Source organism: Neovison vison, chromosome 1, assembly GCF_020171115.1.
Source record: "Neovison vison isolate M4711 chromosome 1, ASM_NN_V1, whole genome shotgun sequence".
Taxonomy (NCBI): Eukaryota; Metazoa; Chordata; class Mammalia; order Carnivora; family Mustelidae; genus Neogale; species Neogale vison.
This window is the reverse complement of record NC_058091.1, coordinates 296627052-296771230: the sequence shown is the minus strand read 5'-3', so window position 1 is coordinate 296771230 and position 144179 is coordinate 296627052. Positions and strand designations below refer to the sequence as shown.

At 33.3% G+C, this 144179-nt stretch overlaps 1 pseudogene; it reads right to left on the bottom strand.

Moving 5' to 3' along the window:
• Positions 1-37898: 37898 nt before the first annotated feature.
• On the bottom strand, positions 37899-134563 carry LOC122895307 (annotated as a pseudogene).
• Positions 134564-144179: the final 9616 nt, after the last annotated feature.

Sequence of the window (144179 nt, the reverse complement as noted above, 5' to 3'; positions counted from 1 at the left end):
AGCTAAAATATTTATGGAATTAAACATTTAGATACATTGTCAGAAAGTTCAAAATCATAGAACATAACATTTTAAAACTGGAATTTTATATTGAACTTTAATAGAAGCTAAATGTGGAGTATAAAACCAGTGTTGGGGGTGCCTGGGTGGCTGAGTGGGTTGAGCCTCTGCCTTTGGCTTGGGTCATGATCCCACAGTCCTGGGATCGAGCCCCATGTCCGGCTCTCTGCTGGGCAGGGAGCCTGCTTCCCTCTCTCTCTCTGCCTGCCTCTCTGCCTCTCTCCCTTGTGATCTCTGTCTGTTAAATAAATAAATTAAAAAAAGAAAACAAAACAGTGTTGATTGAACAGAATTATTAAGTGCTAAACTCTTGGGAATACAAAACCTGGATTTACATCTTTAATATTAAAAAATGTTTAGTATGGGAAAATATGTATTCATATATTATTTACACAAAAGTAAATGTCCATTAATATCTCTGCTTTTTTTCCACTAAATTTTGTTTTATATTTTTTGGTTTGATTACTCAAATTTCTGGCCTCTTTCATTAGCTGAATCTTCTCAGAAATTAAACTATTATTTTTCAACTTCCAACACGTGAAAGTCATTTCATATATCTACAATTTGATGCTATACAGGAATGTTAACAAACCATATTTATTTTTGCCAGTTGAGTCCGTCTTGGTTTCCACTAATAGAAAGCACTAAATGCTGGGGTGGGCGGAGGGATGGGAGGGAGATGTAAAATTCAGTGCTATTCCTATCTGCTTTATCTCATCAAAATCACTATGCCATTTGTATATTTTCTTTGCAGAAATCTCTATTCAAACCTTTAGCCCATTTTCTAATTGGGTTATTTGTTTTTTGCTATTGAAGTTTTGTAGTTGGTTATGCATTTTGGAAATTAACCCCTTACCTGATATGTGGTTGGCAAATACTTTTCTCCCATTCTGTAGGTTTCCCAGTCACTGTTGATTATTTGAATTTGCTAATCAATGAATGTAAGGTTTCAATTATGCAAGATAGATAAGCTCTATAGATCTGCTGTACAACATTGTGCTTATAGTTAACAGTACTGTACTATTGTTAAGACACAGATCTCATGTTAAGTGCTTTTACTGCAATAAAATAAATAAATTTTAAAAATCATCATACCCAGAAATGAAAATTGATTCAAATGCCAAACTTCCCCACAAGAATGTACATGATATAGCCTTATTACACATCACCACTCCTTCCTGAGCATGGATTCTCAACCCCAGGGGGGTTCCAGTTTCAAAGCCCAAAGGGGCTTTGAATTCCAATTAGACCATGCTCCCTCTCCAGAGGTGAGTCCCCATTCCACAAATATTAATTGATCTACAACTTTGTTTTACTTATTGTTTTAAATTCCTGGTATAGATATATCAGTAAAACAAACAAACAAACAAACAGAAAACAGCAAAGATCACTATCTTGATCTTATTTACATTTTAGGAGAGGGCAGACAACAGATCATAGATATAGAAAATAAGTGAATTATATGGAATTTTAGAAAGCAATACATTCTATGAAAAAACCATAAAGCATGGAATGAAGTATTGAGAAAATCAAATATTTGGGGCAGCTGGAACAGTTGACACTTGCAATTTTAAATAACATGGAGGATTAGGCTTTGTTATAATGCCAATTCTTTAGGAAAGGCTTGAAAGAAATGAAGTTGTTACTAGCATTATATCTGTGAAGAGATCTCTGCAGGCAGAGAAGGCAACTAGTGTAAAAGTCTTAAGGTGAGAGTGTGTTTTGTGTGGCGAAAGTATAAGGAAAACAATGTGGCTGGAACAGAGAAAGTAGTGAGTCCAGAAGGGTGTGATAATGGGGATGGAGACTGAAGCCAGATTATGTGGTACTCTAAATAACTTGAATTTGAATAGAATCGTTTTTATTTCTCTGTTGAAAGTAGATTATAGAAAAGCAGTGACAGAATAGATTAGTACTGTGACAGGAAGCACAGTACATTCTACAGCCCAACCCTACCTATGGCTTGTAATGCAGAGAGAACCGAATTAAAGCGATTTTGCAACTCCTATACAACCAAAGAAATTAAAATAATTCAAGTTAGACGTGATGATATCTTGACTCATAGTGGCAGTAGTGCTGACTGAATGTTATCATTCATTGAGATAGGAATGGATACTTAAAAGCCAATTTGGATGGAAAACTAAATGTTCAGTTTTGGGTGTGTAGTGTTTTAGAATGTTTACTTTTTATCCAATTAGAAGTATCAAGCAGAGAGTTGTATTTGTGACTATGGTGTTCAGGAGAAAAAAAAAATTCTAAACTGGAAATATAAATCGGGAAGATACTGATTTACAAATGATACCTAAGATCAGAAAATGTAATGGGGGTGCCTGAGTGGCACAGTCAGTTAAGCATCCTACTCTTTCGGCTCAGGTTGTGATCTCAGGGTTGTGAGACTGAGCCGCAAGTCTGGCTTAAGATTCTCTCTTCCTCTCCACATGTCCCTCCCCAACCTCTGTGCGTTCTCTCCCTCTCTCAGATAAATAAATAAATCCTTAAAAAAGGAAAGAAAGAAAAATTTAACAGAGTAAGTGTAGACGGAGAAAAAAAAAGGGCATCTCCAGGATTAAAAGTTGAGGGGAGAAAGAGGCAGACTAAGAAAAGTTTTAAATATATATTTAACTTCAATAAGTACGGATAACAGCATAAAATAAGGTTGAAAGTTTATAGGATCAATGGATTGAAAGTCCATTGATGTGGGAAATAGATACAATTGACTTATGAAAACAAAAACAGTTGGAAAACATAAGAAATTTTGACCAGAGACTAGGACACATAAAATTGACACAAACATAGGCATCCTATGTATTTTTGAAAGTATAGGAAAAATCTTTTTAAACTCAAATAGTCTAATAGATAAAATCTTCTAAATATTTCTTTCATTCCTGTTTTTTCCTTAAAATAATGAGAAAGTGGATTGATAGCATGATGTTCTAATATAACAAAAGATAGGTTATATATCAGCTGTGTAATTTATATATTTCTCAAATGTTATTCTAAGGGTGGAGTAGCCTATTTGAAGTTGCAAATTGGCAACTGAAGGATAGCCTTCTACAATAGCATTATTATGTTTTTGAAGAACTGGGGTGAAAAAACTTCATGAAAATGAACAAAATAATATGTTCATTTTCTTCAAACTCTTTATTCTCTAGCATAATAGACTGCTCAAATTCAGTCCTCATATTATCTAATAAAATGCACTGAAAATAGAACAAATTAAAAATAGGCACGGCATTAGAATTTTGAATGTTAACTGTGGAGGGCTCATATTGTAAGTTACATGTGCATACATAAAATGTGAAAATTATATCTTTCATACAGAATGTATAAATATAATGCATTTATAATATATTTATCTACAATATAATGCATATTTATCAGTAACATATAAAAATGGTATAAATGTCTCTATAAGAGTCCATTCAAATAGACATGAAATGAAATATCTCTATAAAAACATAGACTTTGGCAATTACTCCACAAAATAAGAAGTTAAGGAAAAGTTAAGAAGAGATAGAATAAATTGGAATCAGAATCTTTAAAATAATGTAGATATTTTATTATTCAGTACTGCTAATCCTAAATAGCCCTAACCACAGAACATAAAAATAAAAGAAACAGTGAACAGCTTATCATAACACTTTTTAAAATCCTGGTAATAAACTGGAAAAGAGTAGTGAAAAAAAGTTCAGGATAATATTATTTATTAGTTTTTTTTTAATTTAAAGTCATATATTAGCAAAATACTAAAAGATGATTTATCGTTATTGTAGGTTAATAGAAATTCTGTACTTCTATTCATCTATTCAAGCTTTGATTTCAAAGATTATTTTCCTCAAAGTGTAGAGTTCTCTCATCTCATGAATCTGAGCTATCTTTGTGACTTACTTTGACTAATGCAATATGGTAGGCAAGATGTAATATTTTTGAACCCAGGCCTCAAGAGGACTATGCACTTCCAATCTCTGTTTTAGACTTTCTCCACCATGAGCAGAAGCCCAGACTTACTTACTAGAAAATAGGAGATAACATAAAATGAACTAAGTCACTCTGGTTGTCCCAGCCAAACCACACAGGTGAAAAGGTACAACTTATATTAGCAAAATTAAATTTTTGACCCACAGGTTTCATGAATCAGCTTAACTGAGCCCAGCTCAGATCAAAATAAGAGTCCAACTAATTCATAGATTCGTGGGCAATACACATAAAAGGTTACAATAGCTAATTTGTGTTAATTTTTTTCTGTTGTTGTAGTAAAATATACATAAAATAAAATTAAGCATTTTAAACATTTAAGTGTATAATTTTGTGGCATCAAGTACATTCACATTATTATGTGATTTTCACCACTATCCATTTCCAGAACATTTTTATCACCCAAGTGACTAAACAATACTTCCCCAAACCTTCTCCCAGCTCTAAGTAACCTATATTCTGCTGCCTAAGTATTTGACTATTTTGGATACCTCATGTAAATTGAATTATACACTTGTCCTTTTTTGGATGGCTTATTTCATAGAGCATAATACTTCAAAGTTCATCCATGTTACAGTATGTATAAGAATTTATTTCTTCTTAAAGTCTGGATAATATTTCATAGTATGTATATATATCACACTTTGATTATTTGTTCATCTGCCAATGGATACTTGGGGTATTTTCACCTTTTGGCTGCTGTAAATAATGCTACTATAAACACCAGTATACAAATATTGCTTGAGTCGCTACTGTCTTTTGGGTATATACTTGCTGGATCATTTAGTAATTCTATATTTATTATTTTAAGGAAATGCCATACTAGTTACATTCCCACCAGTTACATTCCCACAAGAATTCCAATTTCTCCACTTCCTTGATAAACTCATTTTTATGTTTTGTTTTTGTTTTTATGATAGTAGCCAGCCGAATTGGTATTTTGAAAATTATTAACACTTGTCTTGTTACCTATCTTATGGTCTATACTAAGGAATGTTCCATATGTACTGGAGAAAACGTGTACTCTACTCTTGTTGTGTGGGCTGTTCTGTATGTCTATTAGGCACGATCATCTTACAGTGTTATTCAAGTCCTCTATTTCCTTATTGCTTTTCTGTCTGTTCTATCCATATTGAAAATCAGGTATTGAAGTGTCCAACTATTAGTGTGAAAACTTTGCTACCTCGAATTATGTCAAAGTTTGGTCCATGCATTTTAGAGTTCTGACGTTAGATGCGTATTTTTACAATTGTCATATATTCTGTTCGTTTAATGAACAAAGATAAATTAATAGAAGTACCTTTTTCCAGGTATCTTTATTTTAGGACAATAACTGTAATGAGATTATGTGTAGAGAATATTTAAAATAATTGTATGTTACTATTTATGAGAATACTTCTCCATCCTTTAATTTCATTTCCATTAATTTAATATGTCTTGTGATTTATAACACAATGTTAATCATGATTAGCTGTTGAATTAATGAGTGAGTCAAATGTATAATATAGACAATATGTAAGTCTACAATGATGTTTAGTAATGATGCAAATATTTGTCCAATGAGTGATTTTAAAGTAAAACACTTATTTTGACATGATGAAAATGATTTTGGTAGAATATTTGGTAAGTAATAGAGACTTATCTTGAAATTCATTTCCTTCCCTATTATTAAAATGTGATTTACCACAAGGAAACATCTGTTTAGAAAATCAAAATAATATAAGTAATCAAGTTCTTTTTATGTTCAGCTTCCATCCAGCTGTATCACATTATGAAAGCATTTCATAAAGAACATGATGATGATATCATGAATTTGTCTACCTAAACCTTTAGGGCAGACTTGTCTCCTTTTACTTTTCTTTCTTTCTTTTTTTTTGCTTTTTCAAAAGATTTTCAAACTAAGAATATTATTTGGAAAAGATTTACAATATTAGCTAAGAATTCTAGTTTTATATAAGGCTATAAAGAAGACACTTCTAGTTTAGAGTAAATAACAGGATTACACAACTGTCAAAGTTTAGGCTTAAAAATTTTCTAAAACCTCAAGGAAAAAACTTCAGAAGGAAAAAAGATTGATAGATCTGTTTCACTAAAAATTAATGTAATTGTATTCCCAGGTCTTTCTTTACTCCCATAGACCTGAATTTGATTAACTACTTCCTATGCATTTCCTTGCATCAGGAATTCATAAAAGATACTTTATCAGCTATAGTAAATAGGATAATTTGTCTCTGTGGAATACTGATTGAAAAGAATTACCTAGGGGCTCCATAATCAGTTGGGAGTCTGCTTGAGAGTCTCTCCTTCTCCCTCTGCTTCTGCCCCTCCTTCTCTTTCTCTCTCTCTCAAATAAATAAATAATTTTTTTAAAAAGAAAAGAATTTACCTAATTTTAATTTTCCTTTGCAGTTTTTACAGCAGTATAGTATATGATTAAATTGGTCTTATTATTGTAAATTGAGAGCTTCCTATACAGTTTGATTTGATTATTAACCCTTGTCAAGTAGACTGTTTCCATTCATTTCATAAGTGGAACCTGACACTGATTACAAACTTATTTCATTTACATTACACTTTATGTCTATTTTATTATATATTAAAATATATTTTTAAATATATCTATTATAATTATCTCAAGGTTATGAATGTTGTACCACTATTAAAAATAATGGCAGAGAAATCTATTAAGGAAATTTAAGGTTAAAATATTTTACTTAACCTTATTTCAACCTACAATTAGAACTTTTAATTCTTGTTCATGTGTATCTTTTTAAGTTGCTTTCTTTTCATAAATAAAAGCAATATTTGGATGACAAAGAATTATGTCAATGGTAGAAAAGAAATTACCAAACTGCTTTTCAAAAAGATTTTTAGCAATTTATAGCCCAATCATAAACTTTGAAAATAGCTTTTACCTTCATACTGGCCTATACTGAATGTTTTCAATATATTAGCCCATTGAATAGCTAATAAAACTCATTTTTTTCACTAAGAATCTGTTATTTTTTTGTGAATTGACAGTTCCGAAGCTGCTATCATTTGAAAATTATTTAGGATTTTTCTCCTAATCAGGAGCAATTAAAAAAATATTGTTCATTTATATTTTATCATGTAAAACATTTTATTATTAGTTTTATTTGTTTGTTGTAATGCTGTCAAAAGGGTTTTCATTTGGGGGCACCTGGGTGGCTCAGTGGGTTAAAGCCTCTGCCTTCGGCTCGGGTCATGATCTCAGGGTCCTGGGATCGAGCCCCACATCGGGCTCTCTGCTCAGCAGGGAGCCTGCTTCCTCCTCTCTCTCTGCCTTCTTGTGATCTGTCTGACAAATAAATAAAATCTTTAAAAAAAAAGAAGGGTTTTCATTTTAAGCCCAGGATTTTATATCTTATTATAAGCAGTGACCTCTAACTCAATTTATACATATAGTTTTTAAATTTCACACTTAAATAAGTTATTATTTTATTTTTAACTTTGGAATATTATTGATTGTGCTTTTCTTCTTAATCAGTAAAATTTAAAAATCAATCAAACACATCTTTTCAATAGGTTAACCAGAAGAACCTGCTGGCGTATTATCAGAGCCTAAAAGATATGGGGAAGGGTAATATTCACATCCAAATTTCTGTGGTCAAACTGTCACAAAAAAGTGGTGGTAAAATTAAGAAATACTTGAGAAAATACACAGAGAACCTAAAACTCAGCAATAAGAAGATAAATAACTGGTTAAAGAGTAGATTGAAGTCTTTAACCAACATCTGATAAAAGAAATACAGAAAGCAAGTAAGTATATTAAATGGTGTTCCATATATATGTCATTGGGGAAATTAAAGTCAAAATAAGATACCACTATACCCCTGTTAGAATGATCAAAGTGCAGAACTCTGACCAAACACCAAACGCTAATGAGAATGTGTAGCAACAAGAACTCATACATTGCCACTGGGAGTGCAAAATGGCACAGCTACTTTAGAAGACATTTTGGTGATTTCTTACAAATTACTTACATACTTTTACTAAATGGCCCAGCAATCACACTTTCTGGTTTCTACCCAATGCAGTTGGAAATGTATGTCCAAACAAAAGCTCCACATGGATATTTATAGATTTTATTCAGAATTGCCAGACTTGAAAGCAACCAAGATGTCTATCAGTAGCTGAATCAGTATTAACTGTGTTATAGCCAGACAATGGAATATTACTCAGCACTAAAAAGAAATGAGCTATTAAGTCATGCATGACTTAATGCATGGAGGAACTTTAAATGAATATTACCAAGGGAAAGAAATCAATCTGAAGAGGATACATACTGTATGATTCCAAGTATATGACATTCTGGAAAAGACAAAACTAAAGATGTATTAAAAATATCAAAAGTTTCCTTGGAAGAAGACAAAGATAATAGAGCACAGGATTCTCAGGACAGTGAAAATACTCTATATAATACTATAGTGATGGGTATATGTTACACATTTGTTCATACCTATATAATATGCAATACCAAAAGTGAACCTAATGTAGCCCTAGACTTTGAGTGATTATGATGTGTCAAAGTAGGTCATACTTGGTAAAATAATGTACCATTCTGGTGAGTGATGATGATAATGGGGAGGCTATGCATGTGTAGGGAAGACTATGTATGGGAACTCTGTACCTTCTACTCAATTGTATTGTATATCTAAAATTTCTCCAAAAATTTGAAGTTAAAAAAACAAACAAAAACAGAGACAATGCTAACATTATTAACAGCCACTACCTCCCAGACCTCTGTCATGACTTTTGCTATCTTAGATGCGTTTGCCTGTTTTACAACTTGCTGTCATAGGACCTTATTTATAAGATTATTTTTGCATGCAGTTGCAAATTATTCATTCACATTGACATATATGAGAATAGTAAAGTATTTCACTGTTGATGGACTTTGGATTATTTCCAAATTTTGTGTTACACCTACTGATTCTTTAAAAATTCTGATACATGTATTTTGGTGAATATATGCTCACATTAAAATTAGATATATAAGTAGGAGCAAAATTACTGGTTGATATGTTCAGATAAACAGATATGCCAAGTTATCAAAAATGAACATATCAATTTATAGTTCCAGGAGCAAGGTATGCAAGTACCAGCTGCTCCATATTCTTACCAATACTTGTTAATATTAGTTATAAGATAATTTTTGCCACCCACTATAATGGTTATAGTGATATCTAATTATGCATCTAATTTGATTTTTCTCAATTTGAAATATGTTAAGCATCTCTCATTTGTTATTTAATATTCTTTAAAATACTCTATGGGAAAAATATAGGCATTTCCCTTTTCTGCTACAGTTACAATTATGATATATGACTATAAATTTTTAAATGTTCTTTTTTTTTTTTTGCTAAGTGTTGAAGTGAGATGACCAATGTCTATAGTATTGTATTGAGTGAAATGATAGGTTAATTCTACTGAGCAAGGCACTACTCATAATTATTATATCTGCAAGTAAACACACCACTATAATGATAGGGGCTTACTCAGGCTTAGGGTACTGTAGTTAATTATTTATTAACTCAGTATAGAAATATCCAGACAGAAGTGCCCCTACTTATGTTCTTCCTTCCCTATCATGTTAATCCCAAACCTTCTACCTATCAAAATTCTATAACCTATTAATGCAGAAGCATTAAACAAGATGTATCACAACTTCCTTTTTCAATTATATTGCTATTTCATTTTGTGTGTGTATAAAACATACTAAAAATATTCACATCCCCTATTAAACATAATGTTGAGACTTGAAACCAACATTACTTATTTGCTTTCTTTTTTTTTTGTCTGATAATGAGGAATCCCTCATTAATTACATTTATTTAAAATATATTCATTGGGCGCCTGGGTGGCTCAGTGGGTTAAGCCGCTGCCTTCGGCTCAGGTCATGATCTCAGGGTCCTGGGATCGAGTCCCGCATCGGGCTCTCTGCTCGGCAGGGAGCCTGCTTCCCTCTCTCTCTCTCTGCCTGCCTCTCCATCTACTTGTGATTTCTCTCTGTCAAATAAATAAATAAAATCTTAAAAAAAAAAAAAAATAAAAAATAAAAAATAAAATATATTCATTAACTCAAGTAATTGAAAACATGCTCTGGGAGTATACATTATTATATGATTAGATTACAAACAATGGAGAGGATGTGGTCACTACCCAGAACAATTAATAATTTTATTGCAGACATGCAAACACATACAAATAATTGCAATAAAATGTAGAGACTATTAGGTTAAGAAAAAAATATCAGAGGCTCAGTAGGTTAAGAGAGGACTAAATATTGTTATACAGTAGTCCTGTAATACCTCTGGTGAGACAGAGATTTCATTCTCCTGCATCTGTGTCTGTGTGTTGGTAAAAGAGTTATTTGGTTTGATTCCATAGACTTTATCAAAAGTCTTGTCCTTACCCTAAATATAGAAAAGCTGAAGCAAGTTCTTGTTGTTTAAAAGCTCACATAGAGTGTGTAAACCTGGCAATTCACAGACCTGTACCCCTGGGGATAAAAATATATGTTTATAAAAAATAAAAAATTAAAAATAAATAAATAAATAAATAAATTTTAAAAAAAAGCTCACATAGTACTTTTCTAAATGTGCTCAAAAGTTCAGTCTCACACTCATTAATCAGTTGTCAACCCAAATTAGACCAGATTCAAAATCATTACTGTAGATAGATGAATACATAGTTAATTTAATAAGTGCAGTATCTTTCTGGTATAAGTATTGGCTTTCCTGATAAACTCACAGAATGAAACTCAAAATAGAAGATTTATAGGAATGTCTCATTTAAATAATAAATAAGTAATAAATGCTTTCTTTTTGTTCATCTTGGAAATGCTAATATCCTTTATCTGTTGTTAATGTCACCAAATCTAAGTGCAGTTTCCATGGCAAGAAGGATTATTTTCGACTGAAACAAGTATTACTCTGATAATTGATTAAATATCAAGACTAATGACTCTAATAACAAAACCAACATAAAAATAATGGCCTGAATAATATAATTTTTTTTTAATTTCTAAAAGGTCATAGAAAAGAAAACAGGAAGAAAAAAAAAAAAAAGACTTAAGTATCCAAACTCCTCTTTTGAAAACTTTGACAAATTTTCACACTATATATTTTTGAGAGGGCTTCAAGTAAAAATTGTGAAAATGACCTTTACTTTTATGCTTTTATTTTCTTGATGTGCTAGCTTGGATCATCATTTTATGCACTATTTATACTCCTTTTTATGGGAAAGCTGACCTTTACTGGAATTTAGATATGAACAGAATACAAATGTGCAAGCACACTTCTTATAAGTTGGAAAAAAATCAAAGGAATGATAAACAGATGAGGAAAGTATCTGGAAAAGATGCCATATAAAGTATATCTTTCATGCTATGGTTTATGAAAACCAATTACAGTTTCGTAGCTCTCTAGATTATTTTATCAGTACTTAAAAATGAAAGAAGATGAAACAAGCACCAACTTGAAATATGCTTGATCAAATAACTCTCTAAATTGAGTTGTGTGTGTGAACATAATACACTAATTATAAGTGTTTTCTTTAAAATTATGCTAAATTAAGACATTTGAAATGTAAAAACAAGTTTCAACTTTCCTTTTTTTGAAATGTATCATCATACTTTAAATTTAATATTATCTCTGAATTAGCTTTTGTACTAGTAATATAAAAGTTAGAAAACTTTAACTCTGATTGAAGTAAAATGATGAAATACAACAATGGCAAAGTAAAGTTGATTTGTTTGCATATTAAAAATTATTTAATTAAATATTATTCTGACTGAGAGATGTTTAAATTAGCAGAGGTCTTAGGTTGGCCCCAGAATAAAATAGTTATGATACTGATGATCTGTAATAAGTAGGAAAAGTATATTATTTTCCTTGAAAGTGGAAGGTTTATTTGATTAATAATAAAATTTGACTGAGTATACTAGGCTGATTATTAAGTGATGACTGAAAATCCTATTTAGGATCATCTTTGTTAAAAAATATATACTATGTAAATATAAACAAGTAGTTTAAATGAAATTGTCACTTTCCTTACTTGAATTTTTCAGTGTGGCAAAAAATGTTATTTTTCTATCAAAATCCTTTCTGCTTCTCTATTTGTAATAGAAAGCATTCCACAGCTCAAGTTAGACATGACCAAGTGAATAAATGCACACCAGTGGAATATGTGGGAATAATATATGCCTATTTTAGGCTTGTAGACTAGGAAAACAATGACCAAAAAGACCTTGAGAGGGACATAATTGGAGCTGGCTGAAAAACTAGCATAGGGCATTGCTCCCTTGGATTTATGAACCTGGATCTGCTATGGGAGAAACACATAAACATTTATTGTGTCTAGTGATTACATTTCTTGGTCCATTTGTTACAGATTCAGGTTATCCTAATCTATAAAGTAGTTAATATAAGTCCCTAACACAATCAGGAAGAAGGAAAATAATTTTTATTTAGTTAATTTCAAGAATTTCTCAAGGAAAAGTACAATTTAAGTACTTGGTTTGACATCTTTGTTTTAAAATCACAGCATTATACATTTACATTCATTAAGAGAAAGATGACGTTGTATTGCTAAACAAAAGATGTGAGATCTTGGGGCGCCTGGGTGGCTCAGTGGGTTAAGCCACTGCCTTCGGCTCAGGTCATGATCTCGGGGTCCTGGGATCAAGTGCCGCGTCGGGCTCTCTGCTCAGCAGGGAGCCTGCTTCCCTCTATCTCTCTCTCTGCCTGCCTCTTCATCTACTTGTGATCTCTCTCTGTCAAATAAATAAATAAAATCTTTAAAAAAAAAAAAAAAAGATGTGAGATCTTGGTGAAACCTAATGCCTTGAAAATGGCTAATTGTGTTTGGTGATAGTAACCAAGAAGTAAATTTGAATTAATGTCATCATTAAATCATGTCTTTCATTTTGGAGTAACTAATGTTTCTTTAAGAAAATTATCTTCTCTTATATTAAATAAGTAATAAATGGAGAATTACAGTGAGTGAAACATGAATGATCTCTTTTAGCCCCTTTTTAAATCCCATTTTACTGTATACAAGTGATTGTCATTAATTTTGTTGGCATTTCTTCTGTAAATTTGATTGATAGACAAAATAGTCATAATAGTTACTTATGATTAGAATGGTTACATAGTATTCACAGACTTAATTCATATATACTACTTCTCCTTTTAAGAATCCTCAATTATTTTGAACATTTGACTATTCCCATCAGTGAATACCCTATGCATTTATTAGTGCAAATGGAAGTCATAAATCCTTTGCTTTTTAATTTAGTCCATTTGGCTCTTCAGTCCTCTCTCTAGATATGTATAAGTGTGTGTGTGTGTGTGTGTGTGTGTGTGTGTGTGTATACACACACAATATATACAAATATAAACATATATAAATATAAATATTTAAATATTTATGTTTATATTTTATATTGTTATATAATATAAATATAAAATAATATATAAATATATAACTGTATATATTTATTGATACACATTTATGTGTATTATATCATGTAGTATATACATACAGGCATAGCACCTAAATATATGTACACATGTAGTATGTGCCTACATGTACAGAATACATATATGTGTACTTAATTTCATGATATACATTTTATCATCTTATTAATGTGTTCAGTATGTACCTGTCTATAAATGGTGCTGGGAAAATTGGACAGCTATGTGTAGAAGAATGAAACTCGACCGTTCTCTTACACCATACATAAAGATAAACTCGAAATGGATAAAAGACCTCAACATGAGTCAGAAATCTATCAAAATCCTAGAGGAGAACATAGACAGTAACCTCTTCAAGATTGGCCACAAAACTTCTTTCAAGTTATTTCTCCAAAGGCAAAGGAAATAAAAGTGAAAATGAACTTTTGGGACTTCAACAAGATTAAAAGCTTCCGCACAGCAAAGGAAACAGTCAACAAAACAGAGGCAACCCACGGAATAGAAGATATTCGCAAATGACACTACAGACAAGGGGCTGCTATCCAAGATCTATAAAGAACTCAAACCAACACACACAGAACGAATAATCACATCAAAAAATGGGCAGAAGACATGAACAGACACTTCTCCATAAAAGACATACAAGTGGCTAACAGACACATGAAAAAATGTTCATCATCATTGGCCATCAGGGAGATTCAAATCAAAACCACATTGAGATACCACCTTACACCAGTTAGAATGGCCAAAATTAACAAGACAGTAAACAACATGTGTTGGAGAGGATGTGGAGAAAGGGGAACCCTCTTACACTGTTGGTGGGAATGCAAGTTGCTGCAGCCACTTTGGAAAACAGTGTGGAGATTCCTTAAGAAATTAAAAATAGAGCTACCCTATGACCCTGCAATTGCACTCCTGGGTACTTACCCCGAAGACACAGATGTCGTGAAAAGAAGGGCCATCTGTACCCCAATGTTTATAGCAGCAATGGCCACAGTTGTCAAATAAATAAATAAATAAAATCTTTAAAAAAAAAAAAGAATGAATTTTGGAATACTGAAAAAAAATAAAATTTTAAAAAATTTAAAAAATGGTTCTCATTCTAAATTCTGGTTTTGTTTGATTCAGTATGTCAGGTTTTTCTACTTTCTACTATCTGATGAATTTTTGTGTTTCTTTGCAATGATTGTAGTCTTACTTGATTATTTGTTATATGCACTACTTTCCGTTTGACTACTATTTCCAAGTATTATTGCCTGATTAACGAGGAAAATAGTTACTATTTATAAAGATAGGGAAGATTATCGGAAAAGCTGATACAGGGGGAAATGATCAGCAGATTCTGTTCTTTACACAGGAACCAAAACTGTCCTTTTTCAGTAGCATTCAGATTGTGTTACTCTTCTGTTTAAAACTCCATGCCTTATGATGTCACTTTAAAATTAAAAGATTCTTTAAGAGGCACCTGGGTGGCTCAGTGGGTTAAGCTAGGTCATGATCCCAGGGTCCCAGGATCAAGCCCTGCATCTGGCTCTCTGCTCAGTAAGGAGCCTACTTCTCCTTTGCCCTCGGGCCCTCCCATGCTTGTGCTCTCTCACTCCCTCTCTCTCAAACAAGTAAAAATAAACTAAAATTTAAAAATATAATAAAATAATAAAATAAATATCTATAAATAAACAAATAAAAATAAACGATTTAAAAAATATTATTTTAATCATATATCATAGAATTAAAGTTTCTGTTAATAATGTATCAGCCACTATATGATCTTGCACCACACCTACCTTTACTCCATTTACTCTCTCTCTTTCCAGTAGGCTTCAGCATTAATCACATGCTTTGCCATTTCAGGTATTTGCTAATTATGTTCCTACTGGTGAAGCTTCATGGTCCAGCATTACAGAAAGTCCATTCTTCATCCATTAAATGTTTCTTTCCTCCTTACCATGCTTTATTTTTTCTCCATTGCATTGATCACCACCAAATATTTCCCATTACTTGTATATGTGTTTCCCACTTCTTACATATCTGTTTCATTTTTTTTTAAGATTTATTTATTTATTTTAGAGAGAAAGCTCACAAGCAGTGGGATACAGAGGAAGAGAGAGATGCAAATTCCCTGCTGAGCAGGGAGCCTGACACAACATGGGACTTGATCTTAGGACCCTGAGCTTATAACCTGAGCCCATATCAAGAATCGGACACTCAACTGACTGAGATACCCAAGTGTCCCTATTTCATTTTAAAACAGACTATTTTATTTAGTGATGTATCCCAACTCCTAAAGCCACATAATAGTGCATAGACCAATAAATATTTTGCTGAAACTGCAAAGGAAGGTAGGAGATATATAAAGAATATATTTGCATGTCTATAGAAATACAGTGAAAAATCCAGGTTTGAAATGAGAATTGTAAGCACACAGAACTCTGAAACTACCTGCTATTTTGGTGACATTGCCACTGTGAAGGAGAGAAAAAAGGAGGCCTGCAAGTTTATTAAATACACCATGCTAAAGATATGCTGTTACAGATAAATTTATGGTACATTTTTAGCAGTCAGACATTTGCAAGTTGATACCTTATGAAGATTACCACTACTTACAGCAGCTTAAAATTTAAATGTATATTTTGCAATGCTTATCGCAGTTACATGGACAGTGAAAAATGAAGCTCATTGTGCAATTTATTACTTAATTTAATTGTGATGTGAATTCAACTAAGTTCTGGAAAATTTAATGGTAAATCCAGTCTAATGAAGCTTAGCCAGCCAGAAGTGTTATGACATCATCCGTTAATAGGCCAGTGTTTAGGCACAGTAGTTGAAGATTAAGTTTAAAAATCTGAAAGACCACAAGTCAGTTTCTTCCTCCTTTTTTTTACTAGCGTTGTGACTTTGGGGAAAAATATCTTTAAGTCATCTAAGCTTTATTTTCTTACAACAATATTGTCTTTACCAAGTGTAAATCAAACAAACATATTTTTTTAGCACTGGTTTAAGTATCATAACACAGAGGTAGTATCATTGAACCTTCCATCTAAATGATTATATAATCTGGTTTATTTAATGCGATTACTAGTCTAAAACCTGACAATCTATCCAAGCTTAATATTTCTTCTTTATAGCACAGATATATTATTTGATTCCAATATACTCTGATTGGTAACTGTTAGATATAGGAAAGGTAAAATTAAATGTTATAAGACAAATAATAAAATACAACAGAAACAAAGTTGAATTCTTATTCATTGAAAGTTAAATTATCGTTACTGTTATAAACCTGCATAATAGACACAAACACCATTCATTTTGAACATAAGCTCCATACATAATTTCAAGGCTTTATTTAGATTCATTCAATGTAAACTATGTGGCATTTTTGAGAAGCAGCTTAAGCTTTCAAGTAGTTGTTTTTTTTTTTTTAATTAAAAGGGGCTTGGAAAATTCAATTTGCAGTTATATGGAGAGTCTTCTTTCAATTTTAGTAAACATTACTATGGTGTCATATGACAACATGTTAGTTCTTAGTCTGGTTGACAGTTTAATGAAAACTCTCATTTAGGAGAGGAAATCATCTTTACTTTTCAGTTTGTTTTTATGTTCAAGTTCTCCTTGAACTGTGGTTATATACATGTTTTTATTACCTGCACATTATTTTTTTTCTTTTTAACTATTCTTCTGAAAATTACTTATTAAAAAGTCCATTACTCTGAGAAGGGCTGGGTAGCTCAGTTGGTTGAGTGTTGGCTCTTAGTTTCAGCTCCGTCTTTTGATCTCAGTGTCCTCAGTTCAAGCCTCATATTGGGCTGTATGCTGGGTGTGGAGTCTACTTAAAAAACAAAACAAAACAAAGTCCATTGCTCTCTTTAAAAATATTTAAACCTAAAGACAATTAAGGAATTGTTGACATTGATTCCCCCACTGCCTGAATGTAGTTCTTTCACATTGGGCTAATTCAACAAACCTCGACCAGAATCATCTTTAAAGCATGCTGAGTATAGCCCATGTGTGGATGGCTATTGCTATTGCCTCAACTGCAATAGGTTTTAAACAGGTTTTAAGGTTGGATTAATTAAGTCTTCAAGAATTATATTTGTGACAAATGCATTTTCCATCATCTTACATGTACAATTTTAACAAAACCAAAGAATGGATATTCGTATAAAGGAAGCCATATAATAATGACAATAGAAAGAAAAGGAAATATGTAGAGGAGGAATATGGAGTGGAGTAGATCATAGAGCTAAATTTTTTCAAAAAAGATAAATTGTAAATTACCATTAAGAGTCGACAATTTTTCTTATGTGTAACTAACAACAAAACCTAATGTCTAGGGGTACCTGGGTGGCTCAGTTCATTAAGATGTGCCTTCAGTTCATGTCATGATCCCAGAGTCCTGGGATCAAGTCCCATGTTGGGATCCCTTCTCAGTGGGGAGTCAGCATTATTAAAAAAAAAAAAAAAAAAAAGAAAAGAAACCTAATAACTGAAACCATGCTTTACGAAACTATCCTGATTGCCATTAAAATAAACAATGTTGAAAGAAATTTTGGTTTGAATGTTCAACACTATCCTTTCAAACTCTGTTTCTTTTTTGTCCTAATAAAATTTCATATAATGTACAGAATTTTCTAGCAGTATCTTTTGGTTTTTTTGCAAGGTATCTCAGAGACAGCGCTCAACATTTTTTAACATTATGTTCCTTGACCACAAGAAGAACATATTTCATATGTTGTTCAATCTTTGACTAGGCTAAATGTTTTCTATGCAAAGATTTTTAGGCTTAACACCACACCTTAATATTTTGCGTGATTAAGGTTAATATATGTTGGTTTGTTTTAAAAAAAATGCCAATATTTGACAGTCAATTCATTTCTTGCTGAAAATATATGGTAACAGTTAAGGATTTTTATAGAGTGCAAAAGATGTTGATTTAATGTGAACATTAATTCATCCAAAATAAATACTTAAATCTAAATGTGTGTATGTAGTTAGCCATGTATACATTGGATGGACATCAGTTTAAAGTGAAACAAAAGGAAATGAATAAATGAATTATAAAGACCAAAATATAATTTGGACATTTTTGGAAAAATACTATTAAAATATGCTTTAGGTTTTTATTGAAATATTGTAGAAGGTTATACTTATTCAGTCAGAAAAAATCTTTGATTAAAAACTGTAGTGCTCATTCCTTGGGCTATGATTAAATTGTGAAGCATGCTGGCATAATTTAAAATGAAGGTCTTGGTACTCAGCAGCAGCAGCAGAGAGTTATTAATTGCAAAGTCTTTGCATTTCTACCCCATCAATCAGCACAAGTCAAAGGTCAATCAGTTGGTTAGCAAAAGAATCAAGGTCAGAGAGAAAAATAATTTCTGTTTAGCTATAATAAAATATATTTTCTTTTTTTTTTTAGTGGAAAATAATTATTGAATAGTTCATATTATGACTGAAATCCAATTTGAATATACGTGCTTACCACCAATTTAACAATCCAGTACTTTGTTAGTTTTCAGCTCTTTATTTCATGAATATGGTTACTTTTAATCATGTTCAACAATTCTGTTTTATAGCATCCTACCATGTCAGACATCTTTCTAGTTTTCCTAAGTGGCAAAGATAAAAATAACACATATGCATTGCCCAAATTAAAAAGTTGGAGAAATTGTTGTTCTTTATAATAAAATATAGTTCAGAATTTATACAAAATTTTCCCATAAATATTTGTCTTTTTGTCATAGTTATTTTTGTTGAAAAAATAAATACATTCACAATATTATTCAGTGAAATCATTGAATTTTACTAGATATACATTGTGTGATTTAAATTTTACCAAAATTTTTCATGCTCTGTAAAGAATACATCATCTGATTTTGAGATCAATATATGCTGACCCTAATACCTTAAGCCTATGTGTATTTTAACAGACTTTAAAATCATTTTATATAAAATATGCAAGGTATATTTATTTATACAACTTAAAAAACAATTTTTAAGTTTCATTTTCACTTTGCATTAATTTAATAAATATGATCTTAGGAGAAATGAACACATTGCTACTAAAATCTTTAAGTTGAATTTTAAAAATATAGAAAAGGGAAATATTTCATATAAAATTGATATTTATTTTACTCATTTTTATTATTTATCATTTTAAAAGCTGAAAATAATAGAATAAAATATTTTGAAATTCTACTACACTTTAATGACCTTTGTCTTCTGATAATTTTTCTATGCATATAATATATTAGATCTACTTCTTAAAAAGTTTCAAAGAAGACATGTTGAAAATAAGAAAATTAAGATGCTCAAGACAGTATTCAAAATTCTGTATCTATTTAATATAATTCATGGGTATTTAAAAGTATAATAAAATAGATCAAATGTAGGTAGATTAATTACATAGTATAGACAAAAAAAGTGTTTAACATTGATAGGCAGTTCCATTAGTAGTCATAGGTAAATAACTTATCTTGATTTTATTTGAGAGCTGAACATGGATGTACCCTTTTAACTAGCAGTTCTGATATGAGCCTCTACCATGAAATTCTGTTTTTTCTTTTTCCACTTTCAACAGGATACATAAATTTTAGTGAATTATTGTGTATCTCTCTAAATGCAGTCTATGAAATGCTTTTCTAATATGTTTGGATACTATCAATACCTCATATATGTGATATTATACCAATACCTGCTAATGTCGAAGACAATGCACATATGTCAAACTATTTTAAACAAGCTAAACAAATATGTACAATCCTTATGGTGCACTTTAAGATAAACATCACAGAAGAATGTAGATCATTTAGTGAGCTGAGTGCCTGACTTTAAACTACTTTTGCATTAAAACTAAGTTATGGTAAAAATAATTCCTTGGGGGCGCCTGGGTGGCTCAGTGGGTTAAAGCCTCTGCCTTCGGCTCAGGTCGTGATCCCGGGGTCCTGGAATCGAGCCCCACATTGGGCTCTCTGGTCAGCAGGGAGCCTGCTTCCCTTTCTCTCTGCCTGCCTCTCTGCTTACTTGTGATCTCTGTCTGTCAAATAAATAAATAAAATCTTTAATAAAAAAAAAATAATTAACTTGGTTGCTTTACTTTTTTCCCACAATAGAAAAACAAATTTTAAAAAAAAAGGAACTATAGGAGACATTTATACTTTCAATAAACCCTCTAAATGAAATATGTTAGATGATATGATTGGTCATAATTGGAAAGATCCTAATGAGCAAGTCAAGAAGAGAAAAGAGTTATTACTGAAGTTAATAAGTATATCTGTTACATTTAATAGCAACTGTTTAGCTATTTCTAAATCCCAGTGGAAAATAAAGGTTATGGAACCAGGTGATTTTTTTTCTTTTATTATCTTTTTTTTTCAGTTCTTAAGTCATGGAAGTAATAATAGGAACAAAAGAGAGAAACAAGTCAACAATTTACTAGAGGTGTTTGTTGTTTTTTTCTCTAATTGTCCGGATAATAACTAGGTTTTGCTAACCATAAAGTCTCTTTCACAATTATTCAATTCTACAATTTCATAAGAAACACATAGGAAGCACATAAACAAACAGATGTTGATAAGGAAAATCTGTGTTCTGAGGTGGTTGACCAATCCAGCAGGGGAAATCCCAGCTCTGGCCCCAGGGCCATCCCAGGCTTTCCCCTAACCTTAACCAGCCACACCTGCAAAAGTGGTACAGATACCGAAGTAAAAGTGTATAAAATATCCCCTTTGTGCTTGGGGCTCAGACCTTGAGAGATTACTCTCCTCTGGGCCCGCTGGCCTGAAATAAACCTCTGATCCTTGAAGGTCTCCCAGTGCTGCTTGGTTGTTTTGGCCAGGATCCATAACAATATGAGTGTTTTCCAATAAAATCTCATTTACAAAAAGAGATGTTAGACAATAATTTGCTGACACCTAATATAATAGAAAGAATTGACAACAAAAACAACAACAATTATGACATGAAAAAGACAAAAACAGAAATCAGTTCATTTTCTCTTATTCACTGAAGCTTTCTGGCTATCTTAGAATCATTTAAATAATTTATGTTAAATAGGGTTTACTTTTTCTTGTCTTCTTCCTTGAACATTCAATGACATGTCTCATATATTTTGAAAAACTGTACAGCAAATTACAAATATAGGTCTGTATCATGGACTGAATGGTACCCTCCACCCCCTTCCCATATTTGTACATTGAGGTTCTAACACCTAGGACCTCAGAAGGCAACTATGGAAATAGGGCCTTTAAAGAGGTAATTCATTTAAAATGACATCATTAGTCTGGGTCCTAACTTAGCAGATTTTCTTATAAGAAAAGGAAATTTGGATATAGACACATACAAAGAAAAAGACATGAGAAGACACAGAACACACTGCTTCCTATTACTCAAGAAGATAGAAGCCTGAAAAGAAAGCAACCCTGTCAACATCTTCAGAGCAGTGAGAAAATGAATTTCTATTGTTGAAGCCACCTAGTCTGTAGTACTTTGTTATGGCATCCCTAACAAACTTAACATGATCTTACTTCAATTTTATTTGAAGCAATAACATAAAAAGTTTATTTTGTATTTTGTTTAGACTGTATGCTATCTCCTAATTCAAATACAAATGTGTCTGGCTTAATAACTGATTTGAGAGCCTTTATGTTAAATAAAATATTTTTTGTTAATTTTGATGGGATAAATGAATCTTTTATCTCTCTTGAGATATTCAAACAATTTTCACTTTAGAAACATATATCATGGGGCGCCTGGGTGGCTCAGTGGGTTAAGCTGCTGCCTTCGGCTCAGGTCATGATCTCAGGGTCCTGGGATCGAGTCCCACATCGGGCTCTCTGCTCAGCAGGGAGCCTGCTTCCCCCCCCCCTGCCTGCCTCTCTGTCTACTTGTGATCTCTGTCAAAAATAAACAAATAAAAAAAAAGAAACATATATCATATATAAGTTACACAGTGTACACATATTTTATGTTATCAATAATGATATAAACAAATAAATAGTTTGTATATAAGATACAATGTTATAAAGAATTGTCCCACTTTCTATGATAGAACCAGAAGACAGAATGGCTGATGGTTTATGGAGAGGGCTGTGGGAATATAATTCTTTCAAAGGTGCACCCTCCTTTTTTTACTCAACAGTTTTCAAACTTCTGAGAACTCATGAGTAACTTACACTCCACTTACATGTAAGTATATGACACAGAAAATAATGTAGGATATAATAAAGACTGAATATAAAGGCCTTCAAAACAAGGTAATAACATTCTAACATACGTAAGAACCTGGAAACATTAACCCTTCTTATTTGTCATATACATGCAAAGCAAAAAAAAAAAAAAAAAATTAAATACCATTTTATTTTCTCTGATTAGAAACTGCTGTGTTGAATGAATTGTTGAGTGCTTTTTCTAATCAATGACAAATAAAATGTCCCTTTTATTAGTTACTGGGTTTTGAGGTGATAAAATCATTAAAATAACCCTATATTGCCGAGAAAGATAGTAACTTTAGTGACTTATAAAATAAAGGTTCCTCTCCTTTTGACTCTAACCTGCCTCAACTTATTATCTATATCAAAATAGCATGAGCAAGAAATTAAAGTTCCTTCTCCAGAATAAATATATCAAGAATGCCAAAGACATTATAGTTCTGGCTAATATGTGCTGGCAGGAAAAGAAAGAATATGAATACAAATAGATGGTGAGGGACTTAGGGAAGAGGTCACAGTGGCTCCTGGGGCTGAATATTAGGCTAGAAAAGAAAAACATTTACAACATGGGGATGCTGACTCATGAGTCAGAACTCTGAATTTTAGCAAGAAAACCTGGAATAAGTTTTTCTGTGGAGATGAAAATGACCAATTTGATATATTATTCAGGAAGGGGAAGATTTTGGTAGGTGAAACTGTTAGAATAACTTGGCTAAGTAAAATCTAAGACTCCATTCCTGCTTATATTTTCTGGGTGAAACCAAAGGACCCTCCTTAAGCAAAGATCATTTAAAGAATGTGCTAATAAGGCAGGACTCTGGTATCTACCAGAGTCTACCACCAGGCTGTCTGTGGGGTTGGAGGTAAGAAATATATTCATGGACTTGAGATCATTAGTGTGACTATAGAAGATGGAACTTGGCAGTCAAAGTGTCCAGAAGATAGAATTAAGTATTAGAGAAGCAAAGTGAATGTAATTCTAATAACGGGTAACAAAGCCAGGGTTAATAATCAGGGTGTCTTGGGGCGCCTGGGTGGCTCAGTGGGTTGAGCCGCTGCCTTCGGCTCGGGTCGTGGTCTCGGGGTCCTGGAATCGAGTCCCGCATCGGGCTCTCCGCTCAGCGGGGAGTCTGCTTCCCTCTCTCTCTCTCTGCCTGCGTCTCCGTCTACTTGTGATTTCTATCTGTCAAATAAATACATAAAATCTTTTAAAAAATAAATAAATAAATAAATAATCAGGGTGTCTTTATCAGCACATATTTGTGGGAAAGGCTAAAATGTCATGATGTTTCATGATGTTTTAAGTAACACATATCTAAGTAACCATCAGGTTGAAGTAGAAATCAAAAAGGAATAGAGAAAAAAACTTTAAGATAAATCAAAATGAAGGCACACCATGCCAAATCTTAAAGGATACACTAAAACAGTACTTATAGGGAAATTTATGACAGTAAATGTCTACAATAAAAATAAAGATCCCGGATGCCTGGGTGGCTCAGTTGGTTAAGCGGCTGCCTCTGGCTCAGGTCATGATCCCAGTGTCCTGGTATCGAGTCCCACATCGGGCTCCTTGCTCAGCAGGGAGCCTGCTTCTCTCTATCTTTTCCTGCCACTCTATCTGCATGTGCTCGCTCTCTCTCTCTCTCTGACAAATAAATAAATAAATAATCTTTAAAAAAAATAATAAAAAAATAAAGATCCCAAATCTTATAATCTAAACATTCTCTATTTTATATATTTTAATTAACCAGTATGCTAGTTCACATGAAGCATTACTTATTCTATGCATTTAAAATTTAAATCCAATAAATAAAAACAAAAAAGCAACTTCAGGTAATCTAAATTTATTTTCTTTTATAGATGCAGTTAAGAAAATCTTCCTACTCCAGTTTATTGTATATCAAAATAATTACAGATACACTTGTCTTATTTACATTGCTGTTTATTCCTATAATTCAAGATGGAATATAATAAAATGTATTTTCACCCAATGTTCCTGTAATTTAACTAATGATTATGAATTTATATTTGTAATTTTTGTATAGCTTGTCATATTATATATCAAGTTTATTTTTATAACTGGATGCCTTTATTGAAAGTAATTTAAAGGGTATAAAGATAAATATGACATTCACTGAACAAGTAGGCTGATTTAAATGTGCCTGACTAGTGCCCCCCCAAAATTCACAAATTAGGAGTATATTGCCTACACATATCATTACACATTTATGTAGGCACTAGATTGCATTTTGAAGGATAAGATAATCAATATATTTTATTTATTTACTGTCAATATATATTAAGTAGAAATTGGATTTTGCTAGATATACTATGAAAATTTTAGGGTGGAGAACTTTATGAGCATAGTTGAGTATCTCAAGCTCTTAAGTTGATGTCAACATACCATCATTAGTATATACAAGTTCCTTCACTTGCTTTTCTCATTTTTTATCGGTTTTATTCTTATATTCCATATCCATTATTCAATCTACTGTTAGATAACAATTCTAATGTATCTATTTTCATGTAATGTTTTTTAATATTCATTTAGAATAAAATTCATCTATTGCTCCTAACTTCTGATTTATATTCTTTGATCATTTTTTTATTCAGTATGCCACATTTTACCCATCTAATCTCCCAGCTATGAGCACACAGAATGCTTCCAGCTTCCTACTACAATGAATAGTACTTGAGTATATATATATCTGTAAATATATTCTTAATGAGTTTTGCAAGAACTTCTTTGAAATATACACATAGAGGACATTCTCTAGTTAAGAGAATATGGGGGGATACTTATTCTCCTTTTTGCTCCAAGAATGCTAATTTACAGTCTAGAATGACCACATGGTCTACATCTCATGAGCATTGCATGAGAATGCCTTTGTATTTTAATATATTCCATTGAAGAGCATAGATGTTTTTAGATTTGATGAAGCCCAATTGATAATTTCTTTATATTTCTTATTATTTTGACTTTTAAAGTACATTTTTATCTAATATCTTGAAAATTATATTTCTGGTTCTTCTAAACATTTTATACTTTTAGCTTCTGTACTTTAGTTTATACTTCACTGTAACTGAACGTGTGGATGGTGTGAGATTATGATCAAGGTTTACTTTTTCATTTCCATATGAATATCTAGTTGTTTCATTACTATTTGTAGAAAATGCTGCTTTTACCCCATTGACATACACTGTTAACTTTGTTGTAATCCAGTTTAACACGTGTGTGAATTATTTTTATTTACTGTCTTTTTCATTGACCTATATACCCATCCTTAGAATAATTAAACCATGCTGAGATAACTAGATCTGCAGTAAGTTTTGATACCACTATCTTATTTTTGTTATTCTTTTTAGTCATAATTCATATTCATTACACCACCTCCAAAAGGTAAATATTGCAATGTACTTTACATGCGCTCTTTACAGTACATTCACATACATACAATATATGCTTGCATCTTAATTTACATAATTTGGATTATATATTCCATTCTTCCTTTTTTGTGTGTATGCATTCAGCATTATATTGTTTTGATGCCCATATGCTATTATAGCTATCTTCAACCTACAACTCTTAACTGCAGAATATTACTTGATGCCTTATTAGTTTCCTAGGGGTTCCATGAAAAAGCACTACAAAAATGATGTCTTTAAATAAAAGAAATTGAAGCTCTTACAGTTCTGAATGTTAGAAGTCCAAAATCAAAGCTTGACAGAACCATGCTCTTTCTGAAGACTCTAGGAGAGACTCTTTTCCATTAAAATTTTCTTAGTTACGGGTATTGTCTTTAATCCTTGGCATCCCTTGGCTTGTAAATGCATCATGCCAGTCTCTGCCTCTGTCAGTATATGGCATTCTTTCCATATGTGTGGGTCTCTGTTTTCATTTCTTCAAGGACACCAGTCATATTGTATTAGGGCACGTCCTAACTGAATGTGGCCTTACCTTCACTTTATCACCTCTACAAAGACCTTATATCTAAATAAGGTAACATTCACAGATATTAGATGTGAAGACTTCCACATACTTTTTTGGAGAGCACAATTCTACCCACAAGAGCTGGCAACCATTTTTCTCATTTTACCTATCTACTCACCCAGCAGTTGACACTTGGATTCCCACAACACTCCTACCTCCAGAAGTAGTTGAATGAACATCATTGTACATATACTGTTAGGAAATGAAGTAAGTGAAATTATTTGGGAGATATACACACAGGGTAAGTTCTACTTTATGAATAATTACTATATTTTTTTTATCTGAGTAATATTAGATTATACACCAGAATGGCCTATGCTCCTGGTCACAATTTTGGCTACAAGTTTTTTCAGTTTACTAAGTGCAAACTAATATCCATCAATTCTTTAACTTACATTTCTTGGGTAAATAAAGAACTTAAACTTCTGTCAATCTTGTTAATCTCTATATTTCATCTTTTTTTAATAGTGTGTCTATAAAACTAAATCAGTTTTTCTGTTTACATAAATTTGTTGTATTACTTTTCATTTCCTGTATTTGTATCTGTTTTTTTTTAATTTCAGATATTATAAATACCACCATCTATTCTTCGACTCTCTATTAACTTAATCCATGGTTTCATTAATACAACACTGTTTTATATAAGCAGATTGGTTTCTGACAATATCATTTAGACTTTTGAAGTTTTAAGAATGCTGTTTAATTTTTACCCTGGGTAAAAATAACATGTTCTTAACATTTCTTCCATTACAGTTGTAGTTTTAGTTTACAAATGTATTTATTTAATCAACCTGGAATCCAACTTTACATATGCTGTTAAGAATAATAATTGGGGCACCTGGGTGGCTCAGTTGGATAAGCACTAAAAAAATTTCACGGAAAAAATTCTCTCCTAGAGTCTTCAGAAAGAGCATGGTCTGTCATGCTTTGATTTTGGACTTCTCACATTAAGAACTGTAAGAACTTAAATTTCTTTTATTCAAAGACATCAAGTTTGTAGTGCTTTTTCATAGAACCCCTATGAAACTAATACAACGTCAAGTAATAATCTGAGGCACTGCTCAGCAAGGAGACTGCTTCTCCCTCTCCTACGCCTTCTGTGCTCTCTGTCAAATAATTTTTTTTTTAAATCTGAAAAAAATGCATTTTTCTTTCCCATAGAGAAATACTTTATTAACATTGTATATCATTCCCCCATATGAAATATAGTGCTACTTTCAATATCTATTAGTTTTCTATAAATGCATGGCCTATTTTTTATTATCTTTTTTGTTATGGTAGTTGTAAGGTTCTCTCTCCTTTAGTTGGTATAATCATAATAAATAGACTATGAAGATGCTCTCTGACATTTCCCACCTCCCTTTGTATAATTCCCACTCTCTGAGTGTGAGACTTATTTACTATATTCTAGACAATAGAATATAACAAACATAATGAAATTGTTGGGTTATAAAAGACTGTGGCTTCCATTTTGATAGCAGATTCTTTCTTGCTGGGTTTGATGAAGGAAGATGCCTTATGAGAGAAACCCACATGTCAAGAAGCTGAAGGTTTCTTCCATCCAACAGCCAGCAAAGAACCGGGGTTGTCAGTCCAAGGGCTGACAGGAACCAAACTCCAGCAAAAAACATTAAGTAAACTTAGAAGCAGATTCTGTCCCAGTTGAATCTTGTTGCAAGCACCTTATCAGAGCTTCCTGAGAAATCCTGAAGTAAATGATTTATCTAAGCCATACCTGGATTCCTGATCCACAGAAATTGTGACATAATCAAATGCAGATTGTTTTCAAGTTACAGAATTCCTTACGTAGCAATAGGTAAATAATAAAACAATTTTACAGTATTTATCCATATATGATAGCCATTTTTCCTCAGTGTAAATTTTTGTTGTAGAAGTATTCTGTATTCTCATTCAAAGTTAAATCCTGGACTTATTTATGCTATCTGACATTTATTATATATTTTTTAAAGATTTTATTTATTTATTTATTTGACAGACTGAGATCACAAGCAGGCAGAGAGAGAGGAAGGGAAGCAGGCTCCCCGTCGAGCAGAGACCCCAATGTGGGGCCAATCCCAGAACCCTGTAATCGTGACCAAGCTGAAGGCAGAGGCTTTAATCCACTGAGCCACCCAGGCACCCCTACATTTATTATATTTTGAGACAACAGTTAATGCATAGTAAATGCTATTGTTTTAATCTCCCTCACATATAATATAAGGTGAAAATACTGAGATTATTTTTTTGATCATTTTTTTAAATGATCTTTTTTTAATGATCATCATTTTTTATCATACTATCTTCAAATAAGAATAATTTATCTTGTCTTCAAAACATTTCGATTCAGCTTTTTTTCCTTATCCTTATAGCATTTTCTAGATTTTGTATTACTATATTTAGCAGTAGCATTGATAGTGTGCAGCCTGGGCTTGTACCCATCATAAAATAAATGTAACTATAATTGATTCATCAAATGTAATATACATTAAGTAGAATCTCCATATTATTCTTAATGGATAAATTATATTATATTTTTGGCATATTATACTGAGAAACAGTCTTTGGAATAAAGGATAGTAAGAAACTTTAAAATGAATGACTTGACATTTTAAATTTTTAAAAGAATCCATTGATATGATATAACTTTCCTCTTTTAGTCAACAATGACAAAATTTGCTTTCCAGCTGGGAGAGCCAGAGAGCTGACATATATATCATTTCTAGATTTATAAAATGAAAATCTAGACAAATGGAAAATTACTAGCCTTTCTGGAACCCAACAGTAAACTATGAACACAAGGCCAGAATGAAATCCAAACAAAGAAACGGGGGGGGAAACGGGGCCTGAGTATTTTATTACCTGTGATAAATGTCATGAACTATATATGCTAGTGATGTGATTAAAATGGAGATTGTTAATAAATAAAGTGTATTTATAGACTTGCATGAAAGTGTGAAGACCCTAGGGAATTATAGAAATGGAAATTTTTACATCTACTCCTAAGAAACACTATGTGTTCATAGGGAAAATCACCAAGAACACTGAGAAAACTTTCTGTGAGTCGATAGTTCTGTTTGGGCAAAGGGACAGCAGTCACTGGTCCAGCATGCACCCAGACCTATTTCTCCTATATTCCAAAAGATGGTGGGGAAAGGGTTTACTCTAAAGAGGAAAGGACAAGAAAAAACTGTACTTTAAGGGCAGTGGTAGAAGACACTTAAGTTGTGCAGTGGGGGCAAAAGAGGGAAATATAAAGCTATATCTAAGGAGATGGGCATGAATATATGCTAACCAACATTATTATCAGGAACAGGAGCAAAAATACTGAGAAGGACACATTCAATGACCAGGATTCAGTGTTCTATATAAGACTGAGTCTTAATCAGAACCTCAGATAACACTCTCTATTTTTTTAATTATTTATTTATTATTTATTTATTTTTATTTTTTAAAATTTTTTATTTTTTTAAATTAACATATAATGTGTTATTAGTCCCAGGGATACAGGTCTATGAATCGCCAAGTTTACACACTTCACAGCACTCACCATAGCACATACCTTCCCCAATGTCCATAACTCAACCACCCTCTCCCTACCACCCTCCCCCCACCCCCCCGGCAACCCTCAGTTTGTTTTGTGAGATTAAAAGTCTCTTATGGTTTGTCTCCCTCCCAATCCCATCTTGTTTCATTTTCTTCTCCTACCCTCTTAACCCCCCATGTTGCATCTCCACCTCCTCATATCAGGGAGATCATATGATAGTTGTCTTTCTCTGCTTTACTTATTTCGCTAAGCATGATACCCTCTAGTTCCATCCACGTCATCACAAATGGCAAGATTTCATTCCTTTTGATGGCTGCATAATATTCCATTGTGTATATATACCACATCTTCTTTCAGATAACCCTCTCTTAATGTGCTCCCACTACCATACTAAAAAGCACTGAAGAAATATATCAGAGGAATACATCTGGAAGGTGCAAGAGGCAGATTCTGTCTTGGAAATAGCACAGATGGAAAAACCTAAACAGGGAGATGTTAATAGAAGACTCCTTTAGGAAAATTAACTCACAACTAAAACACAAGACATGGTATAATAATTTTGAAATCTCTGGACTTTAAGTGAGAAGGTAATGAGAGAAGCAATTAACTTTAATCTCAGGCCAGAGTATATTAACCTAACCCTACAAAATAAAGGCCTAGAATAAAGAAGTTATAATCAAATCCTAGCATAGTGTTTGTGTGTGTGTGTGTGTGTGTGTGTGTGTGTATCAGCATCTAGTGTCCTACACAACAAAATTTGAGACCTAAAAAAAAGTAAAAAAAAAAAGGCACAAAAGGCACAGTCTGTAGAGAAAAAGAAATTACTAAAATCAGACTCACATATGACAGATGTTGGGGCTATCACATAGGAAAAAAGAAAACAAAAGAAATAAAAAATTAATTAGAAAAGGTAAAGATTATGTAAGATCAGGTAGACTTGCTTAATGACTTCCAGCAGAGTGCTGGAAAGTTAACAAAAATTAGTAAGGAATGCAAGGAATTTAAAAATAAGATACCAAGTAAAAGTATATTGGTTCATGAGTAGACTCAGTATAGTCAATGAAATAAAAAATTGGCTTAAATGTGAATATATGTCAGTAGGAATTACACAAGCTCAAACACTATGAAGAAAAGAGTGAATAAAAGGGAACGGGATCTAAGAGTTGTGGAATAATAAGTAATGATCTTGCATACGTGTAAGTAGAATTACAGAAGACTATAAAGAAATAGAAAAAACGAGAGAATAAATAACTAAAAAATATGCAACAAGAATTTTCCAAACTTAATGACACACAGTTGCAGATATAAACCTTATGCAAAAAGAAGGATGAATTTTTTTTTAATCCCTAAACTTTGGCATATTAGGTTCAAATTAAAGAACTCAAAGATAAACAATTGCATATACCTAAAGAAAAAGATGTATTATATACAGAGGTTAGGAATTACAACATATTTCTGATAAAAATATTGTAAATAGGGAGACAATGGAATACCCTTTAAAGAGCTGACAGTTAAGGAGAAAGCTAAAATTTTATACAAGGAAGATACCTTTCTATAGAGTAAAATAATAAAAAATTTTCTCAAATGTAATGAGGAGTCATTGCCTGTGTAACTATTCAAGAAGAAATGTTAACAGAAGTTTGCTAAGCAGAAAGAAGGGATAAATAAAGAAGATCATTGGAAATATAATACACAATGGTAATTTTTTTAAAAAGTAGCTTGAATCACATCTAAATATTACTATTTATTTATTTATTTATTTATTTATTTTTTAAAGATTTTATTTATTTATTTGACAGACAGAGATCACAAGTAGGCAGAGAGGCAGGCAGAGAGAGAGAGGAGGAAGCAGGCTCCCTGCTGAGCAGAGAGCCCGATGCGCCACTCGATCCCAGGACCCTGAGATCATGACCTGAGCCGAAGGCAGCGGCTTAACCCACTGAGCCACCCAAGCGCCCTAAATATTACTATTTAAAGGATAACTTTTAATAATGCATTGCATTTCATAACATGTTTTTTTAAAATGTATTACAATAATAGAATTAACTTTTTTTCAGACCCTTAAAGATTTTTTTTAATTTCTTATAAACATATAATGTATTATTAGCCTCAGGGGTACAGGTCTGTGAATCACCAGGTTTACACATTCACAGCACTCACCATTGCACATACCCTCCCCAATGTCCATAACCTCACCATCCTCTCCCTACTCCCCTCCCCCCGGCCACCCTCAGTTTGTTTTGTGGCGTTAAGAGTCTCTTATAGTTTGTCTTTCTCCCATCTTGTTTCATTTATTCTAGAAGTAATATTTTTTAAAATAACTCTTTGCGTTAAGACTTTTGATCAAAGAGGAAACACCGTATATGTATTTTCAATTGATTTGTATTTAATGAGTATAGTTGTATTTGGCCCTGTGAGTCTGTGAGTTTATTAAAAAACATTGGTAATTTTCCTAGAAGTTTCTTAGAAAGCTCCTAAGGTCTTAGGGTGAACATTCCTTGATTTCCTATTTTCCTTGGGAAGGTTTATCTCCTAAATTATAGTACCAACTAAAATGCTGAATGTTGATTGTTACAGCCTCTGTTTTGTGACTCTGTGCCTGGAGTCATAGAAAGCTCAGTTTGGCAACTATGTTTCTCCACTTCTTTTCTTGTCACCTGCCCCAGAGCACTGAGATTAAGCTCAGCTGTATTAGGGGTCATTTCCTAATTCCTTGTGAACCAGCTACGTTAATCAAATGCAGGTTGGGACGTTTCCGTTTTCTGTCATTTGTCTGTTTGGGGTGTTTTGGGCCTTCACTGAAACAATGGATTACAAGATACTACTATTCTTTTCTAGGAACACAGGGTAGAGACACTTGGATATCCTTACATGATAACTTATTTACTCTTATTTTTGGGGCTTTGGAGTTTAAGGTGAGAATCATACTGTTATCATCCCTGTAATTCAAGAATAATTCATGGGTTTGAAGAATGTTCTACACTTAACAAACTGAGGGTTGTCATTGGGGATGTGGGTGAGGGGATACGATAAGTAGGCAATGGGCATTAAGGAGGGCACTTGTGATGAGAACTGGGTGTCACCTTCGTGAGGTTAAGATCCTGGTGCTCAGAGCCAAAATGATGGGGGGACTGCCTACTCATGATCAGTAGATGTCTTTATTTCTTACAATCACTTCTTTTATACCTTCCACAAGATTGGATTACAAACAGGATATAAATTTATGTGCAGGGCATGGGCTACATGTGAGATGTGATTTACATGCAGGCAGTCAAGTGAGACAAGTGTACAACGATTATCTCTTAAGCTTTAAATGACAGCACCTCTTAGCTTTAAATGACAAGAGCAAGTTAAGTATTCCCCACACTAATCAGATCTATCTAAAGGAGGATGTGAAAACACTCCAGGGATCCTCCCATGTTTATTCCAGGCATCAGCCTAAAAAGACTCTTGCCCTCCATCTCCTGGAGTTTTCTCACAGGATTCGACATGACCTCAGTCACATTGGTGAGGATCCGGTTGTGTTCCAATAATTCCCCCTTTTCTGCTTTTTAATTACAACATCTTAAGTGCGAATTTCAAGCCAGATGCCTGTTATTTGTTCACTCGTTGTTTGAGGAGACAGTACCTGCTGATGTACAGGTCAGAAGAACAACCATAGCCAAAAACAAGTTATCAGGGGTCTATGGGCTTCGGGTAGATCGTAAAACTGCTTCTCTTTTAGCTTGATAGGTCCTTAATCTGACCCCATCTGGATGGATCAGCCCTACACTGATATGGTCTCTTCTTAGGAAAGGACAGCACATGAATCTTGTGAGTGACCTTCTGTGAGTCTTGTATTTCTGGATCTTTTTTGGAGATTTGGGGTGCAGTGATTATCAGCAGGGCCATTGGTTTTCAGAGGCCTGATGAGCCAAAGAGGAAACCATAGTGTTCCACAGGGTCCATCACCAGAATCTGAGAATATAAGAGCAGACCCTCTGCCTTTTCCTTAATAGGAAGCCAGGGAGCCATTCTTTAAAAGATTTGAACCAAATAGGAATAGATGCTTCTAGGGACTCTTGTGATTATGAGAAGTGTTTTTCTACTGCTGTCTGAATGTCGCCTTGGGGTAAATTTTAAAAAATCAAAGAGTAAATTAAGAGTGTGCTAAAACATCCTTGGGGGTTCCCCCTTTTTTGTTTTTTTAATAATTGCTGTTTTAGTGTATGGATGAGCTCGTTCAACTGTACCTTGTCTTTTTGGGATATAAGGTATACTGTAATATGATGAATCTGCCAATCAGAACAAAAGGCAGTAAATTTGTGGCTTGTGTAAGCCGGTGCATTATCAGTTTTTATGGTAGTAGGGACCCCCCATAGCAATAAAACATTGCAACAGAGTAGAGCGGATGGCAGTAAAGGACTCAGAGGATTAAGGAACTGCCCAAATAAATTTTAAAAATGTATCAATAACAACATGTAAATAAGGTTGACAAGAAAGAGATCGAAATGAGTTACATCCATTTACCATAGTTCTTTAGCTTGTGAGCCACAAGGATTGGCTCCTGAAGGGTGTGGGCGACCCTGCAAAGGCACACAAATTGGACAGGATTGAACAATGTTATGTGCCTTTTGAAGTGGAATGCAGTAATGGTTGTGCAGTCAATTAACATTAGTATGTAAAACCGAGTGTTCATCTGCTGGTGATATGAAAATAGGACATGTCAGGATATCTGCTTGATGGTTACCTTCTACCATGGGTCCTGGGAGAGAAGAATGGGCCCTAATATGGGTGACATAGGATGGGAACGTGATTGTGCAAGGGACTGTAGTTTTGTGAGAAGGTGTAACATGGTTTTTTGTGTTGTAGATATCTGAGCTATTTTAGTGGTGGGAAAGATACCAACAACGTAAGCAGAATCAGAAACAATGTTAAGGGCAGAAATATGAATTAACAGAGCAGTAAGAATGAATATTTCTGTTTATTGTGCTGATGCATACTGTCTTTGAATTAAGAGGCTTAAGCCAGGTCCATGTATGCCTCCTTTTCCAGTCGAGGAGCCGTCAATATAATACACAGGAGCACCTGGAACTGGACTAGTTTTAATAGATATTAAAAATTACAATAATGTCTTTTTTAGGAAATCTCATAATTTACCTGCAGGGTAATGGTTTCCAGTGGTTCCAAAATATCCTTCTGTAGTGTTAAGGAGAAGATCATTCAAGGGAAATAGGGAAGAAAAATGTTTTATAGAAATTGGAAGAATGATAACTTGAGGGTCGTATCCCAATATTTGAAGACATCTGGTTTGGCCAAGGATAATGAGATCTACAAGGTTGTCAACATATACAGTTAAAACCTCAGGAGCTCAGTATTTCAAGTAGATCCATTCTAAAGGAGAGTCTTGTTGAGCTATCACCCCCTGGAGAGTAGGGAATTGAAATAATAGTAAAGGTAATGTAGGATCCTATGGACACAAGAACACTTCATGAAGGCATTCTGCAAGGAACTCAAGTTCCTGTTCAGCCTTTGGTGTTAAACTTCGAGGCCTATCAAAGTTAGGGTCTCCTTCAAGAGTGGCAAATAGATTTGTAAGTTGCTGTGTAGGAATACCCAACATTGGTCCAATTAATATCTCCTAACAATTTCTGAAAATCATTTAGAGTATTTAAAATATATTGACAAATGGAAAAACTTCTGAGGACGAACAGTAGTTATGTTCTATAATATGACCTAAATAGGAGAAAGGTGGAATAAATTGTACCATTTCAGGAGCTATTATAAGACTGGCCTATTGTAGGTATTTGTGTGTATTTGAAAACAACTGATGTATGACCTCTGGGATTAGGGCTGCTAGTAAGATATCATCCATGTTAATGGATAATACAACATATGGGATATAATTGTCAGAGTGGGCTCAAGAATCTTTCCCACAAAATACTGGCACATCGTAGGAGAGTTAGTCATGCCTTGAGGAGAACTTTCCATTGAAATCTTTGTAAAGGTTCTTGTTGATTTACTGTTGGAATTGAAAATTTAAAATTCTCTTTGTCTGAGGGGTGGATAGGAATAGTGTAAAAGCAGTCTTGTAAATCCAAAACTACTAAAGACCATTTAGTAGGTATACAAAAGGGATCAGGAAGTCTTGGTTATAATGCACCCATAGTTACCATTGCAGCATTAATATTACGAAGATCTAGTGCCTGACCTTTTCTTTACAACAAAAACTGTAGAATTCCAAGGAGAAAAAGAAGGCTCAAAATGTCCCTTTTTCAATTGTTCTTGAATTAAACCTTTTAGAGCCTTCAGCTTTTCTAACATGAGGGGCCATTGAGAGGTCCAAATAGGCTCCTTACTTTTCCAGATGATTGGAATTAGTGAAGGGGCTTTATCAACCCCAATGGCCCCTATATAAAACCCAGTCCAGTGCGAGTATTATTAGGGTTAAGATCTATAGGTTCAGGCACTCCTTGTAAGTTTTTACCTAAATCTTTCCCAGGAATATACCCCATGTTTTTCATCATGTTTTTTGTTAGGATGTAAGTATATGAATTTCAGCATCCCATTATAATAAATCTTGTCCCCAGAAATCAACAGGTTATGGGGGCAATGTAAAGTTGAATATGACCTTGTAATCTCTCTAGGCCCCTACAGGGCAGAGGTTGACTGCTTTGTCTCAATTTTTAAGTAGTTACATAGCCAAGACCCTCAAGGGCATAATCAGCAGGCATTTTAGGCCACTGGGGTTGGCCAACACTGACAAGAAATGATAGAGATATCTGCTGCAGAATATAAAAGCCCTTCAAATATTCGTCCCATAATAGAAAGCTTCATTTGGGGTTGACTTCCTTCAAACAGTTTCTTAGTAAAATGAATCTTTTTATTAGTACTACCGAATCCTCCATTCCTAAAATTTGAAGATTGAGTAGGCATAATACAGGGAGTAAGAAATGTTGGGCAACTCGTTCGCCTGCTGAATAGGTCCAAGGAACAGTGACAGAAACCATAATTTTGAATCTCACCATAATAATCAGAGTCTATTAACTCCAGTATGCACTGTAATTTCTTTCATAGTTAAACTACTTCATCCAAGCAGGAGACCAACCATTTTGGGGGTATAGGTCCATACAGGTTTATTGACAATTTATAAGGACGTGGAGATGGATGTATAAAACAAGACTTAAGGAAAGGGATATCAAGAGCAGCATTCCCCTGAGTAGCAGGGACTAAGTCCATTACTGAGAGTCGCTTTTGGGTACAAACTGAATAGGGAGGTTCCATGGCCCACATTTATTGGGGCCTGGGGTTGGCCCCTTAGGGAGTTTTCATGATGAGAGTTCCCCAAAGGATTTCCATCTTTATTGGTTTTAGACTTACATTTCTTGACCCAGTGTTTGCCTCGTCGACAGCAGGGACAAACATTAGGGAGTTCAATCTTGGATTTATTCAGGCAGTTGGCAGGAGAGGGGGTGACCAGACAGGGAGGGAGATGGCATTATTTTTTTGTGTCCATTTTGCCTGCAATGTATTTGAACAGCCATGGTTTCTCACGCTGTTACTCAGGCCTGATGTTTAAAGGATCCTACATTATGACAAGCTTTTAAATAAACCATGACATTGCCAGATTCTCTAAGAGGTCATCGAATCAGGGCCTGGCAATCTTCATTAACATTATCATATGCCAGTTGTCTTAAGAGTATTTCCTGAATTTGTTCTCCTCTTACCTGCTTTTCCAATGATTCTTTTAACCTGCCAATAAAATCAACGTATGGCTCTTTAGGCCCTTGTTGTATTTTTTTATAACTGGCAGTGTAATCAGTACCCAAACAAATTTTTTGCCAGGCTTGTAAGGCCACATCATGTATGTGGGGAAGGACTGCAGGAGGGATGTTACGAGTTTGATGATTAGAAGTCATCCAAGCTCCTGTTCCATGAGCATGTCATAAGTAACATGTCATAAGTAACAGCTGCTACATTCCCTCTCTGTCCTAAACTCCTGACCTTTTCATGTGCCTCCTCAGAAAACCACATCTTCCATTTTTGAAATTCAGGAGATCAATACCATTTTAGCTATGAGTTGAAAATCATTGGGAATCCAGCAGATGTTATTGCTCCAACTGGATAAATATTCATAACAAAAGGAGAAGCAGGCCAGTACATGGAACATGCCTTTTTAAATTCTCTTACGGTCTCCATTGACATCCCATCCTAAGTATTTGGCCCATTAGCATGAAAAGTTACAGGGAAAACTGAGTGCAGCTCATGGGGGCGAGACGGAGTAGAAACAGAATTGTGTTTTTTAGTTTTTGTTGGTCTTAATTGTAACATGCGTAAATTATCATCCAACCCAGTGTCATTCCCCTCATCCCCAAAGAAGCCTGCTGTTATTTCCTCATCCTCATCCTCGGAGGGAATCGGAAGTGAGGTGGCCAAAGGAGAAACATGGTGTTTGTCTTTTTCGCCGAAAAATATTTTTTTTACTTTCGGATTGAATTTGTCAGGTTGATTCATCATCTAACTCATATGTACGCAGAGAGGCAACTGTTTCAGCTTTAAGATCCACTTCCTTAACATTCCCCTCTAATAATTAAAATTACTGTTTTTACCAATATTCATGTAATCCAAAATTCCACAGGAATTTTTTCACCTTATCTATAAACCTTTTCCACATTATGGCATGCACACTCCCAATTTGTCTCTTCCAAGTTTCCTTCATCGGGAAGCCAAGGATTATATTGGCAAATAACATCCAGACAAGTTCTTAATTGGCATCTGGATACTCGAGCACCTCCCTGAGATAAAAAGATTTGTATTAATGCTAGAAAAGTCTGGGCGCGACTTTGATTCTGCCCCATCATTCTCACTTACCTCCTTCAGTGAGAGTCTCCAGGTGACTGCGCGACTGTTCTTGGATTTCAGGTCCCTGCTCAGGTGCCACCTGTCACCTTTTCGAGGTGGGGATCCTGGTGATCAGAGCCAAAATGATGAGGGGACTACCGACTGATATCAGTAGATGTCTTTATTTCTTACAATCACTTCTTTCATACCTTCCACAAAATCTGATTACAAACAGGATATAAATTTATGTGCAGGGCAAGGGCTACATGTGAGATGTGATTTATGTGCAGACAATCAAGTGAGACAAGCGAACCATGATTATCTCTTAGCTTTAAATGACAACATCTCTTGGCTTTAAATGACAAGAGCAAGTTCAGGATTCTCCATATTTATCAGATCTATCTAAAGGAGGACGTGAAAACACTCCAGGGATCCTCCCATGTTTATTCCAGGCCATCCCGCAGGAAGACTCTTCCCCTTCATCTCCTGGAGTTTTCTCAAGGGATTCAACAGGACCCCAGTCACGTTGGTGAGGATCTGGGTTGTGTTCCAACAACTGGGTATTGTATGGAAGTGATGAATCACTAAATTCTACTAAAAATGATGTTACACTGGATGTTAACTAACAGGAATTTAAATAAAAACTTAAAAAAAAGAATTAAAAAAAGAAAAGAATGCTTTCCACTTAATGAATTTTTAAAGTGCAAAACAAAACTCTACCTAGGATTCTATATCCTGTAAAAATATCAAAATAAATAAAGTTGACCACTTGGTAGAAAAACTAAAATAACCTTAAAAGGTAGGAAAGGATGTAAGGCCATCAGAATGAGTATAGTGTCTTGGAAGAATGCGTGGCAATTCAACTCCAAGATATTTAATTAGAAGAAATGAAAATTGTTGCTAAAGCCTCTGTATATAAGAATATTTATAGCAGGCATATTCCCAAATTAGGAAACAGGCCCAATGTCCAACAACAGGAGAATTCAATAAACCTTAAAAAGTCATGCACTAAATTACCATTCAGCAAACTAAGTGGTGCATTAATTTTCTCAAATAAGAAAAACAAAAACAAAAAATAATTAAAAAAATACTTCAGAGACACACAAATGTTCATATCATTTATGATCTTATTTCTTTTTTTTAAAAAAAATTTATTTATTTATTTGACAGAGAGTGATCACAAGTAGGCAGAGAGGCAGGCACAGAGAGAGGGGAAAGCAGGCTCCTGCTGAGCAGAGAGCCCAATGAGGGGCTTGATCCCAGGACCCTGAGATCATGACCTGAGCTGAAGGCAGATGCTTAATCCACTGAGCCACCCAGGCTCCCCTATTATCTTATTTCTCTTTGCCTATGAAAAGTGTGTTCATTATATTCTTGTTCTGCTATGGCCTGCTATTTTGAGTAAAGTTTTCTGTTTCAGCCCAGGAGAGAAAGATCCAAAGAGACGGGTGTGATGAGTTGCTGCTCTCAGACATAAACACAATGTTTTGGTCTGGAGGACCTGAGATAGGATTGGAAGAAGGGAAAGAACCCAAAGATGTTTAGGGACACTGTATCAGTGAATAAAATGATTGCAGTTCAAAATAAAAACAAAATAAAAATAAAACTATGACATCCAAATAAAAAAAAAAAGGTGAATGTAAATATCTATGAATTTACCTATTCCCAAGATTTGCATTCACATTTTATTTCTGTATTATATTAGTCTTCTCAGACTGGCATAACAAAATATCATATATTGGGTGACTTAAACAACAGACATTTATTTCTCACAGTTCTAGAAGTTGGAAGTCCAGGACCAAGGTGTCAGCCAACTGGGTTCCCGGTGAGATTTCTTTCTTGTAGGTTGATAACTGAAAGTCTTCTCATGGTGTCTTTACATGGAGGAGGGAAAGAAAACTCTAGTGTCTCCTCCACCTCTTATAAGGACAATAACCTTATTAGGTTAAGCTCTCACAATGATGAGCTCATTAGACCTTTTTTACCTCCTCATAGGCCCTAGCTGCAATATGATATTTTGAGGATTAGGGTTTCAACATATGAATTTTAGGGAAAAATCTATATTTTCCTGCTTCAGGGATAACAAATTAATTATTGTAATTCTGTCTTCTTTTCTCCATGTGGAATTAATATGGGCATATTGTCCTTCTATGCAAACTATTAATTTATGCCAACTGTTTAGATACTATATTCTACTTTGATCTGAAATATATAGTTGATCTAAAAGAAGTTGCATTTATCCAGTCTCAAATTTGTAAATTCATAGAAAGTTCCTTAAGTCTTAATTTCTGATTCAGTTCTGAATACTGAAACAATATTTTTTTTCAGTGAGCTGACTAGATTTTCTGATACAATAATGCTGTATAACAGAGAGCACTAAAACTCAGTGGTTTGTAAATATAAATCTGAGCGTGGACTGGGTGGTTCTACTAAGCTAGGCCAGACTTAGCTGATCTCAGTTTTGCCTTTGTTACGTGTCTGGTGTCACCTGGAAAATGTGCTGATGACTGGCTATTAGAGAGTGGACTCAAATAGATTGGGATTCACTTGTCTCTGCTCCATTTGGTCTTTCATGGTCCAGTAGAATAGTCAGGGTTTGATCTTTATGCAGTGCCAGAAATAAGGAAGTCCCATTTCCAGTCTTGCTGTGTTACATTGATTCTGTCCCACTGACCAAAGCAAGTCACAGGAATGAGGTCAGGATCAGGCTGAGGGGATACAGTTACAGAGCCACAGGTATGGCTATATAGAAACCATTAGTGAGTGCCATTCAAATAACCTATCTACTAGAGGAATCATTTCTAAAAATTTTAGATTTTGGACCTTTGCTTTTGGTGGGATAAACTCCTTTGCAGGAGATTAACTATTGAGGTGGTAATTTTCCCAAGATACTATAGGAAGTTCTCATGGTTAGATACAAAGAAATAGTTACCAGTTTACTATTCAACTAAAGGATCATAAATTACATATTTAGGTGGTTTTTAATTCTTACTATTACAAAACAAATAGTCTTTATTTTTTTAGGTTTATGGGATTTAGGTTTATGGGAAAGTCGAACAGAAGTACAGTCAGTGCTCCTTCTCATTTACTCCATTTCCTTTTGCTCTCCTTGCATCCTATTATTAATGTGTTGCATCGGTATGGTAACTGTTATAATTAATGAACCAGTGTAAGTCCATACTTACATTAGGGTTTGCTCTATGTCTCACAGTTCTGTAGGTTTTGTCAAAGGCATGTCATGCGTCTACCATTAGAATATCATACAGAATATTTTAACTGCCCTAAAAATCCCTTGTGTTCCACTTATTCATCTCCTCTCTCCACCCTAACTCCTGGAACTTCTGGCAGCCATTGATCATTTTCTTGTCTCTATAGTTTAGCTTTTTCCAGAATATCATATAATTGTAATCATACAGTGTGTAGCCTTTTCACACTGGTCTCTTTGACTTAACAATATGCACTTAAGATTCTTCCTTGCCTTTTTTGGTTTGTTAGCTCATTTATTTTTATTGCACAAATAATATCTCATTGTATGAATGCAGCATGATTTGTTTATCCATTCACCTATTGAAAGACTAATGTGTCTAGTTTGGGCACATAGGAATAAATCTATCATAAACATTTATGTGCAGGTTCATATAGACATAAGTTTTTAACTCATTTGAGTAAATACCTATGAGTATGATTGCTAGATCATATGGTAAGAGTGTTAATTTTCTTTTTCTTTTTCTTTTTTTTTAAGATTTTATTTATTTATTTGACAGAGACCACAAGTAAGCAGAGAGGCAGGCACAGGGAGAGGGGGAAGTAGGCTTCCTGCTGAGCAGAGAGTCATATGTGGGACTCCATCCCAGAACCCTGGGATCATGACCTGAGCGAAAGGCAGAGGCTTTAACCTACTGAGTCACACAGGCGCTCCAAGAGTATTAATTTTCTAAGAAACTGCCAAGCCACCTTCCAGAGTAACTACATCATTTATTTTTTATTTTTAATTTAGTATGGTTAACAGTGTTATATTAGTTTCAGATATACCATAGTGATTCAACAATGCTATACATTACTCAGTTCGCATCATAAGTGCACTCTTTAATCCCCGTCACCTATTTCACCCATCCACCTACTCACCTCCCCTCTGGTAACCATCATTTTGTTCTCTATAATTAAAATAATTGGGAAGTTATCTTCAAAACAGAATAGAAGATGTCATCTTTCTTACTAATCCCAGGATTTTCTGAATTAAATCAAAACCATTCGATTTTAAGTCTTAATATTTTAGTTTTTAAAAATTTAATTTTAATTTATTTAATTAAACTAAAATTTTAATTTTAATTTTAAAAATATAAGCACATGTCATGTAACTAAATTATGTAATGGGTAGTATGTAAAAAAGACTTTTTACCACTAACTCTATATCATTATGTACTGTAACAGTGATTTTCAGACTGAGGGTTACATTTAACTTTTCAATCGCATAATCAGTTTAATGTACTGTGTCCTAAATTTTTAAAAATGGAATAAAATAGCCATCATCAGAATAGAGAAAACTAGAATAAAATACCTGAGTACCTTGTTTTTTATAATATATATTTCTTTAACAATTTATGATATGCAGCAAAAATAGAAAACCATTACTTAGTAGTTACCATAAATAACCTGATGATGAGGTATTAGCACCATAAAGAAACTATATTTATCCCTAAATTGAGGAAATTTAAGGATACAATTCAGAATATATACAGGGATAGATAGATAAGCTTTACTGCCTCCATTTATATATTTATAAATTATAAATTTATAAATATTTATAATTTATAAACATAAATTTTATAAAAATTTATAATTTTATAATTTTTACATTTTATAAAAATTATAAAAAATTATAATTTATAAAAATATAAATTTAAAATGTATAAGCATTTTAAATTTATAAATATTTATGAGGATATTTAAGGATACAATTCAGGATATATACAGGAATAGATAGATAAGCTTCACTGCTTCCAAAAATATATTTTCCATTATGTATTATTATGTAATGTTTATGTATTATTTCCCTGTTAAGTTTGCTGAAGTGTTTTAGACAATTAAGAGGGAATTCCCACAGAATTGGTGGATTTACTAAATATTAAATAAAATAAGTAAAGACTAAACAGAAGGATAAAGCAACATAAAAACACAACCAAAATAATAAATAAAATAAGTAGAATGTTCAAAATAAAGTGAAAAGCATGACTGACCACATGTAGAATGTTTATGCATTTATATAAAATTAGCATTAGAAAATAGAGTAAGGTGTATTTTGTTCACAATTCCTCTAGAATGATTTGGATAATGCTGCACAGCCAATAAAAAACTAGTAGAGGATGTCATGAAGACCTATAATAAAACATATTCACACATAAACACGTGTTAAATTATTTCCATGTCACTATAAATTACAATATGGGTTTATAAAATTTAGGCCATGATTTAAGTCTCATTTTCTCACATTTTTGTCAAACTATTTCAATTGTAACAATTTGAGTAATGCATATTAGTCCTATTTGAAAACCATTTACCTATCAACTAACTAATCCAGCAATACCTTCTGTTTCAAGATTTGAAGGGATTACTCTAGGACAGGACTTTAGCAAACTATGGCCTACAGTGGATATTTTGTTGATCAAGAAACAAACTTGTTAGCTTGTTAAACTATTAAAATAATGAAGTTATTTGTTATCCAATTCTTGCCATCCTAATAAGATGGTTTTTGTCACTTGACACTCAGCCAGCAATGAATAAAAGAGACTATGAATTCTCATCTTCTTTCATACTTGTTACTGGGTGCTGTGATAGGCAGAACAATGGCCCTCCAAAGCTGTCCTTATTTTAATCCGCAGAACTTGTGCACGTGTTCCGTTACATGGCAAAAGAATGGGGGAGATGTAGGATTGCAAGTAGAATGAAGATAAAACTACTCACTGACCTTAACATAAAGATATTTTTCTGAATTATCTATAATGTATATTGGTGATATACATTGCCAACAACTACCTGCAATTCAGTGTAATCACATGGTCCCTTTATATGTGGAAAAAGTAGGCAAGAAAGTCAGGGTCAGAGTGATGCCAGGTGAGAAAGACTCAAGGAACATTGCTGTCTTTCAATGTAAAGGGAGCCAAGGAGAAAAGGAGTACAAGTAACGTCTAGAAACTGTACAGAAACTCCAGAAAAAAAAATATATATATACATATATATAGGTATGTACATATACATAGGTATATGTACATACCTATATATATGTGTGTGTGTGTATATATATATATATATATATATATATATATATATATATAACTCTGTAAAACCTTAATTCAGCCCTCTGAGGCCCATTTCATACTTCTGACTCTAGAACTATAAATTAATAAACACATGTTAAGTTACTAGGTTTGTGGTATTTCTTTAAATAGCAGCATTATGAAGCTAATACATATGGTTTTCTAATTTTTGCCAATTAAATGGGTATAAAATTTTATTTGATAATTGTACTGTTTTGAATTTCTCTGGTCATTAGCCAGATTGAATATCTCTTCAAATATATATTGGCCATATGTGATTCTTTCTCATGGGATATGTCTGTTAATGCTTTTTAACCATTTTCTCTTTACTTTTTTACTGCTTCTGATTTTCTTATGAAATTGTAAGAGTCCTTTACATAATCTTAATAATTACTGTTTCTTGGTTCTTAAAATTGCAAACATCCTTACCAAGTTTATAATGTCTTTTATGAAATTTCCTTAGGGTGTCTTTTTATGAAAAGAAGTCTTGATTTGAACATAATTAAATTTTCATACATTCTTCGTTTAATTAGTAGTTTAAAATAATACTTCCCTATCTGATATTAACCATATTTTTATTCATATATTTGAAGGATTTTTTTAATCAACATAAAGACTTTAATCTATTTTATTTAATATATTTTATTTTTCACACACAGAATCTTTTTTTAAAATTCCACACGTTAAAGAAAACTACCTTTCCACACTGATATGGCATGCAACGTATTTCATAAGATAAAATTATAACAAACTTGGGTATTTTTATGGGCTCTTCATACTAGAAATACTCTACTAGAAATACATCTATTTCCGCAATAGTAGTACTATAGTATCTTAATTACTATAGTTTCACAATAAGTCCTAATATCTAGAATAACATATCACCACCCCCATTCATCATGTTCAGAAGTGGCCTAGTTATTCTGACCTACATTGTCCCTCACATAATATATTTAGAATCAGAATATCAATATTTTTATAAAATTCTATTAGGACTCTTGATTAAAATTCCATTAAATCTTTAAGTCAGTTATGAGATAATTAACATCTGAATGGCATTAAGCTATAGATTAGTATTTTGTTTTTAATATTTCTTAATTGAATACTGTAAATTTTGTTATAAAATTACTGTGCATATATAATGATGTTTGTGTACTTGAAATAAACTAGAATGTCATATATAAAGGAGCATATCATATGTAAAGAAGGACAGTTATTTTGTTATTAATCTTTAGTCACCAAACTTCTTAGTTACTTTGTACACTAAAATTGTCTTCCCTCCTATATGAAACATTCTATTACCTTTAACCAGTGGCTCAGTATATCTTATGTAATTAATCAATACAAACATATTTTAATGTTCCACAAAGCATGGAACCACTCAGTTCCCTGACTACATTGTTTACATGAATTTTCTCTCCACTTCAATCCAGATACCAGTAGCCATATCCTCAACCTAAACATTTTGAATGTAGTAGGCAAAAAATATGATAATTTTAAAAATGGGCACAAGCATTAACTAAGGTACCATTAGCCTCAGTTGAAATGTCCTTCAAAATAAATTAATTTAAAAATATGGGGCAGCGAATTACCATAACTTTTCTTTCTAATGCTGACCAAGTCTCTTCCAGCTTCTAACAAACAAAACTTCTCCATCTATAAATACCAAATTTCAATAACCCATAACTGTTCCACTGAGTTTGCCTTGGTTCCTAATGTATCTATTCACACTGACATCAGCTGATTTAATCTTCATTGCTTTCTTAAGCCACTGGCCATCAGTCTGTAGTGTGACTGAACACCCATGAATTGATCTAATGCTAAGAAATTAGATAGGGACTTAACATTTGGTATTAACAGTTTAGATTTGGATCAGTTTTCCTACCTAGTATGACAATACCAATGGAAACAGCAGGAGAAAATATCACATGGTGTTTTATTCAGTCATTCAATGGAGATAATACAGAAATGGTGGAAGAAAATAGAGGTTATGGAAGGCACAGAAAACTCCATAGACTTCCTTTGTAACAACCAGAGTTGAAATATGAGTATGATGTTCATATGATTCTGTCAGTGGGAGTAGAGTCCATTCATTAATTTTGTAAATAGCATGACCACTGCATCCCTCTCAATAGGTGAATCTGGGAAAATTTGTCACACAAACGTACTCATTAACTTGGAATGTAAAAACAAAGCAGGAGGATAATGATTTGATCAACTCCTTTTCTTTGTCTACTTATTCTTTTTATCTATTAGATCTCACCATTAACCTTTAAAAAATTCTTTGCCCGGGGTGCCCGGGTGGCACAGTTGATTAGGCATCTGAGTCTTGGCTTCATTCAGCTCTGGGCTCCACACTCAGCACAGAGTCTGCCTGAGATTCTCTCTCCCTCTTCCCCTGCCTCTCCCACTCATGCTCTTTCTCTCTCTCTAAAATAAATAACTAAATCTTAAGAAATAAAAAATAATAAAAATTTAAAAACTCTGTGTCCATAGTCTTCAGCCCTTTATAATTCTATAATTGATTTTCTAATGAGATTAAAATTGAAATTTGGTAACAAAAACTAATTTTCAAACCACCCTTGAATAAAAGAATAAACTCATATACCTCAAAACAATTTAGAAATAATTAATTTTATTCTATAGCTCAGAAAATATAATTTATTTGCAGCCATTATGGTTATACAACATTGTGAATTTATAATGGGAATGGCCCAAAGAAATTTCCCCAACAAAGGATAACTTATGAAAGTATTACTCTTCTCCTGTTGGTTGAATGTGTAAATACATCTTCTTCATCATTTAAGAATTAAATTAATCTCAACAGGAAAGTATGTGTTCATTCCCAATATTACTAACTTAACTGGGAACAGAGTATTCAAAACCACATATTGAACCATCTGCCCTGCCTCCATTAAAGCCTCAGCAATCAAGCTGTCTTGCCTTACCTACCTATTTATTTTGTTTTTCAACAGAGATCTGTTTTCCAGGTCATCTGTTTTCCTGTAACTGTCATTCCCATACCAGTGTGTAGCACCCGATGTGAAACATTTCCCCAAGGCTTCACATCCTGACAAAAATTTGACTGTGTTTTTTACAGTACAAAATAAGTGATTCTCAAGCTCCTCTATATTCTCATCCTCTTTTCTGAATCTTCTCTTTACCTGTTTCACCCAGTCGAGAGCTATATGCCATCCAATGGTTCTGCAGCCCTTTCCAGTGGGATTTGTTTGATTAGACATTTTTCACAAGCTTCAGGGCAGGAGATGGATTACTTACTTTAATCATTTCACCTTGGCATTTCCAAATTGCTTTTCTTCCTTTCTGTTCCCTTATTTGAAGATCATGACACCTAAATATATTATGTACTGCTACTCCTATTATTATCATCTTCTCAAAGTTTACAATGTAGTAGGTAGAGAAAGATGATAAACAATGATCACTTAATTAGTAGATTTGTTGGAAGATAACTATTTGCGCAAAAGACTAAAATAGGACATGGATGATTTTAGCACTGAAGACGCATGGCTTGAAATTTTACATAATGTAGGCTGTGTACCTCTTAGGAGAAGGTACCTTTGAGCAATAGACAATAAGACAAAAGACAGTAAGAATGGCTGGATATTTGAGAGAAAAAGTCTGTAGTGTGGTTGCAACAGAATGAGGAAGATGGGTGAGAGATAAAATCAGAGAAGTAAGAGAAGTGAAGAGGATAGCTCATTTTGAGACTTACTGGCAATATGAAGGATTTGGGTCACTCCTCTTCCAACTGAAGTTTTTGGACTTTTTGTGTATGAGGTTGTTTTTTGTCATTGTTTGTTTGTTTGTGTGTTTGCTTTTAAGATTTTATTTATTTATTTGACAGAGAGATGACAAGTAGGCAGACAGGCAGAGAGGGAGACTCCCGCCTAGAGCAGGGAACCTGACATGGGGCTCAATCCCAGGTCCCTGGGATCATGACCTAAACTAAAGGCAGATATTTAATTGAGTGAGCCACCCTCCCCCAAGTGATTTTTGCCTCTTGGCTCAAGATTTCCTCCCCTTCCCTTTACCCCACGACCCTGACTCTTATTTCCATTCATGGTGATTTTGTATTTTTTGTTTGTTTGTTTATAAATATTCTTTTTTTGAAAAGATTATTTATTTATTTATTTGACATACAGAGATCACAAGTAGGCAGAGAGGCAGGCAGAGAGAGAGAGAGGAGGAATTAGGCTCCCTGCTGAACAGAGAGCCTGATGTGGGGCTGGATCCCAGGTCCCTGAGATCATGACCTGAATGAAGGCAGAGGTTTTAACCCACTGAGCCACCCAGGCACCGCATGATTTTGGACTAAACATTCCCACTACAATAATTGATAAGTTCAATTAATATCTTTACTTCAAAGATATCCAAAGAGGGCTTTATTGCTTCCTCAAACACCTACTGCAGGGCCTCAACATTCATAAAACATTTGTCCTTCACTGAATCAGCTTCAGTAGGTTATAAAACACCTACCTTCTATAGCAAACTAACCTTCCAATTAAAAAGAAGCTTCAGTGACCCGTGGACCCCTCCATCTGTTTCTGTTTTGTTTGCCTTTTTTTTTCCCCCATACAAATTTCAATGTTGTTTAACATTTAGTTCTTCGATATGCTCACCTATTCTTGATTTACAACAGTTTGGTCTCTGGTACTTACATTTCACTTAGTTTCTTTTTTAAAAATCTACAATTGCAAAAAAAAAAAATCTACAATTGTGCATAACAAGTTTGCTGTGCACTTCTCATCTTAATTAACTGGGAATAAACACAACTGACTTCTCTCACCCTTTAAAAACACTTTTGGTTGACGTCTATGGTACTACAGATTTCTGCCCTCCTCCATTTTACTGGAAGCTTCACTCCAATCTTATTTAATGGCTCTTCCTACTCTAACCAACCTTTTAGTACCAGCTTATCTCAAGGATCTAGTCTCCTTATCTGCTGTTCTCTATGGCATTAAATCTCATGGCATGATATGCCATTTTACAGTGAGGACACTCAAATTTTCTCTTCCAGATGAATTTTACAATGCTATAATCTGTCTCCAAAGCAGTTGTTTTAGAATTTTTTAATTGTGGCAATTTTGTTATATTTTGTATTTGAGCCAAACTGACAATTTTCGAATATCATATATGCCCTGGAAACATGATGTATCAGTCTACATTTTCAAGCTTTTCTTTCATTCTTCAGTAAGGTATCATTAAATAAATCTAATGATTTCTTGTTTTTTTTTTCACACTTGTTATTTGTATTATTAAATTGTTCTTGGGCAGCTAAGGAACTCATGTAGCTCTTTTAATAGACTAGCTATTGATTATTTTGTGTTTACAAGTTAGATAATGATATCAGCTAAAATTATAGCAGCTTTTCTTCCTTTCTATGATTTGCACATACTTTTTTTGTAGTGATTTCAGTGATTAGGACAAAGTACTCTGAGTTTGTTACAAGAAGAGCATATTTTCCTTTTTCCTTGAAAATCTCAAAAGTTTGCCATGGTGACATTGTGTTGTGTTAAGGAATAAAACAGACCTTGCTTTGGTTTCACACCATATTTGCATTAAGGATTCTTACTGACAGTGTCTGGTGAACTGTGGGCAAGATATAGCTCTATTCCATTAAGATTATGTTTTCTAGCTCTCAATGCCTTGTTATTTACGGATTTTAAATTTTTATCTATTTTATTGGTATGCCATTGTATCTCACTATGGCTAAGTTGCATTTCCTCAGAGACTAATGTGTTTAGTATATTTTTTCTATACTTGGTTGTCATCTATCTATAGCATTTTTGGAGTCTTTTCAAATATTTTGCTAATTTATTTATTTTAAATTTGGCGTAACTGAATGTTAAGAGTTTCTTATATACTATTAACATGCTTATTATCAAGTATATATTTTTCAAGTATTTTCTCTCATTGTCTAGCCTGTCCTTTGTTTTGTTAATACTGTTTTTTGAAGAATAGAATAAATTTTGATGAAGTGAACTTACATTGTTGAGGTCTGGATTTTGTATATTTCTAGAATGTCGATTTTGTTCTAGTACGAAGATCAGTTACTTGGGATATGTTTAATATTCTCATGACTTGTTTCTAAGCTTCCTTATGGTGAGTCCACTTTATTCTAGGTCTAGTTTAGTCCTCTTATTTAAATTTACTCGTCTGGATACTTTTCAAAGCTTTATATGTTACAGTGTCTCTCACTTTCCACTGACTGAAACTGAACTATTCCCAGCCAGCTATGATGTCTGGAAATTATGTGGCCAGCTGCTTACTAGTGGTTCTTTTACCATCCTCATGGAGTTCTCTACTCCACACAAATGAACCCAGTGCAAAAGATTCAAGGAGGCGCAACAACTGGTCTTTGTAGACATGTCTCTGTGTCTCTTCTCTTTTCTGATATTCTGTCACACAAACATTAGACATACATCATCCCCCTCTTCTCAACTCAGGAGATCACTGTTGATGGTTAGTTTTCCTCGCCTTCTAGTATGACCTGGAAATTGCTTAGATGTAATCTAGGTTAATCACAGGGTTTACTTAATCTAATTTCTTGCAGAGATCACAGCCTTGCTCTGCTTGTTGTCCAAATCTAAAAACTTTTTCTTCATACATTTTCCAGTATTACTTTTGTTTTCTGGGGGAGAGTAATTTATGTACACACATATCTTTTATGAACAAACCATAAGCCAATATATATGGGAATTTTTATAATTGATCTAAATTTGGCTATCCCAAATAAATTTACAGTGTAATAATCTTCTTACAATTATAGTTTTTCTTAAATCTTTCAAAATGGTTTCTCTTAAATAAGAAGACTTTTATGGAACATGTCAAGAAATATTCAATTTAGCAATGGTATAAAAATTTAATTCTATATATCACCTATTATTTCATTAGACTAAGTAGATGTATTTTTCTTTTATATTTTTTAAGAAAATTATTCAAACTTAGAAATAAAATTGAATATATATATCCTTTAAGTACCATAATCCCTCATATAATGTTTTCCCAAGGAATATTTAAGCCTCTAGGAATATTTACCTGTGTCTGACTTTGGAATTTATTATTTAATTATAGTGCAAATGTCGCTCTGTAGATTTCTGACAAAAATGATAACACAAAAATACTGGCATTATTGCCCTGAAAGATAGTAACCAGTTTTGTATATGTAAATAAATTAATTTTAACACCAGTTTAACTAGCGGAGTCGATTAATATCTGTTTTTCTAATTCTTCCTTAGACCAAACTTAAACTATTGCTTGTTCCATAATTAATAAAGGATTTTGATATGTATTGCTTCTATTTTGTAGGTGAGTCTAGTTTTTAGAGTTTTATAAATTGTATTTAAGTAATTTTAAGGTTGTCTGCCAAATGCAAGATCTTGGCTGGATTTTGGATATCTTATAAAGGTATTTTGGTCCATATATCATTGTTTAATTGGTGTTTCTTGGAGGAACAAGCACTAGTCAGACTTCTGATTCTACCATTTTGCTAATATTTATACTAAACTTTAAAACAAAATCACCCTGACAGAGATCAGATACATTTTTATTTAAACATCTAAGTTCATGTAATTAACTTGAATCTTTAGACAAACCAGATATACACAATATTTTGTTGTTGTTGTTCTTGTCAAAAGGTCAATAAATTAATATCTATATTCTTTTGAACTGATTTAATCAGTGTGGGAGTTGAAAACCTACATTTCATTTTAAAAATAATACTTAGTTGGTTATCTCATAAAACCATTAGTTACACTAAACTTCAAGTTTCTACTCTTTTAAGATTTTAGTTATTTATTTATCTGACAGAAAGAGAGAGAGATAACAAGTAGGCAGAGAGGCAGGCAGAGAGAGAAGGGGAAGCAGGCTCTCTGCTAAGCAGAGCCTGATGTGGGGCTTGATCCCAGGACTCTGGGATCATGACCTGAGCTGAAGACAGAAACTTTAACCCACTGAGCTACCCAGGCACCCCTCAAGTTTCTAATACTTATTTATGATTCAGATAAACTGCAGTTACTAATATATACTAAGATTAAATTGAAAAATTATATTGAATACAAAAGAATTATAATTGTGACAAAATGTGTGACATCAATACTAATTAGGTCTTATAGTAAATCAGATGAAACATAATTTTCAAGATACTTAGAGAAGTTTAAGCCATTGAATAATATTATATTCAGTTCAATATTTTTTGGATATTTGTTTGATTCTATATATCTTTTTTAATACAGGTGCTTTTGCTTCTGACTTTAATAGACTCTAAAGTAGATATATATTTTTTAGTTCTGTTAATGATTGTTTTACATTTTGCTATTTTAAACAAGTGGAAAAGAATTGTGCATGGGTATGGATCTACTAATATGTCCTTATGAGCATAGCTAATCTGATAATATATTTATGTGTAATATATACATACAATTACATACTTTCTAGTTCTCAGTTACATACATACACCCTGGTTCTTTCTAGGAAAGGGGAATTAATAACTTTGGGTGTGTTATAATTAGCACATGTGGTTAAGCATAGACTATCAACAATCACAACAAATAAGTACTTTATATATCCAAGGTAATAGGATGTGTTTTGCATTTCAATGAAAGTGATAGTAATCTTCACCTAAAATTAAATGCCTGTAATATGAAAGAGATAGTCCATAAGAGACTCTTAGGAAACAAACTGAGAGTTGTTGAAGGGTTGGGAGTGGGATGGGGTGACTGGGGTGACTAGTGATGGACATTGGGGAAGGCATGTGCTATGTGCTGAGTGTTGTGAATTGTGTAAGACTGATGAATCACAGACTTGCACTTCTGAAACAAATAATACATTATATGTTAATTTAAAAAAATTCGAATTAAAAAAAATATAAGAGATAGTGACAAGTGAGACTTGACCATTCATGGCAAAGCATAAAATATTTGGGGGAGGAAAATTTTATTCCCTTGATTTATATCTGAATAAGAAACAAAGCAGAATGTGTTAAAATTTTAACTAAGTTTTTGCACTGCTGGTGGACTTATTTATAATATAAGTTAAATAAAATAAAAGGAGCTTACTATTTTGCCCTTGCGAATGCTTTTCACCATGTGTCTTATTATCAGGAATAAGTCCTTAAGAAATATTTTTTATTATACCCCATAGAGATTTTTTTTCAATTTTTGATAGTTGGTTACTGTAATAAATTAATCATTATTATTTAGTTGTATCATTCAGCAGGTGAATTGTTCTTTACTTGGAGGTTTGCCTGGAGGATCTATTATAAGCTACAGGCAAAATGTGTGTCTTTGACAAGTGAAAATTGTATCTGAACCCTGAAGAGGAAATTCTCTATATTGTGACTGTAGAAGCTGTGAATAGATTCTTGACTTTAGTTTTATAGTGACAGGATGGAAAAACAACTAATAGTCTTTTGAATGTCCAATCTCATTCCTTACAAAAATTTACGTTCAAGTTAACTCACCTGCCTTAATGTGTTCAACATGGTTTCTTTGTCTTGATTATCATTTACTGCTGTACCTGTGTAGATGATCATATGTAAAACAAAATGAGACCGGTGGAGCGAGTGTGTTTACGTATGATCAACAATCTTTTGAGATTATATATGGTCACAAAATAAGGCAAAGGAGGTGTTAAGAAAAAATTTTCAACTTCAAAATAAGAAATGTGCAGAAAGGTATTCAGTAATAATGTAAACAATTAACTTCTACTTCTCAGTTTTTACTTATTATCTGTGGTTCATATTTTTTTACAGTTGTTAATAAAAAATAATATTGGAAGCTTTGATACACAGACTAAACAGGTTCTTATATATATCTTACTGGAAACATGTTTGATAAGTTATAATGTGATTATTACTAAATTTTCTAGGACAAGACACCTGTGTTTGACTTTGTTATTTGCTATTTGACTAGAGACCACTGTCAAATTACAGATAAACTTGTGAATATTTTCTGAGTTGAAAATTAACCCCAAAGATTAAAATTTTACCCTCTGTATTTTTTTAAAGATTTTATTTATTTATTTGACAGAGAGAGATCACAAGTAGGCAGAAAGGCAGGAGAGAGAGGGAGAAGCAGGCTCCCCATCAAGCAGAGAGTCCCACGTGGGACTCCATCCAGGACCCTGAGATCATGACCTGAGCTGAAGGCAGAGGCTCAACCCACTGAGCCACCCAGACACCCTATCCTCTGTATTTTTATTTATTATCAAATTTATTTCAGCATTCTTTAAAAAAAAAAAAAAGATTTATTTATTTTGGAGAGAGAGAGAACAGGGGGAGAGGCTAGGGGAGAGACAGAGTCTTATGCACACTCTGCACTAAGCACAGAGTCTGCCAAGGGGCTGGAAACAGGACCCGAGCCAACCCAGGAATTGAAGGCTTAACTGATGACACCACTCAGGTGCATCTATTTTAGCATTCTTTGACAGACTAAAATTCTGTACCTTGTGGCATCTAGGTGGATCACTAGGTTAAGCATCCACCTTTGGCTCAGTTCGTGATCCCAGTGCCCTGAAATCCAGTCCTGACTGGGGCTCCCTGCTCAGCCTTCTCCCTCTCCCTCTGCTCTCCTGCTCCTGCTCTCTCAACTGTTGTCTTTCTATATCAAATAAATAAATAAAATCTTAAAAAATAATAAAACTCTATACCTTAGCTTCATTGGAGGGGGAGACAAACCATGAGAGACTGTGGACTCTGAGAAACAAACAGGGTTTTGAAGGGGAGGGAGGTGGGGGATTGGGTGAGCCTGGTGATGGGTATTAAGGAGGACACGTATTGCATGGAGCACTGGGTGTGGTGCATAAGCAATGAATTTTAGAACACTGAAAAAAAATTAAATTAAAAATAAATAAATAAATAGCTCTATTAAGATATGATTTAATAATATACCTCGCCTACTTAAAAATGTAAGATAAATGTTTTTTAGTACATTCACAAAGTTTCACAACTTTGTAAAATTTTAAAATTTTCATCTCACATCGGGCTCTCTGCTCAGCAGGGAGCCTGCTTCCCCCTTCCCCTTTCTCTCTGCCTGCCTCTCTGCCTACTTATGATCTTTCTCTGTCAAATAAATAAATAAAATCTTAAAAAAAAAAGAAATACAGATAATATGATATATCCAAAAATAATCTATTCTTATCAAGAAAATAGCATTTTAAAAATTTAGTGTATATTCAAATAATTTATTCGTATATACTTGCTATAGTTTTGTATAACCTTGGGAAATAAAACAAGAAATGTCAAGTGCATATTTAGATACAGTTTTATTTTGTTCATTAGAAACATCTAAAAGGCATTTGACATCATTCATCTGTTTGCAGTTGTTTTCATTAATTTGTACCATACTCTGAAATGTGTTGATTTTGCCATGACCAGTCCATGAAATAATAGTCTAACTGCTTGATAAACTGACTTCTTACCAAAAAGTGCTCCAGAAAAAGTGCTGTGAAATGACAAAAATTCTTATATATGTATAAATATCTTATTATAAAGCTCTTTCTCATGAAAATTAGAGAATTAGATCTATGGATGTTCTCATTTTAAGTGAGTAAGTGTTATGACATTTTGGATATGGAATTGAAATGGCAGAAAACTTGACACTGTAGTTTTCATGTGTTTTTAAAGGTTTTATTTATTTTATTTGAGAGGAAGAGAGAGAGAGAGAATGGATGAGGGAGGGGCAGAGGAAGAGGGAGAAACAGACTCCCAGCTCAGCAGGGAGCCCATTGTGGGGCTCTATCCCAGGACCCTGAAATCATGACCTAAGGGGAAGGCAGATACTTAACTAACTGTGCCACCCAGGCACCCCTGTAGTTTTCATTTTGGTTTGTTAATAGTCAGCAGTTTAACTACCACTTAGTAAATGCATTGGACTTCAAAAACTTTTATGTTTTCTATATTTTCTTTATATCCTCTTTTAATTAATATCTATAAATATCTTATTATAAAATATATGTGCTGTTTTTAAAATTAAGTTCAATTCTTCAAAAGTGATGTATAATTAAAAGCAAATGTCTATTACTGATCCTTGTCACCTAATCTAAATTATTTACTCAGTATATTAATCTTTGTTTTAGTTAATGTTGAATTGGTTATTTTTCAGATCTGTCAAAGTTTTCTTATCATTTGTGTATTTATACAATCTGATTCCAAAAATAGAATTAATATGATTATTCCATTTAGTGGATAAGGCATCTATGTACTTTATGTGAAAACATATCAATAATTGTCTCATATTTCCACATTTGTTCTAAGAGTAGCATGCTTTAAGATAATTGGAATTCTTGCCATGAGCCTTTCTAACAATTCTCCTTACTAAGTTGTACCTTAGACATATAAGGCAAGTGTTTTGAAATTATTGAAGTGTTGTTTATTAGAAATGCATTTTTCTCCCACCCAGTTGAATGTGTTAACAAAAAGACAAAGTGAGAAACTAGATTTTAGTCGAGTCATTCTACTCAATGATGTTTATCAGTTTTATTAGCTAATACATCTGGTTGAATTATATGTTTTTGTTACTAAAAATGATAAATGTTCTATGAACATATTGTTACATTTAATTTAAGATTCCTCTCTTTTTCAGGGTATCTGACACTAGATATCAAAGCTTCTTTTCCACTAACTGGTGAGTCTTCCTCCCCTGGGAAGTGAAATGGTAATGACTTTCTTGTGTTGAAGTATTTCAAGTTTTCCAAAAGTCAGTTTAAATGATTAGAAGACTAGTCTTTGCAATAAAACTTAGAAAAAGGCATCACATTTAAAAGTAAATTAAAGGTATATAAAGCCAAGAACTTCTCTTGGCTACTAAATATCTGGAATTTTCCCCAAATCTTTTTATGTCATTAATTACATTTGTTTTAGCAAAGAAAAACAGCTTTATAGAAATGTACTGTATCTCATTTCTCGAAAGAGTGTTGCATTGTCACATGTTGATAATTGATGGTCAAATTATTCTGCCATGTGAAGTAAAATCTTTATACAAACATTGTTTGTATAAAGTTGTGAGTTCTCCTCTTCACAAAATTTTATTTTATTTATTTATTGTAACTCCAAAGTTGATATTTGGCATGTACATGGTGATTCATTTATGAATATATGCAGTGAGGTAAAAACTTGAGTCATCCAGGTGCATGAGCATTCCCAGCTAAGGGTAAATCTGCCTTCTTATTTTGGATCACATATAAGAGTCGTCTTTATGTAGTGCTACATATTTTGCATTCTTTTGAAGTTTGTTGTTAGTGGTGGTGGTGGTGGTTGTTTCACTGTTTAATTAAAATGGCCACCATGACTAATTCTGAAGTGTTATAAAAGGATCCTAAGAACAAGAAGAGTGTGAGGATCTTTGATAAAATATGTGCTTAAGCATGAATTAAAGTGCTGTTGGCAGTTAGTCCAATGTTAATGAATCATTAGTTTATTTTAAACAGAAACAGAAACATATGTGGACTAAGTCTATGTATTGACCAGTTGACAAAAAGTTATCAGAGGTTCAAGTCCTATATTTTCCTTAGGAGCAATGATTTAGTATTTGTAAAGTCAGTGTTTGTGTTGATACTATAAATTATGTCTACTGTGAATAATGGGATTTGACTGTATATGACTGTATATATAAATAATGGGATTTGACTGTATATGTTTGTATATACACAAACACACACAAAATGCTTGCATATATGGTTATTTATTATTTAATATTTATTTTGTTGTGTAATATTATTCAGGCATTAAAAAAAAAAAGAATAAAATCTTGCCATTGACAATGATGGATGGAGCCAGACAATATTATCCTTCATGAAATAAGTCAGTCAGAGAAAGACAAATACCACAAGATTTCACTCATATTTGGAATTGAAGAAGCAAAAGAGATGAACAAATGGGGGGAGAAAAGGGAGAGGCAGACCAAGAAATAGTGTCTTAATTATAGAGAACAAACTGATTGTTACCAGAGGGGAGGTGGGCAGAGGGATGGGTATTAAGAATGGCACTTGTGGGGCACCTGGGTGACTTAGTGGGTTAAAGCCTCTGCCTTTGGCTCAGGTCATGATTTCAGGGTCCTGGGATCGGCCCCCGCATCGGGCTCTCTGCTCAGCAGGGAGCCTGCTTCCTCCCTCTCTCTCTGCCTGCCTCCCTGCCTACTTGTGATCTCTGTCTGTCAAATAAATAAATAGAATCTTAAAAAAAAAAAAAAAGAATGGCCCTTGTGATGAGCACTGGGTGTTGTATGTAAGTGATTAGCCACTAAATTCTACACCTGAAACTAATATTACTCTGTTTTAATAAACTGGAATTTAAATAAAAACTTAATAAAATAAAATAAAATTTATAGTTAAGTGTAGATTTTTAAAGACTTTTATTAAACCTAGGAGATTTCACAAACTCTAAAGAAAAAAGAGCAGTCTCCAAACAGTAATTTTCATTACTGTTAATTAAATCATAATATTTCAAAGAAATAATGCATTATCAATATTGAACATTTATTTGCAGAAGAGTTTAATATATACATTAATTTTTTTTAAATTTATGCTGCAATCATTGTTTAAATCATAGTCATTTTATTTTGCTTACTAATCTACCAAATATGGGGGAATTACATATTTCGTAATAATGTATACTTTATGTATATATAATGAGTTAATACTTAACATACTTTTAGTACTTTTTATTGTTTTGACGTATGTCTTCTCTTTGTTTTTAACTGTTGACCAATTGATATTTCTTGCAGCAGCAAAATAGAAATTGTAAACAAAATACAATAGTGGCAAAAGGCTTTTGAGTATTCATTTTTCTTTCAGAACTTTCTTCAGAACACAAATGGTGAAATTGGTAGACATGAGTATTGCAGAACTTATTTGTCCAGTGAGATTCTAAAATAGTTTACTATTAAATATCAATGATATACAATGGTCTTATACATGTTTATGGGCAGATCTTAGAACAAAACACCTGGGTGGCTCAGTGGGTTAAGCCGCTGCCTTCGGCTCGGGTCATGATCTCAGGGTCCTGGGATCGAGTCCCACATCGGGCTCTCTGCTCAGCAGGGGGCCTGCTTCCCTTCCCCTCTCTCTGCCTGCCTCTCTGCCTACTGTGATCTCTCTCTGTCAAATAAATAAATAAAATCTTTAAAAAAAAAAAAAAGTGTACATAGATATACCTCAGTGTAATTGTGGGACCTATATTGTTGTGTATATATAGTCTTTTTGCTTAAAAATCTAGTATCTTGGGCCATGCCATACTAAATGTTTTATATCAGTGTACTTCTATAGATTTTGACACAAACTAGCCTTTACTTAGGGATCTTCTATAACCTTGAACCATTTCTAATATCATGACTGTGTAAAAAGTATCTGCAAGGAGTAGGTAATCCTAAGAACATCATTGAAATATTACAGTATTTCCTAACTCTCACAGAAATGATAATTTCTATTTTCTCACTGGAAAATAGAAATAGAATAGACAAAGCATATTGTAAAATTATCGTTTATTAACAAATCCTGCACTACAAGAATCACAGTTGAAAGTTTAGGATTTTTAATCGTTTCATATATGCTACTTACTATGAGCTGAGAACTTTTTTTTAATAATCTAATTCTCACAAATATTTTTTGAGTTCTATATACACATCAAGCTCACTTCAGGGGTAAAGAAAATGAGGTCAGAATGATTAATTTGGCCAAGTTTACTAAACTAGTCAATAGTTTAGAAGTGATTTGAGCCTGGCTAATCTAATGTGAGAGCTTATATTTAACCATTGAGCTACTTGGTTCATTTTTATGGTAAAATGCTGCTGTTTTTATTGGGCTAAAATACACATAACAAAATTCACTATTTTAATCACTTTCATATATACAATTAAGTGACATTAACTATGTTTACATTGTTTCACAACTTTGACCACTATCTGTCTCCAGAACCTACTCATCAAAACATGAAACTGTTTTTCTGGTATTCAAAATCCATCGGATTTCCAACCCTCTTTCATATTTTAAAAAGAACATCTGTAGAACAAATTAGAGCAATAAAAACTGGAAAGTTTGAAACCACATATAATGAATACTGCCAAATGAAAACAGCATTTGATAATATAAAATGTTATCATTTTATTTCTTTCCACTGTTTTAATTGTATAATTATAGTTTAGCCACAGTGCTTTAAAAGATCCAGTTTTGATCGCAGTTATGCTAAACTCTACTCTTTAGCTTTTCCAAGAACGTGTCATTCCTGTTTCCATGAAAATTGAGTTTATATAGTGAAAATGAGTATCATTAGACTGTGAAATAGGTAGCCATAATATATTATTGAAAAAAGAAACACCTACTTTGTTATAGAAAGACATAACAAACCTTAGGAAAAATCACTGAAACAGCTGTATTTGTCAAATAAATTATTTTAGAACATCCATGTTGGAAGTGTTTATGTATGTTGATCAACTTCTTTTCTAGAGACTATGATAAGAACAATAGGATTTCTTTAGCTTATGTGAAATAATAATTTTTTCTGAATCAAGTTTCTCCTGCTCAAGTAATTGTCTCTGTCAAAACATTTTAACTGGAAAGAAATCACTCACATTTCTTGAAATAGCTTTTGTGAATTTTAACCATACAGAAGTCTATTAACTTGGAAAGCATACCATTGAATATAAAACTTGAAAAGACTTCAAAATATAATGTTTAAGATAGCATTTAATTCACATAAACATATGTACTGTTTTGATTTTTTTAAAAGATTTTATTTATTTATTTGACACACAGAGAGATCATAAGTAGGCAGAGAGGCAGGCAGAGAGAGAGCGGGGAAGCAGGCTCCCTGCTGAGCAGAGAGCCCGATGTGGGACTTGATCCCTGGACCCTGAGATCATGACCTGAGCTCAAGGCAGAGGCTTTAACCCACTGAGCCACCCAGGTACCCCCTACTGTTTTGATTTTTAAGAGTGATACCACAAGTAAAAACAGAGTCCAGAGTGCTCACCATTACACCACAAGTAAAAACAAAATGTAAACTAGAAAAAGACATTTGAAGAAATACATTTTTCATTTTACTGCTGGAATAGGTGCACTGAGTTATCTCTTTGAAGAGGCCTTTCTTGACAAATTAAGTAGGGGTTTCTTTTGACACATTATGTTAAATTGATACTCCTCCCCCCCCACTAAGTCCTTGATTAATTTCTATAAAATTTATTTTCACAAATTTTGCAACAAATATAATAGTTATATTTAAGTAATTGCTTAATTGCCAATTATCATTAGATTCTGCAGTGTCACATGTTATGCCTATTACAGTTTAATTCAGTTGACATCAAAAGGTTTTGGTTGTCCTTGGCTTTTGATATAGGCAATATGATATAGATATGGATATACTGAAGAATAAATCCTCTATAAAGAGAGGATTTCCAGATTACAGGGTCATATCATGAAACCAGGGCCAAAGAGTGAAATTTTGATAGTTTTTAGTCTGAAAGAAACTGACCTAACATTACTAAAGAGGAACATAGTTAGCTAACACTATGACCAGGGGGAGCCTTAGTAATGACAAGAAATACAATTAGAGTCAATTTTGAGTTGTGTGGAATGGGATGATATTCATGGATGAGTTTTATAAATTATCTTTTGTAACATCTAAGGTAGACATTATATGATATAAGTATATCACCAGGACCCTAAAGGGAGTTTGAGGCAATTGATCAATATGTTTCTTTCTTTTTTTCTTTTTTTTAATATGGAAGACCAATTAGAGTATTTGGGTTTTTAATTATATAGTTCAACCATGTAATAACATTTGTCATGTTGATTTCTTGTATCCATCAGCACTAGGAGAGCATCCTAAGATTGTGGAAGGTCATTTCTTCATTTTGACTTAAGGTAGCCAGCATAAGACAATGCATTTTCTTTGTAATAGGCTAAGAGAGGTCCTGTACTATTTATTCAGTGATGTAAGTGAGATTGTGTGGCAGGCTGGAGTGCAAATACTCACCTGCTTAGAGCAGCTTTCTGGGCATCTGCATCATCTCCTTGTGTCCACCACTTCATGTCCCCATCAGATGTTTCCGGTGCTCTTGGAAGCACTGCTGTGATTGCTTCCTTTTCTACTACTGCCAGATTCCACTGATCAGTAGACTGAAATAAAGCATTCCCACTATGCAACCATGTTGTGAATCAGAATTAGAAATCAAGCTTTCACACAATATTTTTGTATGGGTAGTTAATAAAATGATAAACACAGAACTCTTCCAGAAGTGACATGCTCTGTCACTTTCAAGTACAGCGTGTTACAGATGTTAAGGATACTTGAGATAGTGTCTCCAAACTTTAAAATATAGATTTGAAGATAATATATCCTTTCTTCCATGGAAGTTTTTAACCTAAATTGTAGGCTCCTTTAAGTCAAAAATTTGTCACAGTGAAAGAAGTCCTCAAAGCTTGGTTCAGTCTACAAGAGACCACCATTTCCCAGCTAAGTGTGTACATCGCTGAGAGAACTTCCCCATGGATGGAATAATGGTAAAGAAATTCTGATCAATGAATAGTGTGCAAAAGAAATATAGGCAAAATAGAGAGTGAGGTTTAAAACCTCTAGGTTTTGTCATGCAGTGAAAAACCAGGTCATGAGCCTTCAGATTGGAGAACATAAAGACCCTAGTCCTCCATGGGGGCACATCTTTAAAGGTGTCCGAAGGAGAAACTTTGGTTTGCAAGGCCTGACAGCTATGCAATTTGTAGGGCTCACTTCAAGAAGAGTGATTTAATATACAAACAAAATTAGGTAATAAACAATGCTTTTATACAGTGATAATTCTAATTACAAGATTTCTGTACTTGCAAACAACATAAGCAAAAATGCAGAAAAACAACAGAATTAAAACTATTATGTAACTCTCTGATAAGCCTCTATAGTCCTTTTATTCCCTTCCATTTTTTGGCTGCATGCTCTTTTATCATTTGTACAACTGACAAAAATAAAAACAAGAAAAAAAGGTAACAATTATCAAACTGATGCTTTGAATTTCCCAGAACATTTGGCCTTCCTTATTGTATGCGTTGCTCAGTTAACCACATACTTAATGAAAAAATGTTGAGGTGTCCTAGTGGAATATAAGAGACAAAAGAAGCAGACAAAAATTGGCCTGTACATAATAATAAGCCAAATTAAAAAGAAAAAAATGCTTAATATTTATTTGGACATCATTTAAGTATTAAGTATTGAGCATTATCATCTAACCATATATGTAAATATAGAACAACTTGATATACAGGACAATTTTATTTTATTTTATAATAGTGAGAGTATGTTATATCCCTCATGGAGTGCTTAAAAATAATAACAATGTAAAGAATAGAATAACAAAAACTCACATAATGTACATGAAATCCCTTTGATTGTCAGACTTGATTCCAACATTCACTCATTAAGTTTCATCCATTAATATTTGATCACTAAAATATTCACAAGTTTTCCATTTTGTGGAAAAAACACACACTGCAGGCCAGTCTATAATTAATAGGAAAGAGACTGGCAGAATAAACATGAACTTTTAGAAATAATTGAATTATGATAATTTAAATGAAGAAAGCTATAGTATTCCACTTTTATGTTCTTATTCAACATTCCAATACAACTTCTTTATAATTGGACATTTTGATGTCAGGTGTGGGAGAAATCTGTACTTTGTTTTATCAAACTGATTAATCCTATTTGCCTAATTACTACATGGAAATGGTGAGGTAATATTTGAACTGTAGTGCTTCTACTTTGAAAACACATATTTTGGATCATTTTTTATGTTACATTAATTTTTCTCACAGTACTAACATTCTTCAACCAGATGTGGTTTTTCTGGTCTTGAAAGATTGTGGATATTTCACACTATTGCCAACATCTAATTTAAAAAAAAATTTATTAAAAAAAAAACACTCTTAACAAATAATCACAAATTTATTCAACAAGGTAGATTCATGTTACATATAAAAAGATTTTCCCTTTATAATATTTTATGTTTTTCTTTTTTTAATTGAAGTGTAGTTGACATACAATATTATATTAGTTTCAGATGTCAACAGAAAGATTCAACATTTATATGTAGTAGGAAATGATCACTACATTAAGTCTAGTTGCCATATGTCATCATACCAAATTATTACAATATTATTTACCATATTCCCAATGCTATATATCTTTACGTTGTCATCACTTATTTTTTTATATTTCTTCTTAATTTTTTTAAATTTTTAAATTTTTAAAAATTTCTTTTCAGTGCTCCAGAATTCACTGTTTATGCACCACACCCAGTTCTCCTTGCAGTACATGCCCTCCATAATACTCATCACTTATTTTATAACTTATCACCAATTTTTGTGTTCCAACGGCAACATCACTCTCTTTAATTGATACTGTCAGCATTCACTTATGATATTTTTCCAGAGTTGTCACACTGAACAAAATGAATGTTGCCTGGGAATTTATTGGAAGACTTGATTTGAGCAAATGTCATCTACATGAACTGACATTTTTTGAAATATTTGACTTCATGATTGCCTCCACAAATATCATCCAATTAGATCATATCACTTTAATAAATGCCATATTATCCTCTTTTCAAAATCCAATGTGTATGAACTCATGCATGTGTGCATGTGTGTTGTGTGTGTGTACCTTTGTGCGTGTGGATGCATCCATATAAATAGTTTTGTAAATTACCTTTGAATACGGAAGGAAGAATCCTCCCTCTTCCCTTCAAAGTCTTCCAGCAGGACTAAGAATTAAATTTACATGAGACACATTAACAGGAGAAAAAAACAAAACAAAACAATTTTATTACGTGCACACAGAGGCCCAATAATGAAATTGAGACCCAAACAAATGACTAAGGCAGGCAGTTTTTATACTTTTTAGACAAAGAGATAATAAATTTGTGAAGAATTGACAGGATAAAGAAGGCAGATGTTTGGGAGATTTAATTAGTAAGGAATTCTAAGCATAATTTGGGCTGAGGTAGATTAATAAGAAAGTAACAAGGTGTTCACACAGCTTTCTTGGCTCTAAATTTCTTATCTCTGGTGAGAAGGTTGGCTTTTTACTTCTTAGTACTGGGAGGGTACCTTTCATGTGGGATTTTTTTTTACTGCTTTTCAGAGGAAGTTCTGAGTGTCCTTTGCTGGCTGTTTATCAAGTAACTTTGATTCAAAATAATCAATATGCCATTGTGGTGCATTTTGTAGGGCTTCCCACTGGCTCCCATGATAGGCACTCACTGTCCTGAAAAATGAGGGTAACAAGATTTATTTTCTTTGTGTTATCTACCAAATATTGCTAGGTACTTTAATACTCTGAGCAAATCACTAGGGTATAGGTGGAATAATTTACACATTAGATTCTTAAGAGAATAGAACTGAGTTCTCCAATCTCTGAGCCTCAGAATTTTGTTTACGAAGTACTGCTGTAGAGCAAGATTGCTCTGATCAAGATTCAGGGGCTCTTAGGGGCAAGAAAGCATATGGAAGTCTCCACACTAAAATTACCTTGAAGTAAAAGAGAGTATTATCACACATTCATGACTCACACAAAGAACATTTGATGAGGTCTTATCCTGAAACAACTTGAATTGAGGTTGAAAACCCAACTGTACCCACATAATCCAAGAGGTGCTGTTTTGGAAAACAACTGTGATTAAACAAGAGCTGTATATATGTATATACATATATATACATAGTTAGTCCAACTGTGTGGACTTTTAGCAACCTGGACATGGGACATTATTACTGAAAATTGAATGTGTCCATGAAATAATTTACATATAGCTGGTGTTACAAGTATGGCAACAAAAGTTTTTTGTTTAAAACTTTTTGAATAAAACAGGGCTGACATATTTGTAATGCAGTAATGCAACTGAAATGGATAGCTGTTAGGTAAATAGATAGAGACATAGATGAAATCTAGATACATAATTTCATAGGGCTGATGTAACAAATTACCACTAACTAGGTGACTTAAAATAACAGAAAAGTTTCTGTTTAACATCTCTGGAGGCGAGAATTCTGCAGTCAAAAGTTTGGCAGAGTTGGTTCTTTTGAGGACTGTGAGAAAAAGTTTGTTCCATAACTTTCTCCTAGCTTTTGGTGGTTTACCTTGTGTTCCTTGGCTTGTAGACAGTGTCAGTCATATCTTCCAACTTTCTGTGGTGTGCTCCCTGTATCTCTTCATGTCGTCTGCCCTCTGTACATGGCTGCCTCTGTGTTCATGTTTCTCCCTTTTTAATAAGATCCAGGCAGGCTTAGGGCCCACCTAATGACTTCGTTGTAACTTACTATCTCTGTATAGACCTCAGTTCAAGAAGGTTACATTCTGAGGTGCTGGGGGAGAGGGTGGTTAGGATTTCAACATATCTTTTTTTGAGGGCCTTAACTCAACTAATGACAGGTAGATAGATGGAAAAATGGCTAAATAATATTAAAAGAGACATGTAAACTTACTTATTTTATTATTTTAAAAATTAGAAGTTTTTAAAAATTAGATTTAAAAAATTCTGAGTTTTTATTTAAATTCCAGTTAGTTAACATACAGTGTGATATTGGTTTTAGGTATACAGTTTAGCAATTCATCACTTCTATACAGCACTCATGCTTTTCACAAGTTCTCCCCTTAATCCCCACCACCTAATTTAACCCATCCCCCAACTCATCTTCTCTCTGGTAACCATCAGTTTGTTCTCCATAGTTAAGACTGTTTTTTTGGTTTGCCTCTCTCTTTCTTCCTCTTCTATGTTTTGTTTCTTAAATTCCAAATATGAGTGCAATCATATGTCATTTGTCTTTCAGTGACTGACTTATTTTGCTTGGCATATTATTTTCAAATGACAGTGATGTCAATCTCTTCAACTATGTATTTAATCAACATACTATGTCTCACAATGAAAGAGGAAACTTAAAATTGTTCCTTAATATATGTAACATATTTTTTTCACATTTGATGAAATAAAATAACAAACCATAGTGTCCATGATATTACAAGTAGAGGAAGAAGGTATAGAAGGCAATGTCTGGAATTGCCTCAATATATTAAACCAAATGATAAAAATTAATAGTAACTTGTTTATAGTACATTAAACCAATGGATTATAAAAGCCTATGAGAATATATATCATTCAAGTTATGTGAAGAAATGTCATAAAACGTAAGAAATAGTGACTATCCTCAAGAAAAGTAAGGATACTTAATGGAAGTCTTAGAATGAGGTGCTGAGGTATTTGCAAATTATTTCATAACTCATCAAGGCTTATGGGAGATTTTAAAAGGGAACGAATTTTAGAAGGGCAAGTCTATGAGATAGATCAGTTATTATAGACTAGAGTTTTCCTTGTAAATAACCTAGAGAAAAGAACAAGATCAAAGTGTTTTTAGATGATGTCTCTTTTTCCAAGAAGGAGTTACAATGGAATTGATGATATTCACAGGTATTGGTGACTGATTACATGTGGGAAGTGGAGAAGAAATTTGAAACAAAAAGACATACACTCCACCATAACTCAAAGCTTAGTCTTTGAATGACTGGGTTTTGTTCTGTTGTGAAGAACATAAAGTTAAAAGAAAAATTCTTGTACCCAAAAAATTTTGTTCTTAAGATTCTGTTGAGAGTTTATGTACATTTTCCTTCCTTCTTTCTTTTTTTCCTTCTCCTCCTCCACTTCTTTCACCTCCTTCATGTTCTTTTCCTTCTTCTTCTAACCAAAAGAAAGAAAAACAAATTTTTAAAAAGAAAATTAAACAAAAACAACAACAAAACGAGACCTAAGGGCTGAGAAAAGGTGAAAAGACATTGTTAGATTTAACATATCTCATGAGAAGTAAAAAAAAAATGTTTTATGTGGTTCAGAGTGCCTGAGAGAGAGTGTAAAACAGAACAGAACATCCATCCTAATAAACACTGAAGAAGGAAGAAGAAAGATCCACCTATGTAAGGATTATTATTTTAAAAAAAATATCCAAGGTAAAGGTTATGAAAAGGACCAAAAAAAAAAAAAAAAAAAAAAAGGTTTTGTGACCAGTCACTAAAGGGATATGATTTCAAAAAGCAGCTACAATAGAAAAGAAATGGAATTTAGTTTAGGTATGGAAGGTAACTCTGACTTTTACTTATTTTGCATTTTGATTTTTTTTTTCTGGAAGTTTGCTTATACTGAAAAATCTCTATTAAATACAAAATTTCTCCTCAAAAAAATTGCATGTTCAGAAATCTTTCCAGGATAACACTTGCTATTCTTTTCTCAGATTAGCAAATCCTCATTTAGTACTTTTAATCCTCATGACAAAAGAGGGAGGGAAATAAATGCATACACTGTAAACTCTAATAAAAGTAATATAAAGAATTCTGACAGAGGCCTTATTTTGTGAAGAAATACTTTCTATATTTTTAAAGCAGTGTTTTAACATTTTAATCATTGTTACAAACATTAAAAGCATATAGGTTTTTGTAGACCCACACCCAGCTTTGAATTTTTGAATTCAGTAGTGTGGTGCCCATATTAACCTTTTTATTCATTGTTGTAAGGTCACAACTCCTAACTTTCTCCTCATTGTTTTTTACATCAATGTCTGTTTTTGTCATTGAGTTTATTTTGTGGTAAAGTGCTCTGTCATATTTTCTGTGAGTTGCATCTTGATAAAGAGTTTGAATTCTTACATTGCTACAATTTTTTTGTTTTCAGTCCTAAGAAGTGAAATATCTGCTAAAAAATAATGCCATGTTTACTTGATATATGATTCCTGGGTAGAGGAGTCTTTCTATATATTCTTTAGTTCCCAGTGTTAGAGATGAGAAATTTAATGCATTTGAATATTTACTTTCTCAGTGACTTATCTCTCAAGAAACTTAAAAAGATGTTCTTTCCTTTTCTTTTGATACTTAGATTTCAGAAATTTTACTAGGGTATGTATAAGTGTATAGCTCTTTTTTCGGCTTTGTTTTTCCTCAGGAATGCCTGTATCTCAGTAATGTTTATAATTTTTTGACTCAAATGTTTTTCTAATCCAAGAGTAGCTATTATTCATTCAAATGCTCTCCATCTTATATTTGTTTCTAATTCTCTTTTTTGAAACTACTTTTATGTGAATCATAGGTCATTTAGTTTTGTTTCAGTTATGGCATAATGGAATGATTTTAAAAACAAGTATTTTTTATTTCATGATACAAATTAGCAGTAGAATATTGACCCCTTAGTGATTAAAAAAAATTATCTCTATATTTACAGGACATGTCTAGAAAGTAGAATAAGTTATATTTCTTTGTGATTTGTATTGTATGTTATTTCCTACAGTGGATATGTCATTCAGTAAACACTAAAAATGATACATAAAATGTATTCACTATTATAATGAAAAGTTATGTTAACATATACTTCTAATTGACACATCATGACCTCTTTACTTGTAGCCATGAATGACTTTTCATACCATGAAACATCATGTTCTTAAGATTATCATTGTGTAAGCTAACCTTTGCAATGAATTAATCAACATTTTTTTTTTTTTTTATCAACAGGACTGGGGACTTAAATAAGTAGTTCAAAAATAATGGTACATACATAGAAGCGAAAACTAATTCTATAACAGTGAGTTATGCAAGTGTTTTCTAAAAGACAACATTTAGGGGTGCCTGGGTGGCTCAGTGGGTTAAAGCCTCTGCCTTTGGCTTAGGTCATGATCCCAACGTCCTGGGATCAAGCCCCACATCGGGCTCTCTGCTCAGCAGGGAGCCTGCTTCCCCCCCTCTCTCTGCCTACTTGTGATCTCTGTCAAATAAATAAATAAAATCTTTATAAATAAATAAATATAAAAGACAACATTTAAATGGAAAACTAACATAAGTTAGTTTTAAAACTAACATTTAAATGGAAAACTAACATGTCGGTAAACAAAAATATAAGATTGACTTTATTTTTTTTAACTTTATTTTATTTTTCAGTGTTTCAAGATTCATTGTTTAATGCATCATACCCAGTGCTCCATGCAATACGTGTCCTACTTAATACCCACCACCAGGCTCACCCAAGCCCCCACCCCTCTCGCCTCCAAAACCCTCAGTTTGTTTCTCAGAGTCCACACTCTCTCATGGGTTGTCTCCCCCTTCAATTTCCTCCAACTCACTTCTTCCCCTTTCCCAATGTCCTCCGTGTTATTCCTTATGCTCCACAAGTAAGTGAAGCCATATGATAATTGACTCTCTCTGCTTGACTTATTTCACTCAGCATAATCTCTTCCAGTCCAGTCCATGTTGATACAAAAGTTGGGTATTCATCCTTTCTGAAAAAGGCATAATATTCCATTGTATATATGGACCATATCTTCTTTATCCATTCGTCTGTTGAAGGGCTTCTTAGCTCTTTCCATAGTTTGGCAACTGTGACCAAGATTGACTTTAATATGTTTTTTAATAGTATTGAATACTCCGATGAGAAGATTTTTTTCATTAAACTCAAATCTAGTTCTATCCTCAGCAATTATGATTCAATAAACTGAGTGGACTTCAGCTATTTTGAGGTTTTGCAGCTTCTCTGGGAGAATATGAAGTAGCTACAGAGTATGTTTTGAGGGAAAATCAAAACAAAACCCTAGAAACTAAAAAATGTAATGGCCCTTCTATTTGGGTAGATCATTTCTACTTCCTCACATTGTAAAAACTTATTTCATTTTCAGAGATTTTCTTTAATTTTTTAAGCATATATGACTCATAATATGTGCCATAAACTCATTTTGCTATTTATGAAGTAGAAACTTATTATGAAAGGCTGCAGAGTACATAGGATCAATAAAAGATTATGAGAATCTTTTGAGCTAGAAAATAGTTCAGAGAGCACAGAGCAATATTAATTAACACTAAAAGGAAATAAAAGTTTAGATGAATGTTTTAATTTAGTCCAAATGTAAAAATTTGCAAATGTAGAGAAAAGATGGGGGGCGGGAAGCTATAAAGTGATGCAATCTGCTGGAAGCTACTTAATTTGAACTGAGTTTATTACATTGGAGGACCTGCCTTGATAGTTTTATTTGCTTTTATTAAAGATGCTTCAAATTGTTTTATTCTTTATTAACCATAAGGTACAATACCATTTCCTATAGGCATGAAATTTTATCTCATAGTAAAGGCATGTTAAAAATCTTATTGACCTACTTAGTGAAATGTCACTTCTTCTAGTGTGAAGTCCAACATGGGGCATGAACTTGTGACCCTAAAATTAAGACTTGAGCTGAGATTCAGAGCCAGATGCTTAACTGACTAACCCAGCAATATGCCCCCTTGTTAGTTTGTTTTTGTGGTGCTTATTGTTTGGTTTATAAAACCACCACTTACAGAAAGTAAATTACACCAACTGCAATTCTACATACATACATTTGACACTCCTCATCTTTCCACATCTATTCCTTAAAATTTAAATCAAGTTCAGATGAGAAATTAAGTTAACAGCCCCAGATTCACAGAGAATTAAGCTTCAGCACAAAATTTAACATAGATATATATAACCCTAAAATCTATTGTCTAAGCTATAATTTGATATCTAAAATGATAGCTATCATTTATTGAAGACTTGGGTGTATTACTGCAAAAGAATCATGAAGGAGGGTTAAAGAAACTAAAACTTAGAAATGTTAAGTATCTTGCCCCAGGCAAACCTCCTGGGACAAAGTACAGCTCCACTATTGTGCCCTATGCAATTGCTATCAACTGCTAACCCTTCTAGTGCCAGACAGTATTAAGTCCCTTTTTAGACACATTTTCCAGGTCTCTTTTCCCAGAATAATGGCCATCCCTGGCTTCAAAAAGATGAGTCCATTATTTTGTTAGGAAAACGGAAATATTTATAAACACCGAGTCATTAACCTGAATTAGTTTTCTACCTGGTCTAGAGGCAAGTATGCATGTGAATTTAATTCAGGAATACAACATGGATTAAACTCATGTACAGTAATATCATATAATATATGATTTAAATGAATATAACAATGTATAATGTATAACACTTTGTATAAGGTATGCTGTATTTTATACATACACTTATGTATATACATGTAACATAACTTCAATTAAGTTATTTAATAACTTTATTTATTTAATAACATTTAAATTACTTACCTATTCTAAATTATATCAGACGACAGAGGTGGAAATGAGTGAAATTGAAAGAACAACACTAAGGTTTATACATTTTTTGTGTTAAAAAGAAAAAAAGGAATGGAAGGGAAAACAGTGATGTCACAAGTTCTGCATTACATATTTATATTCTTTAGTTCCTCTAATGCTAACATCCATCCTACAAAAAAAAAAAAAAAAAGGCATCTCAGAGAGGTTAAGAGGTAAGATTATGTTCACAGTAGATTCATTTAAATCTGTCATCACCCAAAGGTCACACTTTTCCTGGTTTCCCCATACTACAAATCTCCAAAGGAAAGCAAAACAAAATAAAATATTCTTTATCTATTGCTTCATGTTATAAGCCTAAGTATTAGTAATAGCTAAACTTAAGGTGGGAAAAACCTGTAAGTCTTTAAGTTCAACATCACGATAATTTAATAGAAATCTCCTCTTACAGTAGTTATCCAAGATCAATATATTTACTTCCAAGAAAAGAGATTTCATTACTCACAGAAGTAACATACTAGTTGGATATTTCATTTATATGTGTTACATTGCTTGTAGATGTGAATTTTATCCCCCAAGAAGTTTCACCCATTTTCTAATCTAGCAACATAAATGTTCTCTAACAATAGTTTTTATGGTATATAGAAGGTATTTAGAGTACCCGGAAAGTAACTGTCAACCTAGTATTGTGTCCTCATCTTTTGAATTAAGCAAAGTCAAATCCTTTGCCAAAAAAAAGCATTAAGACATTTTATTGTAGGCAGACTTCATTAAGGAAATTCTCAAGGTGGTATTTTAGAAAAGAGAAATATTGTGCCATTAAAAAAGTTCTGAGATGTAAAAGTTGATAAAAAATTGATAACTATAGGGGTGCTTGGGTGGCTCAGTGGGTTAAAGCCTCTGCCTTCGGCTCAGATCATGATCCCAGGGTCCTGAGATTGAACCCCGCGTCAGGCTCACTGCTGGGCAGGGAGCCTGTTTCCTCCTCTCTCTCTGCCTGCCTCTCTGCCTGCTTGTGATCTCTGTCTGTCAAATAAATAAATAATATTTTTTAAAAATTGATAACTATGTACATAAACCTAAGCAAATTTTGACTACATAAAGATAATGGTGGTAAATTTCATTTGGAGAATTAGTAATGTAAGGGCCTATTCAACGAGAGAGGCCCCACCCCGGTTGAACAGCCATTTTGTTGTTTATGCAGTAAAACTTAAATTGACCCTGCCCCTCCAGGGGAACTTACTTAAAAGCAAGTCCGCGAAACCAGTCCCAGGTAACAAAGCCCAAATACAAAGGTGGGTCAGGTCAGGTGGAGATAACAGCCCAAATACAGGGATGAGTCGGGTCAGGTGGAAACATCCAGTCAGTAAAGTATGCATACTGTCTCCCTAGCTACAAAGGAGTATGGGTCCCACATTTTGGGTGCCAATTCTGACCAAGGTGATAGGCTAGTTCAAATAGCTACTATGGGGTGAATTGTAATTCAATTGGTCACCTGTGTGGGACCTAGCATGACTGTGCAGCTTTCTCTGTGTATTACAATCTCATTGGCCACCTGTGTGTGGCCAGGCCCAACCACATGGCCTTTGCTCTATAAAAGTCTGTGAAGCTGGGAGGGGTCGCCCTCTCTGTAGGAGGTGCGACCCTGGTCAGTTGGTTTGATTCTTAATGCTTGGCACAAAATAAAGCTTTGCTTGACCTTCTCTTTCTATCAGTCTCGCTCCTTTGACCATGTACCCATTATTGGGGGAACCAACAGTAAAATACTGGATGATATTAATATATAGATGACCAAAGAGAAATGATCAAAGTTAAAGAATTTTCTGTTTTTTTAGTAAAATTGATTTATTATACATAAATTTCTTTAAATGCTTAATGTATATACTAAAATAGTAGAAGTTTACTTCAAAATGGAGGAAAAATAACACTATAACAAATAATTTCAAAAATTAGAAAATAGACATAGATAGGAGTACCTGGGTCACTCAGTGGGTTGAGTGTGGGAGTTGAGTGGGGGAGTGTGGTCAACTCCTGATTGAGTCATAGGTCATGATCTTGGCATCCTGGGATCAAGCTCTTATCAGACTCCTTGCTCCTAAGGGAGTCTGTTTAAGGATTCTTTCTCTCTCTCCCTCTCAGCCCTTCCCTCCACTCATGCTCTCTTGCTCTCTCTCTCTCTCCCCCCATAGAGTAAATAAATCTTAAAAAAAAAAAAAAAAGTAGACGTAGATAATTAGAAAGTACACAAAGTATGTTGAATATATCAAGATATATCTATACTCAAAATAGTGATTATTGGTCTAAAATCATCACTTAAATGTAGACTAGATGAAAAATATTTGTATGTAATATAAAGAGACATTTCTAAAAACACTAGAGTACAGGAATTTTGGGTGCCTGGGTGGCAGATTCAGTTAAGCATCTGCCTTCAGCTCAGGTCATGATCTCAGGGTCCTTGGATCAAGCTAGCATTGGGCTCCCTGCTTAATGGGAAGTCTGCTTCTCCTGCTCCCTTTGCCCCTCTGCCCCTCAGCACCCACACACGCTCTCTCTCAAATAAATAAATAAAATATTTTTTAAAAAGAGTACAGTAATTTTAAATTAAAAAATGGTAATTGTTGTATCTATAAAATACCACCAAAATTAATCTGGTATTTTTATCTGAATAATTTATATTTGGATGTAAAAAAAACACCAAATTTGGGAGATGTAAAAGAAAGGAACATAGGGTCCTTCAGTTGAACTGTCAATACTTTAATTTCTAATTTTGCACAAAGATCTCACTTATGCTATGTGAAATAAAAACTATAAAGGAAAGTATTGACATCTATCCAGTTGGCAAAGAATAATGAATTATTGGCACACTGCTTTGCTCTTTCATTCATTACTTGTTAGAATAAAATCTGGTACTATTCTTATTAATATTATATATCTATTAACATGAAAAACACACACATTTATATCCGTTATCTATTACCATAATAATGCTGCAAAACAAACCATCCCAAATTCAATGGCTTAAACACAGTTAGTTTTGAACTCACAAAACTGTGAATCAGTGATTTAGGCAGATTAGTTTTTCTGGTTTTGTCTGGCCTCCAGTGCATTTCTGGGAGTAGACAGGTGTTGGCTTGCTGTTAGTTAGGGTTACCTGGCTCTCTTTCAGGTATCTATTACATCACTGCAACAGTTGCCTGGCAACATGTTTTCATGGTAAAGGCAGAGGTGCCAGGGCAAGCCAGCCAAGTTGTGAAAGTCTTTCAAGCCGCTGTTTACATCCTTCTCTCAAACACTGCTCTGCTCCACAGCCAGTCCATTGGCTACACTCAGAATCAAGGTATGGGGAAATAAAGCTACATGTCTTTATCAAGATTAATTTGAAAGTCACACATAAAAGGGCATGGATACAGGAGAAGGTGAAGTATTCATGACATCAATACTACCTTATTCCTTGGTGCAATTATTCATATATAGTTTTTCATATAAATACTTTGGACATGTGTGACATGACCTAGGTATAATGATATTTAGTAAAATATTCTTCAAAGCAGGACTCCAAGATACATCCAGTATTAAGAATATTACACATGTGTACTTGCAGAATTTCCAAACGGATATTCTGTAGCTACTGAAAATTATTTATGGAAAATAATACTTTTAACTGAAAAAGCAAAATGCAAATGGGTACTATATGTTACCATGTTTTTAAATAAATAAAATATGCTTCCTATCTGAAAAAAAATAGTAATTAAGTGCTAAAAATAATGGTTGACATTTGATAGGAAAATAGGAGGGCTGAGCAACTAAAGTGTTCATAATTTTACTGTACTGATATACCTTTCAATCTTTTTGAAATTCTGTCCCATAGGCATATATTACCTCTTTCACTTTATTACCTGTGTTCACAAAGCAATTTGTGACTCTTTTTTAGTATGTCACATCAATTGAGAGGGCAACTATATAATAATTAATTCCAAGGAGTGAGGTATTTCCAACATGTTTTCTGGTCTTCAAATTATTTTAGTCTGAATTAAGATAAATTGTAATATGTAGAATAGAAAAATTACTCAAAATATGTAAATTTCATGTAATTTATATGAGTTGCCAACAATTTCGTGTGTCTAGCATTTGAATTAATGAATATGGACTGTGCACCTTCTCAATTACTAATTTAGGTAATTTTTCTTGTATTTAGTTTCACTTACAAGATGACAATTCTTCTTAAAGGAAGAGGCAATGAATTTTCTTCTGTTCTCTAAGGTTGTTCGGAGTGAGAAGCAATAAAGCACAGTAGAAGTGCAATGAGATTCAGAGACTGACACAAATTTGCAGGGCTTCTGCCATTTCATTATAAGCAAAATTTATATATATTTTTTCTGGGTATCCAACTCCGTGCCTGGTGAAAAAAATAAATGGGAGAAACAGAGCCTACAAGCAGTGGTAGTTTAAATATTGCTAGTTCTTATTTGTATTTGACACAAGTTGTGAATTATTCTGACTTCGTACTGTTGGACATTAGTAAATACATACAGGATTTCTAAAACTCTTCTTCATAAAAATATTTCTTTAATCTGTTTAAAACAAAGATAAGAAAAGCATAGGTTATACATTTTTTATTCCTTTATGTTTTGGTCAATGAATGTGAAATATTTTATATTTTAATATACAAACAATAAAATTTAGTCAAAATGAATTACATTAGAGATATTTTAGGCTGGTCTCTTGTTGTTTGTAAAACAGATGGCAACATCTCTAAAGTTATAAATTTAAATTATATTGTATGTGCCATTGGGTATTCATATGCATAATTTCAGATATTTGACTACTTATTTTTCATAAATATGTAAATATTTTGTTTCATCTTTTGGGACAAAATCAGTGTATTACATCCAAATAATAATCCAAAGGGAACAAATATCTATTGAACTTCGTTCCAGAATTTATAATGAATATAGTTTGCCAATGTAAATGACTTTCAGGATCTGACTTTTCAAAGTGAATATCACACTGCAAAGAGAAATGGTGATAACTGGTATTAGAAGGTACGGATATTGCATATTGCCTTGAAAGTGGAAAAATAGAAATTAAAAAATTTAGGGAAAAGAAGTAAGGCACTGAAATAAAAGAAAGCCTTAAAATAAATAAAATAAACAGGGTAAGAAAAATTGTACTGCCTTCCAAATAAAGTATTATTTTTCCTCATTAGCTTTTTTCTCTTGAGTTTAATTTAAAAAGTCATTTTAGTTAAGGCTGCAACTGAAATTGACCTTTTCAACATTACTTAATTTTTATGGAAGAAGAATTTACAGGTAGCTAAAATCAAAGATTCTGTTAAAAACTAATGATGGGCTACTTGCTGTGCATCTATATGTGTTCCTATAAATCAATTATACTGTAGTATTTCCAAGTTCAACAAAACCTGACCTTTAGTGAACTTTATCTAGTGTTATGTATACAATGTCCTCACATTCCTACCCAGATGACAATAAGTATTATCAGATCTTAATGAAAATCAAATTTCTTTATATTCAGTAATTAGCTAGTAAAACTAATTAGTTGAGGACCTACAAAACTAGTGTTAAAGGTGATTAAGCCAAGTTAATGATTACAAAAATAATTATACTTCCACAGTGAACCTCAGAATTATAATTGGACTGTCTATCCCAGTTAATTAGATAATTAGCACACCGAGATTGTTGGAAAACTTTGAGCAGTTGGAAAAGTGCATTCTTTAGAAATCTCACATTTAGATGTGCTCTTTAGGATAATTTGATATCACAAATCTTTCAAAGTTAAAAGGAGACAATGTAATTTTCATTTTCACAATAATTAGTAGTTATCCAATTAATGTTATTGCTATTAGTTTCTTTCCTTTCCAAACCAAATTTGATCAAAAGAGCAATAAACTTCAACCAAAAGTACAAACTAGCATTAGGTGAATTTATTGGTTGATTGCTTCTAACAGTGTAATAAATTGTGATTATATTTTATGCAATTCTTTGTGTTCTAAATATAAAATCAAACATTTATACTAAACAATTCAATTTTCATACCTACTGAAAAATATTGTGTTCTGATTATGTTTGACTGTTTTGACAATTCTTTTTATTTCAAGAGCCTATATTGAAGAGCCACTGTCTCATATATAGGAGCATTTTCATGTTGCTATTTTAAAAGACTGAAAAACATCAACCTCATCAAATCACTATTATCTGGATCAATTTAGGTTCAGAGTGTGAAATAACACATTAGGGTTAGCTCGATTCCTGTCTTTTGGTGAATCATAGACACACACACAAATAATTTAAAAAAACCCTCTACTCTCCAAAGAATTATCTTTTTGAATTAAAGCTCCTTGTTTATAAGTTATCTCACACATTAGATGGATTATCCTAAAAAGCAGAATCAAAATCAGTGACATATTTCTTGTAGTCACAGTATTCTGTTGTAATATTAGCACATAAAACAAACTCATTAAATATTTGTTAAATAAAACCTCTCAGTTTAGAGGGAAATCAGAATTTTGTTGCAGTTAGAATCCCGTAAGTTTAATTTTTAAACATTATCTACAGTTTATAACTTAAGAAAGGACTAATATATTTCTAATATATTTGATAAATACCTGTTTATAGACTTTCATATTACCAGCTGGTGGTAATTTATGACGGGGAATATATTTAAAATTTAGCATTATGGGCCACCTGAGTGCCTCAGTTGATTGGATTTTGGCTCAGGTCGTGATCTCAGGGTGGTGAGATCAAGCTCCTTGTTGGGCTATGCACTGGGAGTGGAGCCCGCTTAAGAGTCTTTCTCTCCTCGCCCTCTGCCCCACCCCTACTTGCTCTTTTTCTCTCTCTCTACCTAAATAATATTTTTAAATCAGTAAAAGAATCAAAATCTTTCTGAAAAGCTAACCTATTCATATAAATTAAAACAAAAATATACTGATATCTGAAAATCAAGAAATGACACCTACAGAATTGGTATTCTTCATACATGGTCCCATGTTATAATTAATTTTTTAATTGTAGTTGTCTCCAGTACTATGTCACTGATACTTTATGAATAATGCCTTTTTTTCTCAATGTTATCTTTTAATTTTTTGTCGTCTTTTTCAGAGTTGAATTTTATGATTAATACATTGAAAATATTGATATTTTAAATTGAATCTTGTATTTGGACCATAATTTTTCAATTAAAAGATATTATGAACCACTTCTAATTGACATAGTAGAACAGTTTTCTCTTGCCTCTCTCCACATTTCTCTCTGCCTCTTCAAATATGAAAATGTTGATTCTTTTTTCTTTGTTTCATTGAAATGGTTATTCTAGCTGTCCCCTAACTATGTAGGTTTTAGGTGGGTATTCTCTTACAAACACAAGACCAAAAGATAAACTCCATCTATACCTCTGGGTCTCTGCATACTCTCTACTACTTCTACTGTTTGGATTTGGGAAAGAGTAACTAGGTCTCAGCATGAAGCACTGGAGAAAAAGGAGAAGACTTCACTCTTCTGTTCTTTAAATACACTGAGTGAAAGCTGGTGGAAAGGTCTGGAAAACATTGCTTAGGGTCAGGTGTGAATTTGGCGATCTAGAATTCAATGTTGGAATCATATTTACTTCCCTTTTATAATTCAGTGTGTCTGTTCATTCTTCCTGAAGAGTTTTTCTCATTGGATTTATAATTTTTCCTCTGGATTTAAATATATCTTAACCACATACTTGGACTATAATTTATTTTTATTTATTTCTTTTTTTGTTTCCTTCCAAAGGATGGAAATCTCTTTCTGGGACTAGAAATTTTGCTTATTTGGTATTAAAAATATAATGATCCAAATGGTCTCCAGCAAACATCATCATTCTCTAATCTCTAGGATCAGTCAGAGCCCTTAGATATAAAATGCTGCTAAGCATTATGAATTTGAATTTGCTTCAGCATCCTGCACTTGGCAACTTAGTTTGAGTACCTCCAGTGAAGCCTTATCCCATCTTGCACTAGGGAAGCCTGTATTCAGTCCTTCCATTTAACCTAAGCTTTTTTTTCCCCCCAAATCCAACCATTTTATTTGGATAATGCTATATTAACATATGAACCTTCCCCTATGAGAAGATGCTTTGTTTCGTATCCCTCCAGCATCTCCACTGTCACATATTTTCATATATTATTATATATATGTATTATATATATTATGTATTATATTATTATATATACTATTATAAATTATATTATTATATAATTATTATATAATTTCACATATTAGTAGGAAAGACCCACTAATAGGAAAGTCATGTTACAGAAGTCTAAGAAAGTCTAAAAAATAAGTCTCATGGGAAAATTGTCATGTGACATTTAAAATAACAACTACCTTTTTCTAGCTGTAATTATTGAATCTCTGGACCAGTTATGTGATTACAGTAGGAAGTTAGTAAGCATCTACTTGTCTTGACTAATTTTTTTTTTAAGATTTATTTATTCAGTTTAGAGTGAGAGAACTTGAGCAGGGGAGGGGCAGAGAGCGAGGAAGTATCTCAAGTAGACTCCCCACTGAGCACACACATGACCTGAGCTCCAATCATGAGTCAGACACTCAACTGACTAAGCCATGGAGGTACTCTTAACTAATTTTTTTTAAAGAATTATTTATTTGAGAGAGACAGTGTGTGCATGAGTTGGGGAAGGGACAGAGGATAACAATCTCCAGGCAGACTCCCTGCTGAGCATGGAATCTGACAACAGGTCTCCATCTTATGACCCATGAGATCATCACCTGAGATGAAACCATGAGGCAGATGCTTACCCTACTGAGCCACCCAGCCACCCCTGTCTTGGCTAATTTCTGACTTACATATATTTTTATGATGATATAGTTTGGGGCTTATATGTTATGCAGAGTTCTCTATTATTAATCAAGCATTACATCCATTTCCTTCCATAATGGGAAACTTTTTTTTCTAAAAATCCGTTTCTCGTATGGCCCAGAAATTTTCCATAAGAGGCAAATTTGAAAGCTGGAAGGGAGAAAGAAGGCATTATTCTTCTGAGACTGTTGTGCTCAGAGACCATGAAGTTGGACCCACAATTTTTAATTTTCTACTCCATTTCCATTTTCTACTTTGGAGATGACTTTGGAGTAGATCTTTGGAGATCTACTTTGCAGATGCCACCCTAAACTTCGTTAGAGAAGTCTTGGTGCACTTTTGCCCAAGATTCCTTTAGTCTTCTAGCTCCAGTGCTCCAGTGTTCTGGTCTACCCATTGCGATGTTCCAGCCTTTGTTCTCCCTGCTTCTCCACATCCAGGGACACCATAATTCCTAACCTGTGTCTTCTATTTCCCTCATGCTTGCAGTGACTCCTTTTCCCTGACCAAACTCAGAATGACCATACATTCCTGGTGTCCCTGGTTGGGAATGGACTTGGATTCTTTTAAGTCCAAGTGTTCTGATTGTAAAAGACTGTATTTCTGGTGGTATGCTAATCAAGAGTTCCCATTTTTTCTCCTCAAAGACTTGGATGCCTAATTAATAACCACCCTAATCAAAGAACAAGTTTCAATAAGCAAGTGTTATAGTGCTAGTTTTTTGTTTTGTTTTTGTTATTATTGTTGTTTTGTTTTTGTTTTTGTTTTTTTGTAGGGGGAAGGGGTGGGAGAGGCAGAGGGAGAGACTCAAACCAGCAGCTCGTTGTCATATACCCTCTGGAGCTTTGGCCATCTAAGGATATCCTTATCATCATCCTAGCTCCTTTCAGAGTTCATTCATTTTCTTTATCAGTGATGGTACCTAGACTGTTGTTGTGCCTAAAAATATACTCAAATAATAATTGGTTATCAAGAAACTCGCTACAGCAAATACTTTAAGTTTGGGATTTCTTTTATTAATTATTTTTTGCTTTACTATTCAATAACTTGTGTAAAATTATATTTAATCCTTGACTTTGGGATTAAGATAAAATGATCTCACTAAAAATGTTTCTTTATCCAGAAAATATTGGAGAGTAACTATGGGCTAGGCAATGTTTAAGTACTTGTTGTTGATACAGAAATAAACAAAACAGACAAAAATCCCAAGCCTGAGAAGTTTACATTTTAGTAGGAATACCCATTTAATTTCATTTTGGCATGAATCACAGAAATTTAAGAGAAACAGGGCACCTAGGTGGCACAATCAGTTAAGCACCAGACTCTTGATTTTGGTTCAGGTCGTGATCTCATGGTCATGAGATCAAGGCCTATGCTGGGTTCTGCACTCAGCCAGGAGTCTGCTTGAGATTGTCTCTCCCTCTCCCTCTTCTCCTCCCACTTATCCACTCTCTGCCTTTCTCTCTTTCTCTCAAAAAAAAAAAAAAAAAAAATCTTCCTAAGAATAAATTAAGACAAATAGGAAATCCCAACATTCTATGGCACCTCAGTGTTGCTGGGCTCACTGTCCCCTTTCCCCCAAAGAAAAATTGTGTTCAAGCCACAGGCTACTTACTGCTACAATACAGAAATGGTATTGATCATTAATTTCCCTCCAGGAACTGTTTAAATTTGATGTTTTAAAGTGTGTTTTATTATGCACATCCCAATATAGAAAATAATAGTAACAGGTACTTTAGCTAATACAAATTTAACATTTTTCAAAATGTGCTTCAGATTTTTTTCAAAAAAAAAAAAATGTTGGGTGTCTGTGTGGCTCAGTTGGTTAGACAACTGCCTTTGGCTCAGTTCATGATCCCAGAGTCCTGGAATCAAGTCCCATATCAGGCTCCAGCTCCACGGAGATCTGCTTCTTCCTCTGACCTTCTCTCCTCTCATGTTCTCTCTCATTGTCTCTCTCTCAAATAAATAAATAAAATCTTAAAAATAAAAAATAAAATGTTAAGAGTTACCTCAATGTTCTATGACTCTTTCTTGATCCTATTTTTATGCCCCTTGACAGATCAGACACTGTGCAGTAGCTGGCAATACCTCTCTCATGAATTATTTTATACATTTAATGTATCAAGACTCCCTGAAAATATAATTTACTAAAGCTACACACCAATGTGCGCACACACACATACACACACACACCACTACATGCATACATATATGTGAAATTTATCAACATTGAAATATGTGATGATAGTTAATTACTTAATTCATTTGAATACACCAAAATATATATCTATTATTATTTTATAAGAATTTTGGTTATTTCCTGATTTTTTTCTATTACAATTGGTGCTGGGATACATATTCTTAAATTGATCACCCTAGGCAGATGTGTCAAATATTTCTATAAGTCATTTGCCAGAAGCAAGTTTGATCTTTTTTATAACATGCAGATACTTAATTTTAACATAACTTATCAAAGTTTTCTACCAATTTTTTTTCTTTTTTTAAACAATCTGCATTCAACTAGCAGTATAGGTGTATTTACTTTTCCCATCCTTTCATCAACAAACTTTCAAAACTTTGTCAGCTCAGTGTAAAATGTCATTGCCTTGACTACCAGTGAGATTGAGGATCTTTTCATAATTTTATTGGACATTTGGTTTTCTTCAGTACTGTCTGGTATATTTATCAGCCAATGTTGTATTATGTTGCTTTTATTTTTTAATTGTTCTATTTGGAGTTCTTTACATATTGTAGAAAAATAAATTCACAACTTTCACTTAAACATAGAATCATCATTAAGGACATCTTATTAAATGCATCATGTAGGTGAATTTCTAAGTGACAACTCCTGAGAATTTTTGGTTTGGGTTCCATTTCTTCATCAATTGGATATGTAGTTTTTAGTCCTGCTATATATTAGTAGTTTTTAATCCTGCTATATAATCCTGCTATAGTTTTATAATTCCTAAGAACCATCTGAAGAGCTTTTAAAAATGACAGTATTCTCTTGAGACTTTTGACTCAATTGATTTGCCATGAGGCATGGGCATCAACACTGCTTTGATATTTTTGTGGGTGACTTCAAGTGAAGCCTTAGTTGATAGTGACTGTGTTCAGTGTAGTCAAATCATTTACTTAGAAGAGAGTGCAGGAACATCTGGGTGGCTCAGTCACCTGAAGGTCCAACTCTTGTTTCAGCTTGGGTTGTGATCTTGGGGCTGTGAGTTTGAGCCCCACATCAGGCTCCATGCTCAGGGGTGAGTCTGCTGGAAGATAGATTCTCTCCCTCTGCCCCTCCCCCCATTCCTGTGCACGTGCATGTTCTCTAAGAAATAAATATTTTTTTTAAATAGAGAGTTCATAAAAATCAGCTTTGAACAATCATTTCAGCCCCCAGTTAAGGTGCTATTCAATAAAACATTCTAATTTACAATTGTCACAGTTGTTCTGTGCACGCTTGTCTGTGTTATAAATCTTAGCTCTCTAGGGCCTCAGCTTCCCAGTCATCTCTTGTTCATCTCTTGCCCCTGTATGTTTCAGTGCTCATTTGAGGAATTTTTCTTTGTTTTTGTTTTTGTTTTTATTTATTTACTTATTTGAGAGAGAGGGAGAGAGAGCACATGTGTGTAAGGGGGAGGGGCAGAGGGAGAGAATCTTCAAGTAGATTCCCCACTGAGCATGGAACCAGATGTGGAGCTCATCCCACAACCCATGACATCACCACCTGAGCCAAAACCAAAGCCAGATGCTCGACCAACTGAGCTACCCAGGCACCCTGCGAAACTTTTCTTTAATGTCATAACCTTGTGCAGTTTCTTCCTTCGATCCTTTCCAACATAGATCGAATTATATTCCATCTACACAATACAATTTTATACCCCACAACTTCTTTGAATCAAGTGTGCTCTGATACCAGGTTACTCTCTGTACTAGACCCAACCCTAAAAAGACCACCCACTACCATCTTTTACCCAACTGAGGATGATCAGAATCAGACTCATAGAAATCCTTATTTCCATGTTCATTGATGCAACTGATGAAATCAAATCTACTGGTATTTCTTCATCTAACACACATAATAAGCTGCAACTTAAAAAAATATTCCTAATAAGCCCCTCTTAAAGTTGAATGAGTACAAGAAAATAAGGGCTATTTTATATGATGCTAGTCTTTGCCTCAAACTCAATCCTTTTTGATATTTTCGATTCTTATGGTTGTGGATATTATAATTACATAAAAATATCAGACTAAAAATGTAATAAAAGTTAATCATTAAAAAGTCATGGCCAGTATAAATACATTTGACCCTCTTTCTTTATTACTAACCAAAACAGGATACATTTATCATCTTTTCAAGAACCATACTGATATTGTCTTTAAGTGCCATTATCTTTGTGCTTCTAAACTTCTCTGGCTGCCTTTCCCCCTCCAGGCCCACCATGCTGCTTGTCTTCAATACTCCCTACTCTATATGTACATGTCTTTGTTTTGTTTATTGTTACGGACTGAATGCTTATGTGCCCCCCCACCCCCAATTTTATATGTTGAAATCCTAACCCAAACTGATGGCATTTGCTGGTGGGGACTTTTAGAGGTAACTAGGTAAATGGGATCAGCACCTCCTGAATAGGATCAGCACCCTCATAAAAGGGACTCCAGAGAGTTCTCTTGCCCTTTTTTCACCATGTAGGATACCAGAAATCAGCAATCTGCAACTGGAAGGGGGTCCCCACCAGAACCTTGTGCTGACATCCTGATTTTTTTTTTTTTTTTAGGACTTCCAAACTATAAAACTATGGGAAATAAATTTATGTGTTTTTTAAACCACTCAATCAATGATATTTTGTTATAGCTGCCCAAACTGATGTTGAAATCAATGTTATTTTTCCCCTCAGCAACCCCTTTTTCACATGCACCTCATTTAATTTTCAAGGTCCAGATCATGTGATCAAGTGCACAAATTCCTTCCTGAAGCCTCTTCATTTGTAATGAATCAAATCATTTTAATTCTCTGCACTCCTGTATCACTTTGCTCTGCTGTTGCATTGCTTACATAGAATACTATGCACTGTAGCACTTAGAAGTCTTTTGCCTTCATATGCTTCTTATATGAATAACACCATGAACTTTATTTAATTCACTGTTCCATCCCAAGAGCATGGTACATAATGCATTGCTGAAATAAGTTGTACAGTAAATATTTGCTCCATTATATGGAATCGAAATAAAATCCCACCAAACAAATAGGACAAAAGAAAAGATATTGGATCAGGCAATATACTAATTTAACCCTTACTTGTAGATTGTGGATAACATAGCATATATTTTATTTAGCTTAATAGTAAATTATTCAATATTACCAATAATTTTGTTTACTAGAAATTCCATATAGAAAAATGTTATATGAATTTATACAAGAAAAATAATTGCTACATACAGATTGAGTTTCATGATAATACTACACGTATGCAGATGTTTGGAAATATGAGATTATATATTATACCACTTCCATGTACAATTTATCCTGAGGACTATTTCTGTTTTGCATAATAATGAAGTATATTTGGAAAATTTCATTAAATTAAATTGGCTATAATTAAAATTGTGATAAGTGTCTATAACAAATATAAAAATGAAACTAAATCACTAAAAGTGGCATAATATTAATTCAAAATAATGATTAAGTTATAATTGTTTAAAAATTCAGTGATTGCTTTATTATTTAGCTAATGCAATCCACAATGAACAAATACATTTTCCCCTTAGATAAAAGGCACATACTAATGAATCAATTAAAAAAGAAGTATTTATTTAGAACTTCCACTGAATCAAATAGACATTCCTGAAAATTAATAAAATGTTTTTAAATTCCACATGATTTTGCTCCTCAAACAGCTCACAAATCGTTTGGAAACACGTAAGTAATAACATATATCCAAACATCCATCCTGGCAGTTTAATATTTGTCTTCTGACTACTAAGCTTAGTGCTCACCTTCCTCAAAGAAAAGATAGAACTATCTTCCTCATTCCTGGTTTTGTTCCAGAGTAAAAGCCTATGAATCATTGGGCCTATAGCCTTGCTACCAAAATCATCCTCCACAAAGCAGCAGCTCTGGCACCATGTGGAGGATTTATAAGAAATGCAAAATCTTGGGTTGTGCCAGACCTCCAGAACCAGAATCTACACTGTAGCCAGCTTCCTCGGTGACTTGTATGTGGCTTAAAGTTTGAGAATCACTTGTTCTATAGCAGTGTGTTGCTTACATTGTACTTAATTTCTAACCCAAATATCTTACCCAGGTGTTAAACTCTCCCACTCACAAAGCCTTCTATGGACTTAAAGTACTGTTTCTCTGTATCAAATTTGTTTCTATTTGACATAACTTAAAACTTTTCTCTATCTCTTTATCTCTCTAGCTTACTGTTGGGTGTCTTTTGAGAACAACAGTTCTCTTGCCCTTTTCTGGTTAGCTGTGATTATTCTTTTGTAGGAACTGGACCTTGGGCTCAGTAACAGAGAGGATAATTCTCTTCTCTTCTCTTTCTTCTATATTGTTGCTACCTCCAAAATACTGCTATTCTGTTCTCTCATCACTATATTTTTGCTTCTTGGCAGCACATAATAAAACAAATCAGACCTGTGGGTATTTTATCCTACATTAGAAGATTAGCTCATGAATTCAATTGACTCTAAATCCAATTGGCTCCTATAGTGGAGAGATCAGGGTATATGTCAAATTTATTCTTTTTAAAACTAGTTTTGCAACTTAAACTTTTGTTTCCAAATCCTCACTGGGTGGCTAATTCTAAAGCAATAGCAGTAGTCTGACTGACTCTCCTTTCAAGAAGACAAATGCTTGCCTAACCAGACATTTAAGTCACTCTAGAAGGGCTTCTAATCAGCAGTTGGTGTGCCAGGATCCTAATCAAATGGATTTTCTTTGTCATATTTTGAGCAACAGTAACACACCAAAATATTCTCAAATATTATAAGGGTCGGTAATCTTGAGCACAGGGCAAAATCATATAAGAGAAGCATATCAACATGCTTATCTCCCATAGCTTGGGTTGCACTTACTGGAAGTTTTGCCTTTCATTAATTATTTTATTGTTTTATAATAGGATTTTATTGAAAACAGAATGTTGGTGATGCCTGGGTGGCAGTCAGTTATAGTGTCTGCCTTCAGCTCAGGTCATGATCCCAGGGTCCTGGGATCGAGTCCAGTCTCGGGGGGGCGGTCCTTGCTCAGTGGGGAGCCCGCATCTCCTCTGCCTGCCCCCTCTCTGTGCTCTCTCTCTCTCTCTCAAATAAATAAATAAAATCTTAAAAAACAAAACAGAATAATGTATGATTTAAAATGCTGGATAGGGGACGCCTGGGTGGCGCAGTTGGTTGGACGACTGCCTTCGGCTCAGGGCGTGATCCTGGAGTCCCGGGATCGAGTCCCACATCAGGCTCCCAGCTCCATGGGGAGTCTGCTTCGCTCTCTGACCTTCTCCTCGCTCATGCTCTCTCTCACACTCTCTCTGTCTCAAATAAATAAATAAAATCTTTAAAAAAAAAAAATAAATAAAATAAAATGCTGGATAGGATTAGGTGGAAGTAAGTTGAGGAGTATGCATTAAGCATGACTTTATTGTTCTAATTTAAGTTATATTTAATTATATACATAATATTAAAGAATTTATTAACCTAAACCACACTATCCCTCCTTGTCTTGAGGATGATAATGTTCAGTAGGGAGTAAAAATTATTTTAATTTTTGCACTTTTAGAAAATGTTTAACACCAATAAGAATAATGCTCACTCTTTTCAACAAAAACGAGGTAATACTAAAGCATCAACAGCATTCATAGTCTCCCTTCAAAAAGTTCTGGAAGAAACAGGCTAATTCATCTTCTTATACAATCAACTGACAGAGGACATTAAAAGTAGCATGATGTTAAGCCCTGTGTAATATATGTATTTCCCATTATGATTATATGCTATTCAGCTTGTCCTATTTGGTTAGCTTTGGTATTCTCTATTTCCCATTTCATAATGTACTATGCTAGTCACGGCTGGTTTGTGGAATCTTATGTTTATCTTTATACATCTGTGATAGATACATTTTAATTAATGTGACCATTCTTTCCATCCTTAATTTTAGGAAGTGTCATTTTTAACTCCCTTATAGGTCTGCAAAAAGTTTGAGAGACTGACATGCCCATCTACTATGGACAGTATTAGAAATATGTGCTCAACTTCCAGTTGCACTTATACTGAAATTTTTCCTGCTCTGCGTTCTGCTATATTAATTGGCATTATTTATGAACCCATATAATCATATAAATAGGATTCTCTGGATGCATGATCCGTCTACCATATCCAAAGAGGCATTTGGGGCTAGGTGTAATGTCAAATCTTTAACACGGTTTTCATGCATTGGACCCTAATGAGTTTGTCACTGGTTGGATGCTTTGAGTTTATTTGTGTTTATAGTTCATACTTGTTCCAATATACACAGCAAAAAGAAATCTAGAGTATTCATTTCAATATTTCCAGTTTACCTGATTAATAGTATATTATTGATTTAATACATCAGGTTGACAACTAATAGAATTTAATCAATGGCCCAGTTTGGATTCCTTCCAAATAAATTATAGCATGGGAACAGAGTGTTAATGTTGTTTGATCTAAGAAAAGGAAAGGGGCGACCACTGTCACTACCATACCAAGAAAATTGGAGCTTGAGCACCAGGTACAGCAATGATAAGAATGATGCATTTGTTAAATTCAAGATGATGTAGAGCTTTTCCAAGGTTGGTGTTACAATTTTTCCAAATTATAGTAATACCTAATACTCCTTTTGTAATACTGAGAATACCTGGCCTATATGCTAGTAGTACACAGTGAACTGCTCTGTTCTATACAGTGGTTTTATTAATCCACCTAGAATGTTAAATGTTGCAGTTATGGCACAAACAACCATTTTTACTTACTCTTTAATAATGTAACTGAATTTGATGACATGTGATAAGAGATTACAGGATCATATGTCACTTTAGGATATATTATAGAACTATTTTTTTCTCATCAGTTTTATCTTATTAACATATAATGTATTATTTGCTTCAGGGGTGCAGGTCTGTAAATACTCAGTCTTACACAACTCACAAGCACTCACCATAGCACTTACCCTCCCCAATGTCCATAACCCACTCACCCTATCCTTCCCCGTCTAACCCCCAGCAACCCTCAGTTTGTTTTCTGAGATTAATAGTCTCTTATGGTTTGTCTCCCTTAGAACTATTTTTATAGGAATTTGAATTAAAAATTGCATGTGACCAATCTGAATTCAATTATTATTATAATTCATGCACTGAGAGAGGGTCAAAATTAGATTACTTTTTATCTACATAATCTTGATCGATATTGTCTCAAAGTTTTGATGAGACATTTAAAAAGTACTTCTGCTCTTAAACGTTCTGAGATATTTACTAAACTGCAACCTATGGTAGTAAAAGTATTAGATCTCAAATCAGTGATAGAATCTATAGTTCCCATTTCCTGAATGGTCACATTACCAGCATAAGACAGGATTGATAATATAGAATTGATTATCTCAATTCCCTAAGAACGTCCTTGTATAATAAAGTTGATAGTTAAATATAAACTCTAGAGTGCAGAGACCTTAAATACATCTTTCTTTCCCATATCTGATCCTGCCACTCCATGCCTGATTTGTGGTGATTGACATTAAGTGTCTGAGTCATAATTATGTTAAAGGGCTTTTGTTGTAATGTCCATAGTTACATCCCTTGGATCTAAGAACTATAACAGAATATTTTTTAGCATCTTAAAAAATTCCTGTCATTATCATTTTGGATCTGGCCTAAAATATTTATTACAGTTGGCCTCTTAGATAGGAAGTAGATTAAAATCCTTATCAAGTAAATTTACCAGGGCTCTAAGTTGCATTCAGGATATCCTATCGCAGGCACAGTTGCTTCCTTAACACTGGTAATTAGATCAATAAAATGTGTCCCTCACCTCTAGAGTTAATGTCAGTAGATAAGTTTCTGGATATGGAAATTAATGCTCATTTAATCATTTTAACTGTTCCCTGAGCCTTCATACTTAGGCAATGAGGTAAAAGATTAGTTCACTGGACTTGTAATTCTTGGAAATCTCCTGAAAATATGACTGGGTTAGAGTTAAAATTAAGGCTGCACTATGAGATAATGTGCCTTTATTATGACTTCTTTGATCCATTATGTCTATTGTTCAGACTTATTTCAGTGATGCTTAGATATTATCCAATCCTTTTAGCCAGGACTTAGGAAGGAAATATAGGGTTAGGATTCTCTTTCTTCTAGGGTATCCCATCTTTTTTTAAGTCTTGATTTCTCCACTATCAAGAAACTATCTCTCCCAGGAACTTGCATGTGCATCTTTTAAAAGTAATTAAATTTTGTTTTCTTGGTAATTTAATAGTTGGAAATATGTGTTTGCTACATGCAATCGATTATAGGTTTTTCTGTCTTTTTCCAGTGTTGATCCCAGGTTCTGTAGGCCAGTCAGGATTTTTTCCTGCTCCTGTGAAATTATAAAGACATACATGGACATTGAATGGACAACTGCCTCCTGGGGATGAGTTACCTTTAATGTGATGACTTAGAGACCCCCCTTCCCCATTTCTTTTTTTTTTTTTCCAGAATTTCTCAAACTTCACATCTATGATGGGAAGCCTAAGCTTTCACTATGTACAGAACTCCAGAGATAACATTAACAAGAAAATATCCTTCTTTTAGAGTGAAGTTTTCTTTTTAAAAATCTCAAATTTGAACCAGCTTTGCCGTGATCGTATAGTGGTTAGTACTCTGCGTTGTGAACCAGCTTTAATTTTCAGGTGGCCATAAAAACTCATTTAGACATGACTTTTGTGACTTGTTCTCTCTTAGGGAATGGAGCAGCATTTTATTTCTGAGTCATAGGTCATAATATTGACCTATCTGAGTCATAATATTGATCACTATAAGATGTATTCAAATCCTTTACATGGTCCTTGGTCAGCAGATTATAAGAAGTTATTTTATAGGCATGTTGATAAGATCCACAAAACTCATCCTCCTATTTATTGTTGAAAATAGATGAAGAAATGTAGGGGCATTTTTCAAAGAATGCCCCCAGTGTGGGAGGCTCAGAGCTTTAACTAATCATCCAGTGTTTTTCTTCTGATATTACAAGGATGTGATGAGATTATCAAATAAGATGAATTAATATTCACTGGGCTTGAACTGATAAGTGAGCCTACCCACTAACATTCTCAGAAATTGTATCAGTACTCATTGGAAAGATCATGCTATGGAAAAATACGATTTTCATTTACATTTATGTTGATTTTGTTTTCTATGAAATTTTAGTGGAAAATAATAATAAACTATTAAGAAAATCATTCTTTGAAATTATTAAACCTGTTATCATCATAAAGGAATAGTTTTTAGTTCACCATGTTCCATGGAGGACAATACTGGTTAAGGACACTACAGGACTGTGATAAATTAGATGTCACTTGTTTATCTTCTTTGAACATTTTTATACCTGCACAGAGTGACTAGTCAAAGAATTCACTTAGTAGTAAAATCTGTTAGAAACTGGAAATATGGGAAGGTTTTCTTCTCTTGACATCCCAGATTGAACACTGCTAAAAGAAAAAAAGAAAGAAAGAAAGAAAGAAAGAAAAAAAAAAGAAAAGAAAACGAATGGATCCCAAAATAAGACCTACCTGAAATATGCCTGAGTTGTGTTGCTGATGTGTATCTACCTCCTCTTTGTCTTCTCACAATTCAGCCCTGAAATCCAGTTAGTTATTTATCTCATGAAGATAAACTTGGTTGGATCGGTGTAACAAGTGACTATAACATGTTCTTTGACGGAAAAAAATAATTAATAGAAAATATTGCAACATTAAGTATGCAGTCATTGATTAATACTTCAAAAATAATCCCTATGGCTGTCAAAGTTTCTCTAGATTCTTTAGCAGAATGAGGGTAAAGCACTTAATGGTGTTTGGTTTTGTAAGTGAAGAAAGAGAGTATAATATCTTCTTTGCTTTTGGGTTGTTAATCTGAACTCTTGTCTCTTCCACTAATAGGCAGATTATATCAGTAAGGTAGACAGTTTTGCCCAAAGATAGATTTTCATTTTATGTTTTGTTAAAAAATTCTGAAGTAGGGACGCCTGGGTGGCGCAGTTGGTTGGACGACTGCCTTCGGCTCAGGGCGTGATCCTGGAGTCCCGGGATGGAGTCCCGGGATCGAGTCCCACATTGGGCTCCCAGCTCCATGGGGAGTCTGCTTCGCTCTCTGACCTTCTCCTCGCTCGTGCTCTCTCTCACTGTCTCTCTCTCTCAAATAAATAAATAAATAAAAATCTTAAAAAAAAAAATTCTGAAGTAAGTAAATATTTCTGTTCATGAACTATTTGTTTTATAAATGTAATTTTATCTTTATCCATCTATCTATTGGCATGATAGAAACTTCATTATTTCCATTTTCTCTCTCCTAATTTCCACATGATTAGGTCTCACTTCTAAAGATCTTATGTAAAACAAAGGTGTTGAGAAGCTCTATTTAATTTCGAATGTAATTTGGGCATATAGACCCCATGGGTTTCTCTGAAGTCTACTCAGGTTTAATCAGACACCACTTATACCCATGCTTATTTCAACGTGTAAATACCAGTGATTTAAAATGTGCCATATGCTATTTGAATGCCTGATTCACACTGCCATATCCTGACCTAAAAAGTAGTCTAAATAACAGTGACTAGAGGTAAAATAATTGTTTAATTACGTTTTTCCCCACTGCCATTAGAAATATGAAATGAAGTTAGAATACTTGAATAGCAACATTTCAAATATTTAATCATAAGAAATCATAATAAGAATTTTGGGGAAAATATGCCTAGAAAAAGTAATTTAGGTCTACTAGGAAATATTCACTTTATGGGAGTTCATGACCCAAGCAATTAGCTCTTAATAAATGTAAAGTAGATTATATGTTCCAGCTTATGTTCATACTGTGCCTAAAGAGCAGTTCCAATATATCCCAAAGGGAATAGATCTCCATATCATTGTAGTGTTTTTTTAGTATAAAAAATCTACTTAGTTGTCTTCAGTAACTATCCAACTTTTAGTTCTTAAATCTTTGAATAGGGACTACTAGGAAAATAATTTAAATCAGATTATTTATAATTATCTGTTGCTACTTTCTCATGAATTAGTATATTTGTTATGTATATAAATATAGTAACATTAAAATTAGTATATGGCATGCTTGTATTTTATTCATTGTGTTATCGTTCTATTGATGAACATCTGAAGTAGAACACGGGGTTCCTTTTAGGGATTATTAATAGAAAAATTTAAAACTTACAATTTGATAATTATGGCAAATGTTAACTCAAATAAAATAGCACCTTATTCCATATAGAACAGAAAATATACTGGTTTTCTCCCACTATACATAAGTAGAGCATTCTTAAGGAAACTTTTTTTAAAGATATTATTTGTTTATTTGAGAGAGAGAGTGAGAGAGAGCATAAGCAGGGAGGAGGGGAAGTGGGAAAGGGAGAAGCAGAGTCTCAGCTGAGCAGAATCAGAGTCTCCTGATGCGGGGCTTGATCTGGGGCTTGATGGGGCAGGGGGAGAATCAAACCCAGGACTCTGGGATCATCACGAGCTCAGTACAGCCACGTAACTGACTGAACCACTCAGGCACACTCTTAAGCAAACTTTTGTAAGCCAAAATGGTGTAAAGTGAAGAAGCAATTATAATTAATTTATATGGAAAAAAAAATGGTTTCTAGACCCAAACTATAACCTCTCTTGGGCTTTTCTTAGGACATATCTTGCCAACAGACGCATGAAGTTAATTGAGATATTAAGCACAGATGCTCACAGGCAGTTGAAAGCTATGGTGGCTTGATGCTGAGATGCTGAGTGTAGTTCCCAGCGAGGCAGTGCTGCTCTCCCTACTCAGGGCACTCACTGCACAATGAATAGTAAACACTGTTTTCACTTTCTGCCTTGTTTCATAAAAGTGAAAATCCTTTTCAGATTTCTTTCAGTTAGCAAAAATTGATACTACTGTAGGGCTTTCATAAAAGCCAACTAGTGTAACATAAATTTTGAAAAGGGGTTGGAGGGTACCTGTATTACCTTCACATTACCTTGTCATTGCAACAGAATGACAAGTGGCAAACATTGTTGTATCAACCAGAAAAAGTGAACTGAGAGGTGTGAAAAGAAGAGGTGTGAATTTTATTTATTTATGAAAATAAATAAAAGAAGAAATATTGAACAGAAAAATTTAACAAGATATTGTTAAATTCTCCTGGAGAGTCATATACAAGCCTCAGAAGAAGGAAAAAAAATCTGGAAGTTATTGAGAATAAAAAACTGAAAGTAAATCATTAGCATCAAAAAAAGATAGTGTGCAGTGAAGGGGATTAAACATACAAACTTTCAGTTATAAAACAGTCACAGAAATGAAAAGTACAGCATAGGGACTATCAGTAATTTTGTAATAGCATTATATGGTGACAGATGGAGGCTACACTTATGGTATTAAGTAATGTATAGAATTGTTGAATTACTATGCTTTACACCTGAAACTCCTGGGGGGGGGGAAGGTGGTGTGTAGAGTGGGATAAGCAGAACTAAATCTAGAAGACCTAACTAAAGGGATAATCCTTTCTCAATGCTTGGCAATAAAATTAAGAAGACAGGAGAAGCAAAATGAGGAGGAAGAAGAAAGTGGAGGAGGAGAAGGAAAAAATACAAAATTAAAATATGTAGTATGAAAATGCAGATAGTAATAAGGCTAAATGGATGATTGGAATGTACTTGTTGCAATGATCACTGGGTGTTGTGATGAGTAGCTAAATTCTACTCCTGAAACTAATATTACACTATATGTTACTAACTGGAATTGAAATGAAAACTTGAAAAAAAAAGACACTATCAGGAAAAATATATATAATTGTGTTTTCAATTTACATTAGGCAAATTTGAACAAATAAATATTGGTCATCAATCTTTAATAGGGAAACACTAGACACAACTTATGACTTTTCATTATTATTAAAACTGCCAATATTCAGGGGCACCTGGGTGGGCTGTGTCAGTTAAGCATCCAACTTCTAATCTGATCTCTGATCTTGATCTGATTCTAAGAGCTAGTGTCTCATATTATCAAGCCCTATTAGACCTTTAGGTTTTAGAATAAGCAGTAACAAATTTGAAATCTGTTTATGTAAAGCCAAGAACTTGAGTCAATTCTACAATCTTAAGCATGAAGTAAACAATATACAAAGATACAATATAGGAAAATAATTATATTTTAAAGGTGATCAATAATTCCAAGAACAACAAAAAGTATATACTCAGGGACTAGCTCCTGACAATTACTCTTTGAAGTAAATGGTTTTGAAAAAAATGGTTCAAATTTCAAAAAAATATTTAAATTGCATACATTCACATAAAATATATATACATATGCATATTTCATATTATATATTTATCATAATATTTATATTTCTGATTAAAATTTACAAAATAATATATTTTTAAAATATTGCAGCTGTTCTGTTAATTTTGTTCTTAACTTTAAAATGCATTTTCACAGGTATATATGAATCTGCAGCAGCGGATGTCTTTTAGGTAGCACCATATTTCTGGTACACATTAGTGTATACAAACTGAATTAACTCTAGTACAGCTGTCATTAAAGATGGAAGACCATTATAGTCATAGACATGTTTTACTCAACTAGGTACATAAGATGTCTACCACTTTGTTAGGATGTTTAGAATGATTTTCCAGATATACATTACATATGTTTAGGCCTTTCTTCACTCTTCTTATTGTCTAATCCCTTCTTTCTCATGGTATCTCCTATTTGAAATATAATCAGGGCATATACCTTGATTTTAATCCCACAACTAATTAGCCCATGCTATATAGTATCAATAGGCATAGACCAATGACAGCATCATAATTGAGACACACCAAGAAAAATTTTGTTTTTAAATGTCACAAATGAAATTAATGGCTCTTCAGTGGTTATGTATATGCCTTTACATAAGCATCAAAGTATCTAATATCTTAAGTTAGAGAAAACCTGACTTATCAAAATTGCCTAGTGACTAACAATTCAGCCTTCATATATACATATATATCCTATCACTTCCCAAAATAATCTCTTCACTCAAAGGAAGTATGTCACGTGGGACATGACTGTGACTATTATGGTCTCCAAAATAAAACTTGTGATTCACTGCTTTTATTTACACTGATCTCTCCAAGACTCACACATACACTAAAAATAGTACTAATAATAAGTAATAAGTCCAATATCACAATATGAAATGTCACATATGTCTGCTTGTTTATCTGTTATTCAAGAAAGCTTATTCTAGCCAACATCAATGACTTATTATGAGAGTAAGAAACTCTTAGAAAGCTGAAAACTAACACAGAGGAGATAGCTTGAGGGTATTTAATTCAATGAAGCAGTGGCACCTGGGTGGCTCAGTTGTTAAGTGTCTGCCTTCAGCTCAGTCCATGATCCCCGGGTCCTGGGATCCAGCCCAACATTGGGCTCCCTGCTCAGTGGGAAGCCTGCTTCTCCCTCTCCCACTCTCCCTGCATGTGTTCCTGCTCTTGCTGTTTCTCTCTCTGTCAAACAAATAAGTAAAATCTTTAAACTTATAATAATTATTGGATGAAGCAAAACCCTGAAATATGATTTGGATTTTTTTCTGGAAGAGGTTGGAGTCAATGAGAACCAGCCAAGACCACAGATAGGATAGTTTCATCTAACACAAAATATACAGAGTTAACTTCAGTCCTGAAAGAACATATTCTAAGGGGTAGGAAGAGAATTCTAGGTCAAATATCACCTGAATGGAAAAAATATTTAAACCCAGTTCTCTGTAACATCAAAGTCTTTCTTTCTTACAATAGTACTTTTGCCAAACAGCGTCAAGTTGAAATCTAGAGCAAGCCCAAGAAGTTACTAGAGTCCAGAATTCTAGGTGATTCTCTAATAAAATAACTGATTATAGATTTCAGCTGAGAAAGCTCACATTCAGATGTCTATACTTACATCAAAATTCAGCTCTCTAGAAACACTAACAGTGCATAACTGATAGTTACCATGCAATACACTGAAAGTGTGATGACGTATGTTAGACTAAGAACTCCCTAAAAGGTGTATCATACCAAGAAAATCTACAGATGATCTTGGAAAACATTGGAAAATCATCTTTATGACCTTAGCCCCAAATTTTATCCATTAACTAGTTATATAACCTCTCTGAATAAATCTCTAATAATCTAGGATCCAGTTACAGAATTTACCAAGTAAGAAAGTAAGACAGGATAACTTTTAGGACACTGTTATTAATATAAATCTATGATAATAAAAATATGGAAAAAAAAAACAAGCATTTGCTTTGAAAGTGAAATGATTAAATTAAATGTACAATGAATGAGTTAAAAGCCAGAAAATTTTTGCGTGTCATCTGGTAGAAATTTATTTGGTACTGGTTTAAAAAAAGAGTCATGAGCTCTAGTTAAAGAAATTTTAGCTGAGCATAGTTTGCAGAATTACAGAAATAAAAATATATTAGCATAGGCTGTAGCATGGAAAAATTAACTAAATGAGAAACCATATAACTTAGGTAGAAATAATAAGGTATATGCGGGGGGGGTACTAGATGAGTGAAAAAAAAGCAAAATTGGAAAGATAAATAGGTAGATAAAAAGGGAAGACTGCCAAATTCATTGCTGGCCCACTGCAACAAGGCTTTCCTGAGCTGGCTGCAGACAATTTGCATAAATCGCTGAGCCTTTCCTGTTTAACCCCAAAACTCATTGCCAACAGTCTTTTGAATCATTACCAGCGGGTCAGCATTTGCACATTAAAAAAAGACTATTTCTATCTTTTGTTCAATGTAATCTTATGGAAAACTGTCAACAAATTTGTTAAATCAATAATGGTGTTTTTGATGCTCCTTTACCTCCTTTGTGTTAATGTCTCATCGTCCATTAATCTTATTTCTTTGACATCCTAGAATATTTCCTATAGGACCTAGCCAATCTACCTAGATTTCATATCCAAAAAAATAATTTTTTTCTAAAATTACCTATTTCCAATATAATTCATCAAAGTTCTAATTTAGATTTTTTATAACTTAACTCACAACTAGGAGAAAAAGAGACATGTATTCTATACTAAGGTATAAGTAAATTTAAGATATACTGTAAATCCTGTTTACTTGCATTTCATCACGGAAGTATTTTACTGAATTTATATTAAACAGTGACACAAAAGAACATCAAAAAGATTTGAAAAAAAATATTTGTGAAGAGAGAGCATTTCAGCTTCCCTTGAGACATGTAGATAATTACCTTTTCTGCCTGTGTCTAGCATTACCCCTGTTTATTTTAATTTAAAAACAAATGTGATTTTAGAATTGAAAATGAATAATGTGATTCTTATCAATATTGAAATAAGAAATTTTTGTAAGGGCCTTAGGAGAAGTTTTATGCCTCTCATGGAGAAGTCATGTTTGGTATTCCTTAAATGTGCATTTTACTTTTTTATAGCTCTTCAGAAAGTGTAAGTTTTGTCTATTTTTTTTTTTCTCTTTCAAAAACTCAAGATCACCTTGACAATGATTGCTCCATTTGAACCGTTTGAGAAAGAACAGCAGAGCAATTTTACCAAGGACTAAACAGTTTCAAATGGTCTGGGATACTGATTCCAGACAGCCAAATGACCATTAAAACAGAGATGGGTGGTTGTGGAATATGAAACTAATTTGAGAAATGTGTATTTTGACATTTTTTATTACACAAGCAGTCATATAAACTCGAACATTTCCTTCTAGATATGGGGAAAAGTTATTCTTGCTATAGAAATGAAAGGACAGTTAAAGAAGGAAGCTCATTTATATAGATTTTCAAGTAACTAAGATAAAAACCAACAATACTGAAATTATATAAGTGGGGGGAATAAGTGCAGGAAACCATTCAGCCTTTGACCCTTGCCACTGCAATTCTCTCAGAGACAGTAGGAGCTGACACAGAACCAAATAAACACACAAAGGAGGGAAGAATTAGAAAGGGTTTAAAACAAAATAATAATATACTAATATCTTGATCCCTAAATTTTTCTCTTGAAAGTATTTTTTAAAAACTATTTCAAATAGCTTTCTATAATTTGAACTTGTTCTTGCAATAATAAATAATATGATTGTTTAGCCATGTAGTTATTGATCTGTAGAAGTTTATCTGTTCATAGTTCCTGATATAACTCATAGAAATTAAGTAATACATAGTTCCATAATTAGTAAAAAATATTTAATTTAGTATAGCACTTGGTAGGAAACTATATTATTATCACTGTTATAACTAAATATTCTATCACAAGAAGTTAAAACATGCATTTATATCTTCTATTATTGATCAAGTCATTATCAGAAAAGGGGGTCTTATGAAGTCTTTACTAAGTAAATGCTAAATGTTGCTTGTAAATTCAGTATACAAAATATCAGCATTTTTTTGATTATCTGTCCTTACATTATAGGAACACTATAGCTCAATACAAAAATGGAAAACAAAGCACACAAAACCAAGCAAATAAAACTATACATATTCATGCTCTTGAATTTTTATTAGTTACGGCAGTAAATATTCTATTTTATTCATATAATCATAATAGTTTATATATTCTATGTATGTATGAGAAGACTTATTTGTAAAGTAAGCTTTGTGACATACAAATAGTTTTTGATCTTTTTTTTTTTTTTTTTAAGATTTTATTTGTTTTATTTGACAGACAGAGATCACAAGTAGACAGAGAGGCAGGCAGAGAGAGAGAGGGAAGCAGGCTCGCTGCTGAGCAGAGAGCCCGATGCGGGACTCGATTCCAGGACCCTGAGATCATGACCTGAGCCGAAGGCAGCGGCCTAACCCACTGAGCCACCCAGGCACCCCAGATAGTTTTTGATCTTATTTGTTGCTACCTTCTCCTTTTTACAAGAAAGAAAGAGAAAAGGTAAGGAAGGAAAGGAAAGGAAAGGATGGGAAAGGAGAGGAGAAGAGAGGAGAGGAGAGGACAGGAGAGGAAGGGAGGGAAGGGAGGGAGTGAGGGAGGGAGGGGGAGGTACGGAGAAAGGAAGGAAGAAAGGAAGGGAGGGAGGACGGGAGAGAGAGAGAAAGATGAAGGAGGCAGGAGGGGGGAAGGGAGAGAGAGGAAGTCAGGAAGACAGGAAGAAAGAAGAAATGAAAGAGAGGGGGGGAAGGGAGAGAGGGAGGGAGGAAGGAGGGAAAGAAAGGAGAAGGGAAGGAATTTATCTATAAAATTCTTGCCAGTTATACTATTGTTGGCATACAGTTTCAAGAATATCACCTTAATATTTTCTAGTTATCATTTGCAAAGACTGCAATGCCTTTGCCTTAGAGGCTATGTAAATTTCTTGTTAGATATAAACCATCTCATTTCTGATTTTAGGAAGTCAACATAACCCATCTGCTGTTTTCACTTCCCAGCTGTATGCAGCTATGCCAAATTTCTCTATGTTGAGCTTTATACTGTCTTCATAGGCAATCTTTTACCCACCATGCTTACATTTTCCTTGTAATTCACCATAGACACAGGTGCAGATGGTGTGTAAGAAGAACAATGCATATGGGAACATGCAGTTCTAGGCTTGCAAGGTTTTTGACAGAAGTTTGAATTATAGCCTAAGAAGATTATTTAGTTTAAGGATAGGCACTAGTGTGTCAAAATGAGTACAGGCCTCAAAATGATATCTAACTTCAAATCCAAAGTCCCTATACCCATGTTTTCTTGAAGAAGTCATTCACTTCCATTGCTTCATTTTCAGCATTCCCAAAGATCTTATTATTTTTTACTAACTTTCCAAACACACTACCAAAAAAACCCAAAAAAACAAAACAAAAAACAAAAAACTAGATAAAATTGATAGATATGTCATTGATCTGCATTTATTAGCAGAATGCTATATAATTATAAAATAACATTTGGGATACTAGATAAGCTTATATTCTAATTATGAATGATATTTAAAATAAGAATTGAGCAGTCAGGTGATCTTTATCAACAAGACCATTACGGTGTGCTCTGAATCCTCTGAAATAATCAAAAATCAAAATGCATGTTGGGAAGAGTAACCTAATAATTGCCTATTAAAAAGGTACCAGTCTCCTGACCCAGATTTTTATATAGATGTCATTAAAGCTGCTTTGATTACTTAAAGTATAATTTGTACACCTTGGTATTTTTGACTCATTACATGATATTTGGGATTGTCAAGTGGATAATTTTTCTTCTTTTCATGTTAAAATATTCTGCCATCTTTCTTTCTAAGAAAAGCAAGTTTAGGGAGACTTCAATAATTTTTCTTCTTTTCATGTTAAAATATTCTGCCATCTTTCTAAGAAAAGCAAGTCTAGGGAGACTTCAATGATGGTATAGGAAAGAGTTATCTTTCAAACTTTCAAACTCATGCCCATTTTAATATAGTTACTCTCTATAGTGACTATTGATAATCGAAATGGTGGAATAAATATACCTCAATACAGTTTTTAGTATTTTCTATATTTAGGCATTACTCGAACTGTAGAACTTAGCCATTTGTGACAAAAACAATGCACACAATGAAAAAAAATACAATGTTCTGTTATGAGTGTCAGAATATTTTATGATCTGACTGAACTTCTGGATTTGTTTTGAAAAGACTCTTTACTAAGTTGTAACTTTTATTCGTGAATTGACACAATATATCAGGAGAGATACCACCATAAGTGCTTAGTGCCAAGTCTTCAAGATCAAAACAAACCCACAATTTTATCTGTAAGATTGTCATGTTTCTTAGGTATTTGACTTGTTCGTCACTTTACAACTTTTGCAAATGTCCTAGATATGTATTTAAAATAAATGCTAAGGGAAAAGGACAGCATAAAACTTGTGTAAAGTTTAATAGAAATGACAAACTGCCCCTTCTCCTTCCTAATCCCCCACTGCCCAAATCAGATCACAATGGAATTATCAAAGGCATTGATTCCATTTTTCTGCTATAATAAAATAATTCATAATGGGCTGTTCAGCCTATAAATATACTTTTGGGTCAATGAGGAGGATACAAACTGTATGGGACAATGAAGGCATGGTATTCAAATCTGATTTTTTTTCATTCTTTGAAAGTCTCACATTTTTAAAGGTCCCTTTTCTTTCAAAAAATCAAAAATGAAATTGAAATTACTTTAACTTATTAAAAACTTTTCTGTTTTGTCTGTTAGCCATTTGTATGTCTTCTTTGGAGAAGTATCTGTTCATGTCTTCTACCCATTTTTGACATGATTATCTGTTTTGTGTGTGTTGAGTTTGAGGAGTTCTTTATAGATCTTGGATATCAGCCCTTGGTCCGTAGTGTCATTTGCAAATATCATTAGCCATCAGGGAGATTCAAATCAAAACCACATTGAGATATCACCTTACAGCAGTTAGAATGGCCAAAATTAATAAGACAGCAAACAACATGTGTTGGAGAGGATGTGGAGAAAGGGGAACCCTCTTACACTGTTGGTAGGAATGCAAGTTGGTGCAGCCACTTTGGAAAACAGTGTGAAGATTTCTTAAGAAATTAAAAATAGAGCTATCCTATGACCCTGAAATTGCACTACTGGGTATTTACCCCAAAGATACAGATGTAGTGAAAAGAAGAGCCACCTGTTCCCCAATGTTCATAGCAGCAATGCCACAGTCGCCAAACTGTGGGAAAAATCAAGATGCCCTTCAACAGATGAATGGATCAAGAAGATATGGTTGACATATACAGTGGATTATTATGCCTCCATCAGAAAGGATGAATACCCAACTTTTGCATCAACATGGATGGGACTGGAAGAGATTATGCTGAATGAAATAAGTCAAGCAAAGAGAGTCAATTATCATATGGTTTCACTTACTTGTGGGGCATAAGGAATAGCACAGAGGACATTGGGAGATGTAGAGGAGAAGTGAGTTGGGGGAAATTGAAGGGGAGACAAACCATGAAAGACTGTGGACTCTGAGAGACAAACTGATGTTTTGGAGGGTGGGTTGGGTTTAGCCTAGTGGTGGGTATTGTGGGCATGTATTGCATGGAGCACTGGGTGTGGTGCATAAACAATGAATTTTGGAACACTGAAAAAAAATTAAATTTAATTAAATTTAAAAACTTTTCTCTTGGGGCACTTGGGTGGCTCAGTGGGTTAAGCCTCTCCCTTTGGCTCGGGTCATGATCTCAGGGTCCTGGAATCAAGCCCCACATCAGGCTCTCTGCTCAGCAGGGAGCCTGCTTCCCCCTCTTTGCCTGCCTCTGTGCCTACTTGTGATTTCTCTCTCTATCAAATAAAAAAATAAAATCTTTTAAAAAAACTTTTCTCTTAAATTTGAATATTGTATTTTTATTTTTATCATTTTTTTCATTATGATAAGTGTATTCTTTAATCCCCATCTCCTTTTCCCCCAGTTTGATATCTAGTTTCTTGGTTTATCTTGCTTGTCTCTCTCTCTCTTTTTCTTTCTTTCTTTTTTTTTTTTTTTTGATTTTGTTTATTTGTTTTTTTTCTTATTTCAACATATGAGTGAGAGCTTATGTTGTTTGTTTTTCTCTGGCTGACCTATTTCGCTCAGCATTATAATCTCTGGCTCTATCCATGTTTTTGTCAATGGCAAAACTTCATCCTTTTTTATGGCTGAATAATAATGCACACATATCTGTTCATATTTTCTCCTAATTTTTTAATTAGATTATTTGTTTTTTTAGGTATTGAGTTGTATGAGTTCTTTACATATTTTGGATACTGACCCTTTATTGTATGTGGCATTTGCTAATATCTTCTTCCATTCAGTAGATTGCCTTTCAGTTTAGTTGATTATTTCCTTCACTGTACAGAAACTTTTTATTTAGATGTAGTCCCATTAGTTTGTTTTTACTTTTATTTCCTGCCTCAAGAGACATATCTAGAAAATTGTTGCAATAGCTGATGTCAGAGATTACTGCCTGTACTCTCTTCAAGGATTTTTACGGTTTCAGGTCTCACATTCTCACATTTAAATCTTTAATCCATTCTGAGTTTATTTTTGTGTATGGTGTAGGAAATTGGTCCTTTTTTTTTTTTTTTTTTTGCATGCAGCCATCTAGTTTTCACAACACCATTTGTTGAAGAGACTGTCTTTTTTTCCTATTGGATATTTACTTCTTCTTTGTCGAACATTAATTGACATTATAATTGTGGGTTTATTTCTGGGTTTTCTGTTCTATTCTATTGATCTATGTGTCTGTTTTTATGCCAGTACTTTATTTCATTTAATTAATTTATTTCCTTTAGTTTATATTTCTTTTTACATATATTTCATTATATATATATTTCATATATATAGATATATGTTTCAAATATATATTTCATTATATATTTATTTCATTTCATTTATAAACAAATCCATTTATTTATTATTTCATTCATTTCATTATTTCATATCATTTATTATTTATTTCATTTAATTTATTTCAATTACTACTGCTTTGTAATATAATTTGAAGTCTGGAATTGTGAAACCTCCAGTTTTGTTTTTCTTTTGCAAGATTGTTTTTGTTATTTGAGGTCTTCTTTTGTTCCATAACAACTTTAGGATTGTTTGTTCTAGTTCTGTGTATTTTGATGGCGGTTGCATTAAATGTGTAGACTGCTTTGGGTAGTATAAACATTTTAACAATATTTGTTCTTCCAACCCATGAGTGTAGAAAGTTTTTCCATTTCTTTGTTTCATCTTGAATTTCTTTCATCAGTGTCTTACAGCTTTCAGAGTACAGGTCTTTTACCTCTCTTGTTAAGATTATTCCTGGGAACTTTTCCCCTAAAGTCAGGAGAAAGACAGGATGTCTACTCTCATCACTTTTATTCAACATAGTACTGAAGTCCCAGCCACAGCAATCAGACATCATGAAGAATTGAAAGGCATCCAATTATGTAAAGAAGTAAAACTCTTACTATTTGCAGATAACATCATACTTTATATAGAAAATCCTAAAGATTCCATAAAAAAACGAGTAGAATTGATTGATGAATTCAGTAAAGTTGCAGGATACAAAACAATGGAAATCTGTTACATTTCTGTACATTAATAATTAAGCAGCAGACAGTGAAATTATGAAAACTGTCTCATTCACAATTGTAACAAAAATAACATAATAGGAATATGGCATATTAAATTTTGGCATTTCCTTAATTAAAGATGCATAATATATATTCTTTTAAAAATTATTTTATTTTAATACTTTACATAAATTTAAAGATCAAGGAAGCCAGGATATGCAATATGTATTAATTTCTGATTGCTATGAAGATAGGAGGAGATTATGCCACATTTATTTTAAAGAATATTCTGTGACAGCATGTATTATGTCAGTAAAGGAAAATATTTTCAGTCTAATAATCTTACTATGTAAATCTCAGTATATTCCTACATTCCACAATTCTTTTTTTTTTTTTTTGGTTTAAATAGTTCTATAATTGTTTAGTCTATTATCAAATCCACTAAGAATGTAACATGGCTAATAATTTTGGAGTCAAGCAGTGTAGATAACTCTTCTTAAGGAATCTAATGTTCTTATTGGATTTGACTTAACAACTGATGTTTTGATCCTGAGACTATGGACCATAAATCAGGACCGAAATTCTCTAAGTGGTATGAAAAAAAGTTTATGATCCTATGGGACTTTTTGGTCTATTATGGGAAAGTGTAGGTGTATAACACATATGTTTGATAGATAAGTTTTTATTTCCATAATCATTTATTGAGAACCTAGTATGAGGGGTATGCTTGCTTTCAAGGGGCTCTCAGTTTACTGATATGTAGACCCAAGTTTGAGTTGGCATGTAGTATACTGGTTAGTCAATGTAAGTTTGTTTTTTCAACTGGCATATCCCATTGCCTATGGAAGAATTTGAAATGCAGTGATCTGCTGTATATTGCAACAACATCAACATTGTTGGTCCATATATTCGAATAGATAGTGGGATATACATATTCCATGGAATAAGACTGAACTGAGGTGAAGAAGCCATTCTTTCACTTTCCATAAAATGGAGGAATATCTGTTTGCCTGCTTGAATTATAATTGGAAAGATCAGAAAAGACTATCCCTTCTTTATTACTAGAATTACTGAAAAGTTATATGAATCTTTAGGCTGGCATAATTTAACTGGTTCATTTATAAAATTCCTTCTTTACCACAATGCCTGCCCTAATCTGAAGAGCAATCTAAAAAAAAAAAAAAATCTGTATTGTCTTCACTCTATTTGTTAATTTCTAATTGGGTTTGGGATAAAGATTCTATGCCCCTATTTACCACACCAGCATCCTCTGTGAGTAATATCCCTTTGCTCCTTGTTTACTAATGCCAGTAATGTCATGTTCTGTTCTCTCTTCATTGCCAAACATGCTCCCAATATGAAGCTATATCTTGTTTGTTTGTTTTTAACTACATTCACTTACTTAACCCTTACTCATTCTTAAATCTCACTTCAAATATTGCCATTAAGGGAAGTTCTTGTGGCAATAATTATAATTTTAACTGATTTTGTGTGTTGTTTTTGATTGTTGCCTTACTCAGACACTAGAATATAAACTTTAGAGGACAGAGTTTTATTTTTTAGTCTCTTTTATTTGCTCAACATGTTTCCCATTGGCTAGCACTCTACTGCTAATAGAAGTCTGAATAATATTTAGACAGTCTGTACAGAAGTTCATATAATCTCAGGAGTACATTGGAGAAATAAATAATAGAGCAGGATTTTGAACTTCTTTTGATTAAGTTAATAGTCTCATATTCCTTGTTGCCTATGCTATAACAATTTTTTCCCTGAAAAGTGTTTATTTGCTGTTTTATAAAATAATTTTTGTGTGCATTATTCTACTTTATTTTCACAACTGTTCTAACAAGTAAAAGATGCTGAATATAAATCTGGATGGGAAGATTCCTAGCCTTCCTTGCCTATACACATTCAAAGTATACATACTATACACATTCAAAGTACAGACTTCAAAGTACGGTGAATAACTTTCCATATATCCAGAGTAATAGGAATATCATCCTATCCATCTTTTAGAGTACAGATTATATTATATATTCTGTTGTGTGTGGTTGAGGGGTGGACAAGCCTTTTTTTCCCTTCTTTAGTTTTATACTCTCATTATTTTAAGCACCATATGAAAAATCAGCAAATTAGTATACTTCTTCTTTTTTTTAATTTTAGGTTTTTTAAATAGAAATTAAAAGAAGTACTTCTTGGGGTGCCTGGGTGGCACAGTTGGTTAAACATCCAACTCTTGGTTTTGGCTCAAGTTGTGATCTGAGAGTCATGAGATCAAGTCCCACATCAAGCACTGTGCTGAGTGTGGCATCTACTTAGCATTCTCTCTTCTTCTCCCTCTGCCCCTCCCACTTATGCTCTCTCTGTCTCTGTCTCTCTCTTTCTCTCTCTCTCAGAATAAATAAATAAATAAATATTTAAAACTAAAAACAAAATAAAAGAAGTACTTCCTTTAGTGACATTACCAGTGTGAAAAAGAAAACCTAACTAGTTCTTTATTTTAGCATAATGGATAGAGTAGAGTAGAGGAAGTTGGGTTCTTTAAGTTTAAAGTCGACACATTTAAGCCAGTGTTTAGTATACACAACAAGGGCCTGAAATAGTATCAGTAATAAATTGAAGGCTCTGTTTTCATACAGTTTTACCAAGGCTTTGACAGTCCTAATTATAATCTAATGTTTACATATTTTCTTATCTCAGGAGTTCATTATAGTGTCATTTTTAAGGAAATTTAGAAAAAATTTTAACTAATTAGTTCCCCAAAATCTGTTGCTTTATTAGTCTATTTAATGATACTGTTTAGCTGTAATACAAGAGAAGTAGTTTATGTTTTTATTTTCTGAAAGCATTCATTTTCCATTTCTAGATTTGCTAAGAATCTATTACCTTAGGTAAGGCTTTCTGCCTTTCATTTTATCAATCTTTAAAATTGACATAATATTGTTTATTATGCTTTAGAATTAGAAAGAGATATCAGCACTAATTGACACTTCTAGCAAATTTTTGAAATTGTAGGATAATATTTATTTATCTGTAGCCTTTTTATTTGCACCTAATTATTCAGTGTAGAGATCTTCATTTATAACCTTTGCTGGTCAAATTTGCTTTACCTTCATTCCATTTTCCCATGTCTGCCAGTTATAATATTTTGAAACAAAATTGCTCCAGGAAAAAACTAGTGTATTATCAAAGTTCAAAAGGAGCAAAAAGGTAAACTGTGCCTTTATAACATTAATGAAAATGCCTGCAACAGACATTATTACCATAATTTTGTAAGTCTTTGGAAAACTGAACAGTTCAATAATAAGTCATTATCTTAAATAATGTAGAAGGATTCTGATGTCTTGGAGCCATAATTAGAATAATTTATTATGCATCAACATTTGTTTACAATTCTGCCACCCAAAGACCAAAAGGAAGAAAATTATATAGAAATGTCCAGATAACTGAGTTCCTGATTTTATGTTGAGTGCTATACAAAAGCCAAAGGGTTATAAACTTGGCAGTTATAAGTACTTTGGTTCAAGATAGGAGGATTACCAAAATGTTAATTTCTCAGTTGCTGAACTAAAATGACAAGAGAGGTATAAAAAATACAGAAACTTTATTGAAAAAAATAGATGGGATAAGAAAATATAAATAATGACTTGTCTTAGCAATTTTCTGTTTTCAAAAAATGTATTAGAAGCTAGATTACTTATATTTATGGGCAATTTAACAATCTGAGTGATATGAACAAAACTCACAGTATAGAAAAGTTAAGAATTCTGGAAAAAAAATATGAAAACTTTTTTTCCAAAACAGTTCACAACAGTCAGGAAAGTAAAAGCAATGTGTGAGCATAAAATGATGATAAACTGTGAATTTAAAGAAGAAACTAAGCTTTGAAGTTGGTAGCTACCTTAGGGCATTTGATAATCACTTGATCTTATGTCCTGGGTTTTAATTATCTGTGTATATGGAAGATACACAACAAACCCCTGAATCAACAAAGTAAATGTCAAATTATAGATTCCCAAGTAAAGACTGAATCTTTGGAAGGGGATGCCATGCATAAAAATTGAGCAAATCTGGAAAACTATCACATGGAACTCTACTGTACCTACACTTGCTTTTATAGATTTTCATATTCCTTGGAAAGATCAGAAAAGTTTCCGGAAAATGCACAAACAGAATTTGGGATCTGAATTCACTTTATCTTCTGTCCCCAAAATCTATAATCCTAGAAGATGGCTTAAACTGGTCTTGAGTTGGTAATGACACAAGACCAATGACAGACCCACATTTCTGAAGAAAAGCATCTTTAAACTCAGGCTTTCAAAAATCAACACGTAAAGGAATATTGGCTCACAACGAAAAAGGCAATAAGTACATAAAGGACAAACCACTCTGGGCAGTAATTAAAGGAAAAAAGAGAAAAGACAAGTATATTTTATTTGTTTAAAAAATGGATTTGAGGGGCGCCTGGGTGGCTCAGTGGGTTAAAGCCTCTGCCTTCAGCTCAGGTCATGATCCCAAGGTCCTGTGATGGAGCCCCGCATCGGGCTCTCTGCTCAGCAGGGAGCCTGCTTCCTTCTCTCTCTGCCTGCCTCTCTGCCTAGTTGTGATTTCTCTCTGTCAAATAAATAAAATATTTTAAAAAAATAGATTAGAAATTAAGAATAAAAGATCTTTAAAAAATTACTAGATTTGGAAAAAAAAAATTTAAGAAGTAGCCATACAGTATTTGAGATTACAAAGTTGATGGAAGAGTAAAATAATAGATTTGAAATATCTGAAAAGGGATTAGATGCCCCAGAATAGATCTGAAAAACAATAACAGCAAAAGCAAGGAAATGGAGAGCATGAAAGAGATAAAATATATTGAAGATAAAATGAGACAGTTTGACATATGACTTTTTAGAATTCTAATAGTAGTTAATAGAGAAAATGTGGAAGAGGCAAAATACACAGGGATACTGAATGAGAATTTTCCAGAAATGTTTAAAGTTACAAACTTCAGTTTGTAAAACTTTAGTTTGCAGTAAAACACCAAAGGCAATGAAATATGTTAAAAGTAGTTGGGGAAAGAGGGAGGATGTTATGTACAGAAGGATGACAGATTGTCAGCTGACTTCTAATAATAATAGAAACTAGCAGGAATACAAAATTAAATTTTAAAAAAATTATACAATCTTAAATGTGAGATTGTACCATTGAGAACCTATCATTAAAGGAATTTCTTAACCATACACCTCAGAGAGAAGAAAAATGAACCTAATAAGAAATTCTGAGGACCAAATAAGAACATCCATTAAAAAAAAGTCAAACATGCCAGTGAATGTAAATACTTTGATATATTAAAATGGAAATAATTTCTAACACGTGGCATAAAAAGGAAAGTTAAACTATTTTATGGAGTTGACATATAATTTGGAAAGTTGTCATCAGTCAGAGAGCTCTTTCCAGTTGTATCTTATAGAAATGTAGTAAAATTATCATTAACTTTATAATTCATTAAATTAGTATATTGAAGAAACAACTAAGAAAATTCAAAAGAGTATATATTTTAAAACTCGTAGGAAAAATTAATGGAGTTAGAAAATATAATAAATCAAAACCAAAAGAGAAAAACACACTGCACACACTGCACACATGCATTTTCATAGAGTGAAGTAAATAGAAAAAATAAAATAAATGACTTAAAGAAAAATTTAAATAAATCAGTAATCAAATTATATATAAAAGAAATTAGTTATTTATTTAAAAGATAAATATTTTTATGTTGGTTAAAAACACAACTGCATCCATTGTGCTATTTACAAGAAAAATGACTAAAACACATAAACAGATATAGTGAGAAAAAATATAGATATAATGATATCTAATAATAAAAACAAAAAGTTGATGCAGATCTACTGAAATTAAAAGGAAAGATTTTAGGCAGCATTGAAAGCATGATGGGAATTTTAATTTTAAACTCACATGCCCCTAACATAATCTCTCTCAAAACTATAATTAAAATAATTAAGAGAAGTAAAAGTAAAAATACACACCTATCATTAAGGTATTTATTTTTTATATAAGTCACTCAACAATTAACAGCATATTCAGAAAACCACATTTGTAGATTTTAAAAACATATAATAAATCTTATTCAGCGAACAAGTAAATAAAACAATATATGACTATAAGATACACCTTTTCAAGAATACATGGATTTGTACACACCCACTACATTTTCAATGTATTATTTCATAAACTAAGTCTTTCTTATTAAATTTCAAAACATTGTATAACAGGAGTCAAAAAAACCCCTTGTTTTCTGTAAAGGTGCAGAGAGTAAATATGCACATCTTTGCCTGCCATGTAGTCTCAATTATAATTATTCAATTCTCATGTTATAATGCAAAAGTAGAATTGAAAATATGTAGATGAATGGGCATGACTGGATTGCAATAAAACTTTTTAAAAAAACCAAACAGGATTGGGGCTGGATTTGTCTTACGGGGCATTGTTTATTAATCTCAGTTATAAAGTACACATTACTTGATGACATATATTTAAGTTCAAATTCATTCAATACTTAATAAAATTTTATATAGAACAATAATAACTTTTTTAAGAATAATAATATTTTTAGGGGTGCCTGGGTGGCTCAGTGGGTTAAAGCCTCTGCCTTCGGCTCAGGTCATGATCCCAGGGTCCTGGGATCGAGCCCCGCATCGGGCTCTCTGATCAGTGGGGAACCCTGCTTCCTCCTCTCTCTCTGCCTGCCTCTCTGACTACTTGTGATCTCCATCTGTCAAATAAATAAAATAAATAAAAGCTTAAAAAAAAGAATAATAATATTTTTAAAGATCATTTCTCTATATCCCAAATTAAAAAATAAATTATAACAAAAGTGAGAGTATATTTAGATGTAAATAATAGTGAAAATAACACTTTATAAAAATCTCACAAATGCTAACTCAAGAACCACTTATGAACTAAATTAGGATTTAAAGAAAGGTTGAAATTTAAAGGCATAAATGAATATACCTAAAAGATGAAAATTAATGGCTATTTCAAACACGACAATAGATAGTCAAAACAAGAAAAGAAATTAAAGAGAATACAAAAGTAAAATGAGTCAAAAACAGAGCAGAGTAGAGGCTCTAACCCACTGAGCCACTCAGGTGCCCCCAAAACACATGACTAAAATCAAATAAAATTTTAAAAGAACTGAAAAGCTGGGCTTCCTGAGTGGCTCCTTCAGTTAAGCATCTGACTCTTGGTTTATGGTTATCTCAGGATCATGAGATCAAACTCTGTGTCAGGCTCCCCCCAACTCAGCATTCTGTGATGTGTCTGCCTTAGATTCTCTCCCTCTGCCATTTCTCCACCTCTCTCAGATAAATAAGTTAAGAAAAAAATCTTAAAAAAAAAAAAAAAGAACTGAAGAACTTTTGCAATATTTCCTTCTCCTCTCGAAGGTGAAAAGAATGCATGAGTACCAATAGTATAGAAGAAAAGCAGAAAATAATAATAAAAGTAACATATATTTAAATAGGAAAATATAAGTATTTTGCCAATGCATTCAATATATTTAATAATTTAAATTTAAAAGCATTCAAAAATATAACTTAAGAACACAGACAAATGAATCAATATTGAAAAATTATTGTAAAAAACAAAATAGAAAGCTCAGTGTTACAGATGAGTTATGTCACATATTCCAGGTAATTTAATTACAATATTATACTATTTGGATAATGCAAAAAGTATAAAAAGTCTGTCTACTCCTTTTACCAAAATAAAACAGAGATGATAATAGAAAAGAATATTAAGGTTAAGTGTATCACAAAATACATGCAAAAATCCAAAAAGAAATAAGAAAATGTATTTAAAGGCTGCTATATACATATACATGTGCATGCATACATACACATTTATTCACCACACTGACACATTAAACAGGAAAAACCTACGCATGTAGCAAGATATAGAAGGGAGCATTTGGTAATACCTTCTATATGAAGTAAAAATAAAAGACAAGCAAAAAACTTCCCAAAATAGCAACCAGAAGGATAGGACAACCATGGTACTGTGTGGTGAGAACGTAAAAGCATTTCTTAAAAGATAAAAATACCAAGGACACCACTATTAATTGTATTAAAAACTTTGGCCAGTGAAAAAGGAAAGGAAAGAGCCCTGAAAGAGTTTTTCCTTTGCATTTTTTTCCTCTTGCCATCTCTTTTCTATCAACAGTCACAAAGATTCTTCTGTTACTTCTCTGCTGAATCCAATCCAGTTGTTTCTCTCAATTTTTTTTTAGTTACATCCAAAACCCTAGCAATGGCCTACAAGGAGTCCCATGATCTGACTCTTCTCCTCTCACATATCTGTACTCTCTGTTCCAGCTATTCTGTCTTTGTGACTGAAGGCACATGCTCACTTTAAGATATTTTCAGCAGCGTTTCTTTTGTGTAGGTATTTCTATGGCTATTGCAGTCATCCTGATCTTTGCTGAAATTCAGTCCCCAATGAGGCCTAGGCTGACAGCCAGGGTAACACACAGCTTCCTCCCCACCATCTCCTCAATACTCAATACCATCCACCCACCTCACTATTTCTTTTTCTAGAGCACATATCACAGAACATTCTATATAATTTACTAAGTTGTTATTTACTTTGATAAGCTGACCATTTAATAATATTATCTAACTAGTACAATTTGAAGAATGGAAGTTTGCTATTAACATGTTGTGAAAACAGGTACAAATTGAAACTATCACAAGCAAATGGGGATATGTTTTTTTTTTTCCACTCTAATCATTTGTTTTCAACACTACGAGTTCTGTGAAAGCAAATATCTTTTTTATTGTTGTTTAATGACATAACTCAGGTGGCTGGAATAGTGTCTGCCAAAATAAATATTTGTTCAGAGACAAAATGGCTGACAACTTATTCTTAGTCGTTAAAAAAAAATCTTCCCTCCCCCAAATACTCTGTGATCCTAAAGGCAATCAAATATTTTTGATCAGTTAACTAGGTTGTGCATGGGACTCTTAATAATTCATACAGCATGGATTCTCAGTTATTCAGTACACAGGAATCATTTCTGAGGTGTAGCCTTACATTGATATGGCCTTTTATGCAATTATCTTGAATGAAAAGTTTTGGATTTTTGACATAATGCCAGAGGGGTTTTTTTATGTAATATATTTTCTTTAAATGTTAAAGTTGGCTTTTCACTCATTTAAAAATTAAGTAGATTTTTGCAAAATATTGGAGAAGCAGGTGTCGGCAACTAGAACACATATATGCTGGCAGATGCCAAGCAAATAGACAAAAGCATTTGGAGCCTTTACATTCTTGCCAGTCTGATGCCTTAGCACAATCTGCAAAGTGCTGTGAGGATTGTCCTTATGTTTATTCATTGAATAGAAATATTTGCAAATTTCTCTTTCCCCTTTGGATATAAAGTTCTGTGAAATATGATAAAGTAAAAGGAACATTTCAATGACAGAATCTGCATACATATTTCCATTACAGGCAATAGAAATGCTTGTGACTTCCCATCATTCAAGTATGAATATATATTTAAAAATCTACTAGTACATACTTCTTTATATGAGAGCAATCAATAGAAACCTCAGGAAATTAATATTTATTTCAAAATATGATTATTTAAAAAATTAACATTCTAACCATTTAAATCTAACTCCAGATACATGGAAGAAAAAGTGCAACAAAATATTGTATCCAGTTTATGTAGTTAAATTGAACCCCTATTGGATATTGAAATATTTAAAATTATAAACTTTAGATATTTATAATCTTTAAGGGGAAAGTCTTTGTTGTGAATTTGCATTTTAAAAAAACAGATTATTAACTTTGGCAACATACATTCCTTTCCAAGTGCTTTGCAAATGCAAGCTGTTGAGAACAAATGAGGTTGTCTTAATAACTGTAGGGTATGTTCATTTATCTTCTGTTTCCCATACTCTGACTCTATTTGCATTGCACAAAACCCTCCAGACAAAGACTCTTGCTCCTTGCATTCTAGACAAGACAATGAATACACATGCCCATAGATGATGTATATCATACATCTTGCGTATATGTCACATATACCAATATTACATATACACACATATCACACACACACACATACACTCATGCACATGAACACATATACTAGATATGTAAATTTGGATTACCAATACTACATCAGTTAAGAAATTTGTTTAGAAAGTCCTTTAGAAATAAACACCCAAATTCCTGTTTTTTCATCACTTTTAGAATAAGGGCCACATGATGCTGTCTTCTAGTGTAGAAACAGGTAGTATAATCCTAACTATATTGTTCTTCAGCAACTAACATGAGTCAGAAAACCCACCCTCAGGAGAACCTTTCTAAATTAATTTGCTAGCTGACAGCCTGGGCTAAAATAGTTGCCAACATAGTTACTGGAAAGTAATTGAAGTCACCCAGAAATCACATGTACAAGGAATTGAAGACATTTTCTTTCTCTATATAGATAACACAAACATTTCTGGACATGCTATCCTCATATTACCCTCAAATGTTAACAAGGATATTGCACACTTGTCTAGTGCTATCTGTATCTCTGTGAACTCAGAAACTTCTCCTGCACAGATTTATAACCATCACAACTCTGTCCAAATAATGAAAAAAAGTCACAAACAACAATAAATTTCTCAGTAAACTTGAAATTGTAACATCCACCCCACAGAGAAAGGATTTGTTTTGTTGCTAGGCAGAGGAGATTAAATCCTGATATTACTAAGGGATAGCTAGGTCAAATTATTTATTCTCTCTAACCCTTACTTCTGCCACCTCTAAAATTGGAATAAATCATAGTTTCTGTGTATGTGTTGAATATTAAATGAAATAAAGTATTTAAAGTTCTTAGATCATTCTCTGCTTAGTATATGGTATATGTTTCCTTCCTTTTCAAAAATTAAATATTATCACGTTATCTTAAATTTTTAAGTTATGTGAATTCTAATGTATTTGAAGTAGCCTAGAAACATTTTACTGTCCTTTAAAATGATGCAAAACCAAATATGTAAGGCATGGGTCTTTTAAACTCCCCCCCGCCTTATATCATTGATAATAGAGAAAAGAATAAACAAAGTGGAACTAGGGTTGGAATACTGTTAATAGTTTTTGCACAATTAATACTTTTTCACACACTGAATTGACAACTATCTATACAAGCTTTCATATTTTCCTGTTAATTCAGTATTTTCTAAAACAGTTTTTTTTGCTTTTCTTCAAATGTATGTTTTTAGTTATAAAGCACCTTGTTAATTATCCACTTTATAACTCAACAGTATGAATAAAATAAATAAACGTGGAAAAATAGGCTTAGTGGATGACATCCATCATTTTATAAGGTTGTAAAGATTAGCCTAATCTTGGTCTTTTTAGTCTTCTTATTATTTTCAAGCATGTTCTATGCACTTTTAAATGTATCCATTTTGTACATTTAAAAATAATGTCCTGTGATAATGTATTTTGGAGCCTGACTGCCCTCTTTGACACAAGACAGATATCTACTTGACAGGCTGTGCCAAGTTTTCATCTATTTCATAAAATTCACTTATCAAGGCAATTTTCAAACTTTTCTAAAAGGAAGCTCCAAGCAATTAATTAATTTGCTTTTTGGTTATAGTTTTCATTGCATTGCTCCCAGCCAAAAATTTTCTCTTTTGAGTTGAAAAAACAGTTTGGTCATATTCATTCATAATTTGCATTATTGGCTTCAAAATATTGCTCTGAGTGTTATTTGCATTTAGTTATTGCTCAAGGTTTTCTCTCACAAGAGACAACAAAATGCAGACTCTTTTGAAACTTCAAAGTCATAAAATCCATATTTTAAGTATCTTTAAAAATCTCACTTTTTTTTTTTTTTTTACTTTGGCTAATGAGTAAATTGCAATTACAAGAGCCTACCTGGAAGCAGGAACATACTCTTTCCACTCGTGATGATTTCCAGTTATTATTCATTTTTCTCCATATTTTATTGATTATAATATCACATATTTAAAAATATTTCAATCTCTGACCCTTATCTCTGTTTTTAAGAATAGAATTATAAAGTATTATTTTTAAATGGAAAAATATCTGTAAATATGTATAATTTATTTGCCTCAAATGGAACTCATAGAAATACTATTTAAACTGAATATATTTCCTTTATATGTGATAGGTATGTGGGGCAATAACCAGCAGCTTCAATGAAGAATAGATAGTTTTACAAAGTGACCAATTTATATCTAAAGCCAAATGTGTTGAACTTTGAGAACACTAAAAAAACAAAACAGAAACAATCCATTACTTTCTACTTCCTCTACTTTAAGTAACCAGCACTCACTATTCAGACCAGGGAATCAATTCTGCTTTGTTCTAGTTCCAGTATAAGAGTGTTCTTTTACCACAGTGATCATCCTTCCAGGTTCCAAAATAAGGCTTTTTGAAAAGTATTATTTACTGGCCACCTAATTATCTGGGCATTGATGAAGAAGCTTGAGATCGACTAACATGGAAATGTTGATTGATGAACTTGCTTGTCCTTTTATATGGCAAAATCTTTAAGAGGAAATATATTTAAAATGTTTGTTTACTGTGTTTGAAGATTTAAGAAATAAGGAGTCACATACTTGTGTGGTGCTGTATAAGACGATTCTCCACCACACAGCTCAGCTGTATTAATTCTCATCCTGACAGCACAGTTTGAAAAAAGTGGAGCTGGAAATCATTGAAATACAGTCGTCTTCTTTGAAGTCTAATTAGATTAAATGGAATATTTTTATTATTACAACAAGGAAACTGCAATTTTTCTAGCTTTTTTAATTGAGTCATTACATTCATGATCACCTCTCTTATATATTTAATTTAAATTGTGAATCAGCAATCATAAAGATATTCCAATATATAAAATCCTCAAATTTGAATTAGTAATACTCAATCCTTAAATATTTCTTCGTTCTATAGATTTTTATTTCAGAAATTACCCCATTACTTTATTATAATGAATATGACTTCTTTATGACATTCACTTAACAGCAGAAAGAGTAGTCTACAGGGACTCGTTCTCCTCTACTCTCACGTCTATAACAGATGCCTTGTATGGTTCCAAAAGTTAATTTCCCCTATATACTTGAAGGATTTGAAAATTAAAAGCTGGAGAAAAAAAAGAATAAATTTAGATTCTTTCTCTTATAGAGGCTTATAATAATCTATTCCAATAATTTAATTAAGTATATAAAGAATGCTATAAAGATTTATAGACTTCACTCATTTATTGCAAAATATTAGAGGAAGCATAGGATGTTACTGACAGCCCTATAGTCATATGAGAGAAAAAAAAATAGCTGACAAACACTTTTTTTGGGGGGGGCAAACTCTTTCTGGAAGCATACTGTATTAATGTTTTCAACTAAATTGCAAATAGAGACAGCAATTGCTTTTGGATTCTAGATGCTGAAATTTTTATATATTATGAACCATTGATAACTTTAAGCTCAGAATCATTGAGTTTAGACATAGTAAGAATTCTACATCAACATTTAACTCAAATACCCATACAATTCAAATACCACTACTATTACATGTTGCAAACTGGCAAGGCACATGCTTTATATTGCTTAAATTGAAGTCTCATTTGGATAAGAAAATATTGATGCACAAGTGTGTGTGTGTATTAATTAAATTTGTATTCAAATATGCAATACTGTATAATATTTGAGATGTGTACTCTTCTCAAAAAAAAAAAAAAAGGAACAAAATTACACATTTACCCTTTGCACCACTGTGGCGGAGCTGAGTAATGGTCATCTCTTAGTCATCTATTAGCTAGATCACAGCACAGTCGATAGTTTCCTACTATCTACTCCTCCCCAATGATTTTTTGACATTCAGGCCCAGGGTCAGCCATTAATCAAAAACGTTTTCTTTTTGGCTTTTCTTATGAAGAGAGAGTTCATGAAAGAAAAAGCACACTTCCAGTGTCCCTGAATAAAAATCAGACATTACAAAAAATCAATCAGCTTCATATCTTACATCTGGCTTGATTATTTCATTTCTATCACTATGCAAACTTCTATACACATTTAAGTTTTGGGGCTCTGCACTACAGTATTTCTAAAGGTGATTGTATGTAATTTTTTAATTATATCTTACTAGAATTCTGCCTCAAAATGCAGCCCATGTCACTGAAGAACAGATCCAACTATTAAAACTGTCTCTCTCTTTTTTTCTTTAACATATTTTTTTCATTAGGGACCTATTTTTTTTCTTTCTCACCAATTTACTTAAGAGTGATCTGCTTGTTGCACAATAGAAATTTGCAGAGTATATCCACGGTAACAAATACAGGATCAAAATGATACTCTGCACAGTCCAATCATTTATCTGTGTTAAAACATCATTATAAACTGTGAACTAAGGCTTTAGAAAAACACCATTTAAATGTCTCCCTGTCATCTACATTAAAATTCATGGTGTGTGTTTTTAAATATATTAGAGAAGCATGACCTTCTTCACATATAAGGCTTAATTATTTAGATGTATATAAACCATGCAATTCTCTTTCAGTTGTTAAAGAATCAGGATGAAAACTAAAGAGGTATTTTTAAGTTAAATGTGTTCTGACATACCCCCATGTGAGATAAAATATTCTCAGTAAATGTTATAATACATTATAAGCAAACATTATGCTTCTGTCTCATGCCTGAATTTAAAACTTAAGCGGTGATTTATCTAAATAACCAAGGTATACAAGCTAACATTTTGGGACCACTATATCTATGTAAGACAGTCATATAGTCATGCTCTGTAGCCAGAACACATGTGCAAATTAGAATAGCATGATTTTATATAAAAACAGAAAAATACAACCTCAAGAAATGTGCTTCATTAAATATCAGTGGGGGCACGTGGGCAGCTCAGTCGGCTAAGTGGATGACTCTTGATTTCTGCTCAGGTCATGATCTTAGGGCCTTAGGATGGAGCCGCAGTTTAGCTCTGTGCTCAGTGGGGAGTCTGCTTGAGGATTTCTCTCTCTCCGCCCCCTCTATCTCTGTCTCTCAAATAATAAGTAAATCTTTAAAGAAGTAGATCAATGGAACACATTTTGGTGTTAAAAGAAACATAAATTTTAGGAGAAATAAAATTAACTATGTTTGTTATATATAAAATTATGTTTGGTAAAAGCTCTAAAATAGACTGTCTATTCAGTCTATTTAATCATTGGTCTATTTCTTTCTCTTTTTTAATTTTTTTTTCTAAAGATATTACTTACTTATTAGAGAGATAGAGAGAGACCAAAATAGAGCAGCAGGCAGAGGAAGAGGAAGAAGCAGGTTCTCCTTGAGCAGGGAGCCCAATGTAGGGCTCAATCCCAGGACTCTGGGATCATGACCTGAGCCAAAGGCAACCGCTTAACTGACTGAACCACCCAAGTGCCCCTCATTGGTCTATTGGTCTATTTCTTTTTTTTTTTTTTTTTCCAATTTATTTATTTTCAGAAAAACAGTATTCATTATTTTTTCACCACACCCAGTGCTCCATGCAAGCCGTGCCCTCTATAATACCCACCACCTGGTACCCCAACCTCCACCCCCCCCGCCACTTCAAACCCCTCAGATTGTTTTTCAGAGTCTATAGTCTCTCATGGTTCACCTCCCCTTCCAATTTACCCAAAAGCACATACCCTCCCCAATGTCCATAACCCTACCCCCCTTCTCCCAACCTCCCTCCCCCCAGCAACCCACAGTTTGTTTCGTGAGATTAAGAGTCACTTATGGTTTGTCTCCCTCCCTATCCCATCTTGTTTCATGGATTCTTCTCCTACCCACTTAAGCCCCCATGTTGCATCACCACTTCCTCATATCAGGGAGATCATATGGTAGTTGTCTTTCTCCGCTTGACTTATTTCGCTAAGCATGATACGCTCTAGTTCCATCCATGTTGTCGCAAATGGCAAGATTTCGTTTCTTTTGATGGCTGCATAGTATTCCATTGTGTATATATACCACATCTTCTTAATCCATTCATCTGTTGATGGACATCTAGGTTCTTTCCATAGTTTGGCTATTGTGGACATTGCTGCTATAAACATTCAGGTGCACGTGCTCCTTTGGATCACTACGTTTGTATCTTTAGGGTAAATACCCAGTAGTGCAATTGCTGGGTCATAGGGCAGTTCTATTTTCAACATTTTGAGGAACCTCCATGCTGTTTTCCAGAGTGGTTGCACCAACTTGCATTCCCACCAACAGTGTAGGAGGGTTCCCCTTTCTCCGCATCCTCGCCAGCATCTGTCATTTCCTGACTTGTTGATTTTAGCCATTCTGACTGGTGTGAGGTGATATCTCATTGTGGTTTTGATTTGTATTTCCCTGATGCCGAGTGATATGGAGCACTTTTTCATGTGTCTGTTGGCCATCTGGATGTCTTCTTTGCACAAATGTCTGTTCATGTCCTCTGCCCATTTCTTGATTGGATTATTTGTTCTTTGGGTGTTGAGTTTGTTAAGTTCTTTATAGATTTTGGACACTAGTCCTTTATCTGATACGTCGTTTGCAAATATCTTCTCCCATTCTTTCAGTTGTCTTTTGGTTTTGTTAACTGTTTCCTTTGCTGTGCAGAAGCTTTTGATCTTGATGAAATCCCAATAGTTCATTTTTGCCTTTGCTTCCCTTGCCTTTGGCGATGTTCCTAGGAAGATATTGCTGCGGCTTAGGTCGAAGAGGTTGCTGCCTGTGGTCTCCTCAAGGATTTGGATGGATTCCTTTCTCACATTGAGGTCCTTAATCCATTTTGAGTCTATTTTTGTGTGTGGTGTAAGGAAATGGTCCAATTTCATTTTTCTGCACGTGGCTGTCCAATTTTCCCAACACCATTTATTAAAGAGGCTGTCTTTTTTCCATTGGACATTCTTTCCTGCTTTGTCAAAGATTAGTTGACCATACAGTTGAGGGTCTATTTCTGGGCTCTCTATTCTGTTCCATTGATCTATGTGTCTGTTTTTGTGCCAATACCATGCTGTCTTGATGATGACAGCTTTGTAATAGTGCTTGAAGTCCGGAATTGTGATGCCACCAACTTTGGCTTTCTTTTTCAATATCCCTTTGGCTATTCGAGGTCTTTTCTGGTTCCATATAAATTTTAAAATTATTTGTTCCATTTCTTTGAAAAAGATGGATGGTACTTTGATAGGAATTGCATTCATTGGTCTATTTCTAATGGTTTATTTAACATCTAATTATTGAGTTTGAACAGTTCTTTATATACTCTGAATATATTTCCTTTATCAGATATTTTTTGTAAACATTTTCTCCCAATCTATGGCTTATCTTCTCATTTCCATAATGGTGTTTTTTGAAGTACAAAGAATTTCCAATTTTGATAAGGTCCAATTTGCCATTATTTTTTCTTTCTTATTAAGGATCATGCCCTTGTTGGTTCAGCTAAGAACTCTTTGCCTAACCCATAATCATGGTTATTTTTGCCTGCGTATTCTTTTAGACATTGTATAGGTTTAGTTTTTGTATTCAGGTTTATGTATCCCTTTGAGTTAATTTTCATGCACAATATAAATTATCTAATTAATTTATTTTGAAGATGAATGCTCAATTATCTCAGCATAATTTGAAGATATCCTTTCCCACAGATTGATACAATCATAAATACAAAGGTTATTTCTGGACTCTCAATTCTGTTTGATTGCTCTTACATACCTGTTCTTTCACCAAAGCTGCATTCTACACTATCTTGATTACTGTGTGTTTATATAATTCCTATCAAAATCCATATAAATGTTAAGTTCAATTTGACAGTGTCTACAAAAATGGCTGTTAAGATTTTTAAAAACAACATGTTAAATATAATACAAATTTGCAGAATTGCTCTCTTTATGATATTGACTCCTCCAGCCCATATATATAGAATGAAAATTCTCCCTTAGGTTTTCTTTAATATTTCTCAGCAACATTTTATAGTCTTCAGATTGTAAGTTTTGAACATATTTTGTTCAATTATTCTTTTCTATGTTATTATAAATGGAATTTTTTCAGTACCATATTTTGGTTCATTGCTGGTATCTAAAAGCACAATTAATTGATTTTGGGGCACCTGGGTGGCTCAGTTGTTAAGCATCTGCCTTCAGCTCGGATCATGATCCTAGAGTCCTGGGATCGAGCCCTGCTTCAGGCTCCCTGCTCAGTGGGGAGCCTGCTTCTCCCTTGCCCACTCCCTCTGCTTGTATTCCCTTTCTTGCTGTGTCTTTATCAAATAAATAAATAAAATCTTTTTAAAAAATAATAAAAGCAGAATTAATTGATTTTATTGTATTTATTTTGTATCCAGAGATGTGATGAAATAGTTTTAATTCCAGAAGTTTTATTGTATATTCTTTAGGATTTTCTACACATAGGATGATGTCATCTACAAATAGCAGTTTTTGTTTTTCCTTTACAATATAAATGATGTCTATCTATCTATCTATCTATCTACTTATATGTCTATAATTTTTGTCCAGTTACCCTGGCTAGAACATCCAGTATAATGTGAGATAGAAGTGACAAGAGCAGGCATGTTTAACTTTTCTAATTAAAAAAATGTAATGATTCAGTATCAGTTTCATTGTTCTATTGCAAGAGTATAATCATTGAATGTTTCTAATCCTTAAGTCTAATGATATTGCGTTAATGAGTACTTAAGTTTCTTTTTCCAAAATTGATATTTGTTTTAAATTATTTTCAACATAAGCAATTACATTTCACAAGACTTTTATTATTAAATACACATTTAACAAAGTTTATCTAGTCACATGAAGGAAGGAATATGTTATTAAATTAAATTTTAAAATTAGCAATGAAATTAGCAATATATCATTCCGTATCGATAGTTAGACTTTTTGGGGCATTTATTCAAGATAGATCATATGTTATTATGCTATATATTCTGGTCTAAAATATATTTAATAAAAAGACTGATATCCATCCACTCAATTATATTCTTAAAGTATTTATATCAATTTTTTCTTAGAAATATAAAAATCAATTATGATTTTTATTACCTCTGTCCCTGATTCTCAGGAGATTGGATTTATTTTAGTTTTTGTTAAAGTTTTATTCTTGATAATGTAATTTTATGGAAAAGAAGTTTAAATATATAAGCTTATACATTGGAAATATTCTTATTGAATGTTTTATGTTTATTTTGATGTTTGGGTTGTTTTTACTTAGGGGAAAATAAAACTCCAAACAACATACTTTTCAGAGTATATCTATGGTTTACTTTTAAATTTTATTTTTATTTATTTTTATTTCAGTATATAGTTGACATACATTACATAAGTTTTATGTGTACAACACGACATTTCAACTTTATGGTATAGTCATCATAAGTGTGTCACCATCTGTCACCATACAACACTATTCCAATATCATTGACTAACTCCCTGTACTGTGCTCTTTATTCTCGTGACTTACTCATTCCATAATTGGAAACCTGTATTTCCCACTACCCTTCACCCATTTTGCCCATCCCCATCCCCACCCCCTTCTCTCTGGCAGCCATCAGTTTGTTCTCTGTATTTATAGGTCTGATTCTGCTTTTTCCTTGCTTGTTTATTCATTTGTTCTTTAAATTCTATGGATGAGTAAAATCAGATGGTACTTGTCTTTCTTGGTCTGACTTATTTCACTTAGTGTGTGGTTATTCACCACCCATGTGGTTGCAAATGTCATATCTCATTCTTTTTTATAGGTGCATAAATTATATATTTTATATATATATATATGTATATGTATATAATCTTCCTTATCCATTCATCAATCAATGGACATTTAGGTGATTTCCATATCTTGCCTGTTGTAATAATGGTGCAGCAAATATAGGGGTGAATATATCTTTTCAAATTAATGTTTTCATTTTCTTTGGGTAAATACCCTATAGTAGAATTACTGCATTAAATAGTATTTCTACTTTCAATTATTGAGGCATCGCCATACTGTTTTCCATAGCGGCTGCACCAATATGCATTTCCACCAACAGTGCATGAGGGTTCCTTTTTGTCCACATTCTTGACAACACTTATTATTTGTTATTTCTTATCTTTTTTATTTTAGCCATTAAGTATAAGGTGATAGCTCATTGTGGTTTTAATTTGCATTTCCTTGATGATTAGTGATGTTGTGCATCTTTTCATGCATCTGTTGGCCATCTACATGTCTTTTTTGAAAAATAGAAAAAATGTATGTTCAAGTCTTCGGCCCTTCTTAATTTTTTAAATTTATTTTTAAGTTTTTTAGAATTACACATATTCCTTCTTAGCCAATAAGATAGTTCTGATTAAGAACAGGTTACTATTAACCAATACGCCTTCATTTTCACTATTTTTTTTTTCCAAGAGATTTATGGTTATTTCTGATGTTGTATCTGGTATTCTATAACAACACATCACACTAAGGGTTTACTATGCAGCTCTGAAAGAGCAAAGAGGTTTTTTTTTTTGTTTGTTTGTTTGTTTGTTTGTTTTCTATTTTGCATATCATCTTCAATCCTTCAGGAGTAGCTTCCTGTAGCTCTGCAATGAGAAAGAGCCTGAGCTGAGTCCAGGAAGACTCAGTGGAGACATAAGGCTGCAATTGATAATCACATCTCCCACAGGGGCAGAAAGGAACATGTATGGTAGGGTGACCTAGGACTAGTCTAAAATAAGCCTAAAGTGAATCAACACTGTTTTATGCTCTGGATCATATTAGAGTAAAATCAAAGAGTAATATCATAGGAGACATTCATCTTTAAGATATTCTTTCAAAATGGGACACCTGGATGGCTTAGTCAGTTAAGTGTCTGCTTCATCTTGAGTAGATCTTTCCATCCTGGAATCAAGCCCTGCATCAAGCCCTGCATCAAGTCCTGAATCAGGCTCCTTGCTCAAAAGGGAGTCTGCTTCTCCCTCTCCCTCTGCCCCTTCTCTCCCCACCACTCCTGCTCACTCGCACTCTCTCAAGTGAATAAATAAAATCTTTTTTTAAAAAAATGTTCTTTCAAACTGTCAGAATAAAAACATTATACCAAAGTATTTTTATAATTAAATCATTCATTTTTTTCACTCATAGCTTATATGCATACAGATTGAAAACAAAAGACTATTATTTAATTAAGCTATGTTACCATTATATAGATCCTATTTAAACATGGGTTAATTATAGTAATAATGATCCATATGTTACTGGAGCAGGAGCTTTATAATTCCAAATGTAATAATCAGAAGAAATTTGTTTCCAGTATGTACTTAATTTTGGTTTTTCTCATAAAGAAAGTTGAACTAAATGCTGATCTGTGTAACAACCAGTGAATATGAATGTGTAATCTAAGATTCTAAAATGAAGTTTTAAATATGCTGTACCTCCAATCCAAATCTGGTCAAATGGATGCTTCTTATGACTCTTGGCTCCAAAAGTTACAGTTCCAGAAAGACTAATTTCCATTGATCTGAGGATCTTGTATCCAATAATCCAGATCAATATAAGCTTTCCTCTTGAAATACTTCAAGCTGGCCAAAACTAACTTTGCATTACACATGTGTAATTGAACCTCTATTATAAAAAGATACATGAGCTTCACAGATTTTAAAATTATTTTTGACACTTTCGTGACATTTTAAATTAACTTATTTTTACGTGTACTTCTTCCTCTTTCATTTGGGGGAAAAAAAAAAAAAAAAAAGCAAAAGCCCACAATTGGAAGGACAGGGACCTGGAAAGTATAGTAACATAAAGGAAGGAAAGGAAAACTCTCTTCCTCTAATGGAAGAGTGAATGGAAATTTGTAAGGTACACTAAGTGCAGAAGCATCCATTGCATCAATGCTACTACAAGTCAGAATGCCAAGGTCAAGAGAAGTCACACAAGGATGAACTAGAATATTCTGAAGTGGAGATCCATTGGTGGGGAGACTCAAGCTGATTGTAATGTTTGGCGTGATTCTTTCAAAATCATACTTGGAAATGATAGCTCCATTGCCTTGTATCTGCTATATCCTATTTATCATATTGCATGGATTTTACCTTTTCAGTGATAGAAATAGAAACTTGTGGTTTTCCTTTGTAGGTTCTAACTTTCCAGGCTGACTGCTTTTATGGATGCATCACAGAAACAAGACTAGCACTACCCACTGAGTTCTGTAGGCTGGCATCCAAGAAAATTCCAATGGACAATTTTGTAGAAGTAAATCAAGCAGTTGGTTCAATTTTGTATTTAGCTCAGTGTCTTTTTTCTGTCCCAAGTAAAAAAAAAATAAATATCAATTTTACCTCTAAAAGAGAAGAGCCTTGTGAAATTCCACTAATGCTAATTAATGGTGGATGAGGAGATACAGCTTATTCAACAGTGGAACATAAACATATATCATGTTATTCTTCAGAAAAGCAACAACTTTCCAGAGTTCTCCACCTCTTAGGAGACCATAAACAGATGTTTTATTGTGTGTGAATCAGTTATCGTGACTCTGTATCAAGTTCTTATCATCATCCAACAATCTAACTTCAAAGAGTAGTGCTTTAAGAAAGGGACCATCTTTGGGAATAGGCATATAATTTACTCCATTGAAGACCTTGGCTCATTTTCCAAGAGTGGGATATCATCTGGAGAATCTAATGGTGCCACAATGTAGAGATCCTGGTTCATGGCTATGAGCCACACTGTCCACTGAGCCAAGGTAAGCCACTAAAGCATTAGCTCATCCCTGAGATCACCAAGGAAAAAGAACAGAGTTGCCTTCTCATATGGACTATTACCAGAAGACCCTAGGCTCACCCAACCTGAGCCACCTTCTACCCCACCACAATAGGTCTGGCTCAACAAAGACTAACTCCATCAGGTGAAGTAACCTAAAACCTCTGAGTCTCTCATGCCACAAAAGTTCTGTGAATCCTCACCTAGAATCTCAAGAAACATTCTCCCCCAACAACTCCAGTACATTCTTCCTATACAGTTTGCTTCTTGGACAGTGACCCAGAAGGATCATGTTTCTTCACTCACCCCAGCAAGGAACCTCTGCAGTCTGCCTGCGGCTCACTTCCCTTCAGTTCCTCCCTGTAGCTAACTGGCATGCACCTCTACTTCGTTCTGCCATTTTTATTAATTGGATTGTTTTTTTTTTACAATGTTGAGTAAAAGTTCTTTACATATTTTGAATATTAATCCCTTACCAGAGATAACATTTGCAAATATCACCTCTTGTTCAGTGAGTTGCTCTTTTGTTTTATTGATGGTTTCATTCACAGTGCAAAAGCTTTTTATTTTGATGTAATCCCAGTAGTTCATTTTTGCTTTTATTTCCCTTGCCCCAGGAAACATATCTAGAAAAATTTGGTATGGCTGATATCAGAGAATTTTCTGTCTGTATTCTCTTCTAAAATTTTTATGGTTCCAGGTCTCATATTTAGGTCTTTAATCCATTAGTTTATTTCTGTGTATGGTGTTAGAATGTGGTCTGGTTTCATTCTTTTGCATGTAGCTGCTCAATTTTCCAGCACCACTTATTAAAGAGACTGTGTTTTCCCTATTGTATATTCTTGCCTCCTTGGACATAGATTAATTTACCTTATAAATGTAGGCTTATTTCTGGACTCTCTATTCTGTACTATTGATCTATGGTTTTTTTCGTGCCGGTATCATACTGTTTTGATTACTACAGCTCTGTAGTATATCTTGAGTGTGGAACTGTAATACCTTTAGCTTTGTTGTTCTCTATCAAGATTGCTTTGGCTCGGGACGCTTGGGTGGCGCAGTTGGTTGGACGACTGCCTCCGGCTCAGGGCGTGATCCTGGAGTCCCGGGATCGAGTCCCACATCAGGCTCCCAGCTCCATGGGGAGTCTGCTTCGCTCTCTGACCTTCTCCTCGCTCATTCTCTCTCTCACTGTCTCTCTCTCTCAAATAAATAAAATAAAATCTTTAAAAAAAAAAAAAGATTGCTTTGGCTATTTGGGGTCATTCACGGGTTCCATATAAATTTAGTATCATTCTACTTTTTTGAAAAATGCTGTTGGTATTTTGATAGAGAGTACACTGAATCTGTAAATTGCTTTGGATAGTGTGGACATTTTAATAATACTAATTCTTTATCTGTGATTTAGTTTAATAATATATTCTGAATTATCAGTTATAATTATATGTAGATATAGAAAGGAAGAAATTTATGAAGTTATTAATATGAGGTAAAGAAATTAGTTAAGCATTATTATTATTGTTATTATTTTTATTTGACTTGCTGTGTCAGACTTGGAAAAACAGAAACACCGCTTATACTATCTCAAGCTGGAAAGACCTTCTGTCCAACTACAATGTGTTAAAGTCTGCAGTGCTTAGGACTTTCAGGGTACACCTACCTTTTAGAGCAGCAGCTATGCTCTTGTAAAGGAGGTGCCCAGCCAATGGTGGACCATAACGGTAGTAAAAGAATCTTGCCATTTCTATGCAACAAAGGGATTTCTTTAACAGGCAGTATTTGCTCTGGAAACTTTCCATTGGGCTGGCTCAGGTGTTGTCATGATGGAATCACAGCCTGATTATTTGCCCTGCACAGTCCTACCTGCTTCCCTTTTTTTCTTTCAAAGTGTTACTTTTCAATATACCTTTTGTAATTCTAACTCCCTTTCAGTATCTACTCCAGGAGAACCCAAACTGCATCACTTCAATTAGAAGGAAAGCAGAGTCAATATAGAAAGCTTTCAGGAATCAATATGGCACTGGTGGCAGATGATGAAGGAGTGGAGAGCAAAACAGCACTATCAGAGAGCTAAGCCAAGAACATGAAATATGCTCTTCTGGTTTGTGCATGTGACCCTTTGAGTTCTGAACTGACCACTTGTGTCTCAAGAACAACCCACACAAGTGCAATCTGGACACAACAATTAATAGATTCAGAGATGACATAAACATAATCCATTCACAGGCATTTTGATATTGAAGTAAATTTACAGAAAATAAACAATCTGAAATTCTCAGAACTAGGGTACTGAAACCACTTTTATCTTTTGCTTGTAATCCTTTAATGCCCAAAGTAATAGACTGCTTTTTACTATTTTTTAAGTATCTGGAAATAAGAATTTATATTCATTTTGATATGTAAAATTGTGAGTATAAACTATGATGTTCATAACTTATCCAAATCTAGAAACCTTTCCTCACTAAGTAACATATAATATCAGGAGTACTCGTTTTCCAACCCATTTGCATCTTTCTTGTCATTTTGAGAAATTCTGAAACGCAGCACCTTCCATTCTAGGAAACTAAGAATCATTTTGTGGAATAAAAGATATATTGCTTATGTGTGAAGCAACTGTATAAAGACAGAAAAAAAGAGAGACACTTATCACTATGTGATTATTCTAGGAAGTATAAAATCAAACCACAGGAATATAGTTCATGTTTGAGTTGCAGGAATGAGAAGTAATAGGAATACTAGGATTAAGAATATAAGGAAAGACTTAAAAACATGCGGAGAAAAGTAGAAATAACTCGTGAACTTAAAATGTCCAGATGTAAAATGATGCTGTACACAGGGTTGCTACTGTAAAATTCCAGTTTTAATTTTGGAAAAAACATTTCTGAAAATGACAACTTCTGGAAAAGACAATTCTATAAAGATGGAAACAGATCAGTTGTAAGGGGCATGGTGTGAATGGAGAGTTTGGCTACATGTGGGGATTTTTTGCGTGATGGAATTTTCCTGTATTCTGATTATGGAGATGTACACATGAGTCTTTGCTTATGTTAAAACTCAAAGAGTTGGAGACCAACCACCCCCTCACCAAAATTGCTTTATTTTTGGCTAAAAAGTATAAAAAAAGTTTTAAGGAATTTGATTATGAAAATAACATATTTATGGTATAAAACAGTCTATGCTTTTTTTGTGAAGAGTATATCTACTAGAAAATTAATTTATATTTTTAATCTTATTATTTTATATGTGACAAGATAGGACTGGTATTCTATATTAGCTTTCCCAGCTCTAAATTCAGCCTATGTAGAAATTAATGTGTTTTGGAAGGGAGATATTGCACAGATGTCATTTTCCTCAAAAGCAAGCAAATTATGAATGTAAATAATGCACTGTTTTGGTTTTGAGCTTCCAGAATCACTTGGAATCTGAGATATTGAAATGTCAACAAATTTGAGATCATTTTCTGCCATAAATGGAGATGAATAGATTGATGGCCACTTGTCTTATTTGTAACTTGCATTAATTTTTCTATAAAAATATTTAAGAATAAAATTTGGCAGAGTTTCCTTTTCTATGATTATAGTACAATTATGTTATTATGAAAAAGCACAATCCAAACATAAGCATTAGTTTTATGTCGCTTTCACACATCTTTTTATCACTTTTATTTTGCAGTAATCATTACATAGGAATATAAAGGTAAAAAGATAAGTCAGAGCAGGATTATATTAAAATAGAAATTCTGGGATGCCTGGGTGGTTCAGTCAGTTAAGCCGCTGCATTCAGCTCAGGTCATGATCCCAGGGTCCTGGGACTGAGTCCCACATCAGGCTCCTTGCTCAACAGGGAGGAGCATTAGGCTCCTGGTTCTGCCTCTGCCAGCCACTCTGCCTGCTTGTGCTCTCTCTCTCTCTCTCTCTCTCTGACAAATAAAGTCTCAAAATAAAAATTCTTGGAGGCTTCTGGGTAATAAGTTAATTTGCGTGTAGATGTGTTCCCTAAGATATTCATTAGGTGATTGTACACACACTAATGTCTATACAAACATGTACGTGAGATCAATAACAAACATCCACATTTTACAAATTATTACACTTGTACCAAGCAATGTACATACCAGACATTGCAAAGTTTGGTCAACACTAAGTTTGTATATCCCTTGACTTGACAATCTATTGGCAGCCAACATAGATGGTACTCTAAAGAACTGAGGCAGGACACAGCTGATAGTTATTCCTTATATTGTCAAATTCTTCCATAATCCCACTGATCAAAAATAAAATCTTAAAGAAATCATTAATATCACAGAATGGTCTCATGAATTATCAACTCTATATCCCTCACTGTTGCCATGAATTCTCCAGGCCATCAAAAGGCCAGGTATATTTTGTGAACAAGATAAAACACCTTATAACTATTACATGCAGAAACTAAAATTATCATTTGTTTATAAATGTTATTAATTTAGATGGTGTAAATGGATGACATACTGCTTGTCTAAGGAAAATATTTAGTTCAGACATGCACAGAAAAATGATCTTGGACTTCCAGACTTCTACAAATAAATTACTCTTGTTTATAAGCCTATATATATATATATATATATATGGAACCCAGATTTACCAATGTTATCGAAACCCAAGTTTGGCTGTTGTCCCTCAAGAAATGAGGGACAGAGCCAGTCCTCAAGAAATGAATTTTGATTGGAAAAGAATTTGAGCTTTATTCAGGAGGCTGGTAACGGGGAGAAGGCAGACTCTTGTCCAAAAGTCAACTCCAAGCTTTCCATCTGACCCAAAGATTTTTAAAGGGTTAAATCAGTTAAGGGAGTGCAGTGGTCTGTGACATTTCTGGATTACATGGAGACTCGATGATGCCAACTACAGTTATCTCATGGTGCTCAGAGGTTATGCAAGAAGGTTTGGTTCCTTGGTACCCAGCAGTTGTGCAAGAGTATTCTTTCTTTCTTTTTTAAAAGATTTTATTTATTTATTTATTTACTTACTTACTTACTTTATTGAGAGAGAGAGAGAGAGGAGGGACAGAGGGAGAGAAAGAATCTCAAGCAGACTCCACGGAGCATAGAGCCCCACACAGAGCAGTCTTATGACCCCTGAACCAGGATCTGACCCGAAACCAGGAGTTGGTTTAAACCACTTTAACCACCTTAAACCACCTGAGCCACCCAGGCACTCCAAGAGTATTCTGTTCTTTCTGGAAAGGAGGATAAGGTCTACAGATGTGCAAAGGGATATCAGTAAGTCATTTGTGTGACCTTAAAAAAGAAAAACATTTTGCTGAAAAATTGCTGGACTCATTGGAAAGCTGAGGCTGCTTGAAAAGGACTTGTGGGCCTCTCTGGCCTCAGAAAGTTCTGATCCTTCATTCCTCAAAGACAGTGTCTGTAGATCTAAAAGAAAGTAAATTAGTTTTGTTAAAGATCAAAGGTTTTAGGTCAGCAAGCAATGAGTGTATCAACTTGGAGCAAGTTTAACCTTTAAGACCAGCTGGAATGCTCTTAAACCAAAACACTTGATAATACTCCTTTTCACGTGTGAAGAATTGACCAAAAAACTCCCCTTAAGTCATTCTTTGTTCACTTTTTGACCCTTACCCCAAAATCAGAGGAAAAAATAAAACAAAATTATCAAATGAATATATAAAGTTCACATTTCAATTTTTTTTGTGTAAATATTGCATAACATAAGGGAACCTATTTTAACAATGGAACATAGTTCTTGCCATAATGTTTTAAAATTTAGAAATATTTCTTCTGCTTATTTATTTTTCTTATTAAAGCAAATTATTTTTAATTATATTTATATAATTATATTTTAAATATTAAAGCAAATTGGGGGCAGAAAAACTGCGTTTGGATCTTACCTCTACTACGTTGCAAATATGTGCTTAAAACAGGATAATTTATTGGAATGAAATCCAGTTTCCAAATGAAAATTCAGAAAAACTTCATAAATATCTAAAAATGCTAGAAAATGACCATATCAGCTCTGTATTCTGTATCAGTTTGCAAGCTGTTTTATTTTTCTTCAGCAATCAAAACAGTATTTAGTTTGAAATGCATAACAAAATTTGAAAACCATAGCTTTGCATGTTTGTTCTGTCTCTGGTTATGAATGTAACACTTCTGAATGTTCCAGAATGACAGTCTTAAAATGAAAGGAAAAGAATATACTTGCACAGCACATTTGGCTCTAAAATCTGATTTCTGGAAGCTCTTGATGGTCTTTCCAATAGTATTAAGGTTATGTTTACCTGATAAGGAAAACAGCCAGTCACTTCAGTCAACAACCTAGTTTTCAGATATCCCAGAGGGGGAAAAAATGTTGCATTCATAAATGCTTTCCTCTTCAGAATTTTTCCTTGCTGTGAGAAATATGGATTCTGAATTTTGAGAAACCTATTTACTCTGAGAAGTAGAATTCATATATTTACTTGGTAAATTGCTATTTAAAATACTATTTCAATAGAGGATAATCTTTGGTATCCTTTTAAAACTAATTTGATATCTTAGCCCAAACCAGGTTTTCATCAATTAATGACTTGGAAAATATTTATATTTATCACATTGGCTCTATAATTTAGGTCATGAGAGAAAGTTCTCCCGGGATGCAGTAAAACTTGTGATTATGAGAGCATACTCTACAGTATGCTCTTGGTCAGTCTCCAAGACTGACTTTCACACTCTAAATATGTAAATTTTGAAAATTTACTGAAATTCTCTTAAGATTTTGTAAGGATATCAGAGAAATAGCATCTCTTAGTACAGAGTAAAGTGATGATGTCACTTCTTTATGTCCCCCCAGGACTCCTTCCTCTCTTAGACAATTCCTACTTCAACCAAGAGAACTGGTGTGGGGGGTTGGGGCAGGGGAATGTTTTTTTTCTCTCTCACTGCTGAAACTGCCTGAACAGGGCTCTCACTGAGAATCTCTTGGAGACCTTTAAACATTACAGTTTTTTCAGTGGTCCTTTTTTCAACCTCTAATCAAACATCAGTATGTGTGTGCATGTGTGTGTGCGTGTGCGTGCGTGTGTGTGTGTGTATTTTTTTAAGACAGACCATGTTGTTTTCAACATATAAGGAGTCCTGGCTCCTTAACCTTAATACATTGGCTGGTGTCAGTCATGTCCAAATCCTTAGGAGTGCCCTTTGTACTCATCCACTTTCCATCTAGACTTTTACACATCCACCAATTCTTTCTGTTTTCTCCCGGAGAAAGCTGTTCTTTCCTGGAGGACTACAGCAGCTCTTCCTAAGCTCTGTCAGATGAATTGGAAGCCTTTCAGTAAACTAGCCAGTTTATAAATGAAATATATACTGTTCTTGGTTTATTATCCTTTCATGAAAACTCCATCTTAGATGAAGAATACTTGTATTTCGTGTTTGTACTTCATGAAGCTACGTGCTGCATTGTGGATCTGTAGAGCTCTATTATTATGGTTTCTGAGAGACCAGGAGCATATGTTATTCTTTATTCTCCTCTAAATGCTGATTGCAGATTCTACCGGCTCTAGTCTACACTAATCCCGGATCCACTAACACAGAACCCAAGAAGCATTAATTTGCTATATATTTAATCTAGGCTCATTCCAGCCAATGATGCTGAAATATGTAAACAAATTTTATTGACAAATGTGCAAACAGAACGATATTCAGTGATGAGGAAGCAAAGAAAAAATAGAATTATATATATGAAAATGAATGCAGAAACAAAAATAAATTCATGAATAAAGCATCACATTAGTCACAAAGGAATACAAATTTTGTAAATTCACAATATATTTAAAAAGATCACTCAATACAATTGAGAGAATAAGAAGAGTTGAAAAATGAAACAACAGTTAAATGAAAAAGAGTATGGGTTAAAAGGCCTGAAAACAGCAGCAAGTCAGTGGAATATTCTGAGAATGTCCCACACTGATAAAAGATATAAAACCACAGCTAAAAGAAGAACACCTACCAGAAAATTAAAAAAAAAATTACTTACTTTATATACAAATTATAGCTGAAATTTCAGCAAAACAAAGCCAAAACAATTTTATTAAAAGAAGTCAGGGAGGGGCACCTGGGTGGCTCAGTTGGTTACACCTCTACCTTCAGCTCAGTTTATGATCCCAGGGTCCGGGGATTGAGCTCCACATTGGGCTCCCTGCTCAGCGGGAGCTTGCAACTCCCTCTGCCCATGCTCCTGCTCATGGTTTCTATTTCTTTCTCTCAAATAAATAAAAATATTTAAAAAATAAAAAGATAAAAGGAGCCAGAGACAAAGGAAAATGTACTTCAAGAAAAAAAATGACAAAAAGTTTTTCAAAAACAGTATACGCAAGATCTTTAAAAATGGAATAATAATTTAAAGAGCTGAGAGAGTATACTGACAAACTAGATTGTTTTACTCTTAAGATTATTTTTAATAATAAGAGTAAAATATATTGCAAACAACCCAAACTTTTTAAAATCAAGATAATATTAAACAAAGAGATTCGGAAAAATGTATTTTAATAAGAATCAACATATTTGAAAAGTAAAATCTGAGAAATTATAAAGAAACACATTGGAAAAACAGTACACAAACTTAAATATACATTTACTGAATAACACAACATTTATGTAAATAATGATAATGATCAGGAAGATGAGGAATATAAAGATGATACTTAAAATAATAGTGAAGAATAATAAAACTGAAATCTTGTATAACAAAAACATGCAAACTCTTTGAAGGTGATTAGGCTTTTTAAGTCTTTTTAATTCAGAGAAATGACAATAGTGATTTTGAATTAGTTAATCTTTAAAATATCAGCTACGTTAAATTTTAAGGATTAAAACATTAAAGATTAAATTGTTCCAAAATTTAAAAAGGACTGGATGTTCAATTTACAGTATACACAGAGTAAATTTAAATATGACAAGCAAAATTATAAACATTTTAAAGCACATTACATTAATTTGTAAAGTTGAATAAAGACATGTTTTTATAGAAGATGTGAAAAATAACAACTGTAAAAGAAACAATTTTTTAATATGGAAATCTTAAAATTAAGATTCTGGAACAACATAAATGAAATAGGTCAGTCACAAATGGGAGTAACTGACATACCCATAGAGCTAGACTGCCATGTTTCTGAAAGTTGAGGCCTATCCCTAAACTTAGGCTATTGTTACCAATTTACATGCCACAGGTTCTTTAAAATATTCTAGGCGGGGGTGCCTGGGTGGCTCAGTTGTTAAGTGTCTGCCTTGGGCTCAGGTCATGTTCCTAGGGTCCTGAGACGAAGCACAGGATTGGGCTCCCTGCGCTGCGAGAAGCCTACTTCTCCCTCTCCCACTCCCCCTGCTTGTGTTCCTTCTTTCACTGTGTCTCTCTCTGTCAAATAAATAAATAAAATCTTTAAAAAAAAATCCTAGGAGGAAGCTTTGCAGAACAAAATTACGATATTATGTACCTTCTGTCTCCTTCATTGTATTGTCTCTTGACTTAGTCCTCAGAATTAAGGCAAGATATTTTAATTATCAGTGTACATGTCCTGAAAATGTATAAAACTCGTAAGGAATATAATGGCAACAGCTTCTTTTGGAAAAAGAGCAGGAATAGCTGATGTTTGATCTGATCATACATGGAAAGTAACTGAGTTAGAGATATGTCTCAAGAGGTGATGAAAAGCAAGAGGGCATTTTAACACCCTCATTCTGTAGGTAAGCCTTAACCTGTACAAGAATTTATTTTTCCTCATCAGGTCAGGGTGGGACCTGGAAGGAGTAGCATTTTCTTTTTGTATGAATTTTTCCTAAAATCAATCAGAATAATTAGGTTCTTCTTAAAACACAATATCTGGAAATTATTTTGGAATCATAACGCTTTTCCTGCTTAACTCAATACCAAAAATATAACATTATCTATCTATAGCTTATTGTTTATTTTGATCTATATTAGAGTAACAAGCTAAGCTGAAAATTTGCTTCTCTTTTCACACAGAGTAGCATATATTTTTCTTTTCATTGCCATAAGGAGATATATGGACAATTCTAAAATATAACCAAAATTACTATTTGGCATCTCTCTACTGCCAGTTCATAATTTCAGTCTGTCTTGCCTGGAATATCCATAAAGTTTTGTGCAATTTCTTTTTTCTGTCTGTCCCCTAGGCTCTGATATTTCAGTTCCCAAGCAAACAAACAGCACGAAAGAAAACAAAATTGCCAATGTCTTTTTTTTAATACCCCAATTTTATTTTCCTGATATTTAATTTTCTGCTTGAACTAACCCCACTCAACTTTCTCAAGCTTATCTTTCTCTAATCCCTTTAATGAAACACAAGACCTGTCCAAACTAAGGGTTGTTCTTTTTTTAATACATGCTTATACTTTCAGATCTTCATTATTTCTACAAACATGCTCCTTAGTCTTGACTCATCTCCTTTGTTCTACATTCCACTTGCCCTTTAGAGTCTATCTCAACTGGGAAAAAATATTTCTTGCTCTCTCAAGACCTATGCTAAAGCATAGTCTCCCTTTTCCAAATAAATAATGACTCTTACTTTTAACTCTTTATGACCTATATTTTTCAATCCTGTGTTATATTTATGTCTGAATCTTCTTAAATGCTTTAGATTTTAAAATCTTAGAAAAGATTGTTGTATCTGAATAACATTTATATTCACCATACTGCACATAATAGGTACCACATAAATACTTTTTTATAATTATCAAATTTCTAATAAGCGTAAGAATCAAATTTTTATCTTAAATTAAGATCCAAATCTTTCTTATTCTTTTCAAATTTGAAGAAAGTAATTGAAAACCAAGTGAGAGAGATAACTGAAAATATATTCTTTGATTTATCTCCAATATGGAAAAGAATAAACATTCTCCAGATGACAAAAATAATAGTTCATAATATATAATTTTAAAACATATTAAATAAATAAATAAAATCACTGCTTATTAATTATAAAAGCAAACTGAGCATGATTTTATGTGAATGCAAGATTAACATTTTGTTTCCTCATATCTAACCCTGTTTTCAATGTATTATAAAACGATGAAAGCAGCAATATTTAACTATGATCGAATATACTTTGTGTTGCACAGTGAATTTCAGTCCATACAAGAGCGGGAATGGCAATTTATTTCTGTAGTGATGACTAAATACAAATGATTAAATCATAAAATGTGGTTTCACAAATTTGTGAAATTTATTTCACAAATAATGCAGTTTACCTGCTTGCTTGACTCCTTAGTGGAGATCATACCACATGGTTCTTTTAATATACTCAACACTTATTGATAGTTCTTATATGTCTGTCAGCAGAAATCAGGAGAAAGATCATCATCTGTATAATGTTACTGATTTTGTAGATACAGGAATTCTCACTGAATTTTTTAGATTGTGAACATTGAAGTGTTTTAAATGTAACATTGTACTGGCTGTACCTACTTTTTATGTTGAAAAATAAAAATTTAAATAGAACTGAAGTGGGCACAGCCAGAGAATATAACTCACTATGTGGTTCTGAGGGTAGATAACAGAAACTAGGTATATTACAGAAACTAGGTATATCTCCACTTTGTTTTTGTTCCATTGAAGCTCTTCTGCGTAATCCTGTTGTGGAAACATGGTGGCAACACAACCAAAATATTTTAAAATAATTTATGTCAAAGCCTCCCATAGTACATAACTAGATGTGATTCTGTTTGCCTGCATTAGTCATACGTTGTCTGAAGATATGTTAGTGAAACATCTGCTTTCATTTCAGTGCCTTGAGCAGCTGATTTTGTGGCTGCAAGAATGCAACATGAATAGCCACACTGAAAAATCTAACGGTCTTCACTACAGTAGCTCTATCCATCACCACCAGTAACACATCTCCACTCTGCCACCAACATCTTCATTATCAGATACTGTTCTTCTCTTCACCATTGTATTTAATGTGCTGAGTTCTTCTGAGTATGATGTAATCATCTTCTAAGTGCACATACACCATTCAGTCATCGCTAAAAGCCTTAGAACATTACTTTCAGAAAGTATAAAGCCTAATTGACCATGTTTTGTTGTCACTCTAAGAATAAATAAAAATTCTCCCATTTCTCTGTATTAGTAACATTTTTAATTTGTGACATTTTATCTGAAAAATCATGCAGAATACATCCATTTCATGATTATCACATGTGTATCATCCGTAAAACTAAGATTTTTTTTCAATCTCTTCAATTTCCCACTTCTTTATAATTTTAACATATGCATAGATTTTTTATTATGTTTATTATTTAAAAGGATAACACTTCTAAGATAACTATTATGCACTTCTATAATAATACTAATTAGTGTGAAATGAAGAAATAATATTACGTGTTCTGAATTCTATTAAATCCTGGTTTAATTCTGAGAGTGACTTACCCAGTAATTCAAAACATCAGTTTATTTTAACAAAATCTGATCTAGCTAGATGATCATTCATCTTTACCCATACCAACCTATATACACAGACTGTTTGGGGCAGGATGTGGGCTTCTATATCCTTAGCCAAATCCTCTCCAAAGCCATGCATTCATTCCCTTATTGAGAAAATATCTTGAAAACCTTGTCTAATACCAATATTACAACCCCTACTTTTATACTGCTTGTGTTTTCTTGAAATAATTTTATCTACCCCATTAGTAGTGATGAGTCTCTCTATTTAGGTTAAATATCTTATAGAAAAAAAATTAAATATTGATTAACGAGCAAATTCAAAGCAGAAGACTTAAACTCCATTTATAAATATTGATAGGATTGATATACTTAGTTCCGTATTTTCATGAGATCTTAAGTTACTTTCCTGTGTGTATTAAATATATCTTTCTATATACACTGTCCTTTCTTGGCTCTTTGGTACTAATTCTGGTATTTATGAGGATTTTGATTTTGTTAAAATTATCATGTTGCAGTAATATAATTCATAATATCCTTAGGCTGCTATTTATTTGGGATTCTACAAATCTATGCTTCTCACTCATTACTGAAACAGTCAATGAGGTTATTTTATATTCTTATATTTACTTTCTTACTTTTATAGAACTTTTAAAATTTAAATATTGTCAGTTCATTTTGTTCCCACTTTGATTCCAATAACTACAGTTAAATATGTTTATTGCTGAGCATTGTTCTTCCTTACAGTTTTACCTCTGATTCTTCAGAAAGGACACATTACTACATTTGTGAAAATTCAATTATTCTCGTATTCTTGATAGTCGAATGACAGTTTGTCTGAATTCTAAATTTTTTTTTCCTTTGTGGTTCTTAAAATATTATTTCACTGTTGTCTTATGTTGTGTTTTGTCAAGAAACTGTTGTTGACCTGATTTTCTTCAGAAGTGACTTGATCATTTTGCCTGGAAGTTTTGCATCTTTTCTCCCTATGAATTACAGTACAATAGTTTTACATGTCCTAAAATTGTCAGTCATGTACAATTTTCATAATTACACAATGAAATCTTCAATATATGGAGAAAAACTATAAATAATAGTTTTAAATATTATTTCTCTGTTTTGTTTTTCTTTGAGAATTAGATTTGCACACTGGATTGTATTAGGGTTAGGTTTAGGGTTGTAGTTAAGGCATTTTAACTATTTCACGGTCTTATTATTTTAGCACATTATACTCTTTATTCTCTTCACTGTTTTGTTTCTTTTCATAGGAACACATTGTTTCCTGGCCTCCTTGTTGTTCCATCTTCCTTTTTACTTGTTGCTTTGATTTGGTGGTTTTCTTCAGTGAATTTTCTGAATTTTCTTCTCACATTTTTA